The sequence below is a fragment of the Mustela lutreola genome, chromosome 7 (assembly GCF_030435805.1).
Source record: "Mustela lutreola isolate mMusLut2 chromosome 7, mMusLut2.pri, whole genome shotgun sequence".
NCBI lineage: Eukaryota > Metazoa > Chordata > Mammalia > Carnivora > Mustelidae > Mustela > Mustela lutreola.
In genome coordinates, this window is record NC_081296.1 from 147686082 (window position 1) to 147807908 (window position 121827).

The 121827-nt window shown below is 47.7% G+C and overlaps 2 protein-coding genes across 10 annotated transcripts; one reads left to right on the forward strand and one right to left on the reverse strand.

Moving 5' to 3' along the window:
- Window positions 1-4973: 4973 nt before the first annotated feature.
- Window positions 4974-90823, reverse strand: SETD3 (SET domain containing 3, actin N3(tau)-histidine methyltransferase). Of its 7 annotated transcripts, none has more exons than XM_059183075.1 (14): window positions 90669-90813; window positions 78467-78525; window positions 76112-76221; window positions 74246-74338; window positions 70807-70955; window positions 68291-68363; window positions 67737-67993; window positions 21885-21943; window positions 20521-20635; window positions 15732-15806; window positions 14531-14697; window positions 13508-13593; window positions 6989-7149; window positions 4974-6308 (listed from the first exon to the last, which is right to left on the reverse strand). In XM_059183075.1, exons 3-14 carry the CDS (start codon window positions 76212-76214, stop codon window positions 5877-5879), a joined length of 1770 nt encoding a protein of 589 aa, XP_059039058.1. In that variant the 5' UTR covers window positions 76215-76221; window positions 78467-78525; window positions 90669-90813; the 3' UTR covers window positions 4974-5876. The 7 variants fall into 7 exon arrangements, 6 of the variants coding, with proteins under 6 accessions (XP_059039058.1, XP_059039056.1, XP_059039059.1 ...); XM_059183073.1 differs by lacking the exons at window positions 78467-78525; window positions 90669-90813 and adding exons at window positions 88672-88778; window positions 89633-89772; XM_059183076.1 differs by lacking the exon at window positions 90669-90813 and adding an exon at window positions 88672-88756.
- A 446-nt stretch (window positions 90824-91269) lies between these two features.
- Window positions 91270-118994, forward strand: CCNK (cyclin K). Of its 3 annotated transcripts, XM_059183080.1 has the most exons (12): window positions 91302-91391; window positions 92763-92867; window positions 101865-102113; window positions 102788-102869; window positions 104278-104409; window positions 109130-109235; window positions 109742-109799; window positions 110523-110692; window positions 111001-111272; window positions 112016-112049; window positions 114805-114876; window positions 117638-118994. In XM_059183080.1, exons 3-12 carry the CDS (start codon window positions 101917-101919, stop codon window positions 118261-118263), a joined length of 1749 nt encoding a protein of 582 aa, XP_059039063.1. In that variant the 5' UTR covers window positions 91302-91391; window positions 92763-92867; window positions 101865-101916; the 3' UTR covers window positions 118264-118994. The 3 variants fall into 3 exon arrangements, with proteins under 3 accessions (XP_059039062.1, XP_059039063.1, XP_059039065.1); XM_059183079.1 differs by lacking the exon at window positions 92763-92867 and having other exon boundaries at window positions 91270-91391; XM_059183082.1 differs by lacking the exons at window positions 91302-91391; window positions 92763-92867 and adding an exon at window positions 91434-91454.
- Window positions 118995-121827: the final 2833 nt, after the last annotated feature.

Here is a 121827-nt window from a genome sequence, read left to right on the forward strand (position 1 = left end):
GACCCAAACTTGCCCTGTAAGTCTCTTGTGAAAAAGCAGGAGGTGTTTCTGCAGGTGCAGGTTGGGACTCACCGACACCAGGACCGAAGCCGGCTAGGGCACAGGGGGGTCCTCGGCGGCGGCCCTCACCTGTCACGGGGCCTGCGCTCCGGGGAGGGTTTGCTCTGAGCTGCCTGCGAGGTTTACTTGAGAACCGAGAGCCAAGAAAGTCCGATGTGCCTGTGCTAGGACGGTCTCCCTGCTCAGGACAGGCATGTGGGAGAGAAGCAAGTGCTGTCAGTTTGGGAGATGTGCCAGGTCGGGGCGTCGCCTGGGGGATGCGACCATGGTATACGGTACGGGTCCGCCTTCCCAGACCACAGGCCTGATGGGAACACGTGGCGTCCACTCCCTCAGGATGTGGAGCCTGGGGTTCCACTGCCGGTGGAGCTCCCGGGTTCACTGCCACGACATGTCCATGACACCGGAGCGCATCCCTGAGCACCTACTCTGCTCCTGGCACCGCGCCAGGATCCCCCAGAAATGCACGGCTCCTCCTCCCGGCAACCACCGTCGTCAGCCCATGCTGCGGAGAAGAAAATCAAGGTCTTAAACTCAAGAGGCTGCCGTGGCGCCCAGACCGCCGTGGAGAAAGGAGCGCTCAGGGTTCCGCGTTAGGTCTGCCCAGTGTCAGCGCCCGTCGGGTTTTCTGGACGAACAGCTTCTTCAGGTCTGTAATGTGGGTTGTAGGTTCAGATGCAGATATTCTTGGACGACGGAGCCTCAGCGGAGCAGACGTTCATATGAGGGTTTCCTTCCCAGAGAGCAAATGTCCCGTGCATGAAAGACGGACAGCATGTGAGGATGGGGTAAGAGCTCTGGCGGGGGCGGGGCACGTGGGGGAGGGGGTTCCTGGCCCCGTCTGCAGAAGGGAAGGAAACAGGGCACCACACCCCGAGAGCAACCACCCGGTCAGGCACCCCGACTTCAGCAGCCCTGGTTAGCCTAGAAGTAGCCTCTTCAGAGCCATGCCCTGTTCAGACAGGAAAGGCTGCTTTGAGGTTCAAGCCACGACACAGTCCTCTTCTACTGGAACACTCTGGAAGGGTTGGGGTGCAGAAGGAAACAAGGGGAGAGACTCCACGCCAACCTGGTTGCGGGAGGAGGCGGCGTCCGCTTCGTCGGGGAGCCGTGCAGGGCGCGCCCAAGGGGCCGGTTCCTAAGCCAGACACCGGGGCCGTGGAGCACCACCTGCACGTGCCCGCGAGCCGGGGTGTGGCGGGCCTAGGCCGTGCCTGGGGGTCTCTGTTGCCCGGACGTGTAGATGCGCGTCTTGACAGAGTGCTGTACATGCGCACGTATGCACACGCAGCCACGGGCACGTATGCGTACGTTCGTGTCTGTGTGCGAGTGTGCACCATAAAATGTACGCACACGCACACGAACACGTGTGAGTCGAAGCCGATACGAGTGTGACAACCTGCGTGAACGCCCCCGACTCCAGAAACCATGCTGAGTCCCCAAATACAAGCCTCTCTGCCTTCCTGCTTCTGAAGGAGACACCAGCGGCAGCACCTGTGTTTCACGGGGCTGGCGATCGTCCCTCCTTCCACCTCAAGAAGCTTCTTCATTCCCAGTCGGTAAAACCCCTGCTGGAAGCTGGGCACAGGCTTCGGGACTCAGTCCCTGTGGGATCCCTCCTCCCTGGGAGGCGGGGAGCTCCTGGCTGTCCCTGTCCCCGCCGCAAGGTGCACAGACCCCGAAGAGCCCGTCGGAGGTCTTCCCTCTGGCATTCCCCCCCCCCACCCCCTGAATACCAGAGCACAGTCCACCCCTCTAATGACTTGTGGCAGGGTCGGCCTGATCCTTTGTTCAAGCGGCCGCCCCACCTCGAGGGCAGCCAAGGGTTTCCTGGGAATCTCGAATGACTCACAGGAGCTGCCATGGCATCAGGGTCACAGCTCCCGCTGAGTCCGGGTCGGAAGCTCCTCAAACCCACGGACAGAGGCAAGCTGCGTGTCGGCAGAGCGGGGATCGTTTTTGCTACCCGCAGTCCCCTGAACATTTCCCGCGTCCTGATGACGGCTCAGACTTACAGCAGGGCAGTAACACACATTTCCTGAATGTTCAGCAGGTCACCAGCCTGGATAGGAGCTCACTTGCTGGGCCCGGACCTACTGGAATCCACACCCTGAGCCACCGTGGATGGCCTCCCCACGCTTCCGCAAAGCCGGTAGTACAACCAGAGCACCGGGACGGTTAGAACGCCGTCTTCACCAGTCACCCTGGTGGTTGTCCTGAGAAAGTGCTCCCTCCCTCGGGGGCCCTCTGCCTCCCCACCCAATGGCCCTGGCTGTGCCTCTGTGGAGACTGTGACTGAGCCCACCGCCCCCTGCTCCAGGGACATCACGACTTCCTCCCCCTCAGCCCGGCGCGCCCAGGACCAGCACTGCAGCGCCCGTCATGGGAATAACCCGTCCGCCAGTGCATTGAAACACAATCCCAGTTACTCCGTTTCGGTTTACACCCAGGATTTTAGGACTACATTACGTAAGGGGCTGCGGATGAGAACAGTCGGCTGACCCTGGTGAGGCGACTGAATTCTACTCTGTGCTGCCCGAAGCTGACAGGCAAAGCTGACTGAGCCCACATCCCGGCTTGGGGCATCCGCTACACCCTACTGAATGGGCCGCTTTGCCAGATCAGTAATATGAACACGGCACAGTGTATCCCATAAAAGGCTTCTTCCCGTAGCCATGGTTACAGCACTTTAAGATCTGGGCTTTTAAAAACTCACCCCCCAAACCAGACGCCGCGATGACTCCTCATTTTCTTTACGGACCATCCTGTTTTTAGTGCTAAGTTCAAGTCACAGGTAGTTTCTTCGGTTTGGGGTTTGGGTTTTTTTTTTCTCAATTCTTTCACTCCAACAAGTACATACTAACCACCAAAGAAATACGGTAAGTCACGATTTACAGAAAAATCACTAAGTTTAGTGGAGGCTTAATTTAGCATAACCCTGTGCATCGCACTGGGAACCTGAGAATATTTTTAATGTTTTACCCTATCTCTCTCTCAAAATACATACACACATACATACATACATACGTCGTTGTGAGCCTGCTCTAGGAACTATTGGGGCAAGTCACCTATCAATTGCCAGTTTGCGTGGAGAAACTGGGTGGTTTTTCTAGGCTGGTGAAATCTAATTGCTAAGTGTTTACACAAATAACACACAAAGCTGAGAAACAGAAGCAGAGGCTGGCATCCGTCCAGAGACTAGCCTGAACAGCCTCATATCCAAAAGCATTAAGAAAAAAGTAAACTTTGTTAAAATGATTTGAGAGAAAGGTCTATTTTCATGACAGATGGCAATGAGGGTTCTTCAATGCCAATTTAATCACTTTTCCTCGATTTTCAAACGCTTGAGCTGTGGTTCCAAGTGTCTGCACCAGCATTGGCTCTGCGGCGCCCAAATGGGGCAGGAGGGTGACGAACGTGTGCCGCGGCCTCCCCCGTCAGCCGAGGGCAAGGCCGGCCAACTCAGGGAAGCGAGGTTGCTCGACAGATACTCTGTCCTCCTACCGCAAAAGTTCTGCCCTTGGGGCACCTGGGTGGCTCAGCGGTCATGATTCTGAGGTGCTGGGGTGGGGCTCCCTGTTGGGCTCCCTGCTCAGGGAGGCATCGGCTTCCCCCCTTCCCTCTGTGTGCACACTCAGGCTCTCTCTCTCAAATAAATAAATCTTTAAAAAAAAAAAAAAAAAGAGTTTAGTTCTTATGAGGGTCATTTCTAGGTCACAAATGCAAAGACTGTCCTTGAATCAGAGCCTAATTTATATAATCACTTTTTGGTCCAATTCTCTGCACAAACAGACCTGCCACGGGGCGAGGTAGTGGTCAGAGCAATCTTCACATTTTTAAGCAGGGGCTTCTGATAATCACCGTGCAAGGAAGAGAAGAAGCAGAGTCCCGGGGGCTGTGACGAGCCCCATCAGCGGTGCGGTGCGGCCAGGACCCGGAGCCCGACTCCCACCCACGGTTCTGCCGGCTCCGTCTGGACTCACGTCTTTTCCGGGGAATATTCTGACAACCACCCAATCTCCTGACACTATTTTACATCTCAGCTGTACATAATTTTTCCAAGGTTGTATTTAATCCAAGACTTAACTTGGAAACCAACGAGAAAATATATCTACGTATCGGTGATTCAAGTCCTGGTCTCCGGGGGGCTTCCCCCGCCAGGGCAGACAGCACCTCAAAAGCTGACCCGTGGGTTTTACAGGCGCCACGCACCTTGGGGAAGCGCTCCGATGCGAGCTGACGGGCGAGTCTGCTGTCGGGTCGGAGCCGCAGGCCGGAGCTGCAGACCCGTCGACGAGGGGCTACGGGTGTCAGCCCACACGGGAAGACGCGGCCAGCGGCGTGGAAGAGTGACACCTGCCCCTCGTGTCTAACCGCCCCCTGGGCTCTGGGAGACAACGCGTCCTCGCGCAGGATTAAGCAACTCATCAGCAGACCGCGTCTCCTCCGAGGAGAAACGGAGCGCATTCTGAAGACGGCCTGCGTGCAGCACTGGTCCCAAGACGGCGGGGCTAGTCACTCACACGGGAGTGATGCCCTTCACGGACCTCAGAGACCATGTGCGAACTCACAGCTGAGGAAGACCGGCCGTCCGCGGCCCGAGAACTGGGGGCTTTCGGGGCTCGCCATCCCGGGCCTTGGCCTCCCCGACAACGTGAGAGAGCTCCTGCTGGTGTGTGCCTGCTGCCGCCAGGCCCTCCCCGTGCAGGCCAGGGAGCGGCGACCTCAGGCCCATCCTGCTCCTCTGCCTCCCCAGGGCAGGTAGAGCTCGGGCGCAGGCTGCGTTCACACCGGCTCTAGCCTGCTCCGCGTTCACACCGGCTCTAGCCTGCTCCGAGAGCAAGCAGGACGTCTGCATCAAGGCTCAGTTCAAAGGCTTTGTCCCCACTTAAAGAAAAGGAATAGACAGAAAATATTAATCATGTTTTCCTTTTAATAAGGCTTTTTACTCAAAAGTGTAGCTTTGAAAATCTCTAGCTTGTTGTGAAAACCAGAAAAGCCAGGGAGCCGCCTCACTTTGAACATCGCCACGGCGAGCTGGGGGTGGCCGCAGTCCGCAGCCGCTCCAGGACGACGCGGGCAATCAAACGCGACACCGTAAAATCAGAGTCAACGCTGGAAATTAGAATGATGCATGTCCTACTGTGATTCAAGGAGGAAGGACAAGTTCTTAACACAGGAAAACAAAACACAAAAGGCAGATGAATCTTTAGAAATCACTAGATGTGTGTGTGTGTCTTTATATCATTAGGATTATCATCAACATTTAAAACTATTAAAAATAAGGTTGCCACCTTCACTTTTCTTTCAGTACCAGGTGTTATTTTTTTAGGGGGGAACAAAAGGTTTTGCCCCGATCCTCAAGTTGCCAAACCCCAAGGCCGTTCTGTGCTGTGCAACCGCCCGCCGCCCCCGCCCCCGCTGAGCCCCCAGAGCGCCGCCACCCAGTCCCGCTGCAGGAGGCAGAGCAGCTCCCTCGGTTGTCAGGATGACGGGCCCACAAAAGCACAGCTGACAGCAGAACCGCATTCTTCCCCAGGAAGAAAACACATTTGCCCACAATGGGTCTACAGAATCTTCCAAAGCACCTCGTGGTGGCTTGATAACTTGTTTTGCCCAGAAGCAAGATGGCAATCTTAAAGAAGGAAGCTAGATTTTTTTTAAATAACTTAAAAAAAAATCATTTTTATATAAAGCAGCAAAAACATGTTTTCCTCTCTGCAGAAAGAAGAAAGTGAACAAGAAAACACAGCGATGTACAGGGCTTCGCGAACTTCCGCTCAACTGCACTCCCCGCCGCCGGCGCCCTCTCCGGGCTACTGCGCGCTCCCGCCCTCCGTGCTGTCTGAAGAACATTCTTTGGTGCTTTCCGTCGCTCTTTTACTTTCCTCCGGACTTAAACTTCCCTTTTCTGACCCGGTCCCGTTGGGGATAGAGTTTTCGCCATTCACGAGCCCGTTCTCCACGGCCTTCGCCCTGCTGACGGCCTCCGTGAGGGTGAGGGTCTCCTGCGCGCCGGCCTCCTCCTCCAGGTTCCGCAAGGCCAGGGGCAGCCTGGCGCCCGCCGCGCCGCTCTCCTCGCACCGGGGCAGCGCGGCCCCCGCCTGCATCTGCTTGCGGTAGTGCTCCCGGTTTGCAGCCGCACTCTTCACCGCTTTTTCCAAAATCTCCTTTTCGCCTAAGCGCAGCTTGATGGCCATTGCTGCGCGAACAGAGAGGTCGTGGTCTTTCAGGAAGGATTTGTCTTCCTGGGAAATGAAAATGAGCAACATTAATTATAAGAAGCCTAAATCAGCAAAAGCACAGCGACAGAAGGCAGATCAGTTGTTGCCAGGGACGGGGTCACCAGGGAAATGCAAGGGGTGACAGAAGGTTCTAGAACTTGACCGTGGCGGTGGCTGCAGGACTATGCGCTTATATCAATTTGTACACTTTACAAGCGTACGTTGTGTTGTATTTATTTACATCCCAAGAAAGTGATCATAAAACCACAACGATGAGCCCAAATCAAATGGGGTCCCACCACATCTGACAAGGAACTTGACTTATTTAAAAATGGTTCCAGTGTCTGTCTCGTGCACTGCCAGCCCCAGGCTCAGCGACGGACTGAATGAAGGAAGGAAGGACGGAGGAACGGGTGAAGTTAGCGGGGCAATGGTAAACCTAGAAAGCACAAAAGAAAACTTAAAATTCCAGACAAGTGTTGAATCATTTTTAAGATTCTCCTTCTAGCCAATAACGCCTCAGTAGAATTCTTTTGGTCAAGTATAAATGTGTTAAGTAGGAAAATATTAATAAGTTGAATGAACAATGTCAGATATACAACAATTTTGCTGATAAAAGCCAGTTACATTTAGGACAGAATCTCTTCTTAAAAATCCCCGAAAACATGCCAAAGCTCAAATCCTCATTGAAGCCATCGAATTACCTCAATAGTTGTTTTGTATGTTTTTAAAAGAAGCGAGGCTCGATCTTCAAGAAATGTCCAAAGTCTGACCTCATTGTCCCAGCTAACAGGGTATTCAGAATTACCCAAAGTGAAGATTCTGTCCAGAGCATTATCTCCCAGCAAATGTTCCTTCAGTTCTTCTGCAGAAATACAAACAGCCATCTGTGAGGGAGGAAACAGCACGGCTTCTCATTTTAACAAGCAGCCCACCTTGGAAAAGATCTTCCCCAGCGACGTCACCCTCCTGTGGCGAAAAGCTCCCCCGGATGACGGGCCTGGCCATCGCAGGCTCTTCCAGAGAAAGTCAGGCCCAGCTTGCCTGAGTCGGGGTCCCGACCAAGCCTTGGCGCAATCCGCCATCCCTCGTAGCCTTTATGGGGGACACTGAGAGCTTTTAGGCAGTTTCACAAGATACATTTTAAGGACAATCTACAGGGACACATCCCCTATCCTGACCACAGCGGGCTTGCACACTCAGTCACACCAGCGGGGTCAGACACACGTCCCGGTGCACAATGTCAACAGTACGAACAGGTGACAGCACCTGATCCAGCGACCCTTCTAAATTTAAGTCAGACTGGTGCTCACGGCAGCAGGGGACCCGACAAAGCTCCTTATCTCCTCTGACAACACATAAACCACAAACTGAAAGAAATAAGAAAATGGACTAGAAGAACCTTAGTTAATGAAAAATGTGCCTCTATCCCTCGCTTGTCAGGAATTTAAACAGAAATTACAAATAAACACCAGTGAACACCTCAATTACCTTGAAACATAGTTAAGAAGAGGAAAGGACCGAGCAAGCGCTCGGAGCACTCCCGCTCCCGGCACGCGCGCGATCTTCGAGACCCAAACGTGCCGATCCTGCTCATGCTCAGGAAATCCGCCCCGACTCCTTATGTAATTACGAGACACTACCCCTTTCCGAGCGGTGCCCCACAGCTGTCACTATTTACAATTCAAACTGAAGACCGTGCTGCCAGCAAACCAAACTTTTATTAGTATTAGAGGAATTCAAAGAAGAATACATCAACTGTCTTGACACGACGAATTGTCTTTCTATGACTAAAGAGACACGAAAGACAATGAGCAGACCGAAAGGGTTCCAGCCGTTTGTTTTTTAAGGAAAAAATAAGTTAATCTAATGTTCAAAAAGGAGATTTATTAAGTAGCATTTGTTAGCAGAAGATCATGATAAAATTCAGGGGTTTTATATTTTGGGTCCCAGTTTCTATAAAGCCCTGAAAATCTTAAACAGGCTTCCTCAGTGGTAGAGAGTCCTTTTCAGAAGCCCCTCACCGAGGTCACCGGTCTTGTCTTCTTCCTAAGCCTACCCAGGTTCTGCCCTCAGCGCTGGAGAACTAAGGGGCAGGAACAGAGCCTTCTCTCTCTGCTACTTTTAACAATGAAATTGGGCTCGTTCACTCTACTGGGGACATGAAACCCCACGGGGGGACGTGAGGCCGCGTCACCATGTGACCGGAGGCTTCGGGAGTAGCCCCTTCCCCTGCTTGCCTGCAGCTAACAAAGCCCTGACAGATCCTCTCTGTCCCCACGGGGGCTCTGCGCCTTTGCCCAGCACCACAGGAGCGCTTGTGTGGTCACCCCAGAGAGTGGGCGGGGCCCTCGCTCCTGAGCCTGGCTCCGTGTCAAACGCTGGTTCGTTTAGACCCCCGGGGTACCAGATCTTTTCCACGGATCCTGTTCTTTTCAAACCAGCAGGAGCCACATGGGATGCTTGGGACGTGGGCTCTGGGTGAGCAGCGCCAGTCCTGGCATGGGGCCTCCACCTGCTAGCTGAGGGCCAGGTCACTCCTGCTCTGCGAACCAGACTTCCCACATCAGTCACGGTGGGAATCCCTACGCCCCACAAGCCTGACGGGAACTTACATGAAGTCCGCACCACAATTGAGCACCGTCACAAATGACAGGGACGAGTATCACTGTCATCTCTCTTAGCTATAAACTCCTTTAGGATACGAACTGTCACCTTCGATTTTCTACCTTGCCTTGTATGCAAGAAGAGCCCACAGGACACCCTTGACTTGGGTTCGCCAAAATGAATCAATGGGCCCCAAAGTACACACCCGCCGAAGCTCTAACTTGAGGGACAGTGAGTCTCCAGCAATGTGGCCCCTCAGAAGGGACAAGTGCCATCTCGCCACTCTGTGGGCTCTGTAGTTGGCGTCTGCGCTGCCTCTATCTGGGGACGGTCTCAACCACCTCCACCCTAATGTCAAACCCTGGACTGGCCAGCATTTCTCCTGCATCCAGACGTGAGGACAGGGGCCCGAGGACCGCAGAGCCCAGCAGACTCCCCACCACAGGCCACAGTTTGCCTCTGGGACCAGTCCATCCTTTCCCGGCCGCTAGGGCAGCTTCCTTCGGAGGAGTGACTGTTCAGTCAGATGGTAACTCACTTGCTCACTTCTTCCTACCCAATCTGGTTTGCACAGGATTTAAGTTAATTTACAAGAGCAAACACGCATGCGCGCGTGCGCGCACACGCACACACACACACACACACACTCACACAAGTGAAACCTCAGGGAAGGGGATAATAAAGATCAGAGCTGAAATAAATGATATAAGAAACAAAACAAAAACAGAAAACAATAGAACAGATCAATGAAACCAGGAGCTGGTTATTTGGAAAAAATTAGTAAAACCGCTAAACCTCTAACCAGACTTACCGAACAGAAAAAGGACCCAAGTAAGTAAACTCACGAACGAGAGAGGAGATGTAACAACCACTGCCACAGAAATACAGACACTCTTAAGAGAATATTATGAAAAATTACAGGCCAACAAACTGGACAATTTGGAAGAAATGGGTAAGTCCTAGACACATGTAACTGAAAGACACGACCAAACTGAAACAGGAAGAAACAGAAAACTGAGGAGACCAATCACCAGCAAAGAAACTGAATCAGTCGTCAAAAGTCTCCCAAAACACAGAAGTCCAGAGCCAGGTGGCCTCACAGGCGAGTTCTACCAAATATATAAAGAGGAGTTAATACCTACTCTCAGACTATCAAAAAAATATAAAAAGAAGGAAAGCTTCCAAATTCATTCTATGAGGCCAGCATTACCCTAATAAAGACACCACAGAAAAAGAGAACGACAGGCCAGTATCCCTGATGAACACGGAGGCAAAAATTCTCAATAAAATACCAGCAGATCGAATCCAACAGTACATTAAAAGAATCATTCACCATGATCAACTGGGATTTATTCCTGGGCTGCAAGGGTGGTTCAATATTCACAAATCAATCAATGTGATACGCCACATTAATAAAAGAAAGTGTACGAACCATCTGATCCTCTCCACAGATGCAGAAGAAGCATGTGACAAAGTACAGCCTCCTCACCGTAACAATCCCTCCACAAGGTAGGTTTAGAGGGAGCAAACCTCAATGTCACAAAGGTCGTACATGGAAGACCCACACCTAACATCACCCTCAACGGGGAGACACTGAGGGGTCCTCCTGTGTGGTCAGGAACAAGACAGAGATGTCCACTCTCCCCATGGTTATTTAACATAGTCCTGAAGTTCTAGCCACAGCAACCACACAACAAAAAGAAATAAAAGGCATCCAAACCAGCAAAGAAGATGTAAAACTTTTACTATTAGCAGAAGAGATGATACTATATATAGAAAACCCGAAACACTCCACCAAAACATTGCTAGAACTGGTAAGTGATTTCACTGAAGTTGCAGGATACAAAATCAACATCCAAAAATCTGCTGCATTTCCATACACCAATAATGAGACAACAGAAAGAGAAATTAAGCAATCAATCCCATTTACAACTGCGCCGAAGACAGCTTAAGGTATTTAGGAAGAAACCTAGCCAAAGAGGCAAATGATCAGTACTCAGAAACCAGTGAACACGTACGAAAGAAACTGAGGAAGACACCAAGAAATGCAAAGACAATCCATGTTCGTGGATTGGGAAGACAAATACTGTTAAAGTGTGTACACTACCCAAAGCAATCCACGCATTTAGTGCAATTCCTATCAAAATGCCAGCAGCATCTTTCACAAGAACTAGAACACACAACCCTGCAATGTGTATGGAACTACAAAAGACCCCGGACAGCCAAAGCAATCATGGAAAAGACAAACAAAGCTGGAGGCATCACAACTGTGGACTTCAAGTTATACTATAAAACCGCAGTAATCAAAACAGCATGGCAGTGGCATAAAAACAGACACAAAGATCAATGGAACAGAACAGAAAACCCAGAAATGAACCCACAACTACATGGTCAATTAATCTTTGACCAAGCAAGAAAGAATATCCAATGTTAAAAGACAGTTACTTCAACAAATGTTGCTGGGAAAACTGGACAGCAACATGCCAAAGAATCAAAGTGGACCATCTTCCTACAGCACACACAAAAGTAAATTCAAAATGGATCACAGACCCAAATGTGAGGCCGGAAACCATTAAAATCCTAGAGAAGAACACAGGCAGCAACCTCTTTGACATCAGCCATAGCAACTTCTGAGGCAAGGGACACAAAAGCAGAAATGAACTACTGGGACTTCATCAAAATTAAAAGCTTCTGGCGAGCAAGGGAAACAGTCAGCAAAAGTAAAAGGCGACCTACTGAATGGAGAAAGATAGTTCCAAAGAATATATCTGGTAAAGGGTCAGTATCCAAAATGTATAAAGAACTTAACAAACTCAACACCCAAAAAATAAATATTCCAGTTTAAAATGGGTAGAAGACATGAATAGACATTTCTCCAAAGAAGACAGGCACGCATGGCCGACAAACACATGGAAAGATGTTCAACATCACTCGGCGTCAGGGAAATGCACCAAACCTCAATGAGATACCACCTCACACCTGTCAGAACAGCTAAAACCAACAGCACAAGAAACGATGTGTGTCAGTGAGGATGTGGAGAAAGGTGAACCCTTGTGCACTGTTGGTGGGAACACAAGCTGGTGCAGCCACTGTGGAAAACAGTAGAGAAGTCCCTCAAAAAGTTGAAACTAGACTACCCTATGACCCAGCAACTGCACTATTAGGTATCTACCCAAAGAATACAGAAATACAAATTCAAAGGGATACGGGCACCCGAATGTATACAGCAGCATTATCTACAATAGCCAAAATATGGAAAGAGCCCAAATGTCCACAGACTGATGAATGGATAAAGAAACTGTGGTATATATACACAGTGGAATATTACTCAGCCATCAAAAAGAATGAAATCTTGCCATTTGCAATGACATGGACAGAGCTAAAAAGTATAATGCTAACTGAGATAAGTCAGTCAGAGAAAGACAAATACGATATGCTCTCACTCGCAGGTGGAACTTCAGAAACAAGACACAAGACAAACAGGCAAAAGGAAAACAAGAGAAACAGACAAACCAAGAAACAGACTCTGAACTCTACAGAACACACTGCTGGTTACCAGAGGGGAAGTGGGGAGTGCGGGGAAGACGGGGAATCGGTGATGGGGATTAAGGAGTGCACCTGTGACCGCACATGGCATACGGGGAACCACTATGTTGTCCACTGTACACTGTATGTTAACTAATTGGAATTTAAATAAGAACTTAAAAAAAGTAGAAACCTGAAGTGAAACCTCAGGACCATGGGATGTGTGGGAGGGGGAGTAAATTTCCAGACAAAGAAGGAAAACACAGGGCGCCTGGGTGGCTCCATGGGTTAAAGCTGCTGCCTTTGGCTCAGGTCATGATCCCAGGGTCCTGGGATCAAGTCCCACATCGGGCTCTCTGCTCAGCAGGGAGCCTGCTTCCTCCTCCCTCTCTCTCCGCCTGCCTCTCTGCCTACTTGTGATCTCTGTCTGTCAAATAAATAAATAAAATCTTTTAAAAAAAAAAAAAAAAGGGAAACACAACCACGAGAGGTCAAATCTCAGTATAAGAAACCCCAAATGGCTTGTCTTAAGCAAACATAAAAAGTAGAGGCTCAATACATAAATTTAACACTTTCTGTACCCGAAATCAGAGGCTGCAGAACATTTTGTGATGTAAACAGACTCTGTTTGCGGCGTTGACGACTCTCAGGATGTCTGACGGTAAAAGCTTGCCGGCAGCTTCGGATGTGGAAAGCAGAGCCGGTTGCCTAGTGAAGTCCTGTGGCCCCCGTACACCACACTGACCCCACGACGTCCGGGGCACTCACAGATGTCAGCGCACCGTGACAGAGAGACTACCGTCCACAGACACAGAGTTTTACATGCACTCAGGCGATCCCGGATGTTTTAAGTTTTCTTCCAACGCAATAGAGAATCCGTTGTTTATGACAAATGAATACTGCCGACACATCAAGGATTGAATGAAACGTTTCCAGAGTCCAACAGATCCACTCTGGCAACGGTGCCATCCTCCCCCTCTCCAAAAAGTGCTCTAGTTTAACACGTGTATCTTTAATCTGAATCTATGATTTACAGTTCATTCATTTTTTTAAAAGTCAACACCCCCCCGCCCCCCACCGACATCACTTACCTTCAGTCATGCAGAATACGCGGAGAAAAGCCAGGAGCTGGGCAGAGACCGGCGGCTCGGTGGAGTGCAGCGCAAACACACTGGACCTGACAAAAGCGGGAGCCGCGTTAGTCCCCCCGCCTGGGCACCTGCTCCCGGCAAGCGAGAGCCCTTCACGCCACACTCACACCGTACGATCTCCCTCACACATGGAACTTAAGAAACAAGACAAACCAACAACAGGGAAACAAGAGAGACAGACAAACCAAGAAACAGGTGGGTCACGCTCGAGGGGCGCCAACCCGTGCGACTGAGCCTGTCCCCGTGCCAGAACCACACGCAGTACCGCCCTGGCTGCCAGGGAAGCACATAGGGCAGGCTCCCGCGGGGGACGGCGGGGCCGCCTCCACCAGCCTTCACCTCCGGTGCACACAACACACTCACAGACTCAAGAGTGCCCGTGGTTCTTAAAAATGTTAGCAATAAGTTATGTTGAGTTCACATTTTAATCATTAATTAAATATTGACAAGTTCAATAAAAATAGGTCCGGATAATCCATTTTCATTAAGAATGGTTCCTCCAATCCCTGGAGAACTAATAAATCATAATTCTTGTCTTATCATTTTGCACCTCAAATGCAAGAAAATCCTCAAGAATTTAGCCAGAAATTCTTGAAATCACTGGGGATCATGACTTCATTACAGAAACTAATGGTGGCAAAGAATTAAATGAAACAAATTGATCCGGGTCATTAACCTTTTCAAGGTGAAAGACACTAATGATCCACAGTATTTATTTAACTGAACGAGGAGTTCAGGCCGCGTCCCCTGGAACGGACCGTGAGTGCTCCCAGCGACACCATGAGCTTTCTCTTAAAACGCTGCTAAGTCTCCCGGCGCCTCTGGCTAAATGTGCTGTGTAGCAGGGACAAAGACATGGAGACAAACCACTCTGGAGAAGTTGTGTTAACAAACCAACGAAACACTACGCAACCGGAAACACTTCAAGGGACACAGGGAAGAGGTGCGCATTTTTATACGTACGTGGGGATGCCGGCGCGGGCCAGGACCTCGGCCTTCATGGCATACAGCCGGTCACTCTTACTCACTCCCAGCTTTATTTTCACTCTGTCGTGTGAATTATTGTCAAAGAAAAAACCACTGTGGATCACAAACTCTGCATTTGACCGAGTGCCATAAAAAATGTAAATCTGAGATGCGGTAAAGAAAAAATAAAGGGATATAAGAGAAATTTAACATCATTCTCGATACAGAGCAGGGCGATGGATCAGTTCTCTACTTCAGCTGGCCTTCCCACTAGGGACACACCACAGCCCTGCAGTGACTGTACCTCTCCTGGGGTCCCGAGACCCTCCGCCACCCGGCCCGAGACAGGTGACGGAGGGCATCCACTCCCGCCACCGCAGGAGCCGGACTGCCTCCCAGAGGAGCCTGGGCCAGGGGCACTCCCTGCCTGCCCCCTCCCCCGGTCCCCGGGACAGCGAGACTAGTTCCTGACGGCTGCACCTGACAATTCGCGACCGCTCCCCCTCCTTCTAATACAGGGGTCTCTTCTGGAATGAGGTGTCAGATAACGTCCATCGGACGCTGTCGCACCTAGCAGGAGGGCCTCTAACTCCTCTGCAGGAAGAGCCCATCAGCACTTTGTCAGAGGATGATTGTTCGTTTTGTCTCAGTTGGAACGTCGGTCGACGTCAGTTCCGCTTTTTGGGATTAACTGCTTGGTCATAAGCCCAACAGGCAGAAAGCAGGCATTCAAAGATGCGCGTTTTCAAACGTACAGAAAGGCTTGGCCCTGCCCCCACCCAGGTTAGGGGAGAAAAATCCACAGATTAAAGTGGAGTACCCGACCCACGGTTCCGTCCCCTTGTTTTTGCCATCGATATAAACAGCCTGTTCATAAATAAACAAGGTTCTAATCAACACAGAGTACAATGCAGCTTATGGAATCGAAAACTGTGTTCTACTGTCATGACACAAAGTTTATTTTCAGTTGGCAGGATCACAAATGTTAGGTCAACTGTGCAAATACATGTGTTCCCATTTTTTTCTTTGTGGACCCAAAGCACAGTACATTTCTTACAACTTTAGGTCACAAGATATATTCCCTAAGCAGTCCTAAATACATATACCCCCCATTTTCTGTCTGACTTAACACCCTCTCAAGCCGATCAGCGCATTATTAACCCTGTGCCCAGTGGCCAGCCCACCTTCCGCCACCTACCTGCTCTCCCGCGCGAAAGTCCCGCAGGGCGACACACTCACAGCGGTCATCTTCCAGGTTGTAGCCGGTGGTGATCTAGACAGAGGAGTGGGGGACAGCTGTGAGCACCGTGGTAGGAGTGGGGGACAGCTGTGAGCACCGTGGTCTGCGGTCCCCTCACTCATGAGGGTTTTTGTCGGCAGTTAGAAGATAAAGGATAACCAAACGTCCCGCACCCCGCATGCCTTACTGAACTGCGAGAAATTCTTATATGAGATTCCACCCCTTGAGTAAGGGCTCACTCTTAGGAGAATGCGGTGTGTAGGTTCTCACTCACTGGCCTCCAGCAAGCACAGTCACTTGTCACAAAGCAAGCCCCACAGATAGAAGCGAGGTCTCCTGGAGAACGCTAGCTGACTCGCAAGTGTTTCTCCCACGTGTGGCCACCAAGAAACGACAGTGTGTCTTCCGTTGGATAAAGAATCAGGGAAAAAGAAAAGCCTACTTCTAGATTACGCACTTATTTTACCCTGAAATTAGAGGAATTGAAACTTTCAGAGAAGCACTTCCAGCTGTGTGCTATGTTCTTAGCATCTCTAAGAACTGCGCGCTGCCCCAGACCTGCCCCAGACCTGCCCCCTCCACCAGCAGCTGCATCTCTTCCCCAGCTCTCCTGTTCTGAGCGGCCAGGCGAGGCCACATCTTGACACATAAGGCACAAAGATATTCCTGGTGCCACTACTGGTCAGCACCCGAACTCCCAAATTATCCTTTGGGCTCTCTCCTTCCTTGTCATTCCCCTGCATGGCCGAGGTCCTTATCATCTGCACAAACCTTCCAACTACCTTCAAACTCCTTACTGTCCCTCCTGCATCTCTAGTGACACGACAGTGTTGACTTCCTACTTCAAACCTTTCGGGGCCTCCACTCTACCCACAGGAAAAAAATCCAAATTCTTGAGCATGGCCAAGGAGGAGGTGGCCCCTGCCGCCCTCGGCCTCATGAGCTGCTCTCCCCCGCTCCGCCGGCCTCTGCTCCAGCTCCCCCATGCCCAGGACCTTTCACACCTGCCCTCCCCCTACCCAACCACTCTGCACTCCCAGAGCCCCTGTGCTGTCACCGCTCTCACCCAACACCTGCCCCACCAGCCAGACCCGGAGCTCCCTTGCCACTTCTGTCCCCAGGGCTGAGTACTCTGTACCCGACACCTGAAACACTTTGATAATATTTACTTGATGCGTGAACCACCAGGTCAGGAACAGGATCCCCGATTTACGTCAAAAGCTCTTTCTTAAGACATCTGCCCTTCAGAGCAGCCCCCCAATCTCTCAGATTGTCTGAAACCGTTGTTCATGAATTACTCTGACTCCTCATTCTGTCCTGAGAATCAACATTTCAGACCATTACAACTGCTACTTGCTAATAAAGGTATCAACAGCTTGGATCCAAAAAATTACTTCTGAGTCCAGGGCATGGCATATTTAGGAGGGAGGGCCATGTGACGATCATCCTTAAAGCCAGTATCCCCAGAACTAACGGTCCATGAACCGCATCCGTAGAAATCCCTCACGCTGCTGCTCTGCAAACCAACAGAGACACAAAAGCCACAACAAATGAACGCAGCCAGGTATCCAGCACGTCTTCACTCACAGCACAGTTAAGACACTCGATAACATCAGCTCTGTGAAGATCCTGCCCAATGTCAAAATCACTCAAAACAGGATTCTGATAATAAAGATGGAATAGGAACCACCCATGAACTCCCAGCCCTGAAAGTCTGCAGCTGCAGTGTGTTTACACGGGGCCTGGCAGGAGCAGCAGACAGCAGGAGCGCAGTCAGGGAAGCAGGAGGGACAGGGAAGGGCCAACAAGAAACAAAAAAAAAAAATAGGGAGAAACACAGGAGATAGACAACAGGTCGGGAAGGTAGGCTCACTGAAGGGGAGGCATGGCGAAGTTATACAGGGCACCCAGGGCAGCCTGCCTGGAGGAATTCTGAGAGTGGTCTTGCGGATATCAGAGGAGTAAGTGTTTCAGACAGCAGAAACAACCCGTGCAAAGGCCCTGAGGTGGGCGTGTGCTGGCATCTGAGGAAGCCCAGGGTCTCAGAGCTGTGTGTGTTGGGAGTATAGCGGGGCCAGGCTGAGCAGGGAGCCTTGTCTGCTACTTACAAAAACCTGAGACTGCACGTCTTTGTGATTGGAAGTCTTATATAAACCTAAATGTTTTGGATGTTTTAATACTCAACCAGAAAGACCTTGAAAAAGAGACTCTCTCAATTCTGCTTGAATTTCCCAACGCCCTTCTATCCCGACCGGGAGAGTTACACAGTCAGTGCAAGGGCTGGTTCCTCCAACACACTTTAACTACTGGAATGGACACAGCGGCCTATAAACCACTTGGTGTGTCGCTCTCTGCACAAATGGAACGAGCTCAAGAAAGGAAACCTGCAGCTTAATTCTAAACCAGCCGCGCAGAACTGAAAAATACATCACATCTTACAATTTAATATGATGTCCATGAACTCGTCTGAGTCAATCTGTTTCTCCAAGTGGCTAGGAAATGGGTTCACATGTGCCGCCACCTCTGGCCCAGGTGCGAACCCTGCCTTTTTTGTTCTTCCCCAATTCTCTGCCGCTCCTGGTTTGGAATTACTGCCACATGCTCGGCTCTCCCATCTCCACTCCCAGCACCAGGTTTTGTCAGAAGCACAGCGTTGCTGGGTTACAAATTTCTACCTACTCCCTCGGTGACAGAACAGACAGACAACGAATGTCAGGACAGACACACACACGACAGACAGTCGACTGTCTGAAAAGCCAGGCCTTCATTTCAAGGACCTTATTTTTAAAAAGAGATGAAATGTTATCAAATGTGATATACTATACTTCATAGTGTTAAAATAGATTCTCAAATTCTATCAGACACAATCTCCCTTGAAGTCTCGGGATGACCACGGAAAATGGTTCAGGCGAGGTGTACGGAGTTCAGCATTCAGGGAAAACAACCGCTGTAATGAAAGGCACTACCATCCTGCAGAGACCTGCTGAAGGCCAGCAAGGCTTCGCCAGCTCTGCAGCGGGACGCAGACTTCACGAACAGCACTAGAGAAAGACAGCATTCGTGCTTGTCCCCGGTGCATTATTTTTATTTTGAGATGAACTAACTTTTTGTTTTTTACTCTTAGAGGCAAAGAGTGAATAGTTTAATCCCATTTACACAAAAGCAACACCAGCACCAGCATGGGTGTGAGGGTGTGAGGGCAAAAATGCACACAGAGAGAAAGGCTTGCACAAAACCACAGACTGTGTACCTGCAGGGTGCTGAGCGGAGGGACCCGGGCCACAGGGAGGCCGGATGCTAGCAGGTTCTGGCGGGGAAGGGAGCCTCCGCATTCCATTCCCACAGGAGCATCCGTTAAACTCCTTTTGTTTGTTTACAATAGAGTACGGAGCTTTTTAAATTTTAGAAATAAAAAAATAAACTCGAATGATCAATCAAGTTTGGGACCCAGTGAAGCAAAATACTACAGTCAACCATTAAAAGCTTTTTGAAAAATTTTAGAAGTTTGATCTTATAACCAGTATAAGGTAGCCCTGAAGGGGAAAAAAAAAGAATGGAAGTAAATAAAACATGCTGCTCCTTCCTGTGGCTGACTGAGTGAAGCGCGGCTGAACTAAGGCAGGAATACAAGTATGGGGGGTGTCTCTTCACTCTCTGCACGAGTGCGCCTGCCGCTACACCTTTCCAAATTAGCACCAGCATATTCTAGCTTCAAGTGTCTGGCACAGGTTAACATGTGTTCTGGCCGTTCTGTGGGTTTAGACGTGAAATACTCACAGCATTTTTTAAGCCTGTTCATAGGACCGCTAATAGTACCGAAGGGAGCTGATGTTGAGAACAGAGTGAACGAGAAGGTGACCCAGCTGGTGTTCCCGCATAATGCTTAAAAATGCACAATATTCTGAAGTTGATCACATTTCTGGGCGCGGATATCAGGAAATCTCAGACAACCACCTCAGCACAGAGCGCGCGCGCGTCAACCTCTGCCGCTGCCAGGGATCCAAAGACCGCGGAGGAACAGGGAGCCAGCTTCCACAGCTTCCTCCCCTCCCGCATCGTAATTAACAATCATCCCCCAATTCCCTTATTTTCTTAGTGTCTCCTACCCATGCTTCCCACGCCCGAGATGCCAGCACTGCAGGCGAGCCCAGGAGCCAGCCGCCCCGGCGCGCCTCCTCCTGCCCCAGCACCAGGGAAACCAGCAGCGGCTCCTGAACAAAAGCAGGTTACTAAGCGGGGCCGAGGATGTGGCGGCGTGTCAGGCGGAGGGAGAGGGAACAGGAAGCAATCAGAGAATGCACACAGCCGGGAATGTAGTCAGCAAAGAAAGAAAACAAGGAACAGAAAAGGAAAAACAAGAAAGAAGAAAGTTGTGTTTTTTTTTTTTCTTCAATCAATCAGTATTTTAAGGAGAGTAAGAAAAAAAACTTTGGTTTAGCCTGTGGTTCAATAACATAAGAAAATGAATGTTTAGGCTGGAATTATGGCTTAGCAAATAAATGCAGTTCACTGTGGTTTTTGAAAGTGGAGTAAGATTCAAGTTCCTGGTTTTTAGGATTAAGCAAATGCAGAAAGAGAAAAACACCAGCTTCTCTTTGTGGGAGGCTGGAGGGGTGTCTCGGCTTGGTTCTGCTTGTTCCCTATGGAGAGCGGCAGTACAGGGGCCTGATCTGTCGGTGGAATGTCCCCTCTAAAGCTTATTCACCCCAGCTCCCTGGATTAAACACAACGCAGAGGGGGTCATTACCAGGCCGTTGGTGTGATTGCACATGTCCCATAACGGAATCAGCGCCAGGGTCACCCGGGAACCGTCCTCCGTGGGAATTTGGTTTTGTCGAGTCATAACAGAAGAGACTGCCCACCTGTAAGGACCAGAAGACAGGTGAACTACGGCAAGCACATGGCAGAGCCCACCCAGTGCAGTGAGACCTCAGCCAGAAACTACGGTTTGCCTGACGCCTCACCCACGCTCACAACCTTCTCCGAGGCGCCCCAGGGGATGGCTGCCCGCCTTCGCCATCATTTAAAATTTAATCTAGGGCTGAGGGGAGGGATGGGGACCCAGAAGGGAAACGGAGACAGATAAAACTCAGGAGTGAGGATTAAGGGGGGGATGTTCCAGGGAGACAGAGGGTCAGGAAGGAGGGCCGGGGACAGAGATCTCCAGGCCTCCGGTCTTCACCAGGGCCGGGAACCCCGCCCCCGAGCCCACACCACCTTCTACCCAAATGCTGACTCTGCACCTGCACAAGCCTCAGTGAAAGGCAAACAACGCAACTCCTTTTTGACCAGAGACCCCCTAAGAGTCTATCAGATGAGGCGTGCTATTTTTTATTATGCTGCACAATTAAGTCTTTTATATCATTTCAGTCATATGTGGAATTAAAGAAACAAAACAGAGGATCATAGGGGAAGGGAGGGAAAAATAAAATAAGATAAAATCAGAGAGGGAGACAGACCGTAAGAGACATTTAACTCTAGGAAACACACACGGCTGCCGGAGGGGAGGGGCGTGGGGCACGGGGTAACTGGGTGACGGGCCTAAGGAGGCATGTGGTGGAGTAGGCATTGGATGTTATACACAACTGAAGAATCACTCAATTCTACCCTGAAACTAATAATATACTATATGTTAATTAACTGAATTTAAATTTTCATAAAATTCACTTTACACTGAAATAGTCTATAAAGGGGGAAAGTCCTCATGACCACCCTACATGAAAGTTCATCTCCACTATCACTTGCCCAACTCAGCTAACCCCACCACTATAGGGGAGGGCTATTTGTGTGTTAGAAAAATGCCGATCCTTACCCCAGCTGCCATTAGAACTTCGGCAAGACTACCCTGTCCCAGGGCTTTAACTGGTCACAGCAGGTCACCTCTTACTTAATACTCAAGTAAGTACTTAAGTATTTAAGTAATTCCCACTTCCAAGATCCCCAGATCACTCAGAAACCACCCCCCAACACACACAATACACAACACACACCAAAGATGCAAACAACCACACCCCGCATCGATCCCTTGCCACACCCCAACACACACACACACACACACACACGCATAAACACACACACACACACACACACACACATCCTCCCCACACCAACCTGTAGTCCTCATAAGTGAAAGCATCTTTCAAGGGCAGTTTGTTGGCATGAGGATGGGTCTGGGAATTAGAAGTTTCAGAAAGCAGACGTGCAAAGAGAAAAGGGGAAAACAGAAATCAGTCAGCAGAATTTCATTATTTAGCTGCCTAACAGATCCTAACAAGAGCCAAATGAAGCAGGAGGCGTCCAGCCGCACTACTGAGGGATCACCATGCTCTCCGGCTCTCATACATCACTGTCAACTTAATTTGTTGTGCCCAGCAGCCGCCATAAATCTGCTTCCTCATATTTCGATACCAGAACCCACAGACACCACAGAAAGAGGATTTAAGGTGGACTGACTTTACAAGCGGTGGGCAACCCACATTCTGAGAATCTGATCCAAACGGAAACTGGGAGCCTCCAAAGTTGGGGCTGTCCTGGCCTTCCTCGAATCTTCTCCCCATAACAAGCCGCACATCCCTCAGGAATACATTGCAAATCTCGTCTTATATCGATAAAAGGAACAATTAAAGGCACTCTAATAAATTGAAGCTTCTCTCATTTATCTCCAACTTAAATCATTTGGACGGAAATCAACTTATGTGCAGATGAATCATAGACGTAAGTGTGGCTCAAGTCCGGAGAATCAAGAAACGCGCTGTGTGAAATCATAAATTTTACAAACAAGACAAAGATAAAACAGAGATTGGCTACCTTTCTTTCCCTCTGGACAAAACAACATTTGGTAAAAATGTCCCAAACCTCACACTTACGAGAATGTTTTATCTGTTCCTTTTCTCTCATCACAACAACCCTCCCACCTTGGGCCTTTAGAGCGGACAAAAACTTTGTTTCAGTTAAGAAATTAGAAGTTGTTCGGGGCCTGGGGGGGCTCAGTGGGTTAAGCCTCTGCCTTCGGCTCGGGTCAGGACCTCAGGGTCCTGGGATAGAGCCCGCATCAGGTTCTCTGCTTGACAGGGAGCCTGCTTCCCCGCTCTGTCTGCTGCTCCCCCTAGTCCTGATCTCTCTCTATCAAATAAATAAATAAAATCTTTAAAAGAAAAAAGTTGTAACAGCATAATTTTAATCTCTGGCTCCAGTTCCGGTCTGACAGACAGACGGCAGCAAGTGACCAAAGGAGCACACGGCCATCTCTGCGCCACGACAAGACCCCGCGGTCCGGTCTCTGCACCGCTGGTTCATGCTCGGAGTCAGTGCGCACACAGTCTGGACTCCTGACACATTAGCATCACAAGTGCACGGCCATTTATCATCGCTCCCTGTAATGTACTCGCTGGCACCGCGCGCAGGACAGTAGGGGATGAGGTAAAAGTGGCTCAAACCGTAAATCAATTAGAAAACAAAAGCTTGTGCTCAGTGCGCAATTTTAGGCAAATTATATATTACAAAAGGCTGCCAATTGGGTGTTAGCTCCCAGGTGCCTGCGCTCCCCTCTAATTCTTCACCCAGTTTTAACCCTTCGGAAGGAAAGTCAAAATATAGAATTATATGTGTGTAATTTGGAAATGCTGCAGGAACATAGATGAAATTTAAAAAGGTATGTTTCAAGTCAATATATAAAATGACTTATTGCCCAGAGTAAATTTCTAGCTGCTGGTGATAGATCGGGATTTTCTACCTCTGTTTTAAAAAAAAAAAGAGAGAGAGAAAAAACAAAAAATAAAAACCAAAACTTGATGCTCTGGTCAACCCCAGCGAAGATGCAAGAATCCCAGAGCCTGAAGCTTCTTTCCCTTTTCTCTGTAATGAATGAAAATGCAAAGGCCATGTTCTAAGAGCCCTAAAGATGCTGTCCATTTACCTTTATAAAATTTAACCGTAACAGTATTCAGGTTTTTCCTTATAAAAGTACAAATTCAGGAGGTAAGAACTGCCCCTCCACAAACCCAGAACCACTGTGCGGGTAAGAAGCACCACAAAAAGGGCCTCGGCTGCCGAAACCCCCTCACTTACAACACGGTGACACCTCACAGCTGTGCCACCGCGGACGGGGGCAGGATGGCGCGCACACACCATCGCTCTTCAAACTCTAGGAGGTGGGAAGCATTATTGTTTCTGCTATTTTAACATGCTTTAATTCACTTAAACTGTGGAATGCACTATGGTATTTGAGAGTTGGTAAATTCCAACACTAAATCCCATAGGTACTAAGAATTTGATCCACCCTCCCCAAAAAAGTCTGACTTACTGAATGAGAGGAAGGATGACAATTTTCAGAACTAGAATGCTGAATGTCAAAACGACCTGAGCAAGGGTCTCCCACCGCTCAGGACTCTGAAACCTCTTTCGATCTGCAACCTTACTCAAATAAGGCGACCTCCTCAAAAAGGCCAAAAAGACAGAAAACAAACTCTCCAAAATGTTTCCCTTCCTCCTATTTAAATGCCTTTCTTACCAAAAACAGAAGTTCATACTCATTGTCCTGATGAAGTCATAAAGACAACTCACGGGGGAAAATAAACAAATGCTTTCTTCAGATTAATTGTGACAATTATTTTGGCTGTCCACACAATATTTGCCGAATCTGTTAGAAATAGTTGTTCTTACATGCTTAAAAATTAAGGTGTGCCTCTTGCACGTAATTCTGATATAAAAAGCTATTCTGCCACAGAACACAGGCACTTAACAGTTATGCTGAAGCCCAATTTAATCTGACACTACGGAGAAAGGCAAACGCCATCCACGTCAACAGGCTCTCACCACTGTGGCACGATCGCCACCTACTGGCCTCAGATTAGAATAGGCAGAGCCGCAGAGTTCCTGGATTCCTGAATTCCTTCCCTGGGTAAGGCCTACATAACAACTTATGGATACCCAAACTAGGGTTTATCTAGAAGAGCTACTGTTACAGCTTTACTCAAGCAAAATTTGTTTTGTTTAAAAAAAAAAAATCAAAACAAAACAAAAAACCTACCCTATCTCTTAAAAGTATTGTATAATACTTTCACAAGAATCCTGAACCACTGAAATACTGAAAATGATTTGCGTGTGAAAAACATTTAACTCTGAAAAGAACTATTTTCACATATCCTGAAAAAATGAACAAGAATAAGAAAAACACCTCCTTCAAACACTCTTGAAGCTCTGGACAGAATGATTTTTTTTTTTTAAACACCAAGTCTTTTTCCTGTTGAAGATCAAGTTAAGGTTTAAAACCACATCTTGCAAAAATGTTAATACTAACCCAAAGTTATTTGAAAGCTCCTAAAATGTCCTTAGATAGTAAGTCTTTAAGGTCATCCTTTACAGGCAAGATAACAAACGTTCCTCGCTTTATAAAGCAAAATCTGATCAAGACTTTGTTTTTCATGACATATCTTCTCCAAGAGAACACATTCCTAACTTGTACTTTAGAAATAAAAAAGTTTATTAAAGCAGAAAGCTTACACATTGTGCCCAATTAGTCTCAGCTGTGACTCGTTTCCGAGACCCGGATCTACGTGGGATGGCAGGAGCGCCGCCACGCAGTGTCAGGGCAGGTCTGGGATCTGCCAAAGCGTTCGCTCCCCCCCACCTCCCACCCCCATAAAGACAGGGTTAGAAACTAGCCACAGAATTTTCTGCAGATTTTCAAATGACTGATATTTTTGCTTTCTTGGGCATTATAAATATTTGAAGCTGGAGAAATAAAGAGGTGGCGAAGCTCATAATCAGTCTTGAAGCCCGAAAGAGCTTTTACTCTTGAAAGAAGACTCCAGTTTCCTTACGCCAACAGGCAACCCAGTGAAGTCCTCTTCCGCTCCCTTTTCTGCCAAAAGGAGGTATTCCAGATGAGACACAGTAATATTGTATCTAGTACAAAATAATCACTGTGTTTGGGAAAGATTAATATCTAAAATCGCTTGTTTGGCTTCAATAAAAAAAAGTAATATTGCTAAATATGTAAGTATGACATTTTGAAGAATTTACCATATTGCATGGGTCTGGTAGCTATGCTTAAGGAAATTAAAAACCACTACAGTCAGCATATTTGATCCTTATTAAAGTTCTGTCTTGAACTATCAGTCACATAAAACAAAAATAAACCGAGAGGAAATTTAAATAAAACCTATGGATTACAAGAGTTTGAAGATGAAAAAATGAACAATATTCTGGCTTTAAAAAATTGATTTAGCATGCAGCTTCTCTTTATAGTCCCTTGATAAAAATGAAATCTCCCTAACAAACACTTAATAAAACCTGTCAATATCTCTGGAAAGAAAAATGACACAAATGCATTAAGTATTAAATACCCTTGGAAAAAGTCACATATTCCATGAATTTTTGATGCACTATCTTGACATTAATGTAAAACCTTGATATTTATAATTGACAGAGATTTAATAAAGTAGAAAAGAAGATGGTTGCCGCCTGGCATGCCGATTGCTGGGCTGATCCGAAATGAGAGACACAGACGCGTGCTTAAACTAAATCAACAGTTAATATGTGTTACAAAGATCAGCTGCAGCCTTATTTTAAGCTCATACAACAAACCTTTGTGGAGAACCAAAATAAGCAGACTTCGTTATTATGTGAATTCCTGATTCAGAAACATCTAGTATGGGAAACAGCTTTGCAACAGCTCTGCACACGAACAAAATGCGTTTGACTTAAAGTTTGTTTTCTTTTTAACATCTAACAGAAAGCATTTTTAAAATAAACCAAACCAAAGTTAAATGCTCCCACATACAGAGAGAGCGGCATTTCCTAAAATAATTCTCCGAAGGAATGTATTCAACCTGAGGAAAGATTCAAAACCCTCTAAGGGGAAAAAAAAAAAAAAAAAAAAAGGATTAAAACACACAAACGGCCTCTGAGACACAAACACCAAACACTTTTCAAAATCAGATCTTTACTTTTCTAAAGAACACTCACCTCCCCCCTATGCAGACTTTTATGAGGAAATCAAGTTGAACACATTCAATAATCACCTCACAGAGGCATTTAAATATACTAAAAGGAGAGTGGCTCAGTTCATAAAAATGACTCCTAAATACTGTATTTTAAACAATTTATAGCCTACTAAAATATGTAATTGTTAATTTCAAAAATATATGTGGTAGTTCAGGGACTCAGTAATGGCTCCACAGTACCAGAGAAGGCAAAACACGTAATGCAGAAGTTGTACCTGGTTTAGGCTGATTTAAAAAAAAAAAAAAAAAAAAGTAATAGCATGCAATTAAAATTTTCCAACTAAAATATGATGAAGATTATATTCAGCTTCACTTCTTAAGTCTATATTGAAAGGGACACCACAGTTAGCTAGCTGTGGGCAGTCACACCTAATACTGGTGATGGGTCCATTTCTCTCATTTCTACAAGGATAAAATCCGTCCCCGCACCTCAGATCTGAACTGTGGGTGGACACAATGACACGTCTGAGGGCCGTGACCCCTCCTCACAGAAGCAAGAGCTCTTTGGTGCTCTCCATGCCCCGAGAGACTCCTCCACAGAGCAGCCCCATGGCATCCTCCCTAAGCCCAGCGTGGCTCGGGCTCACAGAAATGTTAGGTCCGCGCAGACTAGGAGAAGAGCGAGGCGAAGGCAGCTCTACCCCCCAGTCCCGGCGCGGGGGCGGACCCCTGCTCTCCGACGCGATTCCACAACGTCACAGAGGGAAGGAGGCCAGAGGGTGATCCGAAGACAAGAAGGGCTTCCCCCGCAGGACGAGGAATGAAGGAGACAGGGCAGGAGGGAAACAAAAAAGATAAAAAGGGGAACGTGGTCAGGGCAGGGGAGGACAGCAGGCGAGGAAGGGGAAAAGGCAGAGCGGGGTGGGCGGTGGTGCCGAAGCGAGATTTCCACGGAGCTTTCCACGGAACACGGACGTGTCTGGCCCAGGAAGGCCGCCCGGGCAGCACTTTCAAGCTCACCCGCCCTGCGTTCTCTCAGCAGACACAACACAGCTGAACGGAAGGACAAACTGCAGAAGAGCCACGGGGTGTAAAAGCTGGCTCGGATGACCACACGTCCGAATCACAGCAGGGCTCGTGTATTTGGCTCTTGAGGGGAAAAAAAATCGATTTTTAAGACTGTTATTTTTCAAAGGCAGATTACATTCAATTCTTCAGGGGATTTTCCACCATAAAGTTCTTTGAATTCACTCAATCTGATCAAATAAATATGTCAATACACATAAAATTAAAATTATTTGCTTTTCACTTATATACATATATTTAATTTTTCTAGAAAAATATGTATTACCTTGAAATAAAAATGTTTAAATTAAGAAAATAAGATTAGTGGAAAAATATCAACATTCAATAAACTTACAAAATTACTCTAAGATGGAAGAATTGGTTTTTTTATTAGAAGTCACTGAAAACTGTAACCTGTATTCAGTTTAAATTAAATTGAAATTTGCTGAAACACTGCAAAAGATATGCCTCCTCAAAAACTTTACTAGTCACCAACTGTAAACCCTGAAGATAGACAACCAGGAACCAAATACAGTCATGATCAATCAGCATTTTCTGACCGCCAACCATGTATCCACTCACCAAATGTTTACTGACTCAGGGTAGAAAAGAAATGAAGATAGGTTAGGACTAGAAATTCATTCACTGAACAGATATTTTATTTGCTGACCATGTGAAACGGAAGATGCTCTGGCAGGTGCCGTGTGACGGGTGGACAAAAAGGCATGGCAGTGCCTCGGGGGTTCTGCCCTGCGGCAGTCAGGTAGGTGAGTCCCTTAACACAAGCCAGGAGACCCCTCTCCAGGGCCACCCTCACCAACCACCCTGGGCTCCCTGCTCTGCCTTCTCCGGGCCGACCCCAGCCTGCCGCCCCATGACTGTGCGTGTGCAAGTGCACGTGTGCACACATATGTGCATGCGTGAGAGCATCTCAGGCAGGTTTCTAGTGAGGCAGGGGCCTCGCCTGTTCCGACCACCAGAGACTCTGCAGGGGCTCGCCTGGTGTTTCAATCAAAGAACTCTGCCTCCTTCAAGGGCGAAGGAGACATTCTACCCTTTGCTGGGCGGCAGAGGAGGCGCTGACCTTGTGGAATTAGATTTCCTCTCTATGGCTCCCCTAACAGCCCAGACCGGAAGCAAGACACAGGTGACAACTTCCCAAACCACCATGACTCCACGGGGGGGGGGGGGGGGGGTGTGAGTGGCAGGGCCAAGGGACCAGGTGAGCTGGCTGCAGTGCGGCTCCCACCAGGGAAACCGGGACCTCCCCCTCCTGGTCTGAGAGGCGTCCACACAGGCTGCAGAAACACAGCTTCCTTCTCCGTTCCTCCCCCTCCCATCCAGTGTGAGGAGGATAGTCTCCCAACATCTAGGGGTCAGAGAATATTCTTGCTTCCTCCCACTCTTCCCCCAAGTCTACCTTTAAACACATCTATCTGAGAGCGCTCTGCTCTAAGCGTCCAGGAGGGAGCAGAGGGGACCACGCGCGCAGTCCTCTGTGCCGGATGGTCACGAGCATCCCTCCTCCCAGCAGCGCGTACCTGTGCAAAGGTCAGCCCGTCCCTTCCTGTGTCATCTTGCACTGCAGCCCAGCACCCTGCGCCTCCGTTTCCCTGCTTGGAAATGGGGCTGGACAAGTAACCTCTATCTTCTTTTAAGTTCTAAAATCCTTTGTTTCATTGTCTTTTGACACTCCCCACCTATCTCAATCTACCGATTAAGCTAAGGACTCGACTCCCTAATCAAGAAGACAATTCTAGCACATAATCTGTGCTTCTCGATAAGGTACTTAAACTTGCCGCTCCTCCAACTTATCAGTAATGAAAGGGGAGATACACAGAACGGTAAAAATCAGTTATTGTTTCCGAAGGACACATCTGCATTAAGGAAGCAGGCTCGGAATTCCTTGTCATCAGCTTCTTAGTACCTTATGTTTCATTTCAGCTATTTCAGATTTCAGTGATTGAGGATAAAGACTCTGGACTTTGGTCAAAGTAATCAATCCAGCATGGTCAGGGTCCCCCGTCACTTGTAAGACGAGAGCATTATGACCACCACTGCGAAACCGATCTCCTTGATGGGATGACTGACACTCAGAGCATGCATAGAAACTCTTGTCCTAGAAAAGGAAGTACCATGTTTGGTGCATAGGACGGCTCTCTGCATCCAGGAGAGAGACAGAGAGGAGGCAGGGAGGGAGGGAGGTTGATACCAGTGGTGGCCATTCGCTAAGCACTCTGTGCAAGGAACTCTTTCGAGAACTTTACATGTATTTATCTATGGCTGACCTTGAACAACACGGTTTGAATTGTGCAGGTCCACTTATCTACGGATTTTTTTACAGTCCAGTCCTATAAATGTATTTTCCTCTTCCTTGGTATTTCCTTAATAACATTTTCTCTCCTCTAGCTTACTTTATTGTAAGAACACACTACATAATACATGTAACAAACTACATGCTAATCAACCGTCTCCATTATCCATAACACTTCTGTCAACAGGTTATTGGTAGTTAAGTTCTTGGGGAGTAAAAAGGTGTAAGTGGATTTTCATTGGGGGTGGAAGGGGTCAGTGTTCCTAACCCCCGCATTGTCCCAGGGCCAACTATAATTTAATCGTTGTGATGGTCGGGAAACAGGCACTGTTATTACCTGTGCTGCTGCCATCACTGATGGGCACAGAACAGTATGGCCAAGGTTGCCCAGTAATAACTGGTGGGACTGGGGAAAGACTCAGGCCACTGTTTTCTGGATATTACTTTAAGGCAAAGGACAATCAGTTGTCCTACTTTCATAAATACAGTGTAAGCTCTGATATGGTAAGTACATTTTTTTTCTTGATGGAATTCTAGAAAAATGTTTGGTAAATATTTCTATCATTTAAAATTCAGGATAAATTCCTGGGTGGTTCAGTCGGTTAAGTGTCTGCCTTTGGCTCGGTCATGATCTCAGGGGCCTGCTCAGCCCAGAGTCTGCTTTTCCCACTCCCTCTGCCCCTCCTCCAACTTGTGCTCATTCTCAATAAATAAAATCTTTTAAAATTTAAAAATCTTTTTCAAAATTAGCAATTCACACACCCATACCCCTGGGACTAATAATACATTATATGTTAATAAAAAACTAAAAATTAAAAAAAAAAAAAGAAAATGAAAAAAAAATTTTTTTCAAAATTAAAAAAAAAAAAAAAAAAGTAAAATTCAGCATATTGGGCCACCCGGCTGGCTTAATCAGAAGAGCACATAGGACTCTTGATCACAGGGTTGTGAGTTCAAGCCCCACACTGGGTATAGAAATTAAACAAACAAACAAACTGAAAATTCAGCATAAACCCAAACCTGCCACCCCAGCAGAGCAGCCTGCTCTGGGAAACTCCCTCCGCGCACTAGAATGCCTACAACAGCCAGAGCCAGGACCGTGCTGCCAGCCGTGCCAGAGACCTGCCCTACACACAGTGGGTGCGCACCAGCTGCAGCCCAGCCACAACAGAAGGGTGCAGGCAGCCCACACAGGGCTCATCCCCAGGGCACCTGGCTTGGGTGACCATGGCAGTTCGCTCTAGTGGGTTCCACAGGACACCTTCTGCATAAAGAAACTCCTTCAAGGCCAGGAGACATAACTGATCAACCTGATACATAGAAATAAACAGAGTCAGGCAAAATGAGGGGATAGAGGAATATGTTCCAAATAAAATAAGGCAAAACCTTCGAAAAAGAATAAATTAAAGAGTTAGGTGATCTACCAGAGAAAGAGTTCAGAGTAATGATCATGAAAATGCTCTCTGAACTCAAGAGAAGAATGGACGAACACAATGAGAACCTCAACAAAGGTGAAAATAGAAAAAAGACTCGGAGCTGAAGAATAGAGTAACTAAGATGGAAAACACCCTTCAGGGAATCAACAGCAGATCAGAAGATGCAGAACAGAGCAGCAGTCTGGAAGACGGGGTAGTGGAAACCACCCAACCGAAACAGCAAAAAGAAAGAAGAAATTTAAAAATGAGGATAGTTTAAGGGACCTCTGAGACAACATAAAGTGCATTACCATTCACACTACAGGGCTCCCCGAGGGAAAAGTAAGAGAGAAAGGGATAGAAAATCTATTTGAAGAAATAATGGCTGAAAATGTCTCTAACCTGCTGAGGAAACAGACATCAGATCCAGGAGGCACAGAGAGTTCCAAATAAGATGAACCAAAGAAACCCATACCAAGACACATTATAATTAAAGTCTCAACAGTTAAAGAGAGAATCTTAAAAGCAGCAGGGGATAAACAACTAGTTTTGTACAAGGGAGCCCCCGCCTAAGACTCTGAGATGAGTTTTCAGCAGAAACTTTACAGGCCAGATGGGAGTAGCACAATATACTCAAGGTCCTGAATGGCCAAAACTTACAATCGAGAATACTCTACCCAGTAAGGCTGTGTTATCTCTAAGGAGCTTCCCAGACAAGCAAAAGCTAAAGGAGTCCATCATTACCAAACCAGCTTTGCAGGAAATGTTAAAAGGATTTCTTTAAACAGAAAAGGCCATAACTAGAAATTAACACACACACACACAACTCACTGGTAAAGGTAAATGTAGAGTTCACAGCTGATATAAAGGTTAAAAAACAAAGTACTAAAATCATCTAGACCTACAATAATTCATCAAAGGATATACAAAATAAGATAGGCACAATATTATTTGGGATACAAATAATACACATAAACTAATAGTACATAAATCCATTGCATTTCTAAATTCTAATAATAAATTATCAGACAGAGAAATTAAGGAAACAATCCCATTTACAAGTGCATCCAAAACAATAATATAGGGGCACCTGGGTGGCTCAGTGGGCTAAGCCTCTGCCTTTGGCTCAGATCATGATCTCAGGGTCCTGGGATCGAGCCCCACATCAGGCTCTCTGCTCGGCAGGAAGCCTGCTCCCCCAACCCTCTGCCTCCCTCTCTGCCTACTTGTGATCGCTTTCTGTCAAATAAATAAATAAAACCTTAAAAAAAAAAAAAAAAAGAATATGCCTAAGAATAAATTTAACCAAGGAGGTGAAAGACCTATACTCTGAAAACTACAAACAATGATGAGAAATATTAAAGATGATATTAGAAAAATATTAAAGATGATATTACTAAATGGGGAAGATATACTGTGTTCATGGAGGGGAACAATTAATATTGTTAAAATGTACATACTACCTACAGCAATCCACAAATTTAATGGAATCCCTATCAAATACCAACAGCTTTTTCACAGAACTAGAACAAATAATTCTAAAATTTGTATGGAGCCACAGAAGAGCCCAAATGGCCAATGCAATCTTAAGAAACAAGAACAAGGCATACCCATCCCAAGTTTTGAACTATACTACAAAGCTACAGTAATCAAAACAGTATGGTACTGGCAAAAAACAGATGCACAAACCAACAGAATAGAATATATAGAGTTCAGAAATAAATCCACAACTCTACGGTCAATCTTTAACAGAGACAGGAATACACATCGGAGAGAAAGACTGTCTCTTCAATAAACGGTGTTGGGAAAACTAGACGATTACATGCAAAAGAATTAATCTGAACCACTTTCTGACAGCACATGCAAAAATAAACTCAAACAGATTAAAGACTTATATGTAAGAGTAGAAACCATAAAACTGCTAGAGAAAAAAACCACAGGCAGTAACCTCTTGAACAAGTGGTCTGAGCAATATTTTGGGGGTATGTCTTCTCAAGCAAGGGCAACAGAAGTACAAATAAACAAAATGGGACTACATCAAACTAAAAGGCTTTTGTACAGTGAAGGGAACCATCAACAAAATAAAAAAGCAACTTTCTGAATGGGAGAAGATACTTTCAAATCACATAATCAATAAGGAGTTAATATCTAAAATACATAAAGCAGTCACCTAACTCAATACTTTAAAAAAGCCAAATAAACCAATTAGAAAATGGGCAGAGGACCTGAATACACATTTCCTGAAATCTTACAGACGGTCAACAGACACATGAAAAGATCCTCAACATCACTCATCATCAGGGAAATACAAATCAAAACCACAATGAGATACCACTTCACACCTGTCGGAATGGCCAAGATCAACAGCACAGGAAACAACAGGTCTTGGCGAGGATGCAGAGAGAGGGGAACCCTCTTGCATTATTGGCAGGAATGTAAACTGGTACAACCACTCTGGAAAACAGTATGGTGATTCCTCAAAACATTAAAAATAGAAGTATCCTATGATCTAGCAATTCTACTTCTTGGTATTTATCTGAAGAAAATGAAAACACTAATCCAAAAAGATATATGTAACCCTATGTTCACTGCAGCGTAATTTATAAGGGCCAAGATACAGAAGCAATCTAAAGTGTCCATCGATAGATGAGTGGATAAAGATGTGGTGTGGAGGGGCGCCTGGGTGGCTCAGTTGGCTAAGTGTCTGCCTTTGGCTCAGGTCATGATCCCAGGGTCCTAGGATCGAGCCCCACATCGGGCTCTCTGCTCAGTGGGGGAGCCTGCTTCTTCCTCTTGTCTCTGCTCATACTCTCTCTCACTGTCACTCCCTCTCTCTCAAATAAATGAAAATCCAAAAAAAAAAGATGTGTGTGTATGTATGTGTACAATATCCATTATAACATATTAATTATAATTATAATTAATTAATTATAGTGATACGATCACATATTATTTATTATACCCTTCACCATAATACATAATATTTTAATTATATATATATACATATACATAGAAAGAGAGAGAGCTCATGCAGAGAGAATGGAATATTATGCAGCCATAAAAAAGAATGAAATCTTGCCAACTGAAACGGCACGGATGGACCCAGACCATGCTATGCTAAGTGAAATGAGTCAAAGAGAGAAAGACACATGTGGTGTCGAGATATGTGGAATCCAAAAATGAAACAAAACAGAAACAGACTCATACACACAGAGAACAATCTGGTGATTGCCAGAGGGGAGAGGGGTAGGGATGGATGAAATTGGGGAAGGGGATTAAAAGGTATAAACGTCCAGTTATCAAATAAATAAGACCCGGGGATGCAACATACAGTTTAGGGAACATACTATAATAAATTTGTATGGTAATGGATGGTAGCGAGATTTATCATGGTGACCATCTTGTAATGTATATAAATGAATCACTTTGTTGTACACCCGAAACTAATGTAATATTGTATGTCGATTACACATCAACAAAATAAAATAAAAATAAAATGCAACAGAGATATTCCTAAGGACAATATAAAGCTTAGAGGTAAGTGATATTAGTGAGACTAGACAGTGAATCTATGATTTTGCAACCATCAGGAAGGATACCATATTTACTTAAAAGTAACTTCCACTGTCATAAAATCCCAGACCTAGACAGTAACTCAGAAATCACCTGGCCCAATTCCCTTCATGTCGGACAGAAGAATGCTGGCCCCAGAAATCACGTGTGTATCAAATACATGTAAATACATATGTTCCCCTTCCCTGCATTATATTTGGAATGTGTATTGGTATTCAATACCAAATAATTGGTATTATTTGGATATTATTTGGTATTATTTGGATATTGGAATTTCTTTCCAGTATTTCCAGTATTTTCTTCACTAGAATTATACCTCACTAGTGTTCCAACAGCTTCCAATATTCCATTATCTGGAATTCCCATCATTCACGTGATAAGTCTGAACAGCCTCTAAAACACCCCACAGGTGTATCAATCATTAAACCTGTACTATCTCCAAGTTCTTAAACGACAATATCTTTTTGGCTACTTTCAACTCTCCTAGTTATCATGTTGTTAGGGAAATGAACCTTGGCCCCTTAAATGTTCTGCCTGTAGGCCCAAAGGAAACTGAAGGAGTCTGGAAGTAGTGAGTAAGGCCGAACTCCAAGAGTGCAGCCTGGAAGCTGAGACCCCGCAGCGCTCAGACTGGGGGATTTTGATAAAGATGGGCCAACCGCTGACAGGATCAATCGACCCTAATGTCATAAAAGGACCCCCACAGCTGGAGCCTGTGAAACGCCCACATTCTCAGGCATACCACTGAGGTCCCCACACATGCTGTCACCAGCTGCCACAAGTTTACTTGGTCAATCCCAACACAACAAAATCTAGGGCAAAGGTGCCTGCTGGTCACAAGAGGAGGGTGGGGATGCGTGTCCGAGAACCCAGCTCCAAGGTGAAGTTGGTGTCCCCACGGCCCCTGCAGCCGCTTCTATCCACAGAGAGTTTGTGGACGTGTCAGCTGTAAACTGTCCCAGCACTATTTCCCTGGGTCACTGGTCAGACAGCAAATTGCAAAAGTTCCAAGGGAAGAGAGGGGTAGAGGCCTCTGAACTTCCGCTGGCGAACCAGGTTGCCGATAAAAAGTCTAGCTCAGAAGTCTTAATAACCTTTGTACCTCCTGAAAAGAGGACTTTCAAAAGTATGACCCTGAGATATGACAAATATTCAACATTACTGGTAAAAAATATCCCCATTAAAACTGCAATGAACTGAATTATAAGATTATATTTATTCGAGTTAGAACAAAACATTCTCACACTCAGTCAGGACACTCACTGACTAACCAAACGTAATTTCAAGTGTTCATGACTCTGGATGGAGTAGCTCAGAAGCAAACAGATCTGATATTCGTCTTTGGTTGATAAAATTTCCTCTCTCATCTCATTAGAGTCCAAAATAGGTACCAAAACTCTTTAAACATAGTTGTACCACAAAAACCCAAAAACAAAAACCAGGCCCCAAGATGCCCTCAGTACGTACTGGCTATTTCCCCATCAGTATTAACACTTCCCAGGGGAAAATAAAGATGTCATTAAGAAAAATTCTTCCGTGAGAAATAGAAGAGTTAGATTCACTCTGAAACAGTGTAGGGCATGAAGTGATGTAGGACCCGGCCAGGCCATGCAGGGACTGCCCTGAGCTTTACCGGCTCCCGTGTCAGGGCAAGACTAGTGAGAGCCACGCAGAGCCAAGCAGTACCAGGCAGAAAAGTCCCATCTGACTGGTTCCTTCTCCAAAAAAATTACAATTTGCCTTATATTTTCTTAATTAAATGCTTTACTGATCAACAGTTATGGAATGGATTTCACTCTTGTTTTGTTTTTGGTTTTCTGTTTTTTGTTCTTCAGAAGAAATGCAATCTCACACCCTTAGAATAATGCTATTTTGATGGAGCAGTTTCTGGACACAAATTTCCAACGGAACAGTTTAAAAATTTATTTGTGAGAAAGAGAGAGCGAGTGAGCATGAGCAGGGTGAGGGGCAGGAGGAGAAGCAGATTCTTCACCGAGCACAGAGCCTGATACAGGGCTTGATCCCAGGACCCTGAGATCACGACCTGAGCCAAAGGCAGATGCTTAACCGACTGAGCCACCCGGGCGCCCCTCCAATGGAACAGTTTAATCAGTGCCTCTTCACTTGGAACAGAGAGGTAAAAATCCAATATGTTGACTTAAGTCATCTTTTGATACAAGATGATTTTTGATTACAGTCACAGTGAGAAAAGATTTTAGAACTGGGTTTTGAAATGTAGATCTGACTCCTGACCCAGAGTCCTGCAACTTGGCGAACTCGAGGACACTGGGCAGCGAGAACAGACGCGGGAACAGGTGACTGACAATCCCAGCACCCATCAGAGGCACGGCAGGGCAGCGGGAAGGACCTGGGCTACAGGGGCCAGATGAACTCTCGAGTGTGGAATATTCTTGATAAATGGCATTAAAGGCAGAAGGAGAGCAGGACATTATGTCAAAGGACAGGGACTATGGGACAAAGCTAGGACAGCATCATCAGAGAGCTCCTGGCATGGGCCCCAGCTTGCCTTGGCGACTGGCTGGCGGGGTGGGGGAGGCTGTTCTTTCTCAGCCGGACGAAAGAAGGTGAAGACACAACTCCGACATGGAGACAAGAGTTGGCAGGAGAGGTCTCCCCTGAGAAGCAGGACGGAGGGGAGCCTGCAGGGAGTCTGAAACAACCCCCAGGGAGAGAGACCCAGGTTGGCAGGCCGAGACACCATGTTTCTCTGCTGGGCTGAAAAGCTTTGACTCAGCTCACGACCCTCAGAGGCGGGAGCTGAGAAAGTGGGCCGTGAGGATGAGCAATACGCAGGGAAGTCAGGTCAGGAGAAACTGGGGACTGCTGTGGGGTGACCACCATGGAGGCTGCGGTAAGTCACCCACGGCGAGGTGTGACTGGCCATGCCCTTGGCAAGGCCACGTGTTCTCCAACTATGCCCCACGACTTTGAAACCAACCCGTGGCAAGGGGCACCCGGAAGGCTCAGTCACTGAAGCGTCTGCCTTCAGCTCAGGTCATGATCCCAAGGTCCTGGGATCGAGTCCCACATTGGACTCCCTGCTCACCAGGGAGCCTGCTTCTCCCTCTGCCTGATGCTCCCCCTGCTTGTGCTCGCTCTCTCTCTCTCTGTGTTTGACAAATAAAAAATAAATCATAAAACAAAAAACAAAAAAGCAAATAAAAAAACCCCGCAGCGACAAAAAGCAACCAGGCTAGATGTGACTTCGGTGCCGACGGCAAACTACCACACCACCCCCAGAGTAGCGCTCCACCCCCAGGTCGGCCTGCCAGGAGGCAAGCAGACGGCCACTCTGAGGTGCGCGGTGGCCGGCAGGACCTTTGCCGGGCACTCATGGCCCTGCTCACAGCACCGCGCGCACAGCCCCAGCCCGGGCCCCCAGGCATGCGTTCACAGCCAGGGCCAGGCTGCGCGGAGGACCGGGGCAAGCGCCGAGGCTTCTGTGCAAGCAGTCAGTGTCACCAGCTATTTGTTCTTCATTCCCGCAGCACTGGCGCTACCCATGCCGGTGGCAGGGGGCCCTCAGGCTCCCGGGCTGTGCCAGCAGATGCCCTGCCGCAGGCCTGCAGACGGGCCCGAGCCTGTAAGTAAAGAGCAGCAGCCGCCTCTTCCCTGAGAGACAGGAGGCAAGCGGAGCTCAGATTTAGTCTCAAACTACGCAGGCTGGGGAAGGTGTGGAAGAGAGCCTCTTCCCAAACACTTAATGAATCCACTGCAAAAAGAAAAAAATCTGTTTTCCCATCTGCACTTCCAGACACATATAATAAATGACATTTTCCAACATAGGTTTTTCTAGATCATTAGCTTTGTCAGTTAAGACTCCACACTTGGCAAAATGACCACTGCGCGTTTTTTTCCGATTCATCCTTCAATTTCTAAAAAAAGTTGCAAAATCTGGAAGTAACCTTATTTATCCTTGATAAAATCTGATGTGGAAAATAACCATAGTCGCCCCTTGAACAAGACGGGATTAGGGCACCAACCCACCCACACTGTCAAAAATTCGCATCCAACTTTTCATTCCCCCAAACTTCGCTAAGAGCCCACTGCTGACCAGGAGCCTTACTGACGACACAGTCAATGAGCATATATTTTGTATGTTTTTATATACTCTGTTCTCACAACAGGCAAAGCTAGGGAAAAGAACAGGTTAATAAGAGAATCCTGAGAGAGAGAAAATACACTTACACCTGGGCTGCACTTACATAGAAGTGGATCCACACAGTTCAAACATGTCGCTCAAGGGTCAACTGTATGTTCACAACTAGTATTTGACATTATTTTACCACTTAGGATAATTTACCCCTTGCACTGATTCACTAGCCCTCGGACGGCTTAATATGACCTTCATATGACCTCCTGACCTCTGAAATTCTAACACACACACCTGGCAAAACACTACCTGTACCCACTTCCGCACATCACGCACTGCCCTGTGCTGCCCCGGGCATCGCTCCGCAGGATTCACGGAGCGCCCGTCTGTGGGGGAAATCCTGTGCCAGGAACGGAACACAGCGAGCATGACAGCTCTGGCTTCTGCCCCCAGGCAGGTGGAGGTGGTCTAAGGGCAGGGGTTAGGCGGCCGGAGGGGGTCAGCAGAGGGAGGACTGGGCTCTCCCACTGAACCTGTCAGATACAGGGAGTGGAATCACATGGGCTGCCGTGCCCCAGCGGGCGGCACCCGCGTCCCCCCGGGGCAGCAGGTGGGCGCAGTCAGCGGGAGCCGGGGACACTCTGGCTGGTTCTGAAGTATAGGCAATCCGGGGAGCTTAGTGTGCAGACGGGAGCATCCTGGGCACTGACCTGTCTCCCTCCAGTTGTTACTATAATTCCTACTACTGCCGCTACTGCTACTATACTAACTACTCCAAGTGTGGTCATTTTGCAGATTAATCTTTTACTTTGAAAAATAAAGCTAAGTACTTCAATTTACACCCAGTAACTTAACGGGCACATGGTGCGGACAAGGAAAATGTCCTCTGGAGAGAAGAGGACAACTTCACATTTGATTTAACAACGCCCACTGATGCTGAGTGGACGTAAGGCACGCATCATAAGAATAGCCAAATTAATCACATCTTTTAGCCTCCTCACTGTGCTTAAAATTTATGTCCATAAAAAAACAGGACATAATGCAATAAATGTAGTGTTGACCATGACGCTCTGTGTCCTACAGGATGAAATATATCTGCAAAAATATAGGAAGAGGGGGGCGCCTGGGTGGCTCAGTGGGTTAAGCCGCTGCCTTCGGCTCAGGTCATGATCTCAGGGTCCTGGGATCGAGTCCCGCATCGGGCTCTCTGCTCGGCAGGGGGCCTGCTTCCCTTCCTCTCTCTCTGTGATCTCTTCCCTTCCTCTCTCCTACTGTGATCTCTCTCTGTCAAATAAATAAATAAATAATCTTAAAAAATATATATATAGGAAGAGGAACAACTGTTACGAAACTTAAATACAAAAAAAAAAAAAAAAAGCATTTTGATCAGTCTTATGAAAGCTGTGAAGGCGAAGCAGCTATTATTTCATATAAAATAATGATAAAAGAGTAAAGTCATAAAAGGGCCACACTTTCACCCCAGATCTTTGAAAGCATATTCCCGTACCTTCCATGCATTCTAGCAAAGCTTCATCCATCAGTTCTTCAAACATCTCTGTCTGCTAAATGTAAGGCACTGTGGGGGGAACAGTGAGTAAGATGGGCTCCCTACTCCCAAGAAGCTAATAGCGTCGTCGCAGACAGTCCAGATGGATAAAATATGACGCATCGCACCAGAATAAACGACATGTGTCGGCATTACAGAGAAGAGGTTGCAGACATTGTTGGAAAGAGAGAGATCTGGCCATGACTTGTAGGAGAGAGGTATGTGAGTTGGGTCTCTGAACAGGTGCGAAGCAGATAAAGCGGGGGGGGGGGGGGGGAGCGCGGTGAAGTTCAAGAATCTGATCAAGACTATGGGTCTGACAAGGCAACGAACTCAAGGCAGCCTCCGGCCAACTACCAGCATGGAACTGAGATCCTAGGAAGGGAAACTTGCCACCAGTTACGTGAGTGGGCTTGGAAGCAGATCTTCTGAAGCTGAGCCTTCAGACGAGACCACGGCCCGTGAGAGGCCCTGAAACAGAGGGCCCAGCTAGACCATGCCTGGGTTCCCGTTCACAGAAATAATAAATATGGGTTTATTATAAATATGGGTTCTTTTAAGCCCTGACAAACAAATGAACAAACAAACGTGGGCCAGGCCTAACTTCTGCAAATAATTCACAGGAGCGTATACATATGGTATCAGTCAGGACAGGCTGGGGTTTGCTGTGGTAACGAATGTCTCTGAAATCCCAGGGGCTTCAAACAACGAAGTTTTATTTCTCGCTCGGCTCAGGCCGACCATGGCTCAGCTGTGCCTCTGCTCTGCAGCATTCTCAGTCCGGGCCCCAGGCACTCAACACACGCTAGTGCCCTTGTGCCTTTTAGGAAAAAGGAAATGAACATATCTGCCAGAGAAACCGAGGTCGATGCAGGGCGGGGAGGAAGCAACACAACAAAGACTTGGGGGCAGGATAACCACCGTGGGCACAGGGGGCAGGACAGAAGAGGGAACACAAAGAGAAAGCGTGCAGGTAAGGGGGAAACTGAGAGGGGCAGACAGAAGCCAAGGAAGCTAAAGTAACAAGACACCCCAATTCTCTTCCAATCAGAGGCAGGAGACTTTGCTCAGAATGAGCGGCATTTGGTCTGTTTTATGATCATCATTCATGTGGTGATAAAATTTCTGACCCCTTTGGCCCCCACTTATGCTCAGCACTCAGTCACCAGAGAACTAAGACTATTTCCATCCCAAAGCCATTGCTTCTGGAGCTGTCTGCATTCTGGTTCCGATGCTGAGTGCTCTGAATAAAGACAGACACAGGAGCTAAACTGAGAGAGACGGTTGCTTTGGCAGCCTCAAATCCAGAGAAGCCCTTGAAGTGTCTTTAATTTCTAAAGTTCTTGGGAAAACAGCCAAGCTGAAGGCCTCCATAAGGCCTGCCTTCTATACCTATGAATTTATTTTGGTCTCTTTAGTTCCATACACCTGTTTTTTCCTTTGAAACAGATGAAAATCATGAAGCATAGAGGAAGCTGTAAGCTACTCCAGACAGGCTCCGACAGCAAGAGCCCTGCTACCCTTAGGTCATACAGCCCAGGACACTGATGTCCGGTGTGCTGCAGCTGTGCCCGCGGTCTAGACCGACGGACTCGGAGAGTGGAGTCCTGGAGGCACTGAGTGTGACAAGTGTCCCAGCAACACATGCTCACTCAAGCTGAAGCCAGGACCTGGGTCTACTGCCAGCTGCCGCCAAGGAAGAGAACAGGAATGATCTTTGCTATCTGATGAAACCTCTCCCTGCTCTTCACATGTGCGATGGACACACATATGAAGGATGGCAAAATGCTAAGAGAAGCTGCATTTCCCATGAGGGTTTCTGGCCCCTTCTTCATCCAGATTAGCCCACTCGAGGCTCTGAGTCACTGAAACCCTGCCGAACAGAGTAAGACTTACGTTTTCCTCCTTAAGCTATTACACTAATATTTTCTAAGATTTTTCTGTTATACCTATGTGCGGTTTAGAATGTTTTAAAAGTTTCACATTAAGAAAAAGTCGAAAAGGTCTCTGACGCCATATGACCCAAGATTCTTGCCACATTGCTTTTTCCTCAAGATCGCGAATACAGTTTTGGACCTGACCTGCAAAGGAACAAAATGTATCCAACAGACATTGACTTTGTGCCAAACATCAGGCTAGTGTGGGAACAGAATGGAAGCGAGTTGTTCTCACCCTTCCTGGGGCTCGGAACAGCCCTGTAAACTAGTGAGACCAAGCAGGTGGCGTCAAGGACCCATCCAGCTCCTGAACCAGCTCCCCAGTGAGGCGGTAGGCCAAGTTGGGCGTCTGGCTCTCATCTCTTTCTCTCCCACAGCAGACGCCCCGTGGCCCACAGCCCCTACTCAACTTGACAATGCTGACGACCACAGCTTTGTATTTCGACAGCTAATCCCACCTGTTTTCAGTGGACTGGTCAGTATACTGAGGAAAGTGCTGACTGAGGCAGGACCTGAATTCCACTTTTCCAAATCAACTTGAATAACTACAATAAAAATAAGAATTAACATTTACTGAGCACCTAGTGTGCACCAGGCACATAAACTGTCCTAGCCATTTGACAGAGATAACCTCTCAACCTCACAGTAACCCTGTTAAGATAGGCACGAAGAGCACCCTCACGCTACAGATAAATGACGGGCCAGCCACCCAGCTGGGAAGTGGAGGAGCCTCCGAACCCATTCCTTGAACCCCTCCATGTGCGGTCTCTCCATAAATAGAACACATATTGGAGGGAGAAATTTTTTAAGAGTGGGGTGGGCCCACAAGGTGGGTACCTTCCATTTGTGTGAAGGTTTGCACTTCTGGAAGGGATCTCCACTTCTCATTTACTCTTCCCAGTTCCAACGTGAGGCAGCAGCTGGTGCCACCAATACCAGAGGAGGTAACGGGCTGAGTGACCTGCCAACCCTTGGGTCACTTAGAGGCACAGCTGTGACTCAAACCCAGCACTTTCTAGTGCACGCCATTCACAACTGTTAGTAAAAGGGGAACTAGCAATGCCCCCAAAACAACAACATGTGTTCTTAGTGACTTTAAAGTTAACACCAAAGGCTGTAACCCTCGATCAACTCACCCCCTTGTCCGTTTCAACAGAAGAGCAATTAGCAGCCGACAACACATCTGGACAAGGTGGTTCCCCACCTGCCGATGCTCCAGCATTAGAGTTTAATGTGAGAATGCTGTGAACAGAGTCGGCATCATCATCAAACAGAGGCCAAAGTTCTCCAGCAACTCTTCCCTCCTTGCCATCCTCATGGAGCACAGCTTCCACCTGTCTGAGCACACCACTCCTGCAAGTACTTCCTCCTGCTCCCAACTATCCTAAAACATCTGCGCAGTTAGGCGCACGCGGTACAGAAGATCTGACGAGCAGACACACAACCGAACTACAGCAGGGAAAGTAGTAACGATTTCCCATCAGTCTGGGAAATGCCTAGTTAACCACGACAGTTCCACGCAAAGAACCAGGTAAGAGTCTGATGAAAACGGCACACTGGCAGGTCACTGTGTTTCATGAATTGTACTTTTTGGTGGCGTCTGCCCTATGGCTGCAACCTGACAATTACAAAGCAGCAACAACAAAGCTGTAAATCAAGTCCTTACTAATCACGCTGGAAGGAAAACCTTCCATCTTCTGCACATGCCACTCCACTGACATTTATGCTCCAAACACTGCTCTTAGGCCACCAACTCCCAAATTTCCCTTCTGCCCGTTACTACATTCCATATAAAGCTCCTGATCATGTACTGAATTTGGGGTTAAATAACAGGTTAGGGACACAGATGTGCAAGAATCCAGATTTCTCTAAGTTCTCCTCACACACACAGGGGCTAAGGAGAGGTGGGTCCTGGACTACCTGTGCAAGGTGAAGCCGCGAAGCTTCCAGAAGCACACATTCATGGTCCCATGCTAGACAAGTTTCGCAACTGCAGCACCACTGCCCTGTCAGGCTGCACCATGCTCTGCTGTGGGCTGTCCTGTGCGTCGCAGGTGAACAGAATCCCTGGCCCAGCTGTGACAGCCAAACTGTCTCTGCCCCCGAGTGGCAAACCGCTCTCAGCTGAGAACCCAGGGGCCAGGCAAACAGTTATTTAAAGAGACACAAAAAATACCATATTTGGAAAAATAAAACCAATACACCGGACTTTGTTAAAATGAAGAAACTCCGATCGTCTAAAGCTTTCATTAAGAAAGGGATGGGGCACGCCAGCAGGACGACACAGGCATAAATCATAAAGGACACAGACCCAGAAGAAAACACCAATTACTAATGAGTGATTCAGAAGGGGGCAGGGGTATGGGGGGTCCTTGCCCAGTGTTTACAGAGGTTCTGTTTGGAGTGATGAAAAAGTCTGGCGGACAGCGGTGACAGAGACACGGCATTATGAATGGAAGCAACACCACTGGCTTGTACTCTTAGAAACAGTCAAAATGGCAGACTTTACGTTACATATATTTTACCACAATTAAAAAACTTAATGTAATATACTCCCTGCCAAAAAAAAAAAAAAAAATGCACTGCACTGTCAAGATTTTCTTATAAAAAATGTAGGATGTATCATTAAGTATTTTATATTAATAGTACGTTTAAAGAATACTCTTCCATATATACTGAGTTAGGTAAAATACATTATTATAATCGTGTCTTAAATGAGCAAGATTTGGTTGGGCACTCCCAAAGGAGGAAATTCAAGTAGCTAATAAATAAGCAAACACAGACACGCTGGACCCCACCAGTCACCACGGAAGGGAAGTCAGAGCTCTGAGGAGACACCCCTGCACATGCAGAAGAAAGCCGAACAGAGCACTGAGGGCGCGGGGGGAGAGCAACCAGAACGTTCCTGCACTGCTGGTGGCGTAAGCCCTGGTTCAGCCAGTGTGGAAACCAGTTTACCAGTGTCTACTGAAACTGCACATGTGACTGCCCGATTCCCCTCCCCAGAGAGGGCCTAGAGGAAAGGGACACGTGTCCGCAAGCAGATGGGGTTCCTATACGGTAACCCCAGACCAGAAACCGTCCAAACGCTGAGGCACAGCGTGGACACGGGACGGGGGGTGCACATGATGGAGAGCCGTGCAGCAGGGACAGGAGCGGGGAGTCCCACGGACAGCGCAGGCAACGGAAGCAGCCAGAGGCGGGCAAGTGCCCTCCGTGGGTCTCCCACTGGAGCACTCACATTTGCACACTCAGCTGTGCCGACAGCCACAGCCCGACAGCCGGAAGCGTGTTCCCTCTCGACAAGGGAGGGTGGGTACCAGCTAGGACAGGGTGCCGGGGCTTCCTCCGGGGCCGGACACGGGCCACAGCTTGATCTCCGTTTTGGTTACTTAAGATAAAAACTAATCGACACTGAATCCATGTACTTGACATGTGGAAGTTAAACCTCAATTAAAGACAATCAAAAATCAACAGAAAATGACCTGAGCTATTCTTCTTTACTACAGGGGGTTACTAAATGTCCCCAGGCTTTTTTTCTAAATATATTTATTCTGTTACTATGGGCCATTTTCAAGAATAGCTGATTTAGTCCAAAGCCACCTCAGTCTGACAGGATATCATTCATCCGTAGGCACACATAACTCACCTTTTTCTGTTTCTTGCCATGCACAATGTCTGGAGAGACGGTTCATTAATCTTATCTTTCAAAGTTTATAACGTTCAACGTGCGAAGCTGTTGTCGACCTTTACTGCCTTTAAAGTGTAGTACTGCTTTTTATGTGGTAAACTCTTAAATCACTAAAATCTTCCGGATTCTGAAGTTCTCTTAGCAGCCTTCCCCTAGAATTTTGGTAACTGATCCTATACGAATGAGTGAACTCCTCCTACTGCCATCAGCTGTCAGTCTGATGTACTGCCAGCTTCCCTCACTTACGAAGTTCCCCCATTAGTTTGTGAGCTAGGGACTGTGGAGAAACAGGTTAAGTGCGTGCCTTCTATGCACACAGGTGCCTTGAAGGGACAGTCCTCCCGCAGTTCAATGCACTGAAGAACCACCAGGGGCCAGCAGCGCCTTCCGTACCTCACCCAAGACGCAAGCTTTTTTTTAAAAATAAATACGCATTTGTAGAATGCTCCCCATCTAAAACCCTTTCCCCTCCATTTCTCACCCGGCCTCTCATTTCTGTAGGGGAAACTGGGCACAAAGCTGAGTTTGTGACTTGCCTGTGGTCACAAGTGAGCCAGCAATGGAGAACAGGGGCCAGAGCTCTGATGTCCTGTCCCCAGTCTCCCCCACCACACCTCCTGCCTCCAAATGACTCCGGCTCAATCCCATCCTTCTTGCGGATCAGAGTTTTCTGAACCAAGACAGACTTGATCCACTTACAAAGCCTCCTTGGTTTTCTACCATCCAGAAACTTGAACGGCGTGCCTCCTAGGTCTTCACCCCTATCCCACCAAGTGTTAAACACGACAAGGCCAGTAAGTCAGCCTCAGGGGCCTCTCTGTGGCCTGACGCCTGCCATCAGCCCTCCCTAACTGCATCCACACAGCACTCTACTACAGAATCTGGATGAGTTCCGTCTGCTGGGACTAAGCACCTCTTTAAATTAAAAAGTCAATAAGGGGACGCCTGGGTGGCTCAGTGGGTTAGGCCGCTGCCTTCGGCTCAGGTCATGATCCCAGGGTCCTGGGCTGGGATCCTCGGGCTCTCTGCTCAGCAGGGAGCCTGCTTCCCCTCTCTCTCTGCCTGCCTCTCTGCCTACTTGTGATCTCTCCCCGTCAAATAAATAAAATCTTTAAAAAAAAAAAAAAAAGTCAATAAGGTTGGCTTAGAATGCCTTTTTCTTGCACATTTGATGTGGTCCGTGGTCCTGTTTTTAGGGTCCTTTAGCACGTAGAGCTGCCTCTCCAAGAAGGCAGTGCCTGCCCACCCTGGAGAAAAATGCAGAATTGTGTTGCCAATTACGGAGAGTGTGACCTCAGTCACCACCCCCTCTTGGGCCCAGCCTGGAGCTGATGGCTGAGTCCTCCGCTGTGATGGCACTCATTGTCTTGTGCCTGAACAACACAGGCCGACCCCTGTCCCTGTGAGCTTCCATTTCAGCAGAACTCCAGAGAACAGCAGCCGAAGCCTGGAACATCGCAGCAGCCCCTGCTGAAATACCCACCAGGTTCACGGCGCGGCGGCTCGATCAGCGCTCACGGCATGAAGAGTCACGGGATGAGTGCCAGGCTCCCACGGTTATGAGAAGTCAGCACGGCACGGGGGAGGAGACACCGCGGAGTCGGACGCGAAGCCCTGCTCTGGCGTGCCGACAGTGAGGTCTGCATGTAAGTCCTAGAACAGGCAGACCTGCCAATGGGCCTCCATTTCGTCACCCCCCAAACGGGAGTAAGAGCCAACGGACGCCTGTGAGGCTGCTGGCAGGGTCGGGCACAGCTGGGATGATGCAGACGGCCCTGACAGCCGCGTGCCAGTCCTGCCCCTGCCCTCTGTCCCTCCACGTTCTCTTCCTCTCCCCGGGTGGCCAGGCTGTGCCCTCTGCCTGGTGAACTCCCAGACCTTCTTCAGGGCCAGGGGCCATCCCCCTCCGCGAAGCCCCTCCTGACACCCACTCTTCCTGCTGTTGCCCCTGCCTCTGGGCTAGCCCGGCCCCTCAGAACTGCCATTCCGTCCCTGTCCTGACTGGGCTTTCCACCAGGCTGGGAGCTCCGAGAAAGCAGAACCCACGTGGTGAGCTCTCTCCGGCCCAGCAGCACCCCACGTGTGCTCGTGTCTCAGCAGAGCTGCCAGAGGAAGGCCCCGAGGCGGTGAGACTTCTGGTGCGGGAGAAGTGCGAGGAGACGGACTTCCCAGCAAAGCCTCCTGGGCTCTGGAATGCTGTCCACAGGTCCCCAGTGCACCCTGCTCTGGCACCTCACTAACCCAGGGGAACTCCAGGCCATGCCCGGTCCCTGGAATCCTCCCTTGTCACTGCATGGCCCACATTAGGTGATGGTGTCGGTATTTAGACATAGCAGCGGGATCTAGGTGGTCTGGCGGGTAGTCAGCTGGCCCATTACCAGGAAGTCGATGTCCAGCATTTCTAGAAGCCACGCCACTACTTCACTCTAGGGGAATGGTAGGACCACACAAGAGTGAAGATTTCAGAGCCGACGGTAACATTTCTGATGCAGACGCTGTCAAATACGAACTGGTTTATTAATTTTAAAATGATTTAAAGAAAAAACATGAAGCTGGCACAAAGATTTTAAAACTCGTTACAATCGGTCCTGAGATCCTGGATATATTTAAATTGAAAGCTGCTCTTCGGACAGCTTTTCCTTCAGATGTGCCACTGTGTGCGCGCCACTGCGGTTAAGGTGGGGCGAGCACTTCCACTAAAACCTTCACTTTCACCAGCTTTTCCATTCACAATAAACATTTGCTCCAGGCTTGACTTTTGCATACAAAAGATTTCTGCATAAATTATGTATTCCAAAATACAAAATAAAGCTGTCTGGATGGAAAACTCAGATACAAGTTATTTCTGGTGGGTCTCAGGTTGAAACAAGCTAGAGTAAGTTAGAAATTTAGGATCAAAAATGTCCTTTCTAGGGGCGCCTGGGTGGCTCAGTGGTTTAAGCCTCTGCCTTCAGCTCAGGTCATGATCTCAGGATACTGGGATCGAGCCTCACATCGGGCTCTCTGCTCAGCGGGGAGCCTGCTCCCCCCCCCTCTGCCTGCCTCTCTGCCTACTTGTGATCTCTCTCTATCAAATAAATAAATAAAAATCTTTAAAAAAAAATGTCCTTTCTAGGGGGGGAGGAGTCAAGATGGCGGAGAAGTAGCAAGCTGAGACTGCTTCAGCTAGCCGGAGATCAGCTAGATAGCTTATCTAAAGATTGCAAACACCTGAAAATCCATCGGCAGATCGAAGAGAAGAAGAACAGCAATTCTGGAAACAGAAAAACAACCACTTTCTGAAAGGTAGGACCGGCGGAGAAGTGAATCCAAAGCGACGGGAAGATAGACCCCGGGGGGAGGGGCCGGCTCCCGGCAAGCGGCGGAGCAACCGCGCACAAAATCAGGACTTTTAAAAGTCTGTTCCGCGGAGGGACATCGCTCCAGAGGCTAAACCGGAGCGAAGCCCACGCGGGGTCAGCGTGGCCTCAGGTCCCGCAGGGTCACAGAAGGATCGGGGGTGTCTGAGTGTCGCAGAGCCTGCGGGTATTGGAACGGGAAAGCCGGCTACAGAGACAGAGCCGACAGTAAGCTCGCAGCTCCGTGTTACCTTGAACCGGTCGCAGGCTCGGTGAGCTCGGAGCGCGGCCGGAGGTCGGGCAGACGGGAGTAACTGGGCGCTGTTCTCTGGGGGCGCACTGAGGAGTGGGGCCCTGGGCTCTCGGCTCCTCCGGGCCGGAGACCAGGAGGCCGCCATCTGTATTCCCGTCCTCTGGAACTCTACGGAAAGCGCTCAGGGAACAAAAGCTCCTGAAAGCAAACCCGAGCGGATTACTCACCCCGGCCCCGGGTAAGGGCGGTGTAATTCCGCCTGGGGCAAAGACACTTGAAAATCACTACAACAGGCCCCTCCCCCAGAAGATCAACAAGAAATCCAGCCTAGACCAAGCTCACCTACCAAGGAGTGCGGTTTCAATACCAAGGAGAGCAGCAGAATTCCAGAGGAGGAGAAAGCCAAGCACGGAACTCATGGCTTTTTTCCTGTGATTTTTTTTAGTCTTGCAGTTAATTTAATTTTTTCTTTTTCATTTTTTTTTTTTTTTCTCGCCTTCGGGTAAAATTTTTTTTTTTTTTTTTAACTGTTACCTTTTTCTTTTTTAACGATTTTTTACTAGTTTATCTAATATATATATATATTTTTTTACATTTTTCTTAGGTGTTTTCTTTTTTAAAAAAAAATTCTTTTCTTTTTTTTTTTTTTTTTTTTTCTTTTTTCTTTCTTCCTTTTTGAACCTCTTTTTATCCCCTTTCTCCCCACTCACGATTTTGGATCTCTTCTAATTTGGCTAAAGCATATTTTCCTGGGGTTGTTGCCACCCTTTTAGTATTTTACTTGCCCCTTCATTTACTCTTATCTGGACAAAATGACAAGACGTAAAAATTCACCACAAAAAAAAGAACAAGAGGCAGTACCGAAGGCTAGGGACCTAATCAATACAGACATCGGTAATATGTCAGATCTAGAGTTCAGAATGACAATTCTCAAGGTTCTAGCCGGGCTCGAAAAAGGCATGGAAGATATTAGAGAAACCCTCTCGAGAGATATAAAAGCCCTTTCTGGAGAAATAAAAGAACTAAAATCTAACCAAGTTGAAATCAAAAAAGCTATTAATGAGGTGCAATCAAAAATGGAGGCTCTCACTGCTAGGATAAATGAGGCAGAAGAAAGAATTAGTGATATAGAAGACCAAATGACAGAGAATAAAGAAGCTGATCAAAAGAGGGACAAACAGCTACTGGACCACGAGGGGAGAATTCGAGAAATAAGTGACACCATAAGACGAAACAACATTAGAATAATTGGGATTCCAGAAGAAGAAGAAAGTGAGAGGGGAGCAGAAGGTATACTGGAGAGAATTATTGGGGAGAATTTCCCCAATATGGCAAAGGGAACAAGCATCAAAATTCAGGAGGTTCAGAGAATGCCCCTCAAAATAAATAAGAATAGGCCCACACCCCGTCACATAATAGTAAAATTTACAAGTCTCAATGACAAAGAGAAAATCCTGAAAGCAGCCCGGGAAAAGAAGTCTGTAACATACAATGGTAAAAATATTAGATTGGCAGCTGACTTATCCACAGAGACCTGGCAGGCCAGAAAGAGCTGGCATGATATTTTCAGAGCACTAAACGAGAAAAACATGCAGCCAAGAATACTATATCCAGCTAGGCTATCATTGAAAATAGAAGGAGAGATTAAAAGCTTCCAGGACAAACAACAACTGAAAGAATTTGCAAATACCAAACCAGCTCTACAGGAAATATTGAAAGGGGTCCTCTAAGCAAAGAGAGAGCCTACAAGTGGTAGATCAGAAAGGAACAGAGACCATATACAGTAACAGTCACCTTACAGGCAATACAATGGCACTAAATTCATATCTCTCAATAGTTACCCTGAATGTGAATGGGCTAAATGCCCCTGTCAAAAGACACAGGGTATCAGAATGGATAAAAAAACAAAACCCATCTATATGTTGCCTCCAAGAAACACATTTTAAGCCCGAAGACACCTCCAGATTTAAAGTGAGGGGGTGGAAAAGAATTTACCATGCTAATGGACATCAGAAGAAAGCAGGAGTGGCAATCCTTATATCAGATCAATTAGATTTTAAGCCAAAGACTGTAATAAGAGATGAGGAAGGACACTATATCATACTCAAAGGGTCTGTCCAACAAGAAGATTTAACAATTTTAAATATCTATGCCCCCAACGTGGGAGCAGCCAACTATATAAACCAATTAATAACAAAATCAAAGAAACACATAAACAACAATACAATAATAGTAGGGGACTTTAATATTCCCCTCACTGAAATGGACAGGTCATCCAAGCAAAAGATCAGCAAGGAAATAAAGGCCTTAAATGACACACTGGACCAGATGGACATCACAGATATATTCAGAATATTTCATCCCAAAGCAACAGAATACACATTCTTCTCTAGTGCACATGGTACATTCTCCAGAATAGATCACATCCTCGGTCCTAAATCAGGACTCAACCGGTATCAAAAGATTGGGATCATTCCCTGCATATTTTCAGACCACAATGCTCTAAAGCTAGAACTCAACCACAAAAGGAAGTTTGGAAAGAACCCAAATACATGGAGACTAAAGAGTATCCTTCTAAAGAATGAATGGGTCAACCGGGAAATTAAAGAAGAATTGAAAAAAATCATGGAAACAAATGATAATGAAAATACAACGGTTCAAAATCTGTGGGACACAACAAAGGCAGTCCTGAGAGGAAAATATATAGCGGTACAAGCCTTTCTCAAGAAACAAGAAAGGTCTCAGGTACACAACCTAACCCTACACCTAAAGGAGCTGGAGAAGGAACAAGAAAGAAACCCTAAGCCCAGCAGGAGAAGAGAAATCATAAAGATCAGAGCAGAAATCAATGAAATAGAAACCAAAAAAACAATAGAACAAATCAACGAAACTAGGAGCTGGTTCTTTGAAAGAATTAATAAAATTGATAAACCCCTGGCCCGACTTATCAAAAAGAAAAGAGAAAGGACCCAAATAAATAAAATCATGAATGAAAGAGGAGAGATCACAACTAACACCAAGGAAATACAAACTATTATAAGAACATACTATGAGCAACTCTACGGCAATAAATTTGACAATCTGGAAGAAATGGATGCATTCCTAGAAACATATAAACTACCACAACTGAACCATGAAGAAATAGAAAGCCTGAACAGACCCATAACCAGTAAGGAGATTGAAACAGTCATTAAAAATCTCCAAACAAACAAAAGCCCAGGGCCAGACGGCTTCCCGGGGGAATTCTACCAAACATTTAAAGAAGAACTAATTCCTATTCTCCTGAAACTGTTCCAAAAAATAGAAATGGAAGGAAAACTTCCAAACTCATTTTATGAGGCCAGCATCACCTTGATCCCAAAACCAGAAAAGGATCCCACCAAAAAAGAGAGCTATAGACCGATATCCTTGATGAACACAGATGCGAAAATACTCAACAAAATACTAGCCAATCGGATTCAACAGTACATTAAAAAGATTATTCACCACGACCAAGTGGGATTTATTCCAGGGCTGCAAGGTTGGTTCAACATCCGCAAATCAGTCAATGTGATACAACACATCAATAAAAGTAAGAACAAGAACCATATGATACTCTCAATAGATGCTGAAAAAGCATTTGACAAAGTACAACATCCCTTCCTGATCAAAACTCTTCAAAGTGTAGGGATAGAGGGCACATACCTCAATATCATCAAAGCCATCTATGAAAAACCCACCGCAAATATCATTCTCAATGGAGAAAAACTGAAAGCTTTTCCGCTAAGGTCAGGAACACGGCAGGGATGTCCATTATCACCACTGCTATTCAACATCGTACTAGAGGTCCTAGCCTCAGCAATCAGACAACAAAAGGAAATTAAAGGCATCCAAATCGGCAAAGAAGAAGTCAAATTATCACTCTTCGCAGATGATATGATACTATATGTGGAAAACCCAAAAGACTCCACTCCAAAACTGCTAGAACTTATACAGGAATTCAGTAAAGTGTCAGGATATAAAATCAATGCACAGAAATCAGTTGCATTTCTCTACACCAACAGCAAGACAGAAGAAAGAGATATTAAGGAGTCAATCCCATTTACAATTGCATCCAAAACCATAAGATACCTAGGAATAAACCTAACCAAAGAGACACAGAATCTATACTCAGAAAACTATAAAGTACTCATGAAAGAAATTGAGGAAGACACAAAGAAATGGAAAAATGTTCCATGCTCCTGGATTGGAAGAATAAATATTGTGAAAATGTCTATGCTACCTAAAGCAATCTACACATTTAATGCAATTCCTATCAAAGTACCATCCATCTTTTTCAAAGAAATGGAACAAATAATTCTAAAATTTATATGGAACCAGAAAAGACCTCGAATAGCCAAAGGGATATTGAAAAAGAAAGCCAACGTTGGTGGCATCACAATTCCGGACTTCAAGCTCTATTACAAAGCTGTCATCATCAAGACAGCATGGTACTGGCACAAAAACAGACACATAGATCAATGGAACAGAATAGAGAGCCCAGAAATAGACCCTCAACTCTATGGTCAACTAATCTTCGACAAAGCAGGAAAGAATGTCCAATGGAAAAAAGACAGCCTTTTCAATAAATGGTGCTGGGAAAATTGGACAGCCACATGCAGAAAAATGAAATTGGACCATTTCCTTACACCACACACAAAAATAGACTCAAAATGGATGAAGGACCTCAATGTACGAAAGGAATCCATCAAAATCCTTGAGGAGAACACGGGCAGCAACCTCTTTGACCTCTGCCGCAGCAACATCTTCCTAGGAACAACGCAAAAGGCAAGGGAAGCAAGGGAAAAAATGAACTACTGGGATTTCATCAAGATCAAAAGCTTTTGCACAGCAAAGGAAACAGTTAACAAAATCAAAAGACAACTGACAGAATGGGAGAAGATATTTGCAAACGACATATCAGATAAAGGACTAGTGTCCAGAATCTATAAAGAACTTAGCAAACTCAACACCCAAAGAACAAATAATCCAATCAAGAAATGGGCAGAAGACATGAACAGACATTTCTGCAAAGAAGACATCCAGATGGCCAACAGACACATGAAAAAGTGCTCCATATCACTTGGCATCAGGGAAATACAAATCAAAACCACAATGAGATATCACCTCACACCAGTCAGAATGGCTAAAATCAACAAGTCAGGAAATGACAGATGCTGGCGAGGATGCGGAGAAAGGGGAACCCTCCTACACTGTTGGTGGGAATGCAAGCTGGTGCAGCCACTCTGGAAAACAGCATGGAGGTTCCTCAAAATGTTGAAAATAGAACTGCCCTATGACCCAGCAATTGCACTATTGGGTATTTACCCTAAAGATACAAATGTAGTGATCCAAAGGGACACATGCACCCGAATGTTTATAGCAGCAATGTCCACAATAGCCAAACTATGGAAAGAACCTAGATGTCCATCAACAGATGAATGGATCAAGAAGATGTGGTATATATACACAATGGAATACTATGCAGCCATCAAAAGAAATGAAATCTTGCCATTTGCAACAACATGGATGGAACTAGAGCGTATCATGCTTAGCGAAATAAGTCAAGCAGAGAAAGACAACTATCATATGATCTCCCTGATATGAGGAAGTGGTGATGCAACATGGAGGCTTAAGTGGGTAGAAGAATAAATGAAACAAGATGGGATTGGGAGGGAGACAAACCATAAGTGACTCTTAATCTCACAAAACAAACTGAGGGTTGCCGGGGGGAGGGGGTTGGGGAGAAGGGGGTGGGATTATGGACATTGGGGAGGGTATGTGATTTGGTGAGTGCTGTGAAGTGTGTAAACCTGGTGATTCACAGACCTGGGGATAAAAATATATGTATATAAAAAATATATGTTTATAAAAAATAAAAAAAAAAAAAAATGTCCTTTCTAAAGCACAGAAGTTATAAATAGAGGCTGGTAGAGTCAGTCTAGGAGCAAGGGGAAGAAGACGCACCTGAGCCAGCACACTCTAGAAATCTCACGGTCATTCTAGCTCCTCGGATCCAGTGTGTCACAGATGCTACCAATTCTACCTCTGAGTACCTCTCACATTGCTCAGGCTAGCTGGTCTTCTGGTCTCCCCGCTTCTGAGGTCATCGACCAGCAAGCAAGCAAACCCAGGCCGCTGTGGCCCGATGGCTGCCATGGCTCCCCATCGTATGAGGACACAAACCCCAAGGCCTGCTAACAGCCCTCGAGCCGGGCTCCTGCCGCATTTTCAGCCTTGTTCACTCCCTCCTTCTGTCTATCCCTACCCCTCTGTGCCCTCCAACCCAACTCCTGTGAGCAGGCCATTCTGTTGCATCTTCTTGTTTTTTATATCCAGTGCAGGAAATTCCCTTCACAACATTGCTGAAGGGCACTCAAACCCAGCAGCTCATTAATGACACCAAGAGCAAGGTTGGCATTTTATTTTTTATTTTTTAATTTATTTGAGAGAGAGAGAGGGAGAGCGCACAAGCAGGGGGAACAGCAGAGGAAGAAGCATCCCTGTTGAGCAGGGAGCCCGACGTGGACTCATCAGGACCTGAGCCAAAGGCAGACACTTAACCAAATGAGCTGCCCCAAGGCTGGCACTGTAAAAACACATTTATATCCACTGATATCTCAGCTGCACTTGCAAAGACAGCCTGGGACAGGCTCGATTGTAATTGTGGAAACTGAGGCTCGGGGAGTTTGGGCGATGTGAGCAGGTATCACACACAGACCAACCACGTAAGCCACAGACAGCCCTCTTGTCCCACGCACACTGGCCTGAGCCACAGAAGCGACAGACACCCTGCAGGGGTTCAGGCGTCAGACTTCTGGGAGCTGGTCCCCACAAACCTGCAGTGACTTCCCTCCACTCGGGGGCTGGGCCTCTCCTGGGCTTGGGCTGTCCTTCCAGGCTCCTCTGGCTACGCACTGCTAACCTCCACATCCAGACCTTCAGTACTGCCCTCGGTCAGACAGTCCTGCCTTTCAAGCCACAACCATCTGACCGCCCCAGGCATCCCAGAGCTCAGAGAGCTGTCACTGCCTCAGTTTACCATTTGTGTTCTTCTGTGTTTCCTGCCAACTGGGTGCCTCCTGTCTCTACATAAACTCTGAAAAGGCAAGGACCTCCTACTCTTTGATCTCCTTGTAGCACCTGCCACTGAACCGGAGACCCAGGCACTCCGTAAAACTCCATTACTATCAGCAAATATTTCAGATAGTTATTGGACTTACTTAAAAAAAGAGAGACTCTTACAATTTTTTTCCCTGATGAGATTCAGTGTAAATAAAGAAGATAAACACAGTTTTCATGCTGTGTTTCGGACTACTACTCCTTAGAACTCACTTCTTTTAGGCTGAAAAAGTACAGTTGACTTGCGAAAGGAAAAACTACCCAAATCAAATTATGTGGCAAAGCCTGAGGACTACAGAACAGAGGGGGCCAAATGCAACAGCTCTCCACGCGCTGATGGTCACGGGGCACTCTGCGGCAGTCTCACGTGAGGTGGGACGCCCAGCAACCTCCAGGAGGAATCCCTCAGCAAGAGGGTCAGGAAGAACATCCCCGCCTCAGGTGTCTCCAGGTCACCAAGCAGAGCGGAGGAGGGGTGGTTCACTGGCGCGACCCAGAGAGCCCCCATGAGGCTCAGCACATTCACAAGCCCTGCTGGGGAGGCTCACCAGGGGACCCAGTGGCGGGAGGATGTGCATCATCTAAAAGAAGATCCACTAAGAAGGGGTAGAAAAATGGCCCAGTTGGAACTGGGAGAACTACCCTCAGAGAACTGCTGGAATCCGAGCATAAGGCCAGGCAGTGAACACGGGGTAAGGACGAGAAAACAGGAGGGGCGCCTGGGGGGCTCAGTTGCTTGGGCGGCCGCCTTCGCCTCAGGTCCTGATCCTCGGGTCCTGGATCCAGCCCCAGGTCTGGTTCCCTGCTCAGCGGGGAGTCTGCTTCTCCATGTCCCTCTGCCCCTCCCCCTGCTCATGCTCTCTCTTGCTTGCTCTCTCTCAAAAATAAAATCTTCTAAAAAAAATTAAGTAAAAGCAGAGGATCTGATAAATTTTTCCTTCACTGCAAACTTCTCTGGGAAGACACAGGAAAGAAGGAAGGACAGGGATGTCCATGGCCACCGAAGCCTCAAGCAGAGGGAGGAATGTTCTGTTAGACACAGGACAGTCCTCACGTGGGCTCCTCTGCCATCCCATCAGGTTTAGCATGTGTCCCAGCAGGGAGAAGAGTGTTTGCCAGGGAACAAACCAGAAAAAACTGCCTGTCTATAAAGACACAGCTCTGCAGAGACCAACTTGGGGAGTGAGGACAGCCCAGACTCCAGCCCCTCACCTCCCCCAGAGGCCCTGGCCACACCTGGCTTCCGTGTGCAGATCTGGAAGGCACCTGGTCCCCCTGCTCAACAAGCTACAGCCAAACCTCCTGTGTGGTGAGCACTGTGCAGAGCAGTGGCACACAGTGCCCAGGACAGAAGGGCCCTGCCCGTGGAGCTCGCGCTCCAGAGAAGAAATGGATAAATCCGAGAGCAGGTGCCGTGGGAGAAGCAAACAGTATGCTCACTGTGATGGCTCGCTTTACGTGGCAACTTGGCTGGGCCTCGGTGCCCCGACACTTGGTTGTTCCGGATGTTGCTACAAGGCTCTTCTGGGTGCGGCTAACATGTAAACTGGTTAGCTAGGAGGAAAGCCGATTGCCCTACCTAATGCGGGGGGCTTCAATCAGCGAAGGCCTCCGCAGAGCCAGCTGCAAGCCAGAGGGAACCCTCCGGGAGAGCACCTCTGGAATCCAACCGCAGCGCCCGCTCCCTCTAGGGTCTCCCCCTGCTGGTCGTCCTGTAAATTCCAGAGCTACCAGCCTCCAGAACTACTTGAGGGAACTCCTGAAAATACTTCTCCTTCTCTATGTAAGTACATATTGTCGCCTTCCTTGAGAGCGGCTGATGACTACACAGCGGTTGCAGCCTAAACCATTCACGCCAGCAGACATCACGCACAGCACAGCTCTGCGGGGAAGGAATGGAGCTTGGGTCGGCCAACAAGGGCGCTCACAAACGCGTTTACTCACAAGGGGGCTTATCCTGGGTCTCAGAAACAGGAGCAAGTCTCATTCTCCAGCATACAGAAAAAAACCAACCAAAATCCTGTCCCATAGGTGAGGGAATTTACAAATCCAGACCTTAGGGGAGACTGATAGAAAAAAGCAGGTTTCAAGAAAGATTTTTCTTTGATGCTTGTTTTTAAACTTGCAGGGATTTCACAAAGTTCTATTGCTCCGAGCAGTGGGAAGAGCCAGGGCTGGTCAAGCGGGGCCGTTAGACGGAAGGAACTGTGAGAAGGACGGGTCTGCAGTGATGGGAAGTGGGACACACAGCCCCCAGGGTGGGTGCGTGGGGCATTCTGGGGCGTCAGTCCTGACTCAGCATCAGCAGCTCTGGCCAGCGTTCCCACCCTCAGCCTGTCTCCTCCCCGAAGAGGGTGATGCCCAGCGACGAGGTAACAAGAAGGACTAGCAGAGCCTCACCAAGGACCCTGGCCCACCAGTGCCACATAGAGGCCTAGGCTCAGTGAACAGTGTCTTAGGAACGAGGCCCCGTCTCTGACTCTGAGGCTTGAACTACTCCACACACAAATTTAACTACCAGGGACCTGGTCCTGGCATTGGGGGTTTCTTTGAAATCTAGTTTGGCTAATTCTGTGTCAGATTCATATGGGAAGACACCAGTTCCCAGCTCCTCCTCACCACGAGAATAACAGGAGAGAAAGTCCCCGTCACAGTACCTGACACAGCAGGCATGACCACAAATGCGGATTCCCCTTCCTTCAGGCGTCCTGCCACCAGGGACATGTATGCACAATCTTGCCCCGTGGCTCTGTCCGCCATACCTGTGGAGGTGCCTCTAAGAACACGCTTACGCCTGGGTGATACATAAAGTAGGATACGGGGACAATTTACGGGTCTGCTCTGTGGGACTTCTGTTCCTGACCCTGATCAGGCACAACGGAAGATTTCTGAAGGATCCCAGGATCCCAAGTCAGGCAAGCAGAGAAAGGCGAGGGAGGCTGTGGCCCGGGAGGAGGGCTGCAGGGACAGGCAGGGGTGGGAGACGGGGCAGCTCTAGCAAGCAGGGCAGACAGAAGATGCCAAGTCTGCATGTGAGAACTGCAGCAGGAGGACATGGAACATGGGGCTGCCCAGCCTCCCCTGTACGCACACCACTAAGCGCCCTCCGGCAACGTCCTCCCTCAGTCGGCAAGACAGGAACACCAACCACTGCCAGGGTATCAGGCCCACTCTCCACAATTAGAACCACGAATACAGAGAAAAAGCACTTCATTCCTTGAGCTCCCCAAAGGCTGCTGAAACTTAAGCTGGAAAAAACCAGAGGAAACAAGGCCCACTCACGGATTCCGGAAGGTGAGGTCCACACCCGTCTGCCCTGCTCTACGGGGTGCAAAACAGGTGAACAGAGTTAAAGACACAAATTAGATTTTTTAATGACCTATCTGCAGCCTTTTTTGATGAAAATAACATACACATTTAGAATGGGTAATTTATAAAATCAGGAAGCTTAGGTAAGGGCATGATAAGGACAACACTCTTGCACATTTAACACAAATTAATAACGGTCAAGGTCAGCTATCAGGAACAAGCAAGGATGCAGGTCAGGCCGTTTCAGGGAGACAGCCAGAGGCTCTAACAAAGATTGGAAGGGCACTGGAAACTCTCAAGGGAATCCGCAAGCTGCACTGATTTCCTAAAGCTCTGGTGTTTTCACGTTTTCCACATCATTACAAATGGAATCAGTAAAGATAACAGTAAGAGAGGAGTGCCAGCTTCTCCACAGCTTGCAAGAAAAGCCAGCGGCAGTGGTGTGGGTTCCTCTGAGAGGGAGCCTCTCCGGCCTCTGCACAGCACGAGACAGGCTAGCCGGGAGGGGCATCTCTACAGCTGGAAAAAGTGACCAGAAGCTGAGCCCCATGCGGGCTCCTGCCCTGACCCCAACCAGCAGTGGCCTCACACCCAGCAGGCCTCCCCCAGCTTCTGTAAGAGAACCCAAGGGAGATTTTAAATAAAAGTGTTCTGCCCTGTGGCGCCTGGGTGGCTCAGTGGGTTAAGGCTCTGCCTTCGGCTCAGGTCATGATCTCAGGGTCCTGGGATCGAGCCCCGCATCGGGCTCTCTGCACAGAAGGGAGCTCTGCTTCCCCCCCCCTCTCTCTGCCTGCCTCTCTGCCTACTTGTGATCTGTCAAATAAATAAATAAAATCTTAAAAAAAAAAAAGTGTTCTGCCCTTAAAACCAGAACACTTCTTTGTCTCAAAATTAAAGACCAGAAACAACCTTAGAGATTCAAGGACACAGGCACAGGCATGGGGCTAGCAGACCTGCTCTGACCCCAGCCCAGGGTGTGGGCGCCCTGGGGCTCTGGCCAGCTGCCCCACACCTTCACAGCTGTGAGTCCGCAGCTGCAAAGGGTGAGCGACCAGCCCCTCGCAGGTAAGTGGAAGGATGACAGTCCTCCAGAGAGAGCGAGATGGGCTGGGCTCAGGGTTTCCTGCCCTGTGTTCCGGAGCCCTCCTACCCACCTCGGCCCGGCCCAGCCTCCTCCGCCAGTCCCAGGCGGCACAGAGCACGGAAAGTCCTTACCTGATGGGAAGAGGCCCCAGTCAACTCAGACGAGCAACCTGCGAACAGAAATCTTCCTGTCTCTCTGCATCCCGCAGCCTCTACCCAGCCCGTTACCATGACAGCCAAGGAATAAATACGGGCTCATGCTCTTGCATCCGACACCTCCAAACCTAGCCATCAGCCTCCTCTGCCCTCCCCGTCACCATCACCTGCGACTCTGCTCCCTCCCTCTTCACTTCTTGGCTATTCACAGATGTGGCGTTGCCGTGAAGCTGGCTGAGAACAAAAATGTCCCCTTCGGAACGTGTTTGCCTCTGAGGAAAAACACCCACACGGGAACGAGGTCAGGAGGCTAGAATCCTCATGGGTCCATTTTCAACTTTGTGCTACGTGCGCAACTTTTCTGTAAGCCTAAAAGTCCATTCCAGAACAAAACACTGAAAAAGAAAATCTCTGGGCACGCCTGGATAGCTCAGTCATCTGAGTGTCCGACCCTTGATCTCAGCTCAGGTCCTGGAATCGAGCCCCACATCGGGCTCCACGCTTGGCCAGCAGTCTGCTTATTCCGTCCCTCTGCTCCTCCCGACCTTGTGCTCTCTATCTAAAATAAATATAAGCTTTAAAAAAAAAAAAAAAAAAAAGAGAGAAAAGAAAAAAGAAAATCTCTATTCCCAGAGATCCAGGTGTGCTGCCCACCCCGCCACACACACTCAAGTACAGTTGAAAAATGCAATAACCCAGCGGGCACACAGGCTAAAAACAAAAGACAGGGCAGTAAATCCAAGGTTGGGAGGAGGCGGCAGGTTGGTGTACCCGCAAAGGAAGACTCTAAGGGCAGTTTCCAGGCAGAGGGGAAGGACCACCAGCACAGGAGAAGCTGACCATGGAGACCCCACGCCGCCTGCCCACAGGCTATCTGCCGCCAGAGAAGACAGTGACAGGAGGACACACGCAGGTTCTCCCTCTCGGTGCTGCTCCGGCACACATTACCTACACGCAGCTCTACAAACAGCTCTGCGTGGTGAGGGGTGTCTCCCAAGAGGCTCTGGGTGCCGGGGTCTTCAGAATAAGCTAGGGCCCAGAGCCTTCTGCTCTAACTGGACACCCGGCCCCGAAGGCACTGTGTAGGAGCAGAGTCTACGAGCGGACTGGAGCTTCAGGAAAACATAGGCTAAATCCATCCGACAACGCCCATCTCGTGCTACTCTTGTGTGCCTCCGTCAGAGACCGTTAGAACGGCGAGAAGCGGGAAGAGCAACTGTTCGTACCGGGCCACAGCCGTCACGGAGCGCCAAGAGCCAAGCGTGACATCTTCCTCTGCCTCTTGGTAGGCTCTGTTTGCGGCCAAGTTGTGAGTATGACTGCTCAAATCTTCTGCCACTACAGCCCAGGCTAGGTGGGAGAAGTGGCCTGTTCAAGGAAGAAAGCCAACTCAAGGCCGCCTAACTCCGTCCCGAAGCACAGGGCAGGCAGAGTGGAACGCTCAACGGAAACTCACGGCAGCTAACACACAAGTGGGCTTCTCCATCTCCAACCCTTCCGCCCGACCTCTCGCGCTGTCTGAGTGACACAAAGGACAAAACCCAAGTAAGGTGGACAAATCATGCAAATTAGATCAATGGAAAACCAGTCATTCTACAGATATGCCTCTATTCTAACAAACCTCACACAGTTGCATTTCCTTCCGCGAGCATCACATTCAGGCTCAGCCACTCAGGAAAATGTGCATGTCCCCGGAGAGCTCTTAACCTCAGGACAAGCGGGCACCCCACAGTGCGGGGCCTGGTCCAGCAGGTGGGACTACAAATCACACTGTCCACTCATAGGACCTGTTCATTTGTTTTTCACTGGTGCTGGGGAGCGATACACAAGCTACGGTTCATCTGTGTTAAGTCAGGTCAAATCTGATGGGATTTCTTCCCTTCACACAATTACACTACTTCAGAGCTGGGTTTAAGCCAAACCCTGCTGTTCCACTGATGTCTGTCCCAACATTGGTCCCATATTTCCAGGCAGGAGTCTTACCTTAGAGCTGAACTTTCGAACGTCCTGGTCTGCTAAGTGACTCTTATGGGTTCAAAGTTCTGCCCTGGTTTTAAAGGGCCAAGTTCTGCCTTCTACCATTAATCCTCTATCCTGCGCTGGTCCCCATTTCACAGACTGACAGAAATTTTACCACCCCTTACGGTTCTCAAACCACACGAGCCTTTTCCAGGATCTGGCTGAGCCACAGCTCCTAATTTAGCTTCCCGAGTCTGAGCGGGGACACTTCTCAACTGTTGGGCTACAGTACAAGACTTCACCAGCAGGCGCTCTGTCTGCGTCCACAGTCCGCTCCCCTGGCTCCCTGAGTCCAAGGCTCCCGGTTACACGCTATCCTCTGCTGAACACGTAAAGGAAACCCTGTATACTGAACATCTCAAGAACACCATGTCAATACAGGATAAAAAACTGGAAAGACCATAAAGCCCAAGCCCCTTCTCTACCCATGAGAACCAGCAGAGGCTTGCAAACACTTCGGAACACAAAGTACGCTGAACTAACACCCGGCCGCTCTAAAACTCCCTCGTCTATGAAAATACCTCTGGCAGAAAAGAGTGCAGGGAATCACTCTTCTAGTGGTTAGCTAACAACAACCAAAGAGAAAGACAGACAAACATGAAAATAACGAAATTCAATGAAGAGAAGTCTACGTAAAGGAACTTACAGTGGCTAGAAGGAAGCACTGATAAGCCCTCCAGCACCGGAAGCAAGACGTAAGGCCGAAGCACACACTGCCCTTTTTTGCATCCTTTTCTCAGGGTCTGGGGATCACTGGTGCAGACGCCCGGAACCAAGTCATGCCTGCACTCACGCTGCTGGTGCGAGCAGAGCTAGTGGCTAAGAGCTGTGGCTGGCAGACCTTCGAGCCAGCATTCAGCTCAGAAGAAAAATAACGGGTTTCAGGTGCAATGCCCAGGCCCAGGCAGATGACAGTAAATGGGACACCGGAAAGGAACTGGGACCCTCCCTCAAATGGTACATAAACATTCATGCGAGACGGCATGCGTCCATTTCTCTGGGAAGAGGGACGCCAGACCCTTAAAAGGTTAAGAGCCACGGTGCCCCACAAAACAAAAGTGAGGGCAGGTCACCGCAAGGAAGACGTTGATATGAACTGAGGCAACACGGCTCACTCTCTCTGCCTAAGTGGTGACGCACTGACGGAGCGACCCTCTGCAACGGAGCAAAAGCCTCACAGCTGGTCCTGGGACAGCATGAGAAAGAGGCAGAGTCTGGTGCCGAGGTGAGAAAACCTGACCTACCAAACAATGCTAACATTTGTGTTTACACTGGATCGTTACTGAAGATTCCACGAGCAATGAGAACATTCTAAGACCAAAAGAGCAGTTGGTCTCAAGCTCTAATTTTTAAAAAGGTAACTTCTGCTTGAGTCTGTTTTACTTGGTGAAGAATGCTCATGGGAGGGGAACCCCCCCCCACCCCAGCCTGGATCCTTCTCGAGCCATGGCTACTTGCCCCATCAGGCTTCCTGTGCTCCTACCTCAACTGGCACTTAAATCAAACCGCTGACTAGGAAATTTCCCACAAAATCTTGTTAGGATGTACTTCAGTTTGTAATGATTCCCTTCTACTAATGTGAAGGGGGTGTCCCATGTTTTTCTAAAAAAGGACCACAGCTGGACGGACCACGATGTCAGGGTAAAAGTGTTTACTACAGGCAAAGCCGGAATGGGGGCCCCCAGGCACACACAGGGGCAGGTACAGTCCCGGGAGAACCCGGGGCCGTTCTCCTACAATCCCAACCTGACTTGATGGTATGTCACTGAACAAGGTTTTTAAATCAGAGTAAACGAACATTTGCATGAACTGTTGATATTTTAAAACGTGAAACTGAAGCCAGCAACAGTAATGACAAGAGCTCAGGACTCTGAAGCAATTCGGAGTCTGTAATGGGCCGCTCGAGGGGGGACCCTCATCTTGCAGGAATACCCTTCATCGTTCTTGGTGGCGAGGGTGTTCAGTTGGGAAGGTTAACACACACTAATGGAAGTCCCTGCAGACACAGGGGGAGAGGCCACGAAAAACAGTAAAGAACTCGAACTGAGTGACACGGTCTGAAGGAACAAGACACAGAAGAGTAACCCAAACTGAGAATTTCTACAGCAAACACTGCTGTCATCAAGGGCCGTACATACTCATCTGGTCTGCTCTGCAACCCTGGAGTGTGGTGCTATATTATCCCATTTTACAGATAAGGAAACAGGAGCACAGAGACACAGGCAAATGGCGCAGCTCTCAAGGTACTGTGGGGTCTGGACCCTGGCAGGCCAGCTCTGGGGTCCAGCACTCCAAGGAACACATCGCCCCCATGGAGGTGGCTTCAACTGAGATATCCTTCATGGTTCCCAGAGGAAACTGCACTCTTAAAGGCCACAGGCGCCGAGGTCCAGCACCGCACTTAGGTGCTCTGATGAATAGCCCTAGTTGGGCTCACGATAGTTACACTGAAAAATGGGGCAGATATTTTAATCCTACAGATGAGGAAACCAATCAGAGGGGTAAAGCACCAAGAGCTGACCTCCAAGTTAATGCAAGGGATGCGGTGCTGACCCCCACCCAATCAAAAAATCTACGTATTGGGGCACCCGGGTGGCTCAGTGGGTTAAGCATCTGCCTTGGGCTCAGGTCATGATCCTGGGGTCCTGGGATCGAACCCCACGTCAGGTTCCCAGCTCAGCACGGAGTCTGCTTCTCCCTCTCCCTCTGCCTGCTTGTGCTCTCTCTCTCTCTTTCTGTCAAATAAATAAACAAAATCTTTTCTTTTTTAAGTATACATATAACTTTTGACTCCCCAGAAACTTAACTACCAATAGCTTACTGTTGACCAGAAGTGCTACCAATAAACTAAACAGTTGGTTTATGTATGTTATACATACTATATTCTGTATCCTCATAGTAAAGAGGGAGAAAAGAAAATGTTATCAAGAGAATCATAAGAGTAAATACATTGACAACACTGCACCGTACTTATCGAAAATAACCGTGTATGAGGGGGCCTATACCGCTTAAACCCGTGCTGTTCAAGGGTTAACTGTAAATCCAAATTCTATTTCAATAGCAAGTGAGATATGGAATCTAGATTTCAACTCGGGCTCATCTTACGACGAAGCCTGAGTTCTGTCTGTTCAGTCAGGTCCTGATGAGATCATCAGTCAGGAATGATGGCAATCTTCGGCATCACACTGGCACCTGACACACTCTGTGCTATATATACCCACAAAGCAAGATTACTTGACTTTAGCAATACTAACATTCTGGGTTGGAAAATTCCCCATTTGGGGGCTGCCCTATACATCCAAGGAAGTTTAGTATCACCCCCACTGCCACGTATCGGATACAGCAGCCCCGGAGCTAGTTGTCGAGCAACTGAGAAAAGGGAGAGTCAGGGCAGAGACACTCCCTGGTCTCAGCTCGGGAGGGAACCGCGACACTTGCTCTGACTCGTCTCATGGCAGTTCAACAGGAGAGGAAAGGTAACACCAGCTGCACTGCCAAGACACAGAAAGGAGTAACCAGGTAATAGGTAAAACTCAAATGTGCACAACCATACGGAAGTTTTTATAGGACACTTTCACTTAGAACTAATTAAAATTAATACACAGCACACTCTGAAAGACAAAAGAACTCGGCATTCTAAGTTAGCAAATTAACTGTCACTATAATTTAGTAAAATACATGTCAACCTTTATATGAAAAACCCAGAAAGGGTCTTTCATTTCCCTGGAAAATTTATACACGGAGCACCTTTTTGTATTAGACACATTTTACAGCTTCTTGAGTTCTGTTGTAATCTTTCCTTTTCAGAAAAGCTCGGAGACTTTCCTAACTTAGGAACGAGGGCTGCTTATATTAACACCGGAAATCAGATATGTTCAAACCACACTTCAGGGATATTTCTGTACCAAAACAGACAGTGGACTAGAATCAGAATGCCTTTTACCTTAAAGAAGCACAAAGTTTAAGCATGTGTAATAAAATGTGAGGCAGAACATTTAGGCCATCAATTTCTCTTTCTTCCTCACTCTGTTAAGTGTACATGTGAACAGTAAGCAGCCACTCACCTGAATGACCTTATAGAAGTAGGCGTACTGCCGAGCCGTGTTCTTATATTGGCTGAAGACGTCGTGGATAGCTTGTGTGGACTGGAGGTCTCGGACTTCATCTTCCTCAAAGTAGAGAGGAGTGTCGTACTCGCTGGGGAGGGTCTGAATGTAGGGCTGCCAGAAAGAGTTCGGGTCGGCGCGCTCACACAGCAGGTGAAAGGCCAGTGTGATATTTCCCATAGCTTGAAGAATCCGGTCTTGAGAATACAAGGGCCCTGAATGAACCCAGAGGTTACCAGCGTTAAGTTAAAAAAGCACCTTAAAAAGTATTCATTCAAAATAATTAAAGTTACAGAAATAACTGGAAAGTTTTGTAATATTTAAAGTAACATGCAACTTTCTTCTGACATTCTTCTACTATGTCGCATTACAAGCATGCCAAACAATGTGAATTTGGGGGAATATTTCGCTAGTTTGAGAAAACACCCAAATATGGTCCTTAGCACCATAAAATAAAATTTCATATTTTTATCATTTGCACTTTGCCTTGAACAGTCAGAAATTATTCTCACCCAACACTGAATTTTTAGCAGATTCAACAGTCATTAGTAATTTTCGTGGAACCCATAAAAATAATTCTTCTGCCTAGGAGAAAAAAAATAAGAAAATCATATAATCATCAAAACATGTCACAATCTTCAGCCCCCTTCATCCGCAGTCAGAAAGCCAATCACACAACCACACATGAAATACTGTTTAAGGTTGCACATTAGCACTCTGTTTCTAACTATCAAATGTACTTTTATTTTTTATTTTTCTTAAGATTTTATTTGAGATAGCAAGACAGAGAGAGAGCATGAGCATGGAGGAAGGGCACAGGGAGAGGAAGAAGCAGGCTCTCCACTAAGCAGGGAGCCTGATGTGGGGCTTTATCCCAGAATCCTGAGATCTCGACCCGAGCTAAAGGCAGATGCTTAACTGACTGAGCCATCCAGGCACCCCAATATGTATTTTTAAATGTAAGTATTTGTGGTTTACTTAGATAAGTAGAAGCAGGGTTTAAAATCCTACTTCCAAGAGAAAAACTAACCATAGGGGCACCTAGGTGGCTCAGTTGGTTAAGCATCTGCTTTAGGTTCAGGTCATGATCCCAGGGTCCTGGGATCAAGCCCCACATCAGGCTCCTTAGTCAGCAGGATGCCTGCTTCTCCCTCTCCCTCTGCCTGCTGCTCCCCCTGCTTGTGCTCTCTGTCAAATTAATAAATAAAATATTTTTTAAAAAAGAAAGAAAAACTAACCATATATATTGAGAAAACAGATGAAAAAAACGGGACTTTCAACTTTAATCTGAAGTAAACATAGCCATTTGGAGTGAAGCACAAAACTATTCTTTGCCGCACTTGCGTTTTTTAAAGTTCAAAAAGCAAAACAAAACAAAACCTCAATCTCCAACAAAAATCTGAACCTGTCGATGTAAACTGCTCCTGCTATTGCATTTTTGAAGCCAGAGGAACATTCCTTCCTCAATATGCTTGTCTTTTGTACAACGGTTACCAGCAAAAGCACAGGTCTCTAGGACATATTTTGGTTTACTGAGTTTTTTCCCCGAAATATTATTTCTTGCCAATATGAGAGGTTTCTTTTTGGTACGTGCTGTATATGTATAGCTTACAACATGCAAAGAGTAGTGCCTTGACTGTGGTGACGATGTCACAAGCATGTGCACACGTCCAACCTCTCACAGTGTCAACACTGAACATGCAGTTTCCCCCTTCTACCTCAATAAAGCTTAAACATGCACATGGTGAAGACAGACCACAGCTAAGATAACTGGGGCGGCGTCCACAGAAATGACGCTTCTCGGATATACGAGAAGAAGGTGCAACATCCTGGTTACTCTCGCCTTCTGCCAAGGTCTACCATTTGGATTCTGTTTATGCGTGTCTCTTCCCCTACTACAGATTATAAACATCATGAAGGAAGAGACCGCAGTTTTTTTGGAAGGCTGGTAAAATAATGAGCAAGGTACTCTTCACATACTCTTCACATCTGATAGGTATCTAGTAAACGGGTATATGCTTTATCAACGTATCAATGAAAGGTTAACTACAACTTGACCAAAAGCGTTGCCAAGGTTTGAGGGGGCCCGAATAAATAACACTCATTTCCTCCATCCAAGTTCTGAACCCACTGAGAGAGACACAAGATGACAACAGATGGTCACCCAAAATATCACCTACTGAATCCCAGAATTAGACCGACTCCCCCACCTAGTTACAGGCAGAACTGGAGCCCCACGGGCCTCCCCACGTGTGGCCTGCCCTGTAAAGCACGGAGTGGGGAGAGCACAACGGATGCATGTGGGCAACCAGCTCCCACCAAGAAACAGGCCCAGACCCGTTCCTTCTTCCCAAATCATCAGACAGATTAGGTTACATCTCCTCACTAAGAGAGGCAGGACTGAGGGGCAGAGAGAGGCTGGGAACGTCAGGGTGCTGCTGCTGCCTTCATCTGTAAGGAAAGACCCAGAGCAGAGGAAAAGCACTTGTCCCTTAGCAGGGGAGCAGCTGCTCCCCTTTCCCCTTCTGCTCTGGTGGGACGGTGTCAGCAGGTGGCACTGCCGACCACTCAGTTACCCCCTCCGGAAGCAGTGAGCACCCCAGACCCTGCCCAGCCTACACCCCAATGCCCCCACCTCCCCATCCCGTGTCACAGGTCCTGTGCGCTCCTCCTCCTAACTGCCTGAGCCCACATCCTTCTCTTGAAGCCTCAGAATCCTCTGAGGCATGTTCTGTGGTCTCCTAACATAGAGTCTCTGAAACATGAGCTGACTTGCCCTAGCTCACTGGTTAACAGCACAGCTCCCAGGGACGATACACCGGAGGGGGCTGCCTAGAACACTGGCAAGGCTCTTCCAGGCCCCTGGTTAGCCCAGAGACCCCGCGGCAGGAAGCGGAGTGTTAATGGCACGCTGCCTGTCGCCTATGAGGTCAGAATCAGCCTAGACACCTGTCTCCACAACCTGTGTCTGCCCCGTAGCACAATCCAAGCATGCTGAGGGTCCCCGAACCAAACAGTCAAAACTCACCTTGATATCTCTCGTCGCCCTCAAACCAAAGCCCTCTTCTTTGAAGTTGACCATTTCAAAACCCTCAACGGAGGCTCCATTTTCAGAGGCCCACTTCATTAGGTCAGGAAAGTAATCTTCTCTTTTTCCATCAAAAGTAACAGACAGACCTGTTTCAATCCATGTGTCAGAAAACAAGAGCTACGTTTAGGACCCATACCATTCTTTCTGCTCTCAGAAACTAAAAATCACGCACTGAAAATAGTGATAACGCTATAATCTTGAAATCAAAACTCATCACCAGGTAGAGACTTATGGGGGTGACCATTCTGTAATGTATGCAATACTGACTCCCTATGATGTACACCTGAAACTAATACAATATTTTATGACAATTAAGCTTTAATTACAAAAAAAAAAATCTTTGAAAGAAAAGCTTAAAAAATAAATTGTTTAAAAATTGCTTAGGGGCACCTGGGTGGCTCAGTGGGTTAAAGCCTCTGCCTTCGGCTCAGGTTGTGATCTCAGGGCCCTGGGATCAAGCCCTGCATCGGGCTCTCTGCTCAGCAGGGAGCCTGCTTCCCCCTCTCTCTGCCTACTTGTGATCTCTATCAAATAAATAAATACAATCTTTAAAAAAAAACTGCTTAAATAAACTGAAAAGGACTGAAGTCATACAACATTCTCTGATTACACCATAATCAAATTAGAAATCAACAACAAAAAAAATCTTGAAAATTACCAAATATTTGGAAATTAAACAGAACACTTCTAAATAGCCCTGAGGAGAATCGAATCACACAGAAACAAAAAACAAAACAACAGAACAATAAGTCACCAAGCACAGTATACATCCTAACTAGTGGCAGGAAAGGTGAATTACAATCCTAAACTCCCGTCTGCTGTGGAGAAGCATGTGCTGAGCCCAGGACACAGGACTACTGACTGCTGAGCTAGGCGAGGCGACATGGTGGAAAGGGGAGGGCTCTACCAGCTCACACATAACAGTAGCCATGTTAAGGCCGGCATGCCCAGTCTCACAGGCAGCTTTGCTTCAACTAAATTCCCAGGAAAACAGAAATCAGTAGCTGACATGTGCACAGGAGGCACAGGAGGCGCACTACATGTCTGATTCTGAGAGCACAGAACTAGTCAGCTCTGCAACCGAACATGGTTGAACAGTTTAAATGAGTTGGATCATACATATCTACAAAGGTAACAAAATATAACATTGTGTTTTTAAAAATTCAAGTGCTCTGGGGCTCCTGGGTGGGTGGCTCCTGGGTTAAGTGCCTGACTCTTGGTTTCAGCTCAGGTCGTGATCTCAGGGTCGTGAGATGGAGTCCCGCTTCAGGCTCTGCGGTCAGCAGGGAATCTGCTGGAGAGTCTCTCCCTCTCCCTCTGCCCCTACCCCACTTGCGAGCAAGCACTCTCCTCCTCTAAAATAATAAACAAATCTTTAAAAATTCAAGTGCTCTCATACCATTTATGCAAATTTTTTAAAAATACCACTTGATACCCTTCATTTTTGTGGCGTTATCCATGAAAGAGAACGATAGTCTCCACTTAGACAAACTCCCAAGAGAGCACAAAGGGACTGGGACAGAAGCACGGGGCTTCAGCTACATCTGCAACATTTATTTCCTAAAACCAAATAATGAGGGGCGCCTGGGTGGCTCAGTGGGTTAAAGCCTCTGCCTTCGGCTAAGGCCATGATCTCAGGGTCCTGGGATCGAGTCCCGCATCGGGCTCTCTGCTCAGTGAGGGGCCTGCCTCCCTCTCTCTCTCTGCCTGCCTCTCTGCCTAGTTGTGATCTCTGTCTGTCAAATAAAAAAGTAAAATCTTTAGAAAAAGCAAATAATGAAAAGAGAAGAAAGGACGGAGGGAGGGACCGGGATTGGATCAGCAGGTGGGCAGGAGGGAGAACTTGACTGGTGGGACTAATACAGTTTGGGTAGAAGATTCTTAGGCGTTGTGTTATTTTTTGGACTTTTTGGCATGTTTGTGATATTCAAGGAGATGAAAAGCCATGCCGAAGAAAAACCAGGTTTATCTGACAAACAAAAGGAGAGGAACAGGAACTTCACAAACGTGAGGAGCAGGGTGTGGAGCCCAGCCCAGGTGCCTGTGGCCATGCCAACACGCCACCATCGGTCATCACCTGGCTCTGGGCAGCAGGACGGTACCGGCACAGGCGGCACCACACTGCGTATGCAGAAAGCTGACTTTGTTCGGGACATGCTGAGACTGAAGTCACTCTTTGCTGAGAACTCAGGAACACTCTAACCTCAGGGTGAGTTGTAGTTAGCGGTCTCTGCTGACAATAGACACTCAGGACATTCAAAAACTGCCACACTATAGATCTGGAGAGCCAAGATTGGCAGCCTACCATTTAGAGCAAAGAAATACATTTTAAAGGAACCTGCCACCATTTGCGGTTCAAGACCATCTAAGCTAAAGACTGCATGTTTACAGAAGTACAAGGGAGAGCAATGAAAGCTCAGGGAGCAAATAAAAAAACAAACCCTCTTCTGACTCACTTTCATAGCAGTAAATAAAAATTATAAAACCCTAACCCTAAGAAGGTTCTTCTCACCCTTTTAGACACAGGCTACTTATTATGTTTTCTCCTTCCACCTTCCATGTGGTCCTGCATACCAATCTTTATTTTTTGTGCTTTACAGAACAAAAACAATAGGTATATTGAATAGGCTTTTTCAAGCTGACACTTGGCCCCACTGCCGGCCTGGCTGAGAATCATTAAGATGCCTACTGAATACACCCTGTAAAAACACAGCTTCAGAAACAGAACTATATCTCTTATTTAACCAAGACAGGTTTGAGTTCTTCATAAATCCTGCTAAGACATTAATCTATCAGTGTGTATCTGTGTGTTGACCACTCATGGCATTATGTACTCACCTCAAACCCTCAAGGAAACACAATGTGGAAAAAGCAGATCTAAATATATATTTCATAAAAAATAAAAGTTGTGTCATTTTATTTATTTAAAGATTTTTTATTTGAGAGACAGAATGAGCGACGGGAGAGGACTGAGGGAGAGGGACAAGCAGGCTCCCTGCTGAGCAGGACACCCAATGTGTAGCTCGATCGCAGGACCCCGAGATCATGACCTGAGCCGAAGGCAGGCACTTAACCAACTAAGTCACCCAGGTGCCCCAAAAGTTGTCAGTTTAGCCCCTAGATACAAACACTTTCCCACTATGGCTCAACATTTTTACCCTTTCCAATGCAGGAAGCAGCACCTCAGAAATGGGAGAGATCCCAGGACAGCTTCCTAGTCCATCCTCCCAAACTCCGAGCCCCTTCCGCTGTGACCTTCTACTGTGATCTTCCACACGCAAGAATGACAGCGAGGCCTTCACTAACCTCAAAACATGTCTGACTTGTGTCAAGTCTTTACATGATTCTATTACAATAATTACTCGAAAAAACATACCTTTTTGTTTTTTTCGTATTTTCTCGACTAGAGACCGGATCTGCACATACTCTTCCCACTCCTTCCCTGGGCCAGGTGCGGGGCTACTGCATTCTGTAACACAACAAAAGCCGCGGCACTCAAACACTGCTTGCTTTCAACTTCACCAGCTAGCCTGCAGCACTAAGAGGGCTGGGGTTTTGTTACTGCTGCTGATTTCCTTTTAAAGGACAAAGATATCACAGCTATGATGATAAACGTGGGAAGTATAAACCAGGTATACTTTCAAAGCACATAAACCCTCCAAAGCCATCCATGTGCCACTTACTGTGCTGGGACTGCCATGCCTACGTGTGAGCACGGAGCCCGCAGCTATCTTCCTCCTGCTGCTCTGAAAAATTTTCCTCATAATATACTTGAACATGGGAAAATCTGAAAAGCAAGGCTAAAAATGCAAAACATTTCCCTAAAAACTCTTCTGGATGGATTAAAAAAAAAAAAGATAATCTTAAAAGTCAACGTTTCTTTCTAGTTAAATCCTAGAACAATGGCTCTCTAAAGCAACCAGTTAAATTGGACATAAGGACAATTACTCAACAAACATTTCAGATCCATGTGTAAGGCTCTATATTAAGCATTCTGGGGGAGTCGCAAAAAGAGATGGCACAGGCACTGCTAAAAAGGAAGCGGAGACTCTGCTGGAGGGCCAGAAGCAAAGACCAGCAGCCCTCAAGAATGGTGCCGGTGGTTCTGGAAGGCTGGGTCCGGGACACCTGGCCTATCACATGATCTTTCCTTTTTAAACAACTGTGTGAGTTTAAGGAGAGAGGCTTCTTCCCATGGCCATCTTTGTTCTCTGAAGAAAAGAGTACATGTGGTATATAATTACCACCACCAAGTCATAAGGCTGGGCTGACTCCTAACTATTAAGGTTAACCAGTCATTCTTCCACCAACAAATACCAGCTGGCCCTGCACTATAAGAAGCCAGAGCCTGTCTGCAAGCTGCCCGCAGTCCAGTGCGGGACAGAGGCGGTAAGCAGTGAATACCTCAGTGCTCTACAGGGGGCCCACACTGCTCTGAGGGCCACAGGGGTCCACAGGAGCATCTGGGGAAAGACCTAACCCCGACCTGATTGCTGCCTGCTTCGGGCAGGGAGAGAAAGCTAAATTTCTATTTGGGGGTTGGCCTGTCTCACGTGAACAGAGGCAAGGAAAACGAGGCAGCGGAGTGAGCGGAGTGAGCGGAGTGAGCGGAGCGGCCACAGCTAAGTCCGCAACCTAGACAGCACCCATTTACATTCACAATTAAGAAGTTACCAAGTTATACAAACTTACTAAACCAAGTACAAGCACTTAATAGATACTTAGTTTCCTTGAACCAAGAAACTGGAAAACTATTACTGAATCACTGAAACTAAAGGGGAGACATTCGAACAAGGGGGCAGAGCTCCAAAGGTCTGCACCTGGGGCCTGATAGCCACGGAGCACCTTGATGTGCCCCAGCTCACACAGCCCTCCCCTCCCGAGATGGTTTTCTGCTGTAAACACGAAGACTCAGAGGGGTTGCGTGATTTGTCCGCGGTAGTCAAGTAGGTCCTGGAGCCCCCAGAAGCCCATGTTCTGGGTGGTTCGGTGTTTCATCCAACCCTCATTAATCGCTACGCACTACCAATATCCCCGGCTTTACAGAAGGAGGAGACCGAGGGTCAGAGAAGTTCTGACGCTTGCCCAGGTCGCATGGCCAGCAAGCTGGGATTTGAACCCAAGCCTGTTTCACTTCCTCACTGCGCCAAAGACTGTCCCTCGCAGCCCAAGGAAGTGAAGGCATGAAGGCGTGAAGCCATACTGCCCCTCAGGAAGACAGGAAGCCCTGGGCAGAACTTACTCTGCAACAGCTCACTAGTCAGGTTCAAGGTTTCCTTCGGTGACACACTTGCTGTAGCACCAGTGCCTGATTTTTGCGTTTTCACTCGACTCTTCTTACCCATTTTCTGACTGTAGAGAAGAGAGAGGAAAGACAAAAAGCGTTACATCTCCAGAGAATCAAATCAAATAATAAAATGTGGCACAGCAGTGGCTTAGCCTCGAGAGGCTAATATCTTACCTCTCGTGTGTGCCACAGTCTGAAGTTTACTTCCAGAAAAAGAAATGTGTACTAAATATTAGTATTTGGAGACTCTCAAATGAAAAAAAAAATCAATTTGTAGTCTCTGGAAGAAAAGTTCATTCCTTTTCACCTACACAAACTGCAGTACAGGCAAATTTTACTCTGGAACTTGGTCAGCTTACACAGATTCTACTGTGTATACTAAAATGTGTTTCCCATGACACGACATGATACAGGTTTTGTATACACACATGTGCCACAAACTGCCATATGGACGCCAAAACCTCCATCTCCTACCCCCAGGAGGAGACAGAATCTTCAGAAGACTAGATTCTTTGGAAGAGTCATCTCCCGTGAAGAGCGGCTGTACCACAAGCGGTGGACTAGGCCTGGGGACAAACGCTGCAGACATGGGGAGGTCCGAGCCGCTCCTGAGAGCCACCACACCTCTGCAGGGCGGCCTCACTGGGAAACTCAGGGCACGAGGCCCTGGGAAGCACGGGAAGGTGATGGCAGATCCTACACTGGAGCAAGGTCTCCCAGCACCTCCCACCAGGGGCAAGTAAGGGATTGGGATGTGGGAAGAAAGGGGAGGGCGATCCCCAGGTAAGGTCAGGAATGGGGGAGGCTGGACGGAGCCCCAGGAGGAACGTGCCTGCCTCAAGGACAAGAGGCCCCCGGGGAGCAGCGGGGGCTAAGCTTGCCCTACGAGTCCGCCCCCTAAAGGAGGGCTACGGAGGAGTCTGAGGAGTCTGGCCCGAGGGGTCCTCCTCCAGAGAGAAGCGCCCCAGGCTGAGAGCCCAGCAAGACAGACGGTACTCAGCCAAGAAGCTACTGCAGCAGTCCACACGCTCATTAATAACCAACACCGCGAGGCCTCTCCGTGGAGCCCTTCAAGTCACACGTGACCTCAAAGGGGAACCAGAAAGCACACTCTGACCCATTTATTTTTGCAAAAGGAAATGACTCTTAGAGTGTGGAGATGAAGGATGGGATAAAAGCTTCGAAAGACAGACTGTCCCACTGTATGGGAACCCTAGGCATGCAACACGGCCCCTGTGCTGGCCCCCGTGCTGACGTTAGAGAAAGCCGCCTACCTCAAAGGGCCGGGGTAGGTTTCTTCCATCTCTAAGGTGTGGAACAGAACATGTAACTTTATGTATCTAATAAGCCTTCTAAAACAGTGAGCGATACACAGTGCATGTCTTCCTGAAATCAAAGGCAACAGGGAAGAATAGCTAAGTCTGCCTCACGGAATTAGTTGCTTTGAGATCAAAAGCAGAAAATAAATAAATAAATAAACAAACGGAGGTGGTGGGCAGGAGGAGGAAGAGCGTAAGCAGCTTTTTCGGAACTGAAGGACTAGCCCCTCGAAGGAGCACACGGCTCCCCAGAGCGCAGGCAGGGCTGACTGGGGCACCGCTGCTCTTCTCCGATCTCAGGCTCTCTGCGGAAACCCGCGGAGCCTGACCCCTAAATAACTAAAACCACCCAGAAGTCTAGAGAGAAAGACTTTTCTTAGTGTGGTGATTTTTTTTTCTTTTAATTCTATTCTTTTTCTTTCTTTCTTTCTTCTTTCTTTTTTTCTTTCTTTGGAAGAGCGTAAGCAGCTCTTCATACAACATCAGATTACCTTCAGGTGTGACATACTGACTCCACATTTGCATGCACTGCAAAGTCATCACCATGAATCTACCCACCAACTGTCACCATGCCAAGTTGTTACAATATTATTAACTATGTTCCCTATGCTGTACATTACACCTCTGTGACTTATTTTATAACTGGAGGCTTGTGCCTTTTAATCCCCTTCCTCTATGTTACCTGCCCCAGATCCCCCCTTCGAAAGGCCTTTAATCAGACGTCCAAATACAGCTCTGCAGGAAGAACCACAGAAACCAGCCACCGCCAGTGATGGCTTTGGCCTCGCCCTTCAGCCCTGCCTGCAAGACTTTTGCATATCAGGCTCCAAACAATGTGAAAACATCACTTTGATGAAGACTCCCGGACCCTCGCCTTCCCCTAGCAGGCCTGGGGAAAGTGAGCCCGAGACAGCCATCAGCCTACACTGGCCCCCACAGTGTGGGGACCCACTAGCAAACAGGCTTCTTCCCTCTGCCCGCAGTCCCCTACCTTCCCCCGGTCTTCGTGCAGGGATTCCCAGGCTGCTGTCACTCCCAGCACGTAGACACCTGTCCAGAGATAACGGTCATTAATGAAAGCAGCACCCACGGCCCTATATGCATGCGGTGCTTACAATCTGCCGCGTGCTGGGCTAAGACACATCTCATTGGATCTTCTCAGGCCTCTATCAGTAGATCATAGCCTCATCTTTTTTAAGATTTATATATATGAGACACAGAGAGGGAGAGGCAGAGGGAGAGAATCCCCAAGCAGACTCCACCCTACGTGCAGAGCCTGATGTAGCGTTGGTCCCACCACCCACCCTGAGATCATGACTTGAGTCAAACCAAGAGTCGGATGCTGAAGTGACTAAACCACCCAGGTGCCCCAGATCACATCCTCATCTTCTAGATGGCGTTCTCAGAAAGGCGAAGTCCTTCAGCTTTGTCCAATGTCACACACACATCAGGTAAGAAATGAAGCTAGAACTGGAACTCAGATCTGCGTGACTAAAGCCTGGCCACGGCCCCACTGTCTCTGTTTAAATGCAGAGCAAAAGCACAGCACACTACAGGGGGCAGAGAGGCTGAAAGTTCTTTGGATGTGACACTCAACAACACCCTGCCAAGGGCCCACCCCCCTGGATGTAGCCAACTGCCCAGCACCTGCTCCTGCCTGCCTCCTGAATTTGTCTCTAGCTTACACTGTAACACTAGCCTCTTACAGGTCTCTGTGGCCAAGCCCATCACTCCCACCCACATCTGCGCCAGCCCTTCAGGCTCCACCACAAACAACGGCACCTAGTCCCTCAGACAAGTGTCCTCTCCTGCCTCCTCGCCCTGTCCCTCTATCTTCCCCACCCCACCCCTTACCGGCAATACTTGAGTCACTTGTTCAGTAACCAGCTTTCTCTAAAAGCCCAGCCTGGGTTTCACCTCTTCCTGGTCCTCCTAGCTGTACTATTGCCCGCTCTGTACCACCACTACTACCACTGGATCTCACTGCACTGCAAGACTTGCTCACACACTGGCTTTCCTCCTGGATAAAAGGCTCCTTGAGGCACCCTGTCCTATTTCTATTTGTTTCCCCAACTGCCAGCCCAGAACCGAGCACACAGCAGGCTCTCAGCACAGGGCTCATGAGCTCCCGGGGAAAAGCATCCCCTCCTTTGGGCAGCTCTTAGGTCAGAATATGGATTGCCGAAGCTCCTACCCAAGCTTCTAGCTCATATCTAAGACCCATCGCCGGTGAGAGACCATTAAAGATCTGGTCACAGTGGTCTGAACACACAACAGAATCCTTTGGCAGCAGAGCAATACTCTATAGTGTTGAATGCTTAAAATTCAACTGTTCTCAAAATTTCTTTTCCTCAAGCCAGAAAACTGCTGGCTTTTAGAAATGAGTAATAGGCACAGAGATAACAACACAGGCCAAATTTCCAAACACAACCATCAAGTAGCCCCAGGGAGAGCAAGTACATGTAGCATAACCTTCAAAGGCGGGAGAGGGGGCTTAGGGGTGCTCCGTTCAGAGAAACGGTCTGCGAAGCCACACCCAGTTAAAACCGTCACCTCCAGCTCCTTCCATCCTTCCGCTTCCTTTTCCCGCCTCCACTCTCCTTTCCCACCACATGGGCAGTCAGCCTTTATACATGGAGGTATATAACATGCGCTGCCGGCTAAGTGCTGGGGCAGCACCTTCAGTAAGGCGCCAGCCCTCACGGAGCCTCCCAGGCTCCTTCCCAGTCACAGCCATCCTCAGCAAGGCTCCGTTGTGCTGACCCGAGTGCCATCACTTAGTTTGGTCTGTTCCTGAACTTCCCATCATGAACATGCAGGCTTCTTTTGCTCAACACAAGGTCTTTGCACAGCTCACAGGGTGGTCCCACCTCCCCAGCACAGCCCTCGAGGTCCTTCACACCCCACCCCATTTTACCCACCTGCCTTCACTCAACCCATCACCCCCTATTTTTTTAAAAATTTATTTATTTGACAGACAGAGATCACAAGTAGGCAGAGAGGCAGACAGAGGGGAGGGGGAAGCAGGCTCCCTGCTGAGCAGAGAACCCAGGACCCTGAGATCATGACCTGAGACGAAGGCAGAGGCTTAACCCACTGAGTCATCCGGGTGCCCCTACCCATCACCCCTTTACACGGCATACTCCCGGATCTGCTCGCTCCCCCCATTTACTGGAAAGAAGTTATCCTCCACCACCCCCTCTGTCTCCTCCTGACAAAAAGTTTTACAAACTTAAATACGCAGCCAAAACATCCCCAATGTCCTTGAGGAAATTCTAGGCTCCTCTATTCATTTCATAGACGGAACCCATGAAAGTCAGTAAGAACAAGCCAAGTTCAAGGTGATTAGCAGATGCTAAATTCTTGGCTTACCTTGAGATTCAGTCTTTTGCAATTCTCTTTGGACTGTTTCCCTCCCACGGGGATACAGACCCTACTAGAGAGAAAGCGGCTTGCTTGGAAAAGGCAATAAAAAACTTACATATAGACGTTAACTCCCTTCACCTTAATTAAGGTGAGGCAGTTGTCTGTCCTTGTTCCTAGTGAATGTACTTCCCAAGGGTACAGAATCTTAGGTCCAGGCCAGGTCTCAATCTGTCCTTCCAGAAACCAGGTTTGCACTGACCCCTCCCAGAAAGCTCCCCAGCTGCCCTGAACTCGCTCTGCCTGGGAGTCCCCACCATGCTCGGGCCCCTGTGCACTGAATCAGAAGGAGTCACGGGCTTATCACCCAGCCTTTAGTTGGAGTGAACACAGGATTCCCAAGGGAAGGGCTCTCTGTGCCCAGCTCTACAGCCCAGCAGCCAATCTTCTGAACTTGCTCAGCCATCATCCATGTCTGTGACACACATTTACCTCTAGATCAGATATGGTTTGGCACCAATTCTAGTTTCTGCAAGATACCACTAACTAAAATATACCTGGAAATATACATACTTACTTCCTTTCATCCCACAGACCGTCGCTACCACCATCTGCCCCACGCCAACATCTGTCACAGTCCACCAGCTCCCCTACACACTGCCCTCCCTCAGCCCCTGGCCTGGCGGTCATTCCCTGACCCTCACTCTTTCCTCCATCACTGAGGACTGCATGCCTTTCCCGTAGGGTGAACACCATGTGTCCAAGTCTCCGCCAAAACCCCACCATGCCTATGGTCGCCCTCCCTGCACCGCAGAAGCCCAGCTCCGCAGCCTCTAGGGGCTTGTCCACCGCCATCTACATTACTGATGTGCCTATTTTGCCCGCTGTCTCATGGCAGGAAGAAAACCAAAGCTCCCATCTCTAAATTACCTACAGCATCTAGCATAGTGCCATGGACACAGATGAAGGTCAAATACTTGTTAAATGATATAAAATCTCAGCATATCGTATTTGGATATATCAGTGTTACTACTCGTGGATGAGGTTTACCTCCCATCACAGCAGTAACATTTTGTGTCAAAGAACCACTTCCCTATGTTCTTCCATCTGTGAATAAAACAGTAGTCAAAATGCAACATTTCCTAAATATTTACCTACTTCTGCTAAAGAACTAAGAGGACTCTTAAAGGTAACAATGTAAATTTTTATGTATACATGAAATATACAGAATTTACCCTTAAAATGAAAAGATAGTTTCGTTTGGAAGTCCCACAGTTTATCATTAGAAGTTTTCAGATATTCTCATAACAGAAAATTTCTGATAAACACAAACCCAAATTTTTTAAGTGTCTTTGGTCTCTTAGAAAGCAACAAAGCAGGAACCAATCCACTTCCAATAGGATTTAAATTTAAAAAAAAAAAAAAAAAGAGTTATGGCCCAAACACAGCTTGAAACTCTGTGGGCCTTCGTGACCAGGGTGCTCCATGTGGCCAGATACATTCGCGGCCACAGCTGGCAGAGGCCAGCACTGCTCGCGGACATGCTGGGGGGCTTCAATATGGCTGTGACTTGGCTAAGAGTCCACAACCACCAAACCACCATCCACAGCTTCAAACCCAGCACCCAGGCAGGCTCTAAACACAGAGCCTGCTCTCCCTCACCCAAGCCCTCCTGCATCTGTGGGCCTAGGTCTACGCCAGCCGCTGGAGAACACAAAATGAAGGCAGGCCAGGCCTGCAGGCTTCAAGGATGATGAGGTGGGGAACCGAGACTCACAGCACGGGGAATTCCTCAAAGACCCAAAAGAAGGAGCTGAACCGAGAGGGGCAAGGGGAAAAGTACAGTTAAAGAAGAATGACTAAACTTTAAGACGCAGTTTGAAAAGGTGTCAGAATCCAGTCTGAGTGGTGTCCTAAAGTCAACCGCCTTCTATCTTTTTTAGCTAATGAACATTTCCTCCACATTATGGATTAGAAGTCACTACCTGCCCTTTTCATTTATGATTCAAAAACGTGTTACATACAATGAATAATTTTCATTGTGATTTTAGCTGATCTGGGGCTAGATTCCAAGTTTCAACAAATGAACAAACCAGTAGCCTGAGCATCCTTTATACCCCACTAGAAAAGAAAAACTTCCTATTAGAAATTCATCAAGTTCCTATGGAGAGCAAATATTTACCTTGAATATTTATTTCAAATATTTATGTAAGCATAAAGATGTCTAAATCAAGTATGTGTACATACATGTATACACAGACACACACACACTCAAGTTAAATTCCAGATATTACCCAAAAGGTACAACACTAATTGAAAGGTTTTCTCCCCAACGTTTAGACTGAAATTAGGTACCATTTATAAATCTTTATGGAATTACCTGGAGCAAACCAAACTATACAGAAAAAAAAGAACTTAATCAATACATAAGACAAAAGAAACTAAGCAAAAAGCAATATAGGACTGCTAGACACACAGACTCTACAGTTGTAGTTCAAAGGAAGGGAATCTATGAAAATAAACAGGAAGCCAGGAGTTTCACACAGATCTACATTTCTTCATCATCAAGATATTTTAAAAATCTACAGAATCCTCAATATGTGGCTCCTGAAGACACTATAAACTATATAGGAAGCCCACCAACAATCTCTCCCTTTAGTAGATTAAATACATTAGAAACCATAAAATAAGTACAACTGTAGAATATTCAATTATTTAATTACTGGCTAATACAAACTGGCATCTATAATCAATAGCCACTTCTGACCAAGCAAGTGATTCTTTGTATAATCTGTACAGTGGAATAAAATGTCAGAGGAATAAGATAAAGCACATTCAGGAAACTGGGCTAATGGGTGAGGGGCAGTGAGAGAGGGAGCTACTTTACCCATCGTTAGAAAGTTTAGCTCACATACACTGAACACAGGGAGATATGATTCAGCTGGGTAGTTTTTGTGTTTTTTTTTTTTAATTCTAAATGAGAAGTATAAAAATTAGTATTTTTCTTAAGTTGCTTTCAACTAGATACAAATAGAATAAACATTTTTGATTACACTTATTTGGCAATTTAGCCAAAAAATTTTAGCTCTAACCCAGCATCTGTTTTTCAATGTATCCTGAAACTACCCTACTTTACAGTTGGATTAACTAAAGCAGAGAACTGTCCTATGGCTTCCTCCTCCTACCTCAGGCACCCAGCTGTAAAAGTAGTTGAAGGGAGTATGAGAGCCTGCCTAATTTTTGTGCAGGAAGAAAAGAATCTCACTAAAATATCTGGCAGGCCATTAGAATAAGATCACTACACTCTGAATTAAATATACCAATTACAGGATGATGGCTTAGGAAAACGAAAGCACTCTTAAACTGAAAAGTATTTTTGCAGTGTTTTCTGTCCTACAGAAACTGACAAGGCATCCACAGACCTGTGCTCCTGCGGCCATGTTAACTGGAACTAGAATGCAGGAGAAACATGTACTCTCTACACGGTAGCAGAGCCTAATAGTGAACTCAAGCCATACTAACTTCACCACTTTAAGTAGATACCTAGCATCCTTCATCCCAGTCCCTATCAAAGGAGGTGCTGATGTGCCACAACTCAAAAGTACCAAGAAGTCAGGGCAAGCAGGCAGGCAAGAAGGTGGAATTAATTTCAAGTCAGTAGCTACTTAAGTAGGGGGATGAATAAAGCTGTAAGTTGCCTCTAAGTAACAGTTCCATCTCTATACAGAACAATTTGGGCTGTCATATAAATAGGTAGATAGACGAGTAAGGATAGATAGATACATACAAGTTTGAGATTTAACAAAATACAGATGTTTCTTGCTTTCTATAGGGTTTTTTGCTAATTTTCCACTAACTTACATGGTAATTTTAGAAGCGCTTAAGCTATTTCTGATTGACTTTTCAATACATAATAGTTTCAGTTTAAACTGCTGTTCAATTAAATTGTAAATACACTTAAAATGAGGCTCCTGTTTAAAGGAAGTTGAAAAAAGAAAACCTCTCATAAAGCAAAGAATCATTTGCTATCATGAATAATCATTTCCTATTATCTCTTTGAAAAATAAAAAAGAAAAATGTTAAGGGAAGAAACAGCTGTAATCTGTCAAGAAATTACCTTCAAACCACCCACATTCCTCCCATAAGGATTCGAGATTCTAGGACTGTGGAATACCAGGTTCGGAAGAGACTTTCGGGGTAAGCTGTGTTAACCCTCCCGCTCGCACATGTTTAAAATAACAACACCTAAGGCAGGAAGCAATGACAGGTGTCAGAGCGCCCTGCTCTCCACTAGCAAACTCCAGTTTGAAAGCCCCCGGGAGAGGCAGGGAGGAGCAATGTCACGGCCAAGGGCAAGAAGTGCACCCCCGGAGGCCTGCTGCTGCTGAGCGGTCCTGGCAGCGCCCCCTGCTCCCCCACACGTGGCGCCGCTGACTGCGAGCTGCCGGCTGGTGCACCTCCACATGGTGAGCTGCTCCGGCACACAGTCGGAAGGTTCATCATCCTGACACCTCCCAATTCCGCCTCTCAAAACAACTTCAAATTTCAGAAGACAGCTCTGTCCCCCCAACAAAGTCTTCTCTTATCCAGGCCTAGCATATCCTTTCTCAAAAGTGGACAAAACCACTGTGGTGAATAGCTTTTTCCCAAGGCAACAAAACCCTTCAGATGAACTCTGAGAGGGACACAGCTCATGGGAATCGCCTCCCGGAGCTCAAACCAAGGGGATCTTACTCGAAGGGGTAAGGGATAATCAAGGGATATTATCAAGGGGATAATACTCAGAGACTGCCCTAGCTTTCCCACGAGTCAGGTAAACAAAGGAGTGCATCATTTCAGTGCACACTTCTCAAGCATCTGATCTGAAATGCACAGATGAGTGACACATGCGTGCATGTCCTACAGCCTTTAGGGTAAGACGGTAATCAGCTAAGACCTTTGTCACCTAAGCTATCTTCAGCAAGACAGACATGCTCTATCAAACCAGTGTCTGAACCCAAATGCAATTTTTCATGCTATTATGTTACTTGTTTCCAGGCTACTAAAGCCATCGTCCCTGCCACACAGAGTCCTATGGCAGGACCGAACTTGATCTTCTTCACCATAACTGCATCAGTCAGCCACTACAACGGGACCCAAGGTAAACGTTCTACACAACAGATAGCTGTCATACCCACTCTGCAGATGAGCAAGCTGAAGTTTAGAGAAGTTAATAAATTCTATGCAAAATGAAGACTCAGTTGGTGATAGAGCCTCACCAGCACACCTTGATGGCAAACTTTACTGATACTCAATAGTGTTTCATGGATTCAGCTCAAAATCAACCCACTTGTGAAGGCTCTGAAGTTCAACATAACAGTATTCCCTTTACAGCTGTAAAACATGCTTCACAAAGGTTTTATCCCCTTGGCCTTTGAAAAGTATAGAGCCATCTTGCTGGCCTTGTCCAAATAAACAGTAGTGGCCTCAGCTTAAATGTGAAACTATGAGCAAAACTTCCAAATAAACTTCTGCCCGAGACCACATAGCCCACGCTGAGATCTGCAACGCTCCACTCTTGTCGTCGATCAAGAAACCGAAGCAGGGGCACCTGGGGGGCTCAGTGGGTTCAAGCCTCTGCCTTCAGCTCAGGTCATGAGCCCAAGGTTCTGGGATCCAGCCCCACATAGGGCTCTCTGCTCAGTGGGGGAACCTGCTTCTTCCTCTCTCTCTGCCTACTTGTGATCTCTGTCAAATAAATAAATAAAGTATTAAAAAAAAAAAAAAAGAAAGAAAGAAACTGCAGTAACCTCTTAGTAACCTCTTAGGTGACTATGACATGTAGCAATGCTAAGTCATTACAATCCATAAATGGAAAACTTTGTTAATCATTAGTAAGTATGGCAGAAGAAACTTTAATGATTATTTTGCAACACTAATCCTTACTTTCTTTTAACTGTACTCACTGGAAAAGCATTGATATTGAAGAGTCAAGCCTATTTTCTGAGACTGAAACCTTTAAATCACTTTGTCATACAGTTTTTTTAGACCTTGCTATGGTCTAACAAAATATATCCTTAAAATAGTGAAAAGTGGGGGCGCCTGAGTGGCTCAGTGGGTTAAAGTCTCTGCCTTCAGCTCAGATCATGATCCCAGGGTCCTGGGATCGAGCCCCACATCAGGCTCCCTGCTTGGAGAGAAGTCTGCTTCTCCCTCTCCCTCTTCCCCTCCCCCTCCCCTTGCTTGTGTTCCCTCTCTCACTGTGTCTCTCTCTGTCAAACAAATAAGTAAAAATCTTTAAAAAAAAAAAAAAAAAAACAGTGAAAAGTGAAAGTCAGGATCGTAGATAGGTAATAAGCCTAGAACACTGTGTATTTATTAAGAGTTCTGTGTGGACACCTGATTACATTCTCTGGACAACTCCTTAGTCCCTTCTGAAAAAGAATGAGAACGGCTGTTCCACTTTGTCCCTCTTCCCTGCCCACCCTCCACATCCCCATCACTGAAGCTAGACAAGTGACAGGTTAGGGTCTTACGTGGCTTGGTAATCAGTTATCACTCAGATGCCTTTCAAAATCTTAACTTCAGGGTTGGACTTGTCATCCACTTGGACTTATCCTGATTATTAATTAACTTCTACTTAGAAAGTACTAAAATAAGAAAGAATTTCAAGGTCTTAACTTTGGTATTTGAATTTATAATCATTTGAAATTATTTTTCTTCCATTCAAATATATTTTAGTAGCAAACTGTCAATACTTGTGTTTATACCTCTTGTTTTAAAGCTGTTTATTTCTAAAACCTAGAGGAAACCCCCAAATGGAAATAGAGTTGAGACAGCTAATCTCTGGCTTGAGTTACTGGATAAATTTAACAACAAAAGTAGGACTTCTAATCTTGCCAGTTCCGCTAACTAAGCTTTCTTTACATAATACTAGTAAGTGACTAAAAAAAAAAAAAAAAGCTCAATTCCATTATAGTAGAAAGATTATATATGTATTAATATTTGGTGAAAAAATCATTTTTACCTTAATAAACACAAAGCAAATTAATTCTATTTCCACATCAAAACATTTAACATCCCCAATTTTAGGAATAGGAATACAAGATGTCAGGCATGCCAATGTACAGAAGACACTTTTGCCAAGTAAGGTACACCTATGACCACAACAAGAACGAAACCTAGAAACATGTGAAAGCAAGGAACCCTTAGTTCATTACTCTTAACTGGTTAAAGAGAACTCAGAATGAACTGATGTCCAAGATAAACGCATCCACGACTGTAGCAAGAGAAAAAGGTTGCAGAGCAAATCAAAGCACTCTTCAATGGTAAAATAACTGGCCCAAATACAGTGTTAGCTAACTGTGAAAATAACTGGCCACAAGCAACTTCCAGGGTGACGTAAGAACAAAGATATATTCGCTGTCTCGTTAAAAATGTTTAATGCCATAGTAATAAATGACTTCTGCTCCTCTAATAGGGGAACAAAATCATGGCTTTATTCCCAGGACTTAGGTACAAGGAGAGGAGACACACTTGAAACTCTTCGTCCCTACAGAAGCACCACGCACAGCGGCCAGAGACAAGAAAACCAGTTTCTAAAGAAAAAACCTCCCAGTCCAAGACAGTCCTCAAACTACACACACAAAAAAAGATACACTATGATTAGTTACATTTCCAAAAGCTACTTCAGATTAAAGATAAGAAAAAAAGGAGACCATGTAATTCGAACATTTTAAGAAACTGGAAAACCTCAAAGTAAATGGACATCTAGTAAAAAGAATCCAGAATAGCCCTCTGCTAGTAAGATTTTTACTATTTCTGCTAAAATTCCACATGGTACAAACTGCATACCTGGTTTTACTGAATTCAGTCATTGTCTGCTAAACATTTCCAGGAACAGCAGGCCTCTGTTGTGCTGATGCTGACGCTTTCCTCTAGCGGTCATCTGTCACGCTCTTCTAGACAGGAAAGCATCAAGTTTTTAGGAGGCCGTTGCGAGTGCTCATAACCACAAGTTTCCCAGTGGTTGAACTTTAGAACGGGAAGATGTCTGAGTACAACCTTTACATTTCCCTCACTTTCCAGGAGCTTCTAAAGCAAAGATTTACCTACTTAAAACATGGCCTAACGTTCACCACATGGAAGAGAAGTTCAGTAAATGTTACTTTCTTATTGACGATTTACTGCACTCATTGACAGAACTGAACAGAAACTTTCATTTCCATAGCATAAATGTTTCAGTCTTCAAAGCCAACACCATTCCCCCACCAGGAGCAAAAGCACCAAGAGATGTCAGCAAACGGAAGAGATGAGAAGCAGCAACCCTTTTACCCTCTGGGGCTAGAGCTGCAGTTCAGACATTAACTTCCAATTCCACGGAGAGAAAGGAGGGCAGACAGGAAGGGGTAGCAGAAGGCTAAAAACTGAGGTTGTTTGGAATTCCCATGAAGAGGTTCTGTAGCCGTTTGAGAACTTGGCTTTGCAAACTGCTTTCTCCCGCCAGCGAAAAACGTCCTCCTTAAATTGCTGGAACTTGACCAGAATATCAATCACAGCAGTCCCTGGGACTAAGTTGGTAAGGCGGGACTGCATACACGGTAGCCCGTATAGACATAATACATCATGGTTCCAGCAAAAGTCCTGCAAACTCTAACAGGGGAAAGCTGCTTTTATTTTGCTATATTCTTGAGTTAAATGCATTCACCTAAAATAACAAGAAAAACCTCCCCAAGATTATTACTGGTTATTCCAATTTTGAAATACCAGCGGGGCCACTGAGAAGAGAAATAGGAGAGGAAAAGGTAAAACTCACTTTTCGGTGTCCACGTCTACACGGGGTGACACACGCACACAGCTGTGTAATCGTGCACCGCAATCAAGCGACGAGCAGGTTCATCGCTCAACGTTTAACTCTTCGGAGGGTTTTCCAACGCACAAGTATCTGTCAACACACTTCGCACGTACGTTTGCTTTCGAAACACCCCCTCCTTCCTTTGGAAAAGCAAAGCAACACCCCGCAAGCGATCCCACACGTGTCGGCGCGCGGCGGGGGCGAGGCCGCGCAGCGAGGGGCCCGGCTGCCCTGCGGCTCGCGTCCCCCGAGCACAAGCCGGGCAAAGGCAGAGTTGCAGCGCCGGAGCCGCGAGGAGGAAGAGTTGACGGCCAGAATGACAAACTCCACAGCCCCGAATTCTTCTCCCTAGCAGGGCGCCGAGCGTGTGGACCACGGCCAGGGCGCGTGGGAAGAAAGATGACCTATTTTCAACGCCTGTTTTTATAACTGGGAAGTGAGCAGAGAAGCAGGGACGGGTCCCCGGCGCCCCGGCGCGCACCTGAGGTCTGGGGAGCTGAGCACAGAAGCCACAGCCTTCCCGCGGGCGACCGCGGCGAGGGCAGGCAGGGAGGAAGGGAGCGCGAGGCGGGCGGCCGCACGCACAGCCCGGCCGCCCCGCCGCCCCGCCGCCCCGCCGCCCCGCCGCCCAGCGCCAGCCAGAGCGGCCCGGGCCCCACCCGGCGGCCGTCCAGCGGCCGCCGCTCCCTGCACCTGCCTCCGCCTCCGGGCCGGGCGCCCCGAGGGGCCGCGGGGCCGGGGCCAGCGCGCCCCCCGCGCCGGCAGAACCGGGAACCAGAGGCCGAGCGGCGCCCCCGACCCGCCGGGCCCCCGCACCAGCCCTCCCGCCCGGCCCCCGGAGCGCACACCGCCCCCCGCACCTCGCACCTCGGGCCGGGCGGCCGGCCGGGCGCGCGCAGGACCCTGGCCGAGGGGCGCGGGCCGGGGCGAGGGGCCACCTCCCCGCGCGAGTCTGCCCGCGGGCCGCGCGCGCCGAGGGGCCGCCGCCGGCACTCACCTGCCCGGTGGCCCCCTTCGCGCAGCGGCGGCGGCGCCACACTCGGGCCCGGACCCACCGTCCGCCTCAACCAAGCCCCAGGCGGCGGCGGCGGCCGGACGGGAGGGGCGGGACGGCGGCCTGAGACGGCCCCGCCGCGCGGCCCAACCCGGCTCCGCCCGCCCCCGGGCCCCGCCCCCGGGCCGCCGCCGCCGCCGCCCATTGGCCCGCGGCGCCGACGCATGGGGGCGCCCGTCAGCCAATCAGGAGAAAATAGAGCTCTCCAAAGAGGAAAGTGTCGCCAGTCTCTCCCAGGCCCCTCCCCGCGGGTCTGCGGTCGCCGCGGGCCGGAGGAGGAGCCAGTCAAGGGGTCCATCCTGTCGGTCCCGCCCCCCGGGGCGAGAGGGAATTCGGGAGCAACCGAACATGCTAACGGAACTTAGATACGGGAGGCGGGGCCTGAGCCGCCCGTTCCCCAATCAGCGCCTGGAATGGGTGCAGCCCAGCCAATTGTGGCCCCGAAGCTGGCGGGGGCGGGGGGGCCGAGACCGCACTGGCCCGCAGGCCCAATGGCTGGGGAGGAAGCCTAGCCGAACCGTTGGGGGGGGCGGGGCGGGGCTGCGCCCGGTCGCTTGTTTTTCGACGCCGACGCAGCGCGATGACGTGCTTCCCCGACATTCCATGTCCAAAATGGCCACAGTCGGCGAGGAGAGACGTCGCTAAGGGGCTTGCCTGAGGCGAGGGGTGAGTGACCGACGGACCGCGGGCGGCGCCGCTCCCCTCCGCTTCCTTGGAGGTCGGAGTAGGGTATGACCTCTTTCCTCCATCCACTGGCAGAGTTGCTTTTCTCGGATTCCGCCTCGCTCCGCTATCCCCCGTGCAAATCGAAGTTAGCGGGCGACGGCGGGGCTGCGGGACGGGCTTCGGGAGAGGGTCTGAGGCTCGGGCGCGAGGCAGGGAGGCCGGCGCGGACCCTCACGACAGAGAGCGACCCTCGGACTGAGGGGCGGCTAGGGTTTGGGGACGTTCTAGCAGGTGGGGAGGAGGGGCGGGGGTCTTTCCGCACGCGCAGGCACGCTCGGAGCCGCGCTAGCGCGGACCACCCGCGGCTTCCCACCAGTTCTTCGGCCGCGTGCGGGTCCCTGTGGTGCTGAGGCCTGGGACTTCGCGAATTATTCCGCATCCGGGGCGCTCCGACTTTGGGAGCCGGAGGACCCTGGAGCAGGGTGGGACTGGGGATAAGGCAAAGGCACTTCCGCGCTCAGATTCGTTCTCGCCGAGACGCGGCCCTTAACCGATCCTTGCCTGGGTTGGGTTTGTTATAAAGGAACTGTCCTTGAGCCAGTTGAGGCCTAAGTCCGGAGCTCGTCGAGAAGCTCTTAGACTACCACCAGCACGAAAGCGCGGTGGGTAGAGCTCCCTAAATTTGGACCGCCAGGTACACCGAGCCTTCGCTAAATCATCCGACTTCAGGCACGGCTTCTAAGAGCAGTTGCTCGAGAGTGGTGGGTGGTCTTCTGTGTTTTTAAGGGAAACTTGATGAAGCTCGTGTGTCTTGCTCTAAATCGCTCTTTAGAGGTATCTAGCCTAGTGCCTTTCAGTTGCAGACGCTCATTACAGGTCTGTGGGCATGATGTTGTTAGAACGAAAGCTCCGGGAGCACCTAGAACGCCGCGGGAGCTGTAGTAAGCTTTCTGGATCGCTGGATGACGGTGGTGGTGCCGGTATTGGTAGACATTTTGACAAGATCGTTAGTGTCCTTGGGATCTTGCATGTTAAATAATCTCGATTATAAATGTAAGAGTGATCCTGGATTATTTTACTTTCTTCACAGTGAGAACTACTGATACCTACTTTTAAGTGGGGGAGGTTGTTGTCTCATTTTGATTATATTGGGATGCATTATTCAAACATATTAGTTGATTTTTTTTAGTTGATTCTTGCATAAAATATACTTAACATTTGTTTCATTTTGAAAATGTAGTTTGCGCCAACAAGCAATAAAGAAACGTTCTAGTTGCTAATAAGGTCCTTAAATGCCACTTCTGAAATTGAATGTCCTGAAGAAAAGACTGGTCATGGTTCTGGCCTACTAAATTAACTACTTTACTTCAGGAGATTATGTTCAAAAGCATGGAGTTCACTGAGGAAGAAAAACGTTTTGTTTGCTTTCTCTAAAAACGGAGTAAGGACAACCAACCAAAAGGAATTAAGTTCAAGGTAATTTAGGAGATTAGAAAGAATATTAAGCTGGGGCGGGGGGGGGGGGGGGGGTGCACCTGGGTGGCTCAGTGGGTTAAGCCTCTGCCTTCAGCTCAGGTCATGATCTCAGGGTCCTGGGATCGAGCCCCACGTCAGGCTCTCTGCTCAGCGGGAAGCCTGCTTCCTCCTCTCTCTCTCTCTGCCTGTTTGTGATCTCTGTCAAATAAATAAATAAAATCTTTTAAAAAGATATTAAGCTGGGTTAAATCCAGTTCATATTTTTAGGGTCAGATAAATTATATTCCAGAGTATTCGCAGGTAAAATTGTAAAATTGTTATTCATAGGTTTTGAGGAATCAAAAAAACACAGTTAGTGACCAGAGTCTGGTAAATGTCTCAGTGTTTGCAGAGAACAGTTAGATGGATGGCTCTTGGGTGCTAGAACTTGTTAAAATTTGGGGGATTATTTTGGGGAGAGCAAAAAGAGTTTGTGAATACTTAGGAGAGGAGAGCTGATTCCCTCAAACTGGCAGAGTTTTAACTAAAAAAAAGCCAGGTGACATACATCTAATTACTTTTCTTAGAAGTTTACTGTACCCTGGTGGTGAATGAGGGATTGTTAGACACGGATCCATTCAATTTTCTTTAGGATCTTGAACGTAATCTCTCTTTCTTTCCTAGTAGGCACAAGAGATAAATGTGCTCTGGGTAAGGCCTTTTTGGATAGATTTATATCCTTTCCAATTACTGAACCCAAAATGTTGATTAATGGTTTGATGTCAGCCTTAAGAGAGGTCTTCAGAGATGACCTACAGGGCTCTGGTCTTATGCTTTCTTATTACCAACTTAAAATATATGAGGCATGCTTCTATAATCGATGCACTCAAAACTTGTAGCTATAAAGAATCCTTAAAAGTTGAAACAATAAACCAAAACTAATAAGATGTGCATTTGCCAAGTTGAATTTACAGAAACTCAATTACATGAATTTGAGATAAGGAAGACTTGCCTTGAAAAAAAGGATTCTAGGATGTAATGTTCCATATGTGGAAGGGAAGTGTAGACTTTCCCCAGATTGAAGGATCTAATGACAAATTGTGGCTCTGCCATTTAAGACCTTTGTGAATTAGGCAAGTTGCTTCTTGTCTCTTCAGTTCTGTTTTCTCCGCGATAAATTATGAGAATAAGAAAATAGAGCTTGCAGGCATGCTGTGTCTCAATGGGCACACAGTGGACATGGTGCTGAATATTAGTAACTTCCTTCCCCCATTTGCTATGAAGATCATATAAAAAGTGCTGTTTTCCATTTTGGTTGCTAACGTTTAGGGGTTATCTTGAAACACTAAAAACCATGTTGAGAAAATGGAGATGTTTGTTTACCCTGGAGAAGAGAAGGGAATGAAAAAATTCTCTTCACATATTCAAAAGGCAATCAGATAAGGGAAAGGCATTTTCAAGGCTTAGAGAGCAAGGTAGGAGCTTCAGAGCATTGTTGAAAGGTAGAAAGATCAATACAAGATAAATACAAGAATTAAGGTGCAGTGCTATAGGCTGCCTGCTAAACAATTAACATCCCATTAATAAAAGTGGCCAGATGAAGGTTAGTGACCAAATTTTACTGTTATTTTACAAGAGTAGTGCTCTACCCCTGAGCTATGGAGCCTTCCCGTATTACTGTTACTTTAGAGAGAATTTCCGTACTAAGTAAGAAGATTGATTAGTGACTTACACTGTTGTTTCCAAATTGTAAGTGTCCATAATTTTAAATTTAAAAATGCATTTATTCTTTCATCTTGTAAAATGATACATCCAAAGCACATTCCTGAAAAGTGTTGCCAAAATGCTTTGACACGCTACTTGTTTATTGAGAGATTTTTACTTTGTGGAGCTCATAAACTTCTCTGTCATTTTCATGGTAATCATGAACTGCTAATGAGAAAACCTATAACTTTAGGGTCTCATGAAAAAATAAAGAGTAACCTGGAACAGTGCTATAGAACTGATGTAAGAACTTTTTCAGGGGATGAATGATTCAGAGGGCTGTTTTTATTCTGTTTGTGTACATTTATTTTCACTTCCTCTCAGGTATTGGTTGGTTTGGCCCCAGAGTCTAAAGGCACCTACACGGGATCATTAGCATGGGGTTTGGCCACTGACAGCAGGCACAACAGGCTTGAAATCTGTTTGTGGTTTATCTGCTGGGACTGGGATTATCTTCCATTCATGTTTCATCCGCACTGGGTCCCAGCCCTCATCCTCACTCTGCCTCTGTCGTCTCAGTGGGTGACTTGGCACTCTACTTCCCAGTGGAGTTTTATGATTTATTTCCTCCCCCTTAACTGAGTTTTTTCCAGTATCTTCCTCAAACTTTTCCTTCCCTCTGTTTCAGAGCTTCCTTCCTAAGGTTAACTTTTTTTTAACTATGCTTTCCATGACTCCTTAGCGAGTGAAGCCCTCAGTGGCTGATTCAGCCTCTATCTAGTGGCTCTTTCCCTTCTTGATTCAGACTCTTCCTTCTACTTTATGCTGAATAAACAAGAATAACCTGTTTCATAGCCTATTCATTCCTTGCCCTTGGAGTCTTCCTTCTCCCCCATTGCACTTCTGTAAAGATTCTATTTGTGCATGTGTATATTTCTGCTATAATTATTGAGATGGTTCACATACCATACAAATCACCTGTTTGAAGTAGTGTGTAAGTCAGTGGTCTTTAGTACAGAGTTGTGCGGCCATTACTTTCACTGTCTCTAAACTAATCACCAAAGTAACCTTTCCTTAATTCTTGGTTCTTTAACATTTTTTTAAGCAATCGTCACTGTTGACTACCACATCTGGCTTATGGCCAGTATCCCTTGGTTTCTCTTGCAGTTGAAGTCGCAGATTTCCCACCTCTTTGACCATTCCTTCCCTTTCTTTCCTTTACTGATTCTTCTGCTTTCTCCGGTTCTGTTCCAGACCCATCTGTGTTCACTCTCCAGCCCTCCACCTGTCATCATGACTTTAGTTGTCAACTCTATATAGATGAATCCCAAATAGATGTGTTCTTTCAGATTTCAACAGTCCCATTTATCTGTCTGATGGGTGTTTCCACACAAATGTCTTATGGGTTCTTCAAACCTAATATTTTTGGAAACAGACTTCTCCCTGCCCCAGGTCCCCCCATCAAAACCATCAAAGCTAACTCTTTCTCTTCCCGTTTGTGTGTGTGTGTGTGTGTGTGTTTAGTATTACCTTTTCCGTCAGGCAAACAAACTTGAAATCATCTCTTGCCACTTTTTTTGCCCCACAGCCGGTTGTGGCGCTTCCTCTTTTCTTCAACACCATCTTGTGAGGACAAAGCCTTCATCATTTCTCCTACAGCTGCTCGAGTCTCCTAACTGGTTTTCTTCCTGCAAATCTCCAAACAGCCTCTGCTTCATCCATCTCTCCCCTTACCATACCTTATTATTTTTCATGGCACTTGCTACTCCCTGACAAGTAATAACATAGTTGTTTTCTCTCTGTTTCTACCACACAGCATAAACTTGTGGTAGGGCAGAGACCTTGCCTCTTATTTCCTGCTGTGTCTTTGAGGCCTGGCTTGTAGTAAACACTCAGTAAATAGTTGAATGAGTAACTACATGCAGAACTGTTGGGTTAATGTATCCTAACATAGTATTCCCTACTTGTGTACTATGAATAAGTTACAGATAGTTTGAGATGTTGATTCCCTCAAGCCACTTGGCCACTTGCTTTCTGCTCCACAAGAATGTGCATGAATGTTTGTTACTGTTAATAATGAAAAACTGGAAATACCTTAAGTCTTCATTCACAGTAGAATGGATAGGTAAATTGTGTTTTATTCATAGAATGAATACTGTACAACAGAGTTTCTCAACTTCAACACTTGATATTTTGGATCATTTCATTCTTTTTGGAGGGTTGTTTCTTGCCTTGGAGAATGTTTGGCAACATTCCTGGCCTCTACCCACTGGATGCCTGCGGCAACTCCCTAGTTATGACAACCAAAACTGTCTCCAGATATTGACAAATGTCCTTGGGGAACAAATTGCCCTTGAAAATCAGAATGAATGAATGGTGTGCTTTATGCAACGAGGGTAAACATAATGTTGATCGAAAGGAAACAGTTGAGACAGAGTGATACCCTGCCATTCCACAGTCTTTCAGAAACCTGCAAGACTAGTTGCTGGGAATAGACATCAAGATAGTGGTTATCTTTGGGGGACCCGGGATTAGAAGAGAAGTAAAGAGAATGCCCGGGATGTTGGCAGTATTCTGCTTCTCAGCAGGATGGTGTTACACAACTGTGTTCACTTTGTGAACATTAGTAAACCATACACTTAAAATTTTCTTTCTGTAAAATGTAATGCAGTTACACATTGTTTGAATTTATAAATTCATAAGCAAGCATTCTTTGGCTGCTGAGAGAGTCTGATCCAGAGGGGATAAGGAGGACCTGGTCTGGTAAGCCGTCTGACCTGAGTCTCTCCCACTTTTTATGAAGGGAAAGAAGAGTACAGGGACTCCTTGTTTACCTGTGGTCTAGACCAGAAACCTGGTCACGCTTTACTACCTTTACTGTGCAGGCCTGCGTTGTCGCTGAACTTTTTGTGAGTAAATTGCAGACATGATACTTTACCCCTAAATACTTCATCCGGCCTGAGAACAGTCATTTTTGTATATAATCACAATATCATTATTACACCTGAGAAAGTTAACAGTCCCTAATAGCCTCTAATATACAGTCCATATTAAAATTTCCCTACTTGTTCAAAATTCCTTTTATAGCTTTCTTTTTTCTTTAAAAAATAAGGATCCAATCAAGATTCACATATTAGTTTGAACATTACGCTTCTGTAGTCTTTCCAGATCTAGGACAGTTCCTCCCATCTTCTTGCTTTTTCATGACTCTTTTGAAGCGACCAGGTCAGTCATGTGGTCGTGTCCCATTTCTGGATGTGACTAATAGTTTCCTTGTGCCATTTAACTTGTTCTTCTACTCCCAGCATTTACGGTAAACTAGAAGTTAGGTTTAACCAAGGTAGCTTGTTTGGATATAGCTGGAGCTTTCTGGAGGTAAGAATCCACAGGTGGTTGATATTTGCCAAGCTTGATTGTTTTTGTTGAGGTAAAGGTACTTTTTTCCACAATAACTAATACCAGTGCTAGCAAAGAAGACTCTTGGATCTTTTACAATCAATCCTTGCAGTTTTTCTTTTTAATATTCACATTCCCTGAGTTTGTCCAGTGAGAGCTGATGGCTGACTCCTGTGTCTTTCCGTAAGCTTCCATTATTCTGAACACATCTCAGGCAGACCCCTACCCCGAACCAGAAAGGAGAGCGGAGACGTGGTTCCTTTTAGAGGGTAACAAGATGTGGGCCCTGATGTGTTTCTGACTATGGGAGTGTCATTGCTTCTAGATACTTCCAGTGGACAGGGCTAAGATATAGATACAGATATCGATATCTGTGTGTGTGTGTGTGTGTGTGTATTTTAGCCATGATTTATTGTGATATTTTCAATTAATATTTGACCTTACAGATTATCCCTTAACCTTTGATCTTGTGCATATATGTTTCCTTTGAGCTGAAAATCTTGATTCCTAACAACATTAACATTTATATATCTTTGCTTTATCCTACAATAGACACACACACACACACACACACACATACTTACAGGAAAGTTTAGGATTTCTTTGCAGTTCTTTAGTCCTTAGAATATATCTCACTTAGAATGGAACAAGATCAGGAATTACTTACGATGATTTTCTGGTGGTTTTGTTTCCAATTTGTTATACACTGGGTTTATTTTGAGTTTTAGGGTTTGCTTTTTTCTTTTTAGTTAAGTTCAAGAATATGTTCAGTATTTACATGATTTGAAAACAAAGTTGCAGAAGGACTCCTAACCCAGCCTGTAAGAGCTGCTTCCAGGGGCTGTAGCTGGAATTGTTTGGGCAGCAAAATAAATAATGACCATACTGGATTATAACTCAAAGAATGAAACAGATAGTATTGAGTCCATACTAATATAAGTAAATGATTGAATAAATAAATGAGGGAGAAGGAACAGATCTTTCTTTAAAAAGAAACCAAATAATGTTGAAGTACGAAAGGAAATAGAAAGGCAGGCATCATTAGAGCACCGTGGTAATTGTTGCAGGCAAGATCCTCCAAGGGATGCTAAAATTAATAGGCAAAACTTTAAGAAAAACAGGTAATTTGCTTAGTATTTTGCATTGCAAAATGTTTTCTCTAAAATGCTTACTAATTACTGTGGTAATGATAGTCTGTGTCCTCACATTCTTTGATACCCCTCCTTCCAGGAGATGTAGCCTAATTCCCTGCCCTCTAGGCCGGGCTAGATCTTGTGATTCATTTGTAAGGAATCGAAAATGGCAATAAGGAGAAAGCAGTGGCTTACAGTGAGAAACTGGGCACAACCCCAACTTCATATCAGCAGGGGGATGTGAGGTGAGGTGACGGGCACTTCAGATCTGTGCCAGTCTTCCTCGGAACTCCAGGCTGTTCCTGGGAAACGTCAGACAGACCTAAACCAGAGACAGTTCAGTCACCCTAGGTTCTCTTCAGAACTGGTGAGCTCATGAAAAACCAGGAAAGACTGAGAAACTCTTACCAGAAGATGCTAATACAGCTCCTAAATGCTGTGTGGCATCCTGGATTAGATCCCGGAATGGAAAAGGGATTTTTGGAAAAACTCAAAGTTTGCATCAAGGCTGTAGTTGATAATGTACCAAAATTAATGTCGTAGTTGTGGTAAATGTACTATGGCTGCTTAAGATACTAACATTGGAGGGAACAGAGTGAAGGGTATACAAGAATTCTTTCCTGTCTTTACAGCTCTTCTGTAAATCTATAATTATTTTCAAATAAAAGATACCTTAAAAAGTCAAAACTGTCTAAAAATGTACACCCAGAGAAGTACCCTTCCATTCTGTTCTTCTCTGTTCCCTAGAGTAATCTTTTATTTGTAATGAGTTAAAAAAAAAAAATAGAGATATTTATTCTAATTTCTTCTCTTTTCTTACATGTATACTAATGGACTCTCTACACTGTCTTGTGTCTGGCTGCTCCTGGAAATGTTTCCTTACCAGTACTTAAAGAAAGATCCTTTTCAGTCTCTTAATACCTGCCTGGTACACCATTAGTGTTGATGTTAACTGTATTTTATTCAGCCAGTGCCGTATTGAGGGACATTTGAGTTGTTTACAGTTTTTGCTATTATAAATGATATTTTTGTGAAGAATCTTGTGCATATGTTGTTTCATACTTGTAATGGTATTTCCAGAGTGGATTCTTCGAAGTGGGATTACTAAGTAAAAGAGCAAACGCTTATGCAAGTTTGTTAAGTAGTGCCAAATTCCCCTCTGTGAGAGTTGGTGCATTTTGTGTTCCCACCAGCGCTATATGAGATCACCTGCTTCTCCCTGGCCTTGCCAACAGAGTAGTCACGCTTTTAGATTTTCTGCCAGCTACGAGTTGAGAAGTGTATCCCAGTATGACATCTGACTGTGAACTCTTCATATGTACTGATCAACTCTCTGTGCCCTTTGCATATTTACCTAGGCTAACTGACCGCCCTCAACCCCCAGTCATTGCCCAGTTCTGTCACACACACAAGTACATGTTAGTTGAAGAAGATTGCACTTCTCCTTAAACTTAATTTCTTCCTTTTGGAGGAACAATCAGATTTTTAGGGTTCCCAAGTACAAGGAAGAGGAGGGATGTACTCAACCTGCTGAAATGAGGCAGAAATGAGGGAGCACACAGAAGAGGTTAGGCTTCCAGATTAACTGATGCCTCTGGCCCAGACCCAAGGTAGGGAACAGATACATTCTTGCTGAGCAGACCAACCTGGATCTAATGGCCTCTAAAATCCTTCCACTGGCCTATTTCAAGATTGCTATTCTCTGATCACATTTACAGTTTACATATTCCAGTGGCCTGTTGATGAAAGTCCTTATTTTTTCTTTTCTTTTCTCAATGGGTCCCTTTTTTTTTTTTTTTTTTAAGATTTACCCATTTGCATGCACGAGAGCGCACACGCATGCATGCACACAAGCTGGATGAGGGACAGAAAGAGAAAGAGAATCTCAAGCAGACTCTCTGCTGAGCATGGAGCCAGACACAGAGCTCGATCTCATGACCCAAGATCACTACCTGAGATAAAAGCAAGAGTCGGACGCTTAATCCACTGAGCCACCCAGGCACCCCAGCTGACACTTTTAGAGAAAAAGAGGATGAGAAAGCTAGAACATACTAAAGGAACTCCTCCTTCCCTTGTGGGCCACCTCTTTCCTCCCGCTCCCTCAGGATCCCTGCACCCATACCTGAGTTGTGCTGCTCAGTTCACTGATTCATGCAGATCTGAAATCATCCAATCTGGTGGCTTTCTTTTTCTTTTTCTTTTTTAAAGATTTTATTTATTTGACAGAGAGAGACACAGCGAGAGAGAGAACACAAGCAGGGGGAAAAGCAGGCTTCCCGCCAAGCAGGGAGCCTGATGTGGGGCTCCATCCCAGGACCTGAGACCATGAGCACCCAGGCGCCCCTCGGGTGGCTTTTCTAAGTGAAATGAAGTAAACCAAAAAAGCAGAATTTTGATTGAGTGGTAAATGGAAGAGATGGATAATTTTAAAGCCTAAGTCTTTTTAGTGGGGTAAGACAGGCCCAGGTTTTACTGAAGAACAGAACTAGACCAGTGTTGAGGGGATTGGAGCTACTGAAGAAAGGCAGAAAGGTACATGAGACAGAAATGCTTTTCCTTATAAGCTACCATGAAATTTGGAATTTATTATGGTGTGGGTCACTTAGGTGTTAAGTTGGCTTTGGAGGTGAACCTGGGCTTCTCTATCAGTCACTCAGTAGTGTTGCCTCTCTGGGAAATTTTGTTCCAAAATTAAGTATAATCTGTGACTGCAGACTGTTTATAATAATCAGGATTGTTTAATATGAAAAGTTCCTTTCCTGCTTTGCTGTTGCTTCTCTTTTAGGGTTCTAACATTTTCAGAAAATCTTTTGGAAAGAACAAGTCTACTTCAATAAATGAAGGAGAATAAAGAAAATTCAAGCCCTTCAGTAACCTCAGCAAACCTGGACCACACAAAACCATGTTGGTACTGGGATAAGAAAGACTTGGCTCACACACCCTCACAGCTGGAAGGACTCGATCCGGCCACTGAGGCCCGCTACCGCCGAGAGGGTGCTCGGTTCATCTTCGATGTGGGCACACGCTTGGGACTGTATCCTGAGTCTCCCTGGAATGTGTTATAGACAGGCTCCCCACCGCACCACCACCAAGAATTAAATTAGATATTATAGACAAAGTATATAGTACTGTCTCTGTACTGAAACAGTTCTTAAATTTTTATTTATTTATTAAGATTTTATTTATTTGATGGAGACAGCCAGCCAGAGAGGGAACACAAGCAGGGGGAGTGGGAGAGGGTAAAGCAGGCCTCCTGCAGAGCTGGGAGCCCAGTGTGGGGCTCTGTCCCAGGACCCTGGGATCATGTCCTGAGCCAAAGGCAGACACTTAACGACTGAGCCACCCAGGTGTCCTTAAATATTTTTATTTAAATGTTACTTCTCATTTACTTGGCTCTTCAGGGGTTTTCTGTTTGCCATTCATCATTTAAATGTGTAGAGTTAGCCGTTGAGTGAATGGCCACCGGGCCCAGTGACTATAGTAGAAATGGTACCTAAAGGAAGGTGAAGCCCGGCCTTGTTGTAAGTATAAACTTCAGCTTGACGATTGCTGTGTCTGACACCCTAAGATCCCCCTCGGCCCACTTGGCCACAGGTAGTATGTACTTTAACACTGAGTTTGTTTTTATTATTTGTCTTTATTTTTCTACTTTTAACTAAAAACATAACCAATAAAAATTCTTGGTAAAGTACTTAACCAGAACAACAGTCACTATGATACTCTGGCAACTGGAATAATTTATTTTCATCGCTTCTATATGTTTCATTCCTTCAAGCAATTCCCAAGATATGTAAGTGTTTGAGTTTTATTATAATTTTCTATCACATGTTATTATTTTCACAGTTTAGTGGACTGGTTATAGTAGTCTCTTTTTATTCTGTTTTCCCAGAAGGTATTTATTTTTATATAATACGTGCTATCTATAAGCAATCAAGTTGGGAGTTTTTTGTTTTTTTCCAATTAACTATATTTAAATCTTTTTTTATTTAGGCCACTGTGGACCATAATCATATTGTACTTTGTGTGGGATTTACTTCCTTCTTACCTTTCACAAGATAAATTTGGGCTTATAATTAACACACACACACACACACCCCAAAGAAGGCTAAGATGGAAGAGAAGTTCTTTATGCTGTATCACTCATTCTTCAGTTACTCCTTAAAAACGTCGTATGTCTCGTACTCTTTGGAGAGTCAGACAGGGAACCTGTAGCCAGCACGCATAGTATGACATGTACAGAACACACGGTCAGTAGTGAAGCCACAGGAGAGGGAAGGAAGGAAGGTTGGCGCGTTCAAAGGAGAGGTTAATTACATTTGAGAGGGATTAGGGGGAAACGCCAGTGAGAAGTTGCCGGCAGTTAGGTAAGCCTTGACTGCAAGTAGGGCGTAGATGTGCCGAAATGGGGCAGAGCAGTTAGTCCAACAGCAGCTGGCGTGAGCCTCGACAGCAGGATGCTGTTCAGTGTCGGCCCAGCCAGGGGTCCGCCTGGCAGGAGGGGAACGGTGGCGAGGGAAGATGGAGCCGCCCGTAGTGAGCCTTGGAAGCTGGACCAGGGAAATCCGACCTTAGTAGGTAGACTGGGAAGGTATCGAAGGATTTCAGGAGGAAGACAACAGAAGTCTTACCGGGAAATTGGTCTGTTGGAGATCCTTCCTCTTACAGTTTTACCGAGTTTTGTGTACGTCTGCCATACTAGTTTGTGAAGTTCTAGAGGAAGGAGCCTGTAGCAGAATCAGCTTGCTGCCCCGCGCAGCGTCTGACGCCCACTGCGCTCAGGGTCCCGTGGACAGGGGCGTGCCGAGGAGGCTGGCGCAGGCGGAGAACAGCCAGAAGCCGCGCAGCGAGAGGCCGGCGGTGTAGGGACGGCGTGGGGGTCCGGGCAGCTGCAGCAGGGGGAGCAAGCGTGGGCAGTGCTGTCCAGATGGGTCCCACAGGACACGCATTCGTTGTGCTCTTTCTCTGCAGCCAAGCTCACTATTCAGGGAGCCATTATCTTTAAGACTGTGATATAAAATGACAGTTTGTTCCTGTGAGTCTTCTCCTTCCTGGCATCTACTTTGTTTACATGTTGTTTTCTTTAAAAAATTAGATTTAAAATAATTTATGAAGTCAAATGGGGAAGGCCAAAAATTCTTGCTTCTATTTCTCTGTGAGTTTTGTTAACAATATCTCAAGAGATTCTGTCTCCGTTTTAGGTGACGGGAGCCTGTTGTCTCTTTCTGGCTGGGAAAGTAGAAGAAACGCCAAAAAAATGTAAAGATATCATCAAAACAGCTCGTAGTTTATTAAATGATGTGCAGTTTGGCCAGTTTGGAGATGACCCAAAGGTAAGAATCTTAACTTCTTGCCTTCAAATCTTGATTTCTCGTAGCGGCATTGTGGTAAAGTTCCTTGTGTGGCCCCTGGATCTGCCAGTCCCCTGAGCCCTGGGGCCCTATGCAGAGGGTGCTCATGCTTGCTTCGTTAAGAGGGAGGAAGATAATGGGCCTACATTTAAAGCACTTGCTAATGCACCGTGCTGGGTACTTTGGGGGGGCCAGAGCACATTGGATATGCACAAAAGTCCCCTCATGACCACTGGCTCTCCTAGATCCAGAAGTGGTTTGGTTTCTTCAGTTCAGCAATGATGGCAGGGGCCCAGTCTCCAGCCAGCCTCTGGGCAGGCAGAAAGTACACATGATAGATGGACATGCACTTGGGTCTGCCTATGCTGTGTGTCTTTTTGCTTTCTAAGAATATTGGCAAATATTAACATTTGCTGCTATTTTCAGACACCGAGACACCGCTGTTGGACATACCATCCATCCTGTCCCTTCCCCACAGTCCCTGACAGCGTCAGGAGATGGCACTGAGATAGCTGTACACATACTGTCATTAGGTGTAAGCAGGCCAGTGTCAGAGCCCAGGGGCAGCTTTCCTCCATCCTTGACTCTTGCCAGGGTCCCCCCATTGTAACCCTTCGGCTCCTGTGCGTCATGTTTCACAACAGTGATTGCAGCTGGTGGTAGGGTAGATGTTAATCAGATAATCATGCCGAGAACTGCCCGCTTGTCGACTGTAAGATCTGAGAGAGCGAAGACCATGTCTGTTTTGCCTGGCGCCTGGCACAGAGGCTGGGCAGGGTGGGCACTCAGCAGCTGCTTGTTGAACGATGAGAAACTCAAAGGCGCAGGTAGGGCAGACCTGACGAGGGCAGGGAGGTCCGGCGCCGTCCACTCCTGCTTTTCCTACCGCGCTGCTGTTGCCCGCCACAGTAGGCAGTGCTGATAGGTGTGTGTATTAAAACATGTTCATTCTCCTTGCTTCAAGGAGGTTACAGAGGCTCAGAATGCTTTTGCATATATTGTGGCTGCGATGAGTACTAACAACTCTATAAGTATTGTCCATATGCCTAACTCTGTTCCTTGTACCGATTTATAAATCTGTTCGCCTGTTTATGAAAATGTGAGTCTGTTAGGAATTCTTGCTAACAATGATCAAAATGCAGTTTAATAGAAGTAATGTAACCATCGGTTACCTGTGGGTGTCTGATTCTGACGCCATAGCAGACCGCTGTGGGAACACGTTACGGGCACGTGCAGCACACTGGTGTGTGTTGTCCTCGGTGCCTTTGGAGAAGTCCCCTCTGACTTCAGCCTTTACCCACCCACTCTACTTTCAGACCCAGAAACTAGGACCTGGTCATACAGAGTGAGGTAGAGGGTCTGCAGCTCCAGGGCCCCAGAGGTTGGGAAGAGGGGGATGGCCGTGCTATTCAGACCTTTACAGCAGGACCTAGCCTGTCCCAAGTGGACAAAGGGGCTTTGAAACCTGCCCCTCTTTCCTATCATGCACAGTCTCCCCAGAAACGATCTGGAGTACAAGGCCACACGAAAGTACCCTGGACCTGGGAGCAGTGAAGCCGCCGTGGAGGATGTTTCCTTTGCCTGAGAGGAGAGTGAGCAGGCCTGTTAACTTGGGGGAGGCAGTGCGAGCAGTTAGGAAAAAGAAGATCGGGGCTCGTGTGGGTCATTTTTGCCTTAATTAGCTTTGCTTCAACTGTGTGGTTCCCCCCCATCATATTAATTTCTCGTGTGTTCAGCAAATACTTATTCCAGCCACTGTGTGAGGCCCTAGACCTAAAGAGGTGGCAAAATAGACGTGGCCTTTGCCATTCTTGAGCATTTTGTAGTGGAGTTGAGATAGATTTTAATGAAATAATCCTATAACTATCTGATTATGAGCTGTGGTGAATGCTATAAAAAGATTATTTAATAGTGTAGCGAGGGCGTTCAACCTGGGAACCTGGACAGGTCCCCCCAGACAAGTGTTGTGGGGCTGAGGGCAGATTCCCTGAGGAAGGATGCTGCACACAGACCTATCATTACCCCATTACTTGAATATTGGAAACATAAAGGGAGGCCAGGCCTCGGGCTATCCTGTAATACTGTATGGGCCACAGCCTCCAAACCTGTAGGTGCACTTGGTGAAAGGCTGTTCCTAATTTAGAAGTCATGGTGAGACTTCTGGGAAACAGGTGGTGACAAAACCACGCAAAAACACGCCAAGGTTAGCAGGATGTTTTATATTGTGGGGAAATTTGTGAGGTGGTAGAAAGCTTTCTTGAGAGAATGCTTGCAGTGCTAGGGTAGAAGAACCTTTGTCCTGCCATGCTGCTTGGAATAGTTAATCTGAGAGAACCGTCTGTGTTCTGTCAAGTGAGGCCAACCTCAGTGTGAAAGCCATTCCCGGATCCTCTTCTCTTTCTGAAGTTAATGGACTTGTGCATCTGTTGGTGATGGGATTTCAGGCCTCTACCAAGCCCTGTCTTCCCAGGTGTAAACAAGTCATTGTCAGCGCAGACCGCATTGACTGGGATGCCCCTTGTCTTTCAGTGCCGGGTGTGGCCAGGCTGCACAGAGGCTGGGCTCAGGAGGTACCTAATTGTGGGTGTTAACTAGTTCCCAAGCACAGTGAAAGGGGAGATTCCATTTACAACAGCAACAGTAAAATAAAATGTCCGGAATGAAGCCTTGTAAGAAACTGTGGAAACCATGGGAGCTGAGGGAAGGAACTTAAAAGCACTGAAGGAATGAAAAAATTCCAATAAATAAATATTTGATAAGAAGATTCAAAGTTAAAAATCTCCATTTTCCCTAAATTGTCCTAGGACTTGATGAGTTCCCAGTCAGAACACTGATAGCTTCCTTTTCTTCTGGACTGACACTAAGTGAAACAATACCAAAATGAAGTGTGGGGGACCGCCACGAGTCATTACTGCCAAGATGACCAACAAAAGAAGGAAAGTGTTGTTCCAAAAAAGCACCGTGGCCACGTGCAGCCTGTTCACCACACCAACTGCACCCATTGTGTGCCCAGGGACAGTGCCATCAAGAAATTCATTATTGGAAGGGCGCCTGGTTGGCTCAGTCAGCTAGGCGTCCAACTCTTGATTTCAGCTCAGGTCATGATCTCCGGGTTGCGGGATCAAGCCCTGCATCAGCTCCTCACTGAGCATGGAGCCTGCTTAAGACTCCGTCTTTCCCTCTGCCCCTCCCTGCACTTATGCACAAACACTCTCTTTCCCTCTCTAAAAATAAAAAAAATGAAGTTCATTATTGGAACCAAAGTAGTGGCCGCCACTGTCAGGGACATTTCCAAAATGATTGATTTCAGTGCCTTTGTCCCACCCGTGCTGTATAGGAAGCTCCTTTTCTATGTGAGACAGGCATCGTTCTCGTGACTCCTGGAAAGACCAAGTGCCTCCACCCCGTGTAGACCCTCAGGTGCTGCCCCCCAACCTCCACCAAAGCCCATGTGAGAGCCAAGATATTATTAAGACTGAAGAAAAACTGTCCTCTGGAAACAGGAAAAGGAAAATTATACTTAAAAAGTAGGTAGGGGGGTGACATGCGAAACAAGGAGTAATGATTACACCCTCCCTTCCAAACATGACATTCCTTTGATCCTCAGACAGAAGGAGACAAACATACGAGTAGTCAGAAAAGGTTTTGTGTATATGGACAGGTTAAGAATGTAGTTTGCTAGAAGAGAAAGTGACGACATACTCTGTAAAAACTCACGTGCTATGTATGTATGTATCAGATACTGAGTCTGAGTTTGCGTGAATCTGCTTCATCGTCATTGCTTGTTTGCTTTTAAGTTTTCAGAAGAAATCCCTGAAGGATTGTGGTTTTTGATGGAAGTCTGGAAAGAAACTAAAGTTAAATTGTCTATAAAGTGAAGGTCTGTTTTGTAAAGAGGCGCTCGTATATGCAGAACAATGACATTTCCAGGGTGCCTGGCAAGCTCAGTTGGGGGAGCCTATGACTCTTGGTTTGAGCCCCATGCTGGGTGTAGAGATGACTTTAAAAAATAAAATCTTTTGGGGGCGCCTGGGTGGCTCAGTGGGTTAAAGCCTCTGCCTTCGGCTCAGGTCATGATCCCAGGGTCCTGGGATCGAGCCCTGCATCGGGCTCTCTGCTCAGCGGGGAGCCCGCTTCCTCCTTTCTCTGCCTGCCTCTCTGCCTACTTGTGATCTCTGTCTGTCAAATAAATAAATAAATAATCTTTTAAAAGTGATTAATTAATTAATTAATTAATTGGAATCTTTTGGGGCACCTGGGTGGCTCAGTGGGTTAAAGCCTCTGCTTTTGGCTCAGGTCGTGATCCCAGGGTCCTGGGATCGAGTCCCGCATCGGGCTCTGTGCTCAGCGGGGAGCCTGCTTCCTCCTTTCTCTGCCTGCCTCTCTGCCTACTTGTGATCTCTGTCTGTCAAATAAATAAAATCTTTTTTTAAAAAAATCTTTTAAAGATTATATATAATATTCCTAAGAATGTTTCCAGTGTTTTTAAAAAACCAGCTTCGATTGTTTCATCTTCCTCCTTTTAGTTCTTTTCAGAATTTCTCTTTGTCTCTGAGCAAGGTGAAAGCCTGGGAGGGCCGAGGAGAGAAGGGATGAAAAAGAGATGCTCATCCGGAGCTAGAAGAGAGGAAGTGGGAAAGCCGAATGCAGCTTCAGACCTGAGATGGAAATCCTATCCCAACAGTTGTTATTTTATTTTTAGGAAGAAGTGATGGTCCTGGAGAGAATCCTACTCCAGACCATAAAGTTTGACCTACAGGTGGAACACCCGTACCAGTTCCTCCTCAAATATGCAAAACAACTCAAAGGTAAGGGGGAGAAGTTACTTAAAGAACTTTTCACTGTGAAATCAAGTCTTTATGATTTGATGGCGTTCAGATCATGCTTCTCAAAAGAGTTCGAAAGCAGAAGAGCTGGGTTTGTGAGTGTGCGTGTGCGCGCCTGGGACATCAGGCTCCCAGACAGCCCGGTATTACTGTAACTGTTAGTACCGCTTCCTGTCAGCTACAGACAGATTCTGCGATTCAGTTGCCAAGTGATAGGAGGCAGGAAAATGAGTCAGAGTTTTTTAAATAGCCTAATAAAATCTGCCTTGGAGCAGGCTTCCCATAAACGGTGGTTCAGCGCAGGTCGTGTGGGAAGAGAGTAGACAGAACTCAGACCCACCCGTGTGCCCTCTGTTCCCAGGCAGCAGCCCTTTGCTGTGTGTTGGGGCGGTGCGGAGCGCAGCGTGGGTTTGAACTAAATGCTGCTTTTTATGCACTTTCTCACTGTTGCTATCACTACTAATTTGCCTTTTTCTTCCTGTTTCTAGGTGATAAAAACAAAATTCAAAAGTTGGTTCAAATGGCATGGACATTTGTAAATGACAGGTACGTGTGTTCAAGTGTCGATCTAACTGTAGTTCTTAAAATAGGCAGGGACTGTATGGCTGATTGGATCCAGGCTCCCTAGTTTGTGTCAAGGACTCTGACTCACCCAGCCTGAAGGGCCAGCTAATGGCAGAGATGGGGCCAGCGTCCGGGAATTTGGCTTCCCAGCAGAGGGATGCATGGCCATGTCTGGATAGAAGAAGCAAAAATGTCATCCCCAGTTTAAAACATAGTCCAGAACACCAGAGAATTGTGACAGCTAAATACTTAGAACCCGTTTGGTTCTGCACAAATAGAATGCCTTGTAAATGGTTTTAGAGCCTTGCTGTTCTTAGAGCCAGGGGTCCAATGAGGTGGTGTGTGTGGACAGAAGGCCTCTGCGTGGAGCTGCTGTCATCTGAAATCACAGTTCAGTGACGAGGATTTCAAGTTTAACGGACATAAGCTTGTTCATTTGTATTTTGTGGTACAGCAATTTTTTAACGTACTAGCATTCTGATTCTTCAAAGAACGTATTAGTAACTGGTGAGTGGTGAGTGGGCCAGTAACTTATTTTGGTACCTTTAGAAGACTTAAAACTTGCTGCTTTTATTTCTAATTCTTTATGTGGTCATTTAGAGAGGAGTGAGCAAACCGACATTACGTGTGGCATCTGCTCTCCATTCATTGGATAACATAGCTGTTTGCTCCAAGTCACATCACCTCTTTTTCTTGTTGAACTAGTCTCTGCACGACCTTGTCACTGCAGTGGGAACCAGAGATTATAGCAGTGGCAGTGATGTATCTCGCAGGACGTTTGTGCAAATTCGAAATACAAGAATGGACCTCCAAACCCATGTATAGGAGATGGTGGGAGCAGTTTGTACAGGATGTCCCTGTGGACGTTCTGGAAGGTACTGGCATGCTGGGCTTTCCTAAGGGGCTTCCACGTTTGGGGGATCCTTCTCTGTCAGCCTCAAGTCCCAGGAAGGGAATTCCCCACATAGGTAAATGTAAGCCATTCTTCAGAAGCACCTTTATTAGTTCAGTTCTCTCCTAACGCCTGCTCTGCCCACACTGTGCACAGCAGAGTTTGGGAGAATTGCAGAGGTGATCCCCTCTCATTGGTCCCTGTAGGGGAATCCTAGCTGAAAGGGAAATGGGCTGATTTTTCCCTAGGCAGATGAATTTGTGACAAATGTAATTGTTGTCCACCATTCAGACATCTGCCACCAAATCCTGGATCTGTACTCACAAGGAAAACAACAGATGCCTCATCACACACCCCACCAGCTGCAGCAGCCCCCACCTCTCCAGTCTACACCACAAGTGCCACAAGTGCCACCGCCCCAGCCTCCTCAAGGCTCTGACCCGCCCCCACCACAGCAGAAGGATGCACAGCCGCCTGCCCCACAGCCCCCGCCGCAACAGGCCCCACAGCCCAAGAAGCCGTCCCCACAGCCCAGTCCTCCCCGCCCAGCGAAGCGAGCCGTGGTGAGTGGGCCAGGCGGCCCCGGGAGCGGCCGGCTCTCCGGGGTGGGGGAGTGGCCAACCCCACAACCGAGCACAGCCCCTCTTCTGATCTTCTGAGGACTCATACAGGACACTGAGCCAGGGGCACCCCGACCTCTCCTTCTGGCTGCGCATCCACAAGGAGCCTGAGAACTGCGGTCAGAGGGGGGGGGGGGGGCACAGGCAGCCGAGGAGAGCTCCATCCCCCTCCAGCCATCACTGCCTGCGTGTTTGTGTGCGCGCACGCGTGTGTGCATGTGTGTCCCACTAACCGGCAGGGTATCACATCTGTGTGCTACCTGCTAACATCAGTCTCTCCAGTCTCTCTGGCTTTTCTGTTTGGTGCTCTGAGTGATATGGAGAGTTTGTGGAAGTTTCTTCCCCCAGCAACAGCCCAGCCAGTAGGAGAGACCATGAGGGACAAACACATGTCAGCAAACCACTGATCGAATTTAGGCCAGCACATTAGAGGCCCTGAAACTCAGTGTTGTTCGGAAGCCACTGTTGGAAATCCTCGGGGGTCCCATCAGACCCGGGAAAGGGAAGGAGGGAGGAAGCAGAGGGTGGTTTCTCAGGTGTCTCTGCCCTGCAGCCCTAAGCCGGAGCTGGTTCTGGTGTGGAGCTGGAGCAGCTGTTGCTGTGAGTCTGTTCGGTCCTGGGTCATCTGTTCGTCCTCCCTGCACCCCCAGTCTTGGTTAACACGTGTGTATTATCTCTTGTAACAGGTTGTTTCTCCCAAAGAAGAGAACAAAGCAGCAGGTAACTTCCCATTCTAAGGGGGCTTTTTTAGTTTCTATGTCCATTTATCAAAACTTCAAATTCTTAGTTAACATTTCTGCAAGATTTAGATTGCCCTTAAAATTTATCATTATGGTCCATCCAAAACTTCACCCTGCCTGCCAGAAAAAGTGCCCTGTGTGTTCAGATTGTATTCGGACCAAAGTTATCAAAAAACAGGAGCAGCGATAAAAGTGTACTTCGCAGCCTGTGTACACATGAGGTCACGAGCGAGGGAGCGGGGATGCAGCAGCATTCCTTGCTGGAGGTTTGGTTCAGCCCACCGCAGTAGACCGATGGGGGCCTGGGGTCCCCATCTTGAACACCAAGTGGCAGAGTGGGGGGTGGACAGGATGGCAGTGACAGGCAATGCTGGTGCCCAGAGAACCACCCTGTGCGCCAGCCCTGCTGCTTATGTGGGCCAGACCTCTTTTAAATACAGCTTAGGTTTAGGTTTGGGGTTTTTTTGTAGAGCCCAAAGTTGGTTAATTTGTTTCTACATCGGAAACAAATGGAAAGGGCAAGTAAAATCTAGAAGATCACAGAACAGAAATTTAGAAGCATTTGTCCATGTGTCTTGGGCCCTGATGTGCTGAACTCTTGGAAGGCAGGACAGTGTTTACTCATTTCTGTTTCTCTTTTGCTTAGTTCCAGGGTGGGAGTTCAGTGAATGATTTATTGAACTGTTGTGAGATCTCCAAGTTACAATAAAGCTACATTTCTCTCAGGGTCTTTGGGGAAGTGCTGAGTTCAGTACAGGTGAATTTTTCTTCTGCTCCATCTGGGCAGAAAGTAAGTGTGAGACCCAAGATCGGGCTGTGCTGCTTGCCATGTGGATATAAACTGAGCTGAGCTGGTGTGCGGTATAAGGCAGAAACAAGCCAGTGGCGACCTTGGAGGAAGACGGGCCTTTGAGCACCTGGGGCTGAGCTGGGGGGTTGAGCCTGTAGGTGGAAGGATGCACGTGGGCACAGGAGCGGGACAGGTGGGCAGGAGGTCTTACTCTATGAAGAGGTAAAAGCGAGGAGCTCTGCTGGGACTTAAAGTGTGACTGGAACCAGACTGGAGCCAGAGTCCATGTGGGGGAGTGTGGATGTTTGCATAGGCAGCGGGAGCCACTGAAGATGTTTGAGCAGGAGAATGGCAAAGTCTGAGTTCATTTTAGAAAATTTGCTGGTGGCAGTTATAGGACAGATGGTTGGGAATGCGGAGGCGCTCGCAGGTCTCTGAGTGAGACGTGGTGAGGGCAGTCAGGGTAACGGCCTGGGGCCCGCAAACGGAGGGTGTGGACACAGCCTGCAGGTAGGACCTTGAGCAGGCTGTCTGCCCTGTGTGACTAGCTGCAGGTGGCTTTCAGGCCCTGGAAGTGTAGCCATCCCAAATCATGGTGTGCCCTTTGTTTGAGCAGGCTGTCTGCCCTGTGTGACTAGCTGCAGGTGGCTTTCAGGCCCTGGAAGTGTAGCCATCCCAAATCATGGTGTGCCCTTTGTGCAAAATACACACCAAATTTCTAAGCGTTACTAAGAAAAGAAGTGTAAAAACTCTTACTGATGAATATTTATGTTGATTACACACTGCAGTGATCAAATTTTTATACATTAGGTTAAATATTAAATTAATTCACATCTTTTTAAGGTGACTCCCAGAAAATTTAAAATCACAAGTGTGGCTCTTCTCTTTGGGGGCAGCACTGATCTAGACAGCTTCAGCTTGGCTGGAGGGCAGGGTCGCAGGTAGGCATCTGATGTGACACTGACGGCAGTCACAGCAGAGGTGGGGAAGGCGTCATGTGAGCTGCTGGGTGGAGCTCAGAAGTCAGGTCCACGGCTCTAGGAGAGAGAGCAGCTTGAGGCATAGATTTACAGTTTATCCACCTAGAGGAGAGGGGACTTGATCCCCCAGAAAGCGAATACAGACATATCCCCGAACTTTGAATATTTGGCCTGTTTGGAACAGGAAGCAGGACAGGCTCAGCGACGCTAGAGCAGAATCCCCTCAGAACAGTGTAGAAGCCAGAATAATGTGAGCTTCTGGAAGAAAGCATCAAAACATACAAGCTAGCACAAAGACGAGAGTTCTTTTTCCATGAGGTGTACCTTCCCTACTCCCTACCCTCATAAACACCAGCTACTGGGCTTGGTATAGCCTGGCTTAGTGTTGTCGCTGTGGGTGCTGGTGGCCTGCAGCCTCTGGGTCTCTCCTGGCGTCCTTAATGTCCTGCTTCTGACATGTGCCAACGGGAGCATGTGTCTGTGAGGAAGAAAATAGACTTAAAGTGTGCACAATGAAGAATACAAAGGTGGTGGCTTCTCTCGTGAGCCCTCGGGGCTGGGTGATAGGACTGTGCTCTAATCCTGTAGTACCGGTAGACAGACGGACAGACATACTCCCCATAACTGAGATGGTGCTCTGCTTCTCTCCTTGTTGGAAGGCCTTGTCCAGGACCGTCCGCAAGGGAGTTGGGTAGATGTGGAAAGAGCTGTGAGAAGCCAGCGGCCTGATTATTTGGGCTGGAGGATGTGTGTTAGACTTGTTTGGTTCTGGTGAAAGGATTCGCAGCTCACGGTTAGGCTGAGGCCTCCCTCACTTTCCTGAAGCCTTGGTTACATTGGTTCTGTTTCCCCAAAGAAACTTCTGAATGGCACATTTCCCTTTTTCTTCTTCCTTTTTGTCTTCTATGCCACGTTTATTCACATGAAGAAGTACGTTGTTTGTCAATATTCTTTTCCTTTTTTAGAACCACCGCCACCTAAAATCCCCAAGATGGAGACCGCTCACCCTCCGTTGCCTCCGGCCCACCCTCCTCCAGGTGAGTGGCTGCTCAAAGCAGTGTGGGAGGCCGGCCTTCCCTTCTGCTCTTCCAGAGGGCTGACTTGGGGAGGCCTGGGACAAGTCCACAGAAGGGAGACTTGGTAAGCCAAAATTTTAAAAGAAGATAGTGACCAAGTATCTTTCAAAAAATGGTGTGTGTGTGTCTTTCACAAACCAGATCTTTTGAGGATGTTATAAATTCCAGGTATATCTGGATATTCTCTGGCCTGTCATGTGTAGAAGGGCTAAGCTACGCAGGATAAATGTAGAATCAGCTTCAGGAAGACAAAGCCCTGGCAACTTAGGAACATTGACCCGGCAGGATCGCTGTGGGTCTTAGACCCCAGTCTCCCTCGCTCTGCTTCCTGGGGGCGGGGTGCCGTCCGGGGGCATTTGGAGGAAGGAGCAATTGCTCGGAGTCGAGCGGAGAATAAAGCGTGAGGAGTTCCCACCGGGACTCAGGGAACCAGGAAGCTTCCTTGGTGCCACGTAAGCCTGGAGGAGAAGCCCTGTGAGGGATGTAGCATTCTCTTCCTGGGACAGCGCTCTGGAGGATGGAGCAGGCCGTGAGGTGGGCAGGAGTCGTGTGTGTTCTGAGCATTGCTGGGCCAGCCTGCCTCACCCAGGGGCTCGCCCTGGGGCTCTTAGCGCCACGTGCCTGTGGCAGAGGTACCACGCATTCTCTTTCTTTCTGCTTATGGTCAGTCCTAGCACTTGAGAAGATTGGGGAAAGTAGGGGCATCATTTGCTACTTTGGGACAAATCCTATAGTCCTCAGTCTAGGATGAAGCCTGCTTAAAAAGACACCTACAGTGGGTCATTTCTGTACTTCCGTGGCGTCTCCGCCACAAGCAGGCACGGACCCGCATCGCCTGTGCCAGGGGTGTGACTGAGAAGGGGTGTGGGGTCCTGGGAAGCCCAAGGTAGGGAGAGCTGCACACTGTGGGGCGGGGGTGGCCTGAGCATGGTGTCGGGAGCCCCGCAGAATGCACAAAGCTGGCAGAAGGGGTGAAGGCACTGGTGGCAGGTGGTGGGAGCCTGCTCGGCAGCCGGAAGGGCCGCGGTGGAGTCTGGCAGCTGCAGGTGCTGAAGGCGGAGGTGGAAGCGGAGGGGTCGGTGCGCCAGGCCGCAGGGGCTCATTCCCGCAAGGTCCCATCACTGCTTCATAGGGGCCTGTGGCCGAGGGGAGGCAGATGGAAAAGAAGACTCAGGAGGAGCAGGGGTCTGTGGTTCGGGGAGCCGCAGGTCCTGATGAGGCGCAGGAGGCGCATCCTCCCCAGGGATGTCTCAGAGGGCGGCAGGTGGCGGCAGGCATCAGAGCGAGGAGAAGAGCACGCAGGTGCTTGCCCAGACCACTGTTCCGGGTTCGGTTACAGAGGACAGGCGAGTGAACAGGTGACTTGTGGTGGCGGCACGGTGTGACAGGAAGTGACATCTCAAAGATGGACAAGCGTGTTCATGGACCCAGGCGCCCTAGACTGACACAGGAGGAATTCAAGGTGGTGGACCCTTTGTCCACAGGCCTCCAGTTCACACTCTGTTCCTTCATCAGCTTCGGAACTAAGAGGCCACTGGCCCTGCCCTGGAGCCCAGACACAGTTCTCCATAGGCTTACCCGACCTTCCGACTTGGCTGGGCGTGCTGGTTCGTTCAGACCGGGCCCCAGGGCCGTGGCTGGTGCTGAGAGATGCGCTAGCCAGCCGGAACCGCTGCCCTCACGCACGGGGCGAGAGCAGGGAGGGTCCCGCAGACACCGCAGCGCCGCCCTGGGCACGTGACACATCTGTGTCTGTGCAGCCAGGGCTGCTCTGAGCTCCAGGGAGCACATGAGGCCAAGTGCTAGGAGACCCAAAACCCTCTTCATGGCCCTCACTTTCTTGTGTTCTCTGCACCCTGAGATCTTGGCTCCTGTGATTTGTCTTTGACTCTGGGCTGCCGTAGGAATTACCCAAAGAACACACTTCCGCAGTGATTGGCCTCCCCTGGTGGGATGTCTCCAGTGTCCTTGTCCAGGTGTCTGGTCGTGAATGCAGAGGGGAATCGCAGGGGGAATGTGTGCAGGGAGGCTGCGGACGGAGGGAGCCGGGGCTGCGCTGGGAAGCCCCATGGGAGGGCAGCCCCCCAGAGCTCGGCAGTGCTCCCTGACAGTACGCACTGGGGGCTGATGTCCCTTCTCTTAGTGAACTCGAACCAGAATTCCTCCTTTGGTGGCTTCATCGGGAATGTCAGAGACTTGCTCATTGTGTTTTTTAAATGTCGCCTCATTCACTTGACCAGCTCACAGGCTCTGCGCTTGCTGCCGGTGCTGCAGACAGGGAGGTGACGCGGCCCCGGCCTCGTGGTCTCTAGAGGCAGAGACAGGCAGGCACAGGGCCCCACTCCCATCTGTACTAGCAGGGGGGCTCCATGCACTGCAGGCACTGCCTTGGCCCGAGTGGTGAGGACCAAGGGAGGGAGACCCGGCCATGCTGCGTGGAGGGGGTCCTTTGCAATGGCATCAGGCACCGGCCACAGAGGGGACAGCTGCTCGCTGTTCTCTGTGCAGTTGGCCATGGGGGAAGAGCAGCAGCCCTGCCAGTGCTATAATGGGGGCAAGAAAGTGGGGGAGGGTCGGGGAGAGCACGAGAACTGCTGTGTGGAGCTCCTGGCTTCCGGGGCGGCTTTCCCCCCACCCTGAGGTCATCAGTGGACACGTCCCTTGCACAAGCAGACCCAGGAGCCAGCCCAGGGCCAGGCAGTAACTTGTCTCTTCTCTGCAGACCGGAAGCCTCCCCTCTCAGCTCCCTTAGGTGAGGCAGAGCCCCCGGGCCCCGTGGATGCCAGTGACCTTCCCAAAGTCCAGATTCCTCCTCCGGCCCACCCAGCCCCCGTGCACCAGCCACCACCGCTGCCACACCGGCCGCCACCGCCGCCACCCTCCAGCTACATGACCGGGATGTCTACCACCAGCTCCTACATGTCCGGAGAGGGTTACCAGAGCCTGCAGTCCATGATGAAGACCGAGGGCCCCTCCTACGGCGCCCTGCCCCCAGCCTACGGCCCGCCAGCTCACCTGCCCTACCACCCCCATGTCTACCCCCCCAACCCACCCCCGCCACCAGTGCCCCCTCCCCCAGCCTCCTTCCCTCCACCTGCCATTCCTCCCCCAACTCCTGGCTATCCCCCGCCTCCCCCCACCTACAACCCCAACTTCCCACCCCCGCCCCCACGCCTGCCCCCCACCCACGCAGTCCCCCCTCACCCTCCTCCAGGCCTGGGCCTGCCACCTGCTAGCTACCCACCTCCAGCTGTCCCCCCAGGAGGACAGCCACCTGTGCCCCCACCCATCCCCCCACCTGGCATGCCTCCCGTTGGGGGGCTGGGGCGGGCAGCCTGGATGAGATAACGTGATGCCTTTTTTTTTCCCTTTGTTTTTTTAACAAATGTTTTTCTAACCAACTTGAAGAGTAGTTTAAGTGGGTAAGCAGCAGGGTACCTTATCTATTGCTAGAGAGCTGCAGTATGGGAAGAAACGGACCGGAGCTGACATGGAATTGGGCTGGTCCTCCACATCTGGAGAATGGGGCCAGCGGCTTTCAGCGTAGCCTGGGCAGCGCCAGTCTCGATCCCACCGCACATTTGGTCTCAGCTGGTGGAGTCCTGCACTGGGTTCTTTGTACTCATGGAAACGTTAACCAGCCATATTGGCTCAAGAAATAGCTTCAGTAAGGAGTGAATTTCCTTCTAGAAATCAGTGCCTATTTTTCCTGGAAAATCCATTTTAAATAGTCCAGTCCCATCTGAAGTCACGCTGTTGTCATCACTTTCATTCTGTGACATTTTTTCCCAACACCCAGTAGGTCAGACGAACCACAGTTTTGATTTAGAGATATTTACGTCCTTTGTATTAATCTTATTTTGAAGGGGTTGCCTTGTTGGATGGCTTTGTTCTTTTTCTTCCAGAGAGAAAGGGAGAAATGTACTTGGAAAGTAATGTATGTTTACATCAATTTGCAAATTCCTGTACATAGAGATATATTTTTTAAGTGTGAATGTAACAACATACTGTGAATTCCATCTTGGTTACAGACGCGGCTCCTTTGGTCAGTTATCCAAATAAACCTGTTGTGAAACGACCGTTTTGTTTCTTCCGCACAGAAGGTGGGGCCCCAAGAGGCAGTTCTTGCCCTTGGCCCTGGGGGCTGAGGGGCGGGCAGCAGAGGGACATTGGCCTCGCAAGCCCCAGACCTGACCCCATGTCACCCAAGGCAGCGCCCCCAGGGGTCTGCCCTCACAGACGAGCTCTTAGACCCGCCCCATGCCTGCATGGGCTCCCCTCGGAGGAACCTGGGTGGTTCCGAACCAGCCTGGAGCTCTCACATGCACCCATGTAGATGGGCTCCTGGGTCCCACGGGGGCTCGGATTGGAAATTTCTTTCCACTCGCACCATCCGAGTGGCCGTTTGTGGTCTCCAACACTGGGCAGAACCCCCATGCCCAAGGTGCTCCCCAGGGCTATGGCCCTCTACCCAGCGGCTTCCCAACCCGAGAAAAGCACTGCGCACCCACCACAGAGGCTTACAAAGAGCCTTTATTTATCTAGCGCAAAGTATACACTATCACAATCTTCTGTTACTCCTTTTACTAAAATAGTTCAAATCAGTGTTTTTACCACACTATCAAAAGTTCTAGCGCTTTTTCTCTCCCCAAATCAAAGTGGTTCAGTGGAAGGTAGAAACGGGCACAGGGGTCCATAGCTCCCAGCTCCACCTGGAGCCGGGCGAGGGGCCGGCCCCGGTTCTCACGGCGGGCACCCACCACAGAAAACAGCATGGCTGACGGCCCGGGGCCGGGAACCAGACGTTCCAGCCCGATTCCAGAAAGCAGCACAAATACCACCCACCCACCCACCCACAGTATGAAAAATATACACCTCTACCGCTCCGCTCATGCATTTCGCTTGTTTCCTTTAAAATAAAAAAAAAAAAAAAAAAAAAATCAGTAGTATGTATTTTGTTTCTTCTCAAGTTTCCAAGAAAAAAAAAAAATGAAAGGTCACTTTTTCTGTTTAAACACTGATGTGTAGTGTAACTAATAACTTTTGGATAAAAATGTGCCACCCTAAAAAAATGTGCTCAGCAGATTCTGATCCCAGGAAGGGCTTGGCCACCTGGGGCGAGGCTGGAAGGGTGACATCCATCACAGTGGGAACTGAAGCCCCAGTCCAGATGTCACACGGGGCTTCAAGATCTAGAATCAGTATGAACCGTAAAGGGACCTTTGTGAAAGGGCACCGAGTTCAGCAACCCCCGTCCCCCACCACGAGCTTCGACAACTAAGGCTCCAGAGGGGAGATCACCCCACATCACCTGATGCATGTCCGAGCTGCTGGCAGGGCTGGGACTCGTGCTTGCCTGGCCCCTGGCTGTCCCTGCGGTGAGGCTCCTCTGATCCCCTCCAGCCTGTGGGCTCCCACTGCATCCACCCAACCCCTGCCCTGTGGGGCCAGGCAGAAGTGCTGCTGGCTTTTTATTTTATTTAATTTTTTAACAGCTTATTATGTCAGATGACTGTCACAGGTACAGTTCTGTCCTTGAAAGCCATCCCCATGCACTTGGCTCAGGAACACGAGCAGCGGTGGGAAGGAGAGGTCTGCGCCCGGCTCTGCTGCCTGTGTGGCGCACAGGAGGATCCAGGCAGAAACGCCCCACCTGACCCCCAGGTACCCCATAGCATGATGGACAGGGTCACCTCCCTGAGGCGGGGACGGTCCCTTCGAAGCTGTTCTCTGGGCCAGTGTGCAGGAGACCTACAGACACCAGGGCCCTGACTTATTGCTTATGTTCAGTGGTGGCCAGGCCGGCCTGATCCAGACATGACAGATGGGCTGCCGGATGTGGGTTCCACCCAAAATGGACCCACCCCCCACCTCGGGCCACTCTGTGGTTCTTTGGACTCCCAAGATCCAGAGGGGAGCCTCTGTCCCCCAGCTCACTGCCCACTAGGGCAAGAACTACTTGGTACCATGACCAAGGATGTTCCCTAGCTTTCGATGTACACCCTAGTGAGAGGGCACTCACCACCTGACCTGCGGGCAAGCTCCCTTCAGGGAGAACCCAGAGCCCCCTGTAACACCCAGGGTGAGAGGAACGTGCCTGTTGCTGTCACCACATCCACTTAGCATTCCCTGGGCACAAGGGGGGCTATAAGCCTTTCCCCTGAGAGTGTACAACTCCCCCACGGGCGCCGATGGCCAACAGGCGGTGGGAATGGCGCGAAGTCCCCCCTGGGGCTCTAGGAACAGGGTGGCCTCCCCCATCCCCTCGCCTGGCCCCCGTCCCTTGTGCGGGCCTGGATGAGGCCTGCCCGCTGCAAAAGTGGCCTCCTGGGCTCTTCGAGTGCTTGAGGCATGGAGCCAAGCCCCACCAGCCAGCGGAGGTGGCGGGAGCGAGCAGCCATCACGGCCGGTGCCCCCCACCACTTCCCAGCATCTGTGAGCTTGTCTGTAATGTGCCCCAACCACCCACCCTCTGGGCCTCACCTTCCTCAGCAATTTCAACATTTCTCTATCTCATCTGTATTTGTATATGGTCATTTACACGGAAGGTCTCGTTTGATCCCGAGCCCCATGAAGAGGGCCTGAGGCTGTCCCTTCCCAGTGGAGGACACTGAGGCTCAGAGAGCGAGGTGGCAGCACCTGTGAAGAGGCAGCAAGGCAGTGGACCCCACTCGGTCCCCGGCTCCGTCCGGCCCAGCCAGCAGCGGCTTCTGCAGCAGTGGGAGCGCCCGGGCGTGCGGGCCACGACGGAGGCCCGGGCTGAACCCAGCTGGTGGCCTCGGGTGGTGAGCATGGCCCAAAGAACCTGAGACCTCGTCTTCCCACCAGGGGCCTGGAGAAGCTGAGTGACTTGCTGAAGGTCACACAGCCAGTTAAAGCCAGAGCCAGGTCGGGCTCCTTCCAGAAAGGGCA

Bases quoted from the DNA above. Each gene is read 5' to 3' on its own strand.
- SETD3 (XM_059183073.1), bottom strand. From the start codon at position 88,694: ATGACTGAATTCAGTAAAACCAG. The intron at 76,222-88,671 runs GTATGCAGTTTG...TCTTCTCTACAG, and splicing joins ACTGAATTCAGTAAAACCAG to TCAGAAAATGGGTAAGAAGA. The intron at 15,807-20,520 runs GTAATGACCCCC...TCCTCTGTCTAG, and splicing joins GCAATCACACCAACGGCCTG to ATCACCACCGGCTACAACCT.
- CCNK (XM_059183079.1), top strand. From the start codon at position 101,917: ATGAAGGAGAATAAAGAAAATTCAAGCCCTTCAGTAACCTCAGCAAAC. The intron at 102,870-104,277 runs GTAAGTGTTTGA...TCTCCGTTTTAG, and splicing joins TCAAGCAATTCCCAAGATAT to GTGACGGGAGCCTGTTGTCT. The intron at 109,236-109,741 runs GTAAGGGGGAGA...TCCTGTTTCTAG, and splicing joins ATATGCAAAACAACTCAAAG to GTGATAAAAACAAAATTCAA.